Below are 144179 nucleotides of genomic sequence, written 5' to 3'. Positions count from 1 at the left end.
TGAGGATTACATGTAAAGTGAAAACTTAAATGAAAGCTCCAATAGTTTGGAAAATATTAATTTATTGATACATTTTTCACATACAAATCTCAAAGTTGATATTTACAGGGCATCTAGTAAAATCATTGATGAACATAAAATAACAGTAAGTAAAAAAAAAAACTTTTTAGTTTGATATACTCATTTCTTTATTTTTTCTTTGGTTTCCCTTGCCAAAAGAAATATATATATATATATATGAAATATTAAGAGCAATGTCAGAGCGTGGTTTTCTTCTAGGAGTTTTATGGTTTCAGGTCTGACATTTAAGTCTTTAATCCATTTTGACTCTATTCTTGTATGTGATGTAAGAAGGTGGTCTGGTTTCATTTTTTGCATATATATGTCCAGTTCTCCCAACACCATTTATTGAAGAGATTGTCTTTACTCCATTGTATATTCTTGTCTCCTTTGAAATAGATTAATTGACCATATAGATGGGTTTTTTTTCTGGGCTGTTACATTGATGTATGTGTCTGCTTTTAAGCCACTACAATGCCCTTTTGATTACTATAGCCTTGAAATGTGGTTTGATATCAGGTACCATGATACCTCCAACTTTGTTCTTCACTCTCAAGATTGCTGTGGCTATCTGGGGTCTTATGTAGTTCCATATAAATTTTAGTATTATTTGTTCTACTTCTATAAAAAATGTCATTAGCATTTTAATAGGTTAAATCTACAGATTGCTTTGGGTAGTATGGACATTTTATGTTTTATGGACATTTTAATAATGTTAATTTTCCCTATGGATGAGCATGTAAAGCATCAACAAAATGAAAAGACAATCTAAAAAATGGGAGAAGATGTTCATCTATAATACATTTGTAAGGGGTTTATGTCCAAATTTTATAAAGAACTCATACAAATTAACCTAAAAAAGCAAACAATCCTATTCAAAAGTGGGCTAAGAACTTTAATAGCCATTTCCCCCAAGAGGATATGCAGTTAGCCAATAGACATATGAAAAGATGCTCCATGTCATTAATCATCAGTGAAATGTAAATAAAAACCATGATGAGCTATCACTTCACACTTGTCATAATGGCTATCATCAACAAATCAAGAAACAACAAGTGTTGGTGAGAATATGGAGAAAAGAGAACTCATGTGCATTATTGGTAGGGATTGCAAATTAGTGCAATTGCAAATTGGTGTAGCCACTATGGAAAACAGTATGGAGGTTCCTCAAAAAATTAAAAATGAAACTACCTTATGACCCAACAATTCCACTTCTGAGTATTTATCTGAAGAAATCCAAAACACTAATTTGAAAAGATATATGTACCTCTGTGTTCATTGCAGCATTTTTTACAATAGCCAAGTTATGGAAGCAACCTAAATACCCATCAATAAATAACTGGATATAGAAGATGTGGTACATATATACAATGGAATATTACTCAGCCATAAAATACAATGAAACCTTACCATTTGTGACAGCATGGATGGACCTAGAGGGTACCATGGTAAGTGAAACAAGTCAGACAGGGGAAGACAAATATCATATGATTTCATTTATATGTGGAATCTAAAGAGCAATATAACCAAATAAACAAAACAGAAACAGATTTATAGATACAGAGAACAAATTGATTGTTGCTAAATGGGAGGGGTGGGGGTTGGGTAAAAAAGGTGAAGTACAATTGGCAGTTATAAAATAGTCATGGGAATGTAAAGTGCAGCATAGGAAGCATAGTCAGTGACATTGTAATACCAGACTTATCAGAGGGATCACTTCTTAAATTATATAAATGTCTAACAACTATGCTGTACCACTGAAATTAATATAAAATAATATTAAATGTTCAGTGTAATTGAAAAAATAAAAAAAATAAAAAGTAAGAAGGACACTGGGTGGGGGAGGGAACTAATATTAAGTAAAGAGAGAGGCTTGAACATGAGCTTATTCAGTAGCTATTAACTACATAATTGCATTCTTGGCACATGAGTCATTAAGCAAATTGCTACATAAAAAACACAAGCCTTGTTGTTTATATTTTGGGTGGTCTAGGAACTCAATGATCTGATAAACACAATTGCTAAAAACTATTAAAACTTCTTGGTAAATACAGCAAAAATTCTTTTTACATTTATCATTGATATTGATATTGATTGAGAAAAACAAAATGAACAAACAAAGAGAAAAGCTCAAGTTTAATAGAAGAAATGGCAAATCCTCTCTGGAACAAAGCAAATTCAAAATAAATGTCAAAGAATTTCAATATATAAAGTTTCAAGGAATGAGTTCTTGGTTAACGATTAAAACAAAAGACATATGTTGGGTGGGAGGGGAAATGTACCATAAAGAGAGCAGAAGAAACAGCATAGCTAAATCAGATCTGCAAAACATCCAATACTGGAATTATCACTTAAGAATACAGCTCTTAAAAGGTAACATCTCTTAAAATGTGTATACATTTTTTGGCACCCTCAGCATAAACTTGAAGGAAAAAATGAAACTATGATTAAAGAACAAGAAAATATAGAATATAACCAAAACAGATTTTTCAAATTATCTGAAATTTTTCAAATGAAACTGAATTTCTAGAAGTGAAACAAAGGTAGTAATTAAAAGGTGCAATATCTAAGTTCAAAAGCTAATTTGACAAAGCGGAAGAGTAAAATAATTAAAAGATAGGATTAAATGAAATCATAAATACTGAAGAACAGTAACAACACACAGAAACTTGTAGAAAAAAATGGCACACATACAAAATTAAAAGGTTCAACATAAGATGTATTGGGATTCCAGAAGAAATGAGAAATATTGAAAAAGAGACTTGATTTGAAAGCACAGAACAATAGTCAAGATAGTGTGATATTGGTGTCAAGATAGACAAAATAAGAGTCTAGAAATAAATCCACACAAATATGGACAAGCGATTTTTTACAACAATGCAAAAGCAATTCAATGGAGAAAGGATGGTCTTTTTAAAAAATGGTGGTGGAAAATTGTATAACAATATATTTAAAAAATTAAAATAAAAAACTAAAAACAATAAAAGAAATTTAGCCCATACCTCCTACCATACACAAAAGTCAAGTGAATCATAAACCTGAATTTTAAAATATAAAACCGTAAAACTTCTAGAAAGAAAACACTGTAATAAATCTTTTTAAAGTTAGGTTAGGTAAAAGTATCTTAGCTACAACACTGCTATAGGTTTGATTGTGTCACCCCACAAAAAATATATGTTGAAGTTCTAAACTCCAATAAGTCAGAATTTGACTTTATTTGGATATAGGATCTTTTGAGACGTCATGGAGTTAAAATGAGATCATTAGGGTGGTAGAGGTAAGGAATAGATTGTCTCTCACAGCTATCCAAAGGAAGCAACCCTGCTGACACTTTGATTTCAAACTTCAGGACTCCAAAACTATGATATAATAAATTTCTGCTTTTGGAAGTCACCCAGGTACTTTGTTATAGCAGCACTAGGAAACTAATACAAACACTATAAGCATTATATATTTTTAAAATCATGATAAATTGGATGCAATCAAAATTAAGAACTTCTGTGTTGTTGTTTTTTTGTTTGTTTGTTTGTTTGTTTGTTTTTTTAATCAGTTTCAGGTGTACAAAACAACATAGTGATTAGACATTTATATATTTCACAAAGTGATAACTCCAATAAGTCTATTACCAATCTGACACTGAACATAGTTATTAGAATATTATTAGAATATTAGAATATTATTGAATATATTCCCTTTGCTGTACTATATATGGGTGGGGCCTCAATAGCTGGGCAGGGTCCAAAGGAGTCACCAAGGTTTTGTGTGACTGTGTGTGCATGCAAGTTTTACCAGACCAATGTGGTCTCAGATTTTGTCCTGTGTGTGTGGGTTCAACACAGGAAAGATGGAACCCTCCTATAGGTTAGATGTGAGGCAAGTTCCCCACAGGGATAATGCTGCTGTCCTTCAAGCCCTTTCTCTGAAGCCACACAACTCAGTCTTTCCCTCTATGTCTCTGTCACCTTTTGAGTTACCACCCCAATGTCGGAGCCCAGGGTGAGTGCTTGCAAGTGAATGAGTCTGTGCAAGGGCCCTTTAAGAAGATGTCAGGTTTCCAGCCACATTTAGTTTTACTGGGATGGACAGACAGAATCCTCTCTGATTTTCACTGCCAGATGTTGTAGGGACTCCTCTTCCTGGCATAGGACTCCTGGGTTGGGGAGCCTGGTGTGGGACTGAGACCCCTCACTCTTCACGGGGGTACCTCTGCCACTGAGGTGTCCCTCCTGGTGCTCCATCACTACCTGTGGTTTTGCAGTCAGCCCATTTCCTGTTTCTGCCCCTCTTACCAGTCTCAATGTGCCTCTTCTTTATATTCTTAGTTATATGGTCTCTGTTCAACTAGTCTTCAGGTTATTCTCAAGGATAATTGTTCTATAATTTAGTTGTAATTTTAATGTGATCATGGAAGGCAGCTGATACAGCCTTTACCTGTTCCACCACCTTGGACCAACTCTCCCAAGAACTTCTGTTCTTTAAAAATATTTGTTAATAAAATGATATGATAAGCACAGACTGGGAAAATATTTGCAAATCTTATATCTCATAAATGACCTATATCCAGAATACATAAAGAAGTCTCAAAATTCATTAATTAGAAAACAATACTTCTGATAGTTGCTAGACGGGAGGGGGGTTGGGGGATGGGGGAGAAGGTGAAGGGATTAGAAAGTACAAATTGGTAGTTACCAAATAGTCACAGGGATGTGAAATACAGTACGGGGAATATAATCAATAATGCCTGACCACTGCACTGTACACCTGAAGCTCAAGTAGAATAATATTGAATGTCAACTATAATTAAATACACACACACACACACACACACAAACACACACATGGGGTGCGTATACACATTTTAAGAAAGGAAAACTGTATTAAAATTGTAATCCTTAATATATACCAATAACAAAAGATGAATACAAGTCACATTTGACTTCTGCAATTACAAGAGGTGCTCTAAGTGATTACCATCAGTGTCCAGACACTTCTGATTACGGTGAACTACTGCTTGAGCAATGTTGACCAAAGTGTCCACTTGTAAATATATTTTTTGGCACTCCCAGTATATATATATAAAATCTATAATGACATATATATATATGGTCACGGGATGCAAAGTACAGCATAGAAAATATAGTCAATGGTATTTTACCAGTTATACATGATGACAGAGGGATAGTAGACTTGGGGGGGGGGGGTAACCACTTTGTGAGGGGTATAAATGTCTATGCACCTGAAACTAATATAAGAAAAAAGAGGAAAGAAAATAAACATCCTAATCTGAAAATGAATGAAAGATTTTAGGAAAAAAGATGTATGATGGCAAGTAAACACTCAGCCATAAAATGATGAAATAATGTCATTTGTGACAATATAGATGCATTACAAGAGTATTATGCTAAGTGAAATAAGTCAGACAAAAAAAATGACAAGAACCATATGATTTTATGAATACTTGTATGTGTTATATAAAACAGAAAACAACAAATGGACAAACAAAACAAACAAACAAAACAAAACTCAAACAACAGAATTATGGTTCCAAGGGGAAGACGGCTGCGGGGAGGATGAAGCAGGTATAAATACATGGTGACAGAAGGAGACTAGACTTCAGGTGGTAAGCAAACAATAGAGTATAAGGATGTCATATTATAAAGTTGTACACCTGAAATTCATATAATGTTATTAACCAATGTTACCCCAATAAATTTAATTTTAAATTTAATCATACTAAACATAATTAGTCTCTAGAGATTGCAAATTAAAACTACAATGAGATACAACTTTACAGCTATTAGAATGGGTAAAATATAAAAGACTTATCATACCACGTATTGGCAAGGATGTGGAGCAAATGAAGCTCCCATACACAGCCGGTGGGAATGTAACTTTGGAAAACACTTTTGCAGTTTCCTAAAAAGTTAGCATACACCGATTTATAATCATCCGATCCCTCTATTTACTTAAGAAAAATGAAAGCATATGAACATGCAAAAACTTGTATCTGAATACTCATAAAACTTTAATTGAAATAGCCAAGAACAGAAAACAACCCAAATGTACATCAACAGATCAATGGGCAAATAAATTGTTATATATCCATACAACGGATACTAATCACCAGTAGAAGGAATGGAATGTTTTTACACAGAATAACAGCTTTTAAATAATTATGCTAAGGGCAAGAACAACATAAACATTATATAATGAATAACTTCATTTACATATAGTTCTCGAAAATGCACACTAATCTAGAATGACAGAAACTAGATCAGCAGTTGCCTGGGGGTAGGGAGGTGGGGCTGGGAAGGGCGTCAGCATAGGAGTGCCAAAGGTAATGAGAGAATAAAAATGTTGGGGATGTAAACGATGAATGTTTTTATCCTGATAGTTTTGATAATTTCATGGGCGTATACATCTATGAAACTAATCAAATTAGATACTTTCTGTGCAATTTATTATGTTTCAATTATACAAAATATAACATACAAAATGTATAATAAATTTATACACTTTATGTGTAGTTTCTTGTATGTCAATTATACAAAATCATAATTATACAAAATTATAATTAAGTTGGATTTAATCCCAAAAAGGCAAGTGTTGAAAAATTTGCAGAGCCACCAGTATATTTATATACTTGTGGAATGTTATATTATTCAGAAAATAATCTTACGTCAACAGACAAAGCTGTAAAACACCAAAGCCACTGACCAATACATTTAGAAATGTCTACCCTCCAATCCTTCTCATTATATATACATATATATTGATAATGCTTATTCTCAATATAACACACTGATAATATCTCTATATTAGATAGCTATGTATTAAATAATATCTCTATATTTGATAACTATCTAATATCTCTGTATTAGAGATATTATCTAATATGTAATATAAGATCATACACACATACTAAACATTAATTTCCTAGAATAAATCTTTCTCTTAGCAAAAATGATATCAATTGATAAAATAGATAACCAGATTCCAGTATATTTACAAAATGGAATACTCTCTGGTAGTAAATGTGAATGAACTACAACTACATGGTAAACCTCAGGGGGACATATGATTATCACATGTTTTATAAATGTTTGTGTCATTACAATATAAAATAAAAATTCTAAAATATAATAAACATTAATGATAGAACATCAAATAAAAATTGCAGCAATGATCAGAGAGGTTGAAAAGAAATGCATCGTGATATGAACTTTTTGAAGGATAATCAAGAAAGCTTTATTTTTCTTACTCCTTTCTTTCATGCTTTCCAACTTTTATTTAATGAGTACATACTATTTTGATAGTTAAACATAAAAATTTCAAAGTTTTAGGTTAAATTGTTGTAGTGTGTGACTGTTTTTTGATCAAGTGTTACTTTATGATGTAGATTATTGAATAAAAAATAGAAATGGAGTTAAGTGACTTTCATTCTTAGTGTCAAAATATAATGCTTTGCCAAAAAATAGCAAATTGGGTACCCATAGTAGATTAGCTTCATAGATCCACAAAGCATACAAAGTCCTAAAATAGCCGCCAAACAGCAAAATGTAGGCCAGACACCAAAAGGGATGCATTTGATGAATTCCATATGACATAATGTAAAATTCATAAATGGAGAATTTCTGAATCTAAAAATACTTGAAATACTCAAAAATAGACAATGCGGATCAAAATATTCCGAAAAGGATGCAAGCACTCATTGTAACAAGTGTAACATAAAATGCATTGCATTATGTAAATATGGATTTTTAAGTGAACGTCCTTAGGAAAGTTTCCATTAACCAAATTAGTTTTACTCAAATAAATTGTAGGCGAATTTGCCTGCTCCCAGACAAGTGCCCATCAGGGTGACAATGCCAGCAGGCTGAGAGAGCCCACTGCCAGCATAGCGATATCGGCAGAAAATATGCAAAGGCCTGAGTGGGAAAGCAAGAAAAGGAAGAGGCACCGGGTTTGTCTGCCCTGGTAGGGAAGTCAACAAGAGGAAGAGAGACTCTCAGAAAAATGCAACCACAAGACACTCACTTAGTGCCAATATGTGTGAGATGTAGGGGATAAGAGATCATTATGAGCACACAGCGGAGAGAGAGAGGCAGAAACAAATGACATCATTACAGGTTCGGGATCCAGGTCTGTACAAAGAGCTCACAGAGCTAAGAAGAGGGAGTGGTACATCTGCCTTGGGCATCCGGGGATAAATTTGGGGGGCTGGGAGAGAACACCTGCCCAGAAGTAGGGTATGTTTGTTCTGAACCTTAAACCTGATTAGGATGTTTTTCAAATTGAGAAAACGGGGAAAATAATGACAAAGAGAGGTGAAAGAGTAAAATCATGAAAACTTTTTCAGTATCAGAGAAATGGAGCTAAGTGATTTTAGATACATCAGGACATAAGTGGCAAGTGTGAGTTCAAAGTAGTAAGGCACAGTTTTGGGAGGTGGGAGGAAGTAGGGTTGCATAGCTGTAACTTCCTTCTTAGGCATTGGAAATTCCATAAAGATACTTTTGTTGTTGCTGTTGCTTTTTTGTTTGTTTATTTTTAAAGAACAAGAATGAAACATGATCATTGTTTAAAAAGAAAAATATGATGACAGCAGTGAAAATGGAGGAAGAAAATTATTGTAATGGTTCAAGTGAGAGATGATAAGAATATATAAAGATATAAGAAATATTTTGAAAAACGAATAGAGTTTGGTTCAAAATTGACCCTGGAAGGTGAGAGAAAGGGACTCTGAGAATTCTAATTATGACAACCCAGCAGATGGCAGTCTCATTAACGCAGATACTGAACGCAGGAAAAAGAGTTGGTTTTAGGAAGTCGATAATGAGGTTAGCTTTGGACATGCTGATCTGTGTGTTCCCCTGGTAAATCCAGGCATGTAGAAAATGGAAATATAGGTCTGGAACTTAAAGGTGAATTTTGAGTTACTGAAGTAGATTTGAGACTCAAAAATATGGAGCTGGTAGTTAAGCTCTTAGAGAGGATGAGAGACTAATGATCAAAACATGATACATGAATTGGGTGATTATTGTATGACCACTTTACATACATTCATTTATTTCATTCTTACAACAATGCTGTAAGTTAGGTACCATCGTTGTTTCTCCTATGCATAGGAGACTGATTCAGAAAGAGTTTAAAAACTTGCCCAAGAATGGAAGTGGCCAACCTGGAATTCACACCCAAGTTTGATGTCAAAGCATAGATGCTTAAGCCAACAGTTATACTTACCTTCAGCCAGCAACTGACAAGAGGAAACCTAGTGAACATGGACATTTGGGTGCAAGTGGAGAAAGAGAGACCAATGAAGACCACAGAAGGAAACCCAGGACAGTGTAATGTTAAGGAAAGGAAAGCATGAGAAAGAAGGTTTCAAGGAAGAAGTCCACTGTGTCAAACACTGTAGTGAAGTCTCAGCTGCCTGTATATGCGGTCAAGGCCACAGAGAAGTTTTCTGTGAGGTGATGGGAAAGGAGGAGAGGCTCCACGAGGCTATGGAGGCAATGGGAGTGAAAGAACAAGAGCAGTCAGAGCTGAGGACTCTTCTAGAAAGGAGAGAAAGAAGGCAACAACTTGACTGGTAACAGGATGGAGGAGAGACTTATGGCATTTTCAAAAATAGTGGTTATTCGTCTCAGATGTTGTCTAGGCTCATATAAAAAAGCTGAAATCTGCAAAGAGAGCCACAGCCCTACACCAAGCTTGTCTGAATACACTTTAGGTGAACACAATAGGTCAAAGGGAAAGGGCTAGTGTTTAGGGTCACCGTCGGGAATAGAAACTCAAAAATATTGAAGGAAGCCTGAAGGCTCCATCTGAGACAGCTGCTGCCGGAGAAGATTTTGAGTGTCACAGGCAGGAGAAGACATGGACATCAGCATCTTGAATAAATGAAGGATGTAGAGACCTTGAAGCAGTGCTCACCTAATGCCACTTAAATGGTGGGGTATGAGAATCCAGACTGACGCGTGGACTGTGGCTCTTGTGGTTGGAGGATGCACAGGTACCCTCCAAGATAGAAAGCCTCATATTATTACAGGCTTTGGAGTTTTGTATTTGTTTCCCCCTCACTGAATTAACAGTCAAAGGAATCTGTCTGTGCTGGGCCATGACAACACTGGAGGTTATGGGTCCTCAGAGTCCAGTATAGCAGGGGCAGCAGCCAAGCCAGATGGACATGCAGAAACACGAACACAACTCATATTTCTAAAACTAAACTATTGGGAGGACAGATGTTGTTAGAGATTGGCAGAGCCTTTCTTGTCTTTTTCAGTGAACTTAGGCCTTGAGTGTAATGGATGATGTTTCCCCACCCCCTGGACTTCCTTTTACAAAATGACAGCCATAACCTCCACTTGGCACCAGGGAACAAGAGAGACATGGGCCTTTAATAGTAGGAAGGAAGGAGTTCTCTGGCCCAGACTTTTGAATCAATTGACTTAGCTCTTACAACCCCATGTGATCACAAATCAACCAGTATGTGGGAGCTTTGAGATATTAGACAATGGACTTTTGTGACTACCTGTTACTTGTCTACCCTAAGTCCTTTTTCCTTACTATTCTCATTCTTGGTTTCTAAGATCCCTCTTCTCCTTACTAGGCTTCCAATAATTTCCCAAGAATACCACTGCCATGCTATCCCACCCCTTTACTTGACAGCCATGTGTAGAATTGCCTATCTGGACTAAACTCCATGATCTTTAAACAACATAAATGTAGTATTTGTTCTCTGGCCCTTGAAAGATAACTAAATATAAAACATGTCATTTTCATTCTGACTCCAGGGTCCATGTGGCCAAACCCACCTTTTGCCTGACTTGCCATCGCAAGCCTACCAAGAAGAGAGAGGTGGGCAGACAAGAAAATAAATGACAGAAGTTTGGTGATGTGGTTTGTATTCTCCTCCATCAACTGTCCTAAATGATTCTTTTTTCTGTTTCCCAGCAGAACCACAGAGAAGCCTTCTGTTGTCAATCATCATTTTTGGTTTGGAAAGAACAGAACCATTTTGCATAATGCATGGGTCTCCCCTAAATTATAAATATGCTATGACTGCAGATTTTCCCACTGCCTCCATCTATACCTTAATGTCAGCTTTAAAATTATCTTCCCAGAGTCAGAGAAATGAAAGGCAGATTAGATGTGGCAAGATCAGAAGTAAGAGCCAGCAAGTAACCATGTGTCCTGGACAGCTTCCAAGATGTCTGACAACACTGTACAACTAGATTCTCCCACAGCTCATAAGGGCCTATTCTTCGTTTCACTTCCTTCCTCAGTGGCTTCTAATGAATCCTCTCCTTCCCAAAGGGCGGGAATCATTTCAGCATTGCCCCACTATGTGTCCTGTCTCCCAGGCCCCTGCCCTCCCAGAATCCTGAGACATGCACTTAACCAGTTAGGATGTTCAGAAAAGATATTATTTGACTCTAGTTGCTTACTGTAATGGAAGCCAAATGTTTATGCTTCTGTATGATTGGTTTGCTTGTTTGTCTAAAGTAAGATATTTCGTAGTATCAGGTCACATCTGGGATCAACTAGAAAATAAACAAACATTGTTAATACTCTTTGCTTTTAGTTTTTAGGTCAAAATAAACTAAAGCAGGAATAGATTTCAGAAAATATAGAACTAATAGTAATAGCTGGAAAATATAACTTCTGTTCTTATCTTTTTCAGGCAGCCAGTTTCCCCAAAGTTCCTGACATTCACCTCTGCTCAATGCACTGACATTCACCTCTGCTCAATCCAGACACCCTGTTCCTCCTGCTCATCCCCACTATTACCTCTAATAAGTTAACATTACAGGAACTCCTGTATTATCCCAACATCCCACTCTTTGCAGTGGCATGGTGCTTTCATGTCCATTGACTGACTAGGCCAATGGAATATATCATTCGAGCCAAGAAAACTGAGACATAGAGTTTAAAAATGTGTCTTTGGAGAACTTGTTCTCATTGGCCCCTTCCTCGTGGAGAGAGGACCATGTTGTCATAAGGTCATGTTGCCTCCCTTCTGAAGGGGCATGTTAGGTTCATGAATTCTTAGGCATTTATTGGCAATTTAATGGTAAGCTTCTTTATTATTATTTCTTCTTTACTTTATATTCTACAATGCTTTGGAGGCAGGATGTGCTAAAACTTGGTTCTCAAGTTCAATTAAATTTAAACTAGCACCATATTATGCATTTTTAATGTATCATTCTAATTTTAATGTGTAAGCCTCCACTCACCAATCAGATCCCAGTTTTCCCAAGGCAGAAAAACTATCTTTTTCATTACCTTGTAGAGTTCTAGGCACATACTGGCTATGTAAGAATTTCTGAGTGAACTGAAATAAACAAAATCTTTATAACTATGGTTGACCTCTTCTACAGATTTGTTTTTGCCTTAGTAGGAAGACACTGTTTCCTGGTGTTCCTATAATTTTTACTTCCCTGGTCCACTGAAGATTCCCTACCCTAAACTCCTTGATGTTGAGTATAGTTTGTGTGATGTGAATAAATAAGAACCTCTTCCTCTTTAACAGGCCTCTTGCTATAAAGGTATGTGTCTCTAAATTTTTATTTGTGCCTCCTGTCTCATGGTGGATAATGCTTGCACTCTCCACCATGAGTCACCTTGAGTGGGACATCATACTGGGAGAGTCAGTATTTAGCTCAATGCCTGACAAATTACAGCATAGGTATGTCATTAGGAAAATACATAGCCCTGTTTTTATCAGTACCAACACGTTTCATGCCTTTAGACAGAAGATGATTATCCAGGCTTTTTCTAAGAATGTTAGAAAAGAGGCTAAGATTACCTATAACAATTGTTTAAATTTTTCCATTGAGTAAGATGTAGTTTGACATTTCTTTGTATTATTATTTTTCTTAGTGGTTTGGGTGGTTAAAATAATAAAAATATCACATATAGGTTGTGATTGCTGTATTTTGTTCGGTTTAAATCAACTTTTGAAAAAGCTTTCCTCCATGTGAAGGGGATGTCTCACTTGAATGAGCCAACATACGAACAATTGGAGGAGGCCAAGGATAATAAGCCAAACCCAGAAGAAATAACATTGAATACTTTATTTAATGATCAAATCATTGCTAACAACAAAGTTGGCGTATGCAGGTAACTCTGCATTTCATTACTGAATGTCATTCTTAGTCAATCATCATTTCCTGTCAATAGGTTGAAGAGAAGTTGTGCTCATATCAGTAAGACATCCATAGATGATCTGGGAGCTCACATGAGAAAAATATTAAAGTTTTACCAAGGAGATATTGTCTTTGTCTAGGATGGTAAAGACATACACTTGGGGCTCAGGTGGACAAGGGTGTTGATATTAGTCAATTAAGTTAATGGCAAAAAGACTGCAAATCAAGCAAGGGTCTTTGCATTCATAACCTCTATGATGTTGTGCATTCATTCATTCCTTTAATGCATATTTATTGAGGGCCCACTCTGAGTCAGCACTGTGTGAACTGATATGAAAACTATCATGTGCAAAGCAGTATGCTTTCTGTCTTAGAAATGTTTTGCAATGCATACAATAGACAAAAATTATTTACCCATAAATTGTGTAACATTTCTTGCAAATAAAAGAAAATACCAATACCAATTCAGTAAGGAAAAAAGTCAATAATTTTATTAGAAGTTCCAAAAGAAGGCATACCAAGAATTAGTACATTATGAACAAATAGTATATTTAATAAATAAACACAAAGTAATTAGATATTGATTGTCACATAAGAAAAGTGAAACTATGACTGTTGGTAATTATAATGAAGATCTTTCACTTACTGGTTGATGAGCATTTAAATTGCTACAAAATTTCTAGATTGTTACTGCAATATCTACCAAAATGTCTTTAAAATGTCTTCTTCTATGACCTGATAATTCAACTTAAATCTATCCTAAGAAACAATAGCACAAATTACAATGCTACATGTAGATTATAGCACTATTTGTAACAACGACAACGAAGAATAATAATTTAAATGTCCACTAATAAGGAAGGAGCTAAATTAACCAAGTATACTCACTTGATGCAATATGACATACTGTATAAACCAATGAGATCAGTATTAGGGCAAAGCATGCAAATGATGCTCCGTAAAATCAGGCCAGAGTGACCAGCAGAATTTCTACTTGAACAGCTGGGTCTTTACCTCTGTATTTCTGATATTTTACTGTACAACCCTCTGATATTGGGTTGCACCCCTCAGGGATGGGCTTTGAAACTTCCAGGAAAGCTTCCATGCTTCCTGGAGAACATTTCCCACTTACCACCCATCCCACTCCCCATCACTATTGCCTCTCACACAGTGAAGTTGCCGTGTTACCTGCTCTTGCAAATGTCTTGCCCTCTCATGCCCTGGCTACCACCCCATCTCAGCCCATATTATACCAAGAAAGAAAATGAGGACCAGCATTGGGGACAGGAGAACAGTTATCATAGGAAGGGGAGGCCCAAGATCCATTACAGTGTTTCTTTACCTTGAATACTGATAGCTTTAATATGCTTTTTTAAATTGATCCTTTTTTTTTTTTTTGTCGTACCATTTTTATGCATTTTGCTCAAACTATTGCTGAGGGAGAAGAGGAATGAAAGTGAAAATATATGTAGGTCATATGCCAAGGATTGCTTTTCAGCCTATACTTTGTGAGGTCAGGGAAGTGGTCCAAATCCAAGCATCCCGGGTGTTGCAAACTCAAATTCAGTTCTGGCATTAGATTACCTGTGGAAACCTAATATGGTGGGTAAAGCACAACCAGAGAGCAAGGAACTGTTCATTCAAGCAGATGGAACTGTATTGACCCTGATGATTCTCTGCTTTCATCAATTCAACCCCCCTAACTCTCTCTGGTCAGGATCCCCTCTGAGGGTACAGAAGTGAGCACAATAAACATGATGCCTGTCCTCACAGAGCTTGCTGTCATATAAGGGTGATGCTCAATTCTGCTTTGGAATAGGATACTGAAAAGGGTCAGGGCACATATGGGGAGAATACACACACACACACACACACACACACACACACACACATGCATCATACACATATGGACAAAATATTTTTCTGATTACTCATTTGAAATATCTTGTATTTTTTTTCCTAGAAAAGAGTCTCTTTAACCATCAAAATTGCTGTTGTTTTCAGTCCAAGGAGATATTGCACAGGGTTGTGTGTTTAAGGAGATATTAAATCAGCTTTGATTGCTACTTATACGGAACATTTGATTTCTACTCTTCACTACTCTCAATGCTCCCACGGGGAACTAAACTGGCAACAGGAATCGCCACCAGTAGATCCTACCCCTCACTTCCTCAAGTCCAGCTGAAAGCTAACTTCACCCCTGAAGTGATCTGGTAATAAATAACAAGAGTAAAGGTAACCAGTCCCCACCCCCTCTCCCCCCACCTCTGAGCAGACCACACAGCACAGGTGGGAGAAAGCAGCAGCCCCTCATCCTGCTAAAGCTCTAAAGCAGACGCACACACAGAGAACTGGGGCACCTTCCAGGGCTGCAATTCTGCCTCTTGGGAGCCCCTTGTTCCTTTGCCTGGATGCTCTGTGGCAGTCACGTGCCCAGCCTAGCAAGGCTGCTGCAGGTACAAACATGATTGCTTGGGAAGGCCTGACTGGGCAGGAGTTGAGACTGACCGGAAGTTAATCTTGTGCATATTTTTTTTTTTTTTATTAAATTTATTGGGGTGATAATAGTAAAATTATACACTTTCAAGTGTACTATTCTATAATACATCATCTACATATCGTATTGTGTGCTCACCACTGTCAGTTCTCTTTCCATCACCATATATTTGACCCCCTGAAACTTCTTCTACCATCCCCTTCCCCCCTTACCCTCTGGTAACCACTAAACTGTTATCTATGAGTTTTTGCTCCTTCGTTTGTTCGTCTTGTTCTTTTGTTGCTTTCAGTTTCATATCCCACATATGAGTGAAGTCATATGGTTCTTGACTTTTTCTGTCTGACTTATTTTTATCTCTCTTGCACTATAGACTTTCTGATAAATCAAATAAATCTCCTCTTGTTTAAGTGATAGGCAGTTGGGGTTATTTTTGCTTTTTGGCAAATCCTCAAAGGGGGAAATCAGCCCATATATCCCAGAAGGAGGAGAAATAAGTCAAAACAGAAGAAAAGCCAATTTCCTTAGCAGTTGTCAGGACTTAGGAGGAGGGTCCATGCTTTCTACTGGAGACCCCTATTTGGACCTGGGCAGACATGAGGATCCAGAGAGGGATGTGTGGGCTCCAGTGTGCCTCTTGGCCCAAGAAGAGAGTTGAGGGCACATAGGAATCCAAGCAGAACAAACAGACTTATCGTAATGGGCAATTGTGGTGCATCATTTTCCTACTTCCGTTTCCACTTGAGGAGATTTCTGTGTTTGCCTGGCCAGCCTTCTGGCCTTTGCTTTGTTGATCTTGTAATGGCAGAGAAGAAAATTGAAAGACCACCCGAAAAGGCTAAATTAATCCACATTAGAAAGGGCAGGGAGCTATGCATGATAGGGAAAAAAAAGTAAAGAAATAGACAATACACTCAAAGAGACAAGAGGAGAAAGGGAGAGAGTAAAGAGTCAGCCTGGGTCATGTTTACAAGGGGTTTATGGGAGTTTATAGATGTGAGCGGAGAGACTGAGAGGTAGTTTCAGCACCTTGTAGATGAAAGGGTAGGAGAGAGACTGAGAATAGGGATTTCAGAATTTTGGACTGGGTTAGCAAGTAATCCCCATTCGGTGCTTCTTAAATAGCCCGCAGTAAAGAATTCAGTTGCTTCTCAATGCTCTTGGATGTCATACTAGTTTAACTTCTGAATGCAGTTCCCCGTATTTGGGCCAGTTTTATGTAGATTGCATGTGATTAAACAAACATTACCCAGTGGATTACCCCATGCCCCAGAACCAGCGATCTAAGAGGGCCTTGCACTCCACAGGCTGGAGTCTGAGTCAGCTGAGAGTCTGCAATTCTGGGCTAACAGCGAGTTGGGGTGCTCATCCTGAAGGCTGAGAGGGTTCAGAAAGGTGGGGACCTTGTACCACTTTTCCCCTAGAAATCTTCTCTGCGCAGTAGCCGCCTTTCTCTGTCACCTTCAGCTAAAAGCCGTGGCCGTGCCCAGTTCCCTCGGCCTGAGGGCTCTGTTGATCATTCCCTCTTGCTTGTGCGTCTAATCATATCTTCATGACACCACTCTCTTGGCCTCACCTCTGCCGCACTGGACACGCTTTCCCTGCTTCCTTCACTAGTCCCTCCTCCTCCAAGGTTCTGACCTCAGGCCATTTCTCTGCTCATCCCACTCCCTGAATCATCTCAGCAGGCTTCACGGCTTAAATACCAAACAAATGACGACTCTAACATTTAAATATTTGGCCTGAACACTCCCTGATCTCCAAAACCACATCTACAGGTGCCTAGATGTCGTCTCCACTTGGATGTCTAACAGGAGCCTCAAATGTCATGTGGCCAAAGCTGAACTCTTCCCCTCATCCCTAAACCTCCCCCCCGCAGCTCACCGTCTCAGTAAATGCAAGTCATCTGTTCTAGTTGCTCAAAACAAAATGCTCAAGTCATCTTCAGATTCTCTTTTACTCATACTCTCCAGCTCGAATCCATCAACAAATCATTATCTATTTTTAAAATACACTTAGAATCTGACCACTCCTCACACCGTCTCACCACCGCCACCATCCTGGTTCAAATCACCACCAACTCTAGCACGAATTATCGTAAAAGGTTCCAACGTGTCCTCCTGCTTCTACGTCTGGCAGACAGCCACCAGAGTAACTGGGTGTCAGTAGGATCACAGCATGACGCCACTTAAAACCAGCCAATAGCTTCCAAGTTCTAAAAAAAAGAAAATCATATATACACATACACATATACACCTTGGAACTTTTGTTCCCTCTTACTTTGCTGTAATATTTTTCATAGCACTAAATCACAAATATATCATATATTTACATTGTTCTTTATGTGCTGTCGCCTCCCTAGAATATAAGGTTCATAAGAGTAGAAATGTATCCTGATTTGTCTTATCCTTTATGGCTAGAAGTATCTTGACATGGTAGATATTCAATTAACATTAAATTAACAAATAGATTATTTTTCTGAGCTTTATGCTTCCTTTTTCCAAGTCAGGGATATACTCTGCGAGGAATAAGGGTGTGAAATAGTTTATTAACCTTCCCAAATAGTTGCTACTCCTTCAGACAAGAGTATTTTATTTCCCTTTCCCAGTGATTGCAACTTGACCTGGTGACTTAATTTGGCTAACAAAATAGGAGGTTAAGAAACTGACAGCACTCATCAAGTTGAAACTTTAAAAGTCATAGTGCAGTTCCCCTCCCTTACCAGATAGGGGCTGATCTAACTTTGGAATAAAGGAAAATGAGGGACGTAGTCATACTCCATGCACTGAAGGCATGGGATATGAGCGAGAAATAAGCATTTTATGTTGTAAGTTACTGAGATGTGGAGGCCATGCATTATGCAGCATAAGGTAGCCTACACTTGGCTGATGAAAGTGGGTGAGGGGAGATGTTCACTGACCCATGATTTCTGTGTGATGTTGTGTTGCTGCCTTGGTGAGTGTGTGCTTTCTGGACAGAGTATGCCTGTCTTGGTTAGGAATTCTGCAGGGATGACCCTCTCTCTCTTCAGGTAGAGGGGTCCCTCTAAGTACTTTGCAATCCTATACAGGTATAATGTGGCCACTTTACTTTTCTATAACATGAACCAGGGTCAATGATGCTGATAAACATTCAAAATGCATTGGCTATAATTTCTAAACCTGCTGCTGGCCCTTGCTCATTCAGAGGCAGACAGAGGAAAGGCAAGAGCCAGCTGACAAACTCTGTGCCTTCAGCCTGGCCCTGGTGCTCTGTTGGGGGTTCAGAGCAGTATGGGAAATGCTTCCAACAGCCTCGGAACTGCACAAGAGAGGAGTGACAGTGTTTATGCCAGGTGACGAGGCCAGCCATGAATTTCATCTGTGTCTACTCTTTCACAACCAAAGAATATGCTCACCAAACACTGAACTGAGCACAGCTTCCCGAGGCAGCATTCCAAATCATAAGCTCTGGGTGTGTGCGTGTGTGTGTGTATGTGTGTGTGTGTGTGTGTGTGTGTGTGTGTGTGTGTGTGTGCACCCTTCTTTCCTGGGCCTCCTTATAAAGCAGACTTTTAGGATTTAGACTTGAGATTTCCACAGCTCCAATTCACAGCCCGTGGCATTTCAGGAGACTGTCTCCTGGGAGGACGTCTACCCTTGTCCGCCCACAGCTTCCCTTGGAGGACAGAGGACTGAGCAGCAGGGTGGGGCTGGACGGCTGCTGCCCACGCTCTCTCCCCACCATTCTCTGAAGTTTGGCTGGCCTCAGACAGATGCTGGGCAATGCTTTATGTGCTATTCTCCACACAACAATGCTTCTTCTCCTTCTCTAACAAAGGGATTCTTCATCAAGTGAAACAAAGTATTTTTCGTGAATTAATGAGACAAGGAGGAAGGACTTGAGCTTCCTGTGGAGGTTCTGAGCTGCCCATGAAATATTGACAGGAACTTTCCCATAGGAGTGGGCTACAATAAATTGATAAAATCTAGAGCTGTTTCTGGAGGCCAGAGAGACTGAAATAGCAGCTGGAGCCCAGGCATGATACCCTTTGCCTCCTGTATCATTGTCCCCGCCTGGAGCTTCTGCTTGGTCCTCTACAGGCTGTGAAAGCTCTTGTCTTTAAAGTTGTATTATCTGTCAGCTGCGACTACAGCCCTGGCTGATGGACATGGGGGATTTGATCAGATTAGACTGAGAGTACAGAGAACATACTAGATTATGCTCATCATACATCATTGTTTGTAAATTCTGAAGCAAAGATCCTGTGATGCTCAAATCTTGAAAGATAGGTTGGTCCCTAAAGCCCTGGGGAATAAGCACCATAGTCCCACTCTCTCTCCAGGGGTGAGAATCTGTCACACTATTGTAGTATCTGAGGAGTTTACAGCCAGGTCATCTCTTCATAATCTCATTTGCTGCGCATAAAACTCACTTTGTTGCTATTCTTACCAGCAGACCCAGAGTCCCACAGAGAATTAGATCCGGTTAGAGTGAGCAGGAGAACCATCGTACATAACCATTAACTTTGCAAAGCTCCAGGTTACAAGTGAAGCCCCAGGATAGATGCAGCACTGCAAATGTGTTAGGTTCCGTCCAAACAATTTTTCAACAAAATACACAATGATTTTTAAAAACAGGATATGCCATTTAAATTCTAGGTACATGGCTAGTTTTAAACTTTGAAATATCTACTAACACTGGCTCAAGATTTTAATATAGCAACAGTTTGCCAGAATTGAATAGTAATTGTTGGGCTTCAGACGAACATGAGTTCTTCAAAAGTCCCCATCACTCCCTATTGTATTATTCTCATCCCATCTCTTGTGTTTATTTGAATCTAAACCTTAACAATTGTTGATTAGTAACAGAACTGTTAGCTAGAGATATCAGAAATATGGTGTATTTGATATTTCAGCTTCTTTCCATCAGGTAAGATGGAAAGCATGTTGGGCGCTGGTCAGTATGCAGTCTCCATCCTTACCCTCTGTGCTGCGCTGTCATTGCCTGAGGAACTCGGCACTGCACATCAGACTCTCTTTTTATTATCCGGTGAAGACTGCAATTATTAGGGATCTCTTTCCCGTGGCTCTTGTGATTCGAGAGGGCTTCTCTAGACTTCAGTCTCATCCTCTTGCTTTATGAGCAGTGGCCAGTCCTGGAGGGAGGCTTTTGAGAAGGGCATTTGAGAAGGAAGTTCAGCAGTCTGGTTGATTGTTTCATTGGTTGTCCCATATAGCACCATGCCCAGTCTGTGAATGACTTGCCACCTCTTCCTGAGCAGGAAGGAAGTGGGGAACGGAGGTTTCACAGTGCCATGTCAGCACCATGCTCTTCTCCAGCCCAAGCTTTACTCTAGACATACAGACCAATGGGATCTACTGTACCTTCTGTACCTTATGGCAGAAAGCAACAGCTGGCAACAGCACACCTGATATGCACATTGCGCTGAAACGCCCAGGATTGTCACTTTTTTTCCTCCACCAATGTGGGGGGGGGGAGGCTGTCATTACTTTCTTGCCCTCTGAGACATTTTGATGTGACACTTTGAAATGCATCAGGTAAGCAAAAGCAAACACTGGATTTCCTCTGAAGGTTAAAATGGGGAAGATGAATGCTGTCCTACTGTCAGAAGTCACTGGATGCCACAGACTTCAAGATTGTAGCCCAGACTAACCTCTCACCTTTGCAACACACCAAGAACATTTGCAAAGAGAATGAATCCTCAGCAAACCAGAGCAGCTAAGTCCTGATTGTAGAGCATTCCCTAACCCTGCTCCCCACTTGATCACTAATGCACACCCTACTTGGTCCCTAACCCAAAACTTAACTGAACTTTAACCAAGAATAAACCCTAATCCCAACTTCACATGTGTCCTTCTCACCCAGGTCCCTCTCACCTAGATTGATCTTTAACCGTCATAAGTACATATGCTAAGGAGACATTCTTCTGGGTTCTGATGTTGGCTTGCTGGGGACAAGGTGACTTGGGAAGGGTATCCCATGTACCTAGTGGCTCATCAGTGGTATATATTCTCACCCACATTCTGCAGATCCTAGGATTTTATCTGGACGGTAGGTGAACGATATCCATGAGCCAATGGAAAGTCTCTTCCCAGGAGCCATCTTTTGCCTTGATACCTCCTCTCAGGAATATCCAGTTTTGTAACTGATTTAAAAAATAACAGAATAAATCCTCCAAATAAAGGACATATATATCTACATAAAGAATCAATGCATTATCTTTGTTACCCTCTTTTTTGGGAGAGTAACATACTATTTGAGATAACATACTATTAAAGAAAAAGAAGAGGAAGAGGGAGGAAGAGGAGGGAGAAGATGGGGAGGAGGAGGAAAAAAGGAAGAAGAGGAAGGGAAGAGGAAGATAGAGAAGGAGGAGGGAGAGGAGAAGTACAAGAAGAAGAATATGAAAGAGGAGGAGGACGGGAAGGAGAAGAACAGGAAGGAAAATAGGAAGGAAAGAGGGGGGAAAGTGGTGAGCGGAGGGGAAGGGGAAGAAAAAGAAGCAGAAAAAACAAAGGGAGGAGAAAGAAGATGATTATTTAAAATTAAAAATAAAATACCCATAACATCTAAGTCAACCACAGTGCTATTATAACTTCCACTGATACACCCCAGCATCATTATCTTCACTTACTTGATAGCAGTAAGACCCTCCTAAGGGGCAAATGCTGGGGAACACTTCCAAATCCTACCAGCCCCACCCAGCTGCCAACAAGGCTGAACGCACCACCTGCAGACTCAGTCTGGGCCCAACCTTGACCCAAGCCGACTTTGGCTTAGACATAGATGGAGAGCTCCCTCTTCACCAGTCAGCGGGAGTAGCATCTGCTTGAATTTGATGTTGTAGCTGTCCCAAAATGCAAAACCATGAGAGGAGGGATCCATCTACCAGAACGGCTCTCTGCCCTGATCCTGTATTCATTGCAGCACTCACTGGGCTGTAAGTCTTGACATAAACACTCATCTAGCCAGTGGCATCTTTGGCCTTGCCAGCTACTGCTATCCAGGAATGGATTTTACATAGGATACCAAATGCATAGACAGTTCTCTCTGGATTCAAGAGACCACCAGCACTGAGAACTGCTCTTGTATTAAACAAGTGACCTCCCGAATAGATCATTCTTCTCATGTGCTAACTCCGATATCTCTAAACTTGAATTAGGATTTGTGTGTTCTCTCCTCTCCAACACCCTCTCAGTTTTATTTTGCCTCAGTCCCCACCTATCTAAGCTCAGCTCACTACATTCTGTTTTGAGGACACTCCATCACACCAGGTGGTTGGACTAGTGCTGTTTATAGCAGCACTGCGCATCAGAACTTGAGTTGATTGGTAACCAAGGACTCCTTTTCTGTTACCTTGCTCATTAGGAATTTAAATGAATGTGGAAGAAACAAAAGGAAATAGGCAATATTCCATCATTGGCTCTCTGGAAAACAACACCAGTACGTTTCTTTATCATTTAAGCCTTCAGAAAACTGCTGAGGATCAGATACTCATCCACAAACAACCATTTAAATATAAACCAAAAACAACAAAAGAACAAGACAAACAAATGAGAAACAGAAACTCATAGACACGGACAATAGTTTAGTGGTTGCCAGAGGGTAAGGGTGGTGGTGGGGGGGGTGAGGGTAAAGGGGATCAAATATATGGTGATGGAAGAACTGACTCTGGGTGATGAACACACAATGGGATTTATAGATGATGTAATACAGAATTGTACACCTGAAATCTATGTAATTTTACTAACAATTGTCACCCCAATAAATTTAATTTAAAAAAAAAAAAAAAAAAAGGAAATCAGATCGTGGCACACTTTTCTCAAGGATCCTCCAACAGCTACATGCCACGTTAAGAATAAAATCAAAACTGCACATGGCTCACAGGCACTCCATGCTCCAGTCCTGATTTATCCCCTCCAGCCCACTCTTGTTGCGTTCTCCTTGTCTCCATGATCTGACACAATCACCTTTACTAGTTCTTTACACACCTCCCCGCTTCTGGACTTTCATGCCCATGACCTCGTATGTCTACCAAGATCATTCTTCTCATGGATCTTCATACCACTCAGGTGTCAGCCTCACTGCTGACCCTTCTGGAGTAGGTCACATTAATTCCCATCGTCATCACACTTTATGAGTTCCTCACATAGCACTTATCAAAACTGGTAACTTTACAGTAATTTTCTTTAATTGTGCGTTGTATGCTTTCCCAACTAGACTATCCATGGGGACAAAGATCATGCCTTTTTTATGTACCAATACATTCTTAATACTTGGCATATAATAGAATTTCAGTACAAATGTTTAGATGTAGGAACAAATTAGTGAACAAATAAAATAATAGGTAGTACTAAATCAAATCCTGTTTTCTTACATTTAATTTTGTGATTATTATTAATCTATATATGAGTAAAGATGCAGGGAATCCTGGAATGTTCTCTTTCTATTCTCTGCCATCTCAGGTCTGAAATTGTTTTATCCACTGAGCTTTGGGTTAACCTCATTTGTCACGTGCTGTCCCTTGCTTCTTCTATTACACACAAGAGAAATACCTGTAAAGGGGCCTAAGGCCTTTCTTTCTGTTTTGCCTCTCAACTGGAGTCTTAGAAGTGTAGCTTTAGCCCTCTCTTATTCAAATTGTCTTAAGACTGCCTTAAGATTGTCTTTGAGGACACAATTTGACTGCCAGTTTTGGATTCCAGCATGATTACAAGGGGAAATGCCTATAGCTTCCCTTCTGGCACAGGCTTTGTTTTTATTTACTGGTATGTTGAAGTTTCCTCTGTGAGTTGGAGAAAATCAAAATAGCACTCTACAAAGCAACAAGACAAACAAATGAAGAAATAAAACCTCATAGACACACACACAGCAGTTCAGTGATTACTAGAGAGTAAGGAGGGAGGGGAGTGGTAGATGAGAGTAAAAGCAATCAAATATATGGTGATGGAAGCAGAATTGACTCTGGGTGGTGAACACATAATGTGAGATATAGATGATGTATTACAGAATTGTACACCTGAAATCTATGTAACTTTACTAAAAATTGTCACCCCAATAAACTTTAATTATAAAAAAAGAACTCTAGAGAAGACCAAGAAGAACAAAAATATGAACAGCAACTGATGCCTCTGAACTTCACTGGGGTACTAAAAAGCATTAAAGAGCAGTGAGGAGACCAGAGTTTGGCTTTTGGCACATCTTTTTAAAATTATGATTCATAGAGCACTAACTGTGAAAACCTTACTCAGAATTTGTCCTTTAAAGGTGAGCATACACTCATCTGTCAAGGGAGAATAATACTGTTATCATTTCATGATTGTTTTGAGTATAAAATGAGATAGTAGTACATCCAAAATAGTGTCTCAGTCAAAAAACACCATTAATAACATTCCTATAGTCTCCAAACCTCAGTTTTCATCTCCAGTTGTAGAATGTGTAAAGGTCCCTCAAGAAATTTCCACTCCTGCTTGTGCAGTAACCCAATGAGGTGGGTCTCTAAAGCACTACAAAAATATGCCCTCACATGGCAGAGAAACCGACTCTTCAGAGTGTTAAAATACTACTTAGTAGGATAGCCTCTGAAAAGAAAACACAAATGAAACCCTATAACCCCATGACTGGGCAACTTTGTCACAAGGCTTATTTTCCCTCTCTCCACTCAGAGTGATAGTCACTGGCCACCTGATGACAGATCTACCCATTTCTCATTAATTTCTAGAGTATTCACAAACACAATCTTTCCTCTAGTTTGTATGATAGATCCCAACTTTAATCAGTATTTCTTTATGAATCTACTGGTAATAAAAACGAATGATTTTACCTGTCTCTCAATACTTGACTTAAAGCTTTGTTGGTCAGATACTCAAGGGTGACTAGAAGTGGGAGTCAAAGGAAACTTTTTGACCACTTGGTATCCATGTCCTTTTGAAAGAGAAAACACCCACATGGAAGCCTCAGCCAACTTCCTGGTCCCATGTTCAGCTTCCACTTTGCCTCTGTGTTTGTTTCTTGAAGTGCCAGCTGCTTTCTTCAGTTATACATTCAGCAATGGCTTTTCTGGCATCTCTTGGCCCACCTAAAGATTCCAATCTTGTGTTATCTTCCAGGTAGATTATATTTTCCAAAGTCAATTGCAACACTTTCATCCCACATCCTCTTCCCTGATCTTGCCATTCAGAGGTAGAGTCTAATTCCTTTTCCTGTGGATCTGGGCGGGAATGTGACTCACATGGAACCAATAGAATATGGCAGAGTGATTCTATGTGATTTCTAAGGCTAAATCATAAAAGGTGATGCAGCCTCTATTTAATGAGCTGGAAAACTCACTTTTGGAGTCCCATGTGATGGTGTAAAATGTCCAACCACCCTGAGGCCAACATAATGGGAAAGCCATGTATAGGCAGACCAGTTTAATAGCCTATATGAGTTCCAAGGTGAAAACCAACAATAAATACCAGTCTTGTGAGTAAGTTGTTTTACATGTCCAGCCTGTCAAACTTACACAATTCTGTAGTACCAGCCAATATTTGACTGCAATTATATGACAGAACCTAAGTAATATGAGCCCTTTCCAAATTTCTGATCCACAAGATTGTGAGCAAAATAAAAAAAAATGTTTTTAAATTACTAAGTTAGGGTAATTTGTTATGCAGCAGTAGTAATTAGAATAATCTTGGATGGGCCATAGTAAACAGATTTTTCTAGCACATCTGTTTATCTGGATTAACTCCATTTTTTTGTATCCTATGCTCCAGGGAAAATTAAATAGATTTCTTAAACTTAAATAGATTTTTTAAATAGATTAATCTATCATATGGCTGGAATTAAACTTTTATATTTGAGCTGCCATTGGATATATGAAATATGTATGGCCATAGTGAAAGTATGTTTGTTGGAATGTAGATTAGACAAGATATTCAAGAACATTACTATCCATTTTTGAGAGAAAATCCTTTTTTCCTTTATTAAGATGACTATCTGACTTCCTCCCTTCAGAAGGCATTGGTCCAAAGTCCTTGAAAGTTGGTTACTGTGGTTTGAAGACTCAAATATCCCTTGGCATTGCTATTCAGCTATGTAGAATGTCACCAGAGAGGCTACTGGGATAGTTAAAGAAGAAACCAAGTTTTATCCTTTAAAGGTGACAAAACGGCATCTTCCCACATCCTTTTTGTGGCTGTATGTCAGGAGGGAAGGATCCGTGAGCCTTCCTCACGTCTAAGTGCAGGCTGCTGTCTGGCACCTGGGAGACATTAAAAAGTAACAGACATGGGGAATAAAGATTTTGTAGAGTTAATGTCCATCTGAGTAATGAAATCACCATACCATCTTAACTCTAAGGACCCAAGAGGCTAAAACACTGAGGTAGAAAATGAGAATTGTGTTGTACTGCTCCTATTAAAGTTAAGTACACAATTTGACCTACAGCATGAATGGATCATAACAGCAAACCCAAATTACATTTCTAATTAACCCACAGAAAAAGAATAATTCTACAATAATAAACAGAAGTAGGCCAGAGTAAGTGGATTTATGTTTTAAATTCAAGGCATTTTAAAAATGTTTCTTGGTAGGAAAGTTTTAATAGTACTGAGACTTCTTAATTGTGGAGAAGTAGGACAATACCATTTAGGAAAGCAACCAGAAACCATGGGCTTAATACATGCCATTAATATTGTTCTTTAAATCCCATTGAAATATGTATAAAATCTCCTGCAATAAACAAAAAATTATTGAGTCTGCAAGGATGAATTATCGAAATATCTATCCTGTCTCATGTTTAAATATGATTTTCCAAATATTATTTATGTTGTTGGCAAGTGGTTTTCAGATGGCATCTTCATCTAAAAAGTTCTTGATCACAACCATAAATCATATTAAGGACAATCTACTGTCAATTAGACAGCTAGAACTTTATTTAGAAGTATAAAAAATTTGATAAACTCTATATGTTAACTCCAAGAATATTTGGAAGATATAAAACAGGAATTGAAAATAGGCAGTGACAAGCAATTTTGACTAAAAAATAATTTTGAGATAGTAATAACTTTTTCTTTCCTCCAGGTAATTCACTTTTTCTTCCCCTGTTCAGGCAAGAATTTGAGTCTGTTGTCCACTGCCTCGGGAAAAGAATGTGATGGGATTATAAGCGGGGAGTGAAGTAGGGCCAAAGCCTTGCTTTGGATTTGCAATAGCACTTGTTCCTAGGTAGTAGGGTGGTTGGTGTCTGTGCATAGCATGATTTATGGAAGAAATGTGATGGGAGATAGTGGTCTCCCACCAAAAGCCTCATGGACCTAAGGTTGATTAGGTATTGAAGAGGGATGAAAGGAATATGATGAGATTAGAGGAGTTAGTGGATCTCTGAAGGAGAAGTGTAACTGAAAGAGCCCAGTTCTACACCCTGGGAGCAGCTCCCCTTTCCAATATACTCTGTTTTCTCTTGGAGTCCATTGTTCACCTCATCTTTTGGCTCTGGTCTGAAAGGTCTTTCCTTTTATATATAATGGCCTCTATTTGTAGTTAAATGGGTTTTTCGCTTTCTTGATACCTGTAGAAAATTGAAAGCCCAGAGGTGTTTTTGTAATTTGAACAATCACAATCACTTTTAGTTCAAAATGTCAGTGCTTTGCCTACTATAACTATTTTAACAAATGTGTGGGTTTCTTATATGTCTGACTTGAAACCACCATATTTAGTAAAACTGCACCCACAATTCTTTTTGAGACTGGCTTCTCTATTCTTTGGTAAATCAGAGTCTTGTACAACACTGTAACAAATCTTGGAAGCTCTTTGGTATAGCTGAGAGAATCACCAGACATCTAATATCTAAGATCTTAATATATGCTCTTTACATTGAGATATTTTCTCACCTAGACAATATTTTGTTGCCTGAGAGACTGGAAATCAGAAACAGTTTTATTTTCAAATCCAGCAAGAGTTCTACATTTCCTCTAAATTCTTGCAAAGAGGCTAGTTCATTTCTTAGCTTATCTCTCTGCCCCCATAACTTATCTTCTGCATCTAAAATAAGCTAATTTACTCTTTTCACATTCTGACTCACCAATAGCATATACCTAAATTTCATCAAGTATATCTCCTATCTTCTAATTACCCAAAATGATAATTTTGACAATTCTTAAAGCTGCTACATAACCCGTATCAACTTCCTTTATATTGCTATAGCCATTTCTCACTATGTTTTCCCCCGATATTCCCTAATGGTTTATTCACAACTTTTCCAGTCTTTCCTACCTTCATATCACTTTGTTTAGTCTCCATCTATCACCCAGTCTCAAAGTTAATACTAAATATTTTATATTTGTATTATTATAGCCTCTCAAAGGTAATATTAAATGTTTTATATTTGTATTATTGTAGCCTCCCATTTGTAGGCACAGATTTCTGTAAAAGTCAGCTTTTGTTGAATAATAAACGCCCTGAAACCTAATGGCTTAAAACAACAAACATGTATTGTTTCCATGAAATCCTTAGTTACATAGTCAGGACTGTATGGACAAAAATGTTCTCATTCAAATACCTGGTATGTGGCTCAATGGCACCTAGGGTGATACATGCCATATCTCTAATTATGCAGCAAAAGATCACAGACCCAATCAAGTGGTGAATAATCATAGTAACAAAAGAAAGTTACAATGCCTAAGTGCTTTTCAAATCTCTGTTTACATATGTGTCCTAATGTCCCACTAGTCAAAGAAATGGCCAAACCCAGATTCAAGGATGTAGAAATATATTTCATATCTGGGTAGAAGAGCTTAAAAGTCACATTTTAAAAAATCATGAATACAGAGGAAAAGTTCATAGTCATTTTTGCCATCTACTACACAAGCATATTATAAACAAATAATAATTAAAATAATATTTTTTGAAATAAAAAAAAACCTAAATTAGTTTTTTAAAAAAGAGCTAGACCCAGTTTTTTAAAATAGATCAACTTACTTCTGTTACAAGCAATAGGGAATTAGCTGCCTTTGGAGCAATACTTCCATCCAGAACAACTAGAAAATCTTGACTAAATTTTTAAGAATCTGCTTGATGAAATGAAACCATTACCAAGACAATTAAGTTTTGCTATTTCAATAATCCAGAGAGTAGAGAAGGACATAAAGGAAAAGAAGAACATATCAGCTAAATCCTCATGTTATTGTTCCAAGTTTTCATGTATAATGACTGACTCTACATAAAAAATAATGTGGTATCCAAAAAAAGTAATTTCTTGGCATCAAACCAAGTGATTAAAGACACAATATTCTAATGTGAGTGTTATTAGACAAATATTTTATAATAATTAACATAGCATAGTCTAGAAATTAAAGGGCAAGATGGAAAGTATTGATAGATAATCGATTGGTAATGTTAAAAAGCCATCAAACAAAAATCAGACACAAAATATATGAAATAAAATCATGAACTCAACAAGTAGAACTACCATCAAATTAAATGCAATTAAATATTAAATTAGGGGAAAGAAAGATAGGTACAAAAGAAAATATAATAATTGGTGCAGTACTATTCAAGAGGATGGAAAACAAAGAGAATAAGCAACATACAGTAAAAGTGAAAAGGTTTGATATATGTGTAATTGTCATCCTAGAAAGAGATGAGAGAGAAGGAGGTAGAAGCTATAGGTGAGGTGTTGATTGCAAAGAATTTTCTAAAAATATACGAGGTCAGACAATTAAGTTAGTGAACTCATCGTAGAAAAAGTGTTACATGCTGCACTGCTGAATATCACTCCAGTCATCTTCAAAGTACTCCCCTTGGGAGGCTATGCACTGATGCCAGTGCCTAATCCACCCTTCAAAGCAATTTTGGAACTCTTTCTGGAATGGCCATCAGAGCTGTCAATGCATTACCCTTGAATGTCATCAAAATGTCATCCTTTCAATATTTCCTTTATCTTTGGGTAAAGAAAGTAGTCATTAGGGCCAGATCAGTTGAGTAAGGAGGGTGTTCCAATACAGTGATTTGTTTACTGGTTAAAAACTTCCTCACAGACAGTGCCGTGTGAGCTGGTGCATTGTAGTGATGAAAGAGCCATGAATTGTTGGCGAAAAGTTCAGGTTGTTTTCATCTAACTTTTTCATGTAGCCTTTTCAGCACTTCCAATAGTAATGTGGTTAAGTGTTTGTCCAGTTGATACAAATTCATAATGAATAATCCCTCTGATACCAAAAAAGGTTAGCAACATCATTGCAACAAGTTCTTGAACTTGTATAATCTATCTGAAATTAATTATTGTAAATGATGTGAAGTAGGGGTAAAGATTCATTTTTAATACAAATATTGAAAATTTTACGTATCATTCATTGAAATACATCTGTTAAAATATGAAATACATAACTATATTAAAATACATGTATTCATAAATATATAAATTAAATGCATGAATTAAAAGCATTTATTACATGTATTTATGGCTATACATCGTCTAGTAATCACAGCTTTTATAAACCATAAATCTTCATATACCTACTTTTATTATCATTTTGCTCAAAATATATATTTTTTAAATTTTCCTCTGTGATTTCTTGTTTTGCCCTTGGAATATTTAGAACAGTATTACCATACATTTGAAGTCAGCAGTCATTCTTACTGTCATTCCCTTGAAGGTAATGGGTCTTTTTAATTCTCATATTTTCCTTTGTTTTCAACAGATTTGCTGTCATGTGTTCTGGTGTAGTTTCATGTTTATTCTGGTTAGATTTGAATGCTTCTTAAATCTATTGCTTGATGTCTTTCATATATATATCTTAGATTATATTTGTTTCTTGTATTATGAAAGCTTTCTATAGCTCCACTGATTTAGTATTTTCTTTTATTATCAGTTACTGTGAGAGAGATGGTAAAATCTGCAAGTATTATTTTGGATTTGCTGATATCCTTTTACACATATAATTTTACCTGACATGTATATTTAAATTTATGCTATTAATCTTATTATGTGCAGACAAATTTATGTCTTTATAATTTGAATAATGCCTTTAATTTTTATGGCATGCCTCTCTTTATGTTTTTTTGGTCTTTATTTTATGTAATGACTACTGCAATAAATTCTCTTTTTTGTTTGTCTGAAAAGTATTTTACCGTCATTTTTTAAAATATAGAACTCCAGTTTAGCAAATATTTTCTTTCAGAACTTGGTCTTGTTTTATCTTATGTTGTTTGTGTCAATCTTGTTTTATTATTAAATTTGTTGTGGTAATATTGGTTAACAAAATTGTATAGTTTTCAAATGTACTTTTCTATAACACGTTATCTATATATTGCATTGTGTGCTCACCACCCAAAGTCAGATCTCCTTCCATCACCATATATTTGACGCCCTTTACCCTTTTCTACCTCCCCTTTCTCCCCTTACCCTCTGGAAATCCATCCATTTCCAGCACTAAACTGTTGTCTTTTTCTATTACTTTTTGCTTGTTTGTCTTGTTTGCTTTTTGCTTTCAGTTTTATATCGTTTGAATCTAATGAGCCTTCTTTTCCTCTGGTTGCTTTTAAGATTTCCACCTTGACTTTGGTTATAGCAGTTTTACTATAATATGTTCAAGTTTAGATTTCTTTGTATTTATTCTGCTTATGGTTGCAGAACCTCTTGAATTCAGTCTTGAGGTCGTGGATTAGATTTTGTGAAATCGTTAGCCTATAACTCTTCTAATATCTCTTCTGCCCTTCTTTTTTTCTTTTTCTTTTTTCTTTCTCTCCTTTCTTCATGAGACTTCAATTATACATATTCATATTTTTGGTATGCACTATTTTTTTCTTTTATATTTTCTCTTTGTGAGTCAGTCTACATATTTTCCACTGTATACTTTAGTTCACTGTTTTAATTTACTATTAGTTCTGTTGCAAACTTCTGTTGAAACTACCTGTTGGAATTATTTCAGTTCTAGAATTTCCATTTTATTCTTTTTATAGATTCCAGTTCTCCACTGAAATTTTTCATTAATTTTCCTAAACATTTGAACTATACTTTCTTAAAAGTGCCTGCCAGATAACTCCAAATACTGGAGTTACATTGAGCATCTGGAGTTTTATTAGATTGTAGCTCTGTTCTGTTTTTCTTTGCTCTCTTGATTTTCAGTCATATTTAGTTAGTTTTATTGTATATTTTTAAAATATAGAGGGTTTGGATGATTTATATTCCTCCAGATAGAATTTAAGTTTCTTCTGACAGACTATTTTGGGTAGACGACCTTGATTTAATCAGGAATTAAGATGGCTTGTTTCTCTCTCATACCTTGAGATTATGGAAATCTGTGCTTAGCTTTTTAATGTGTTAAATACCTGTGGTTTCTCAGCTTCTTATGAATTTGCAAATTCCTTAAGAGAAAACTTCATGCATAATGTTGAGCTCATTTTTCTATTATACCCTTCTGTCCAGAATTTTGCTCCCTCAAATCCATCCATTTCCAACACTAAAATTCAAGATGTGGGTCAATTTAATAACATGTATCAGCCTAATGTGTAGTCTAAAGAAAGAGTGAATGCCAGGGAGTTCTGTGGATGGAATTTAGTATGAGATCTATTTAAAAAAATATTGGAAGCATCACAAAGCCAAATAGGAGATGGGAAAGCAATCCCAAGACTTGCAACAACAGAAAGCTACTTCTACTCCTAGGACTGGAGAACCATGTGATGAGGTATTTGGAGATGTTAGGAACCAAGTCAATCAGATAGGCACCAGAACCAAACAAACAACAGACCAGAATCAGAACAGAGGCTGCTGATAAGGATGGGAATCACGTGGCAGACATAGCCAGTACCAAAAAGTGTCTGCCACTTATTTTCCAATGCATCCATTAGATCAACCTAACAGGTAGTTGGGAAAAGAGCCTGAGAAATGTAGGATCAGTCTTCTGTGTGCAAAGCGGAGGAAGCATGCTTAAATGCACCTAAGTGCTAAAGGCAAATGACTAGAAAATTTCTTTTGCAGCCAAGTGCAGGGAAATTGACAGAACTCCCAAGACTCCCAGGTCTCATTACCTTCCTTCACTGATTGAAAATATTCTTAGATTAGATAGAAGATGAAAGAAGTTAAAGAAAACAAATGGCTTTGCCAATTCAAAGATTTTTCTAAACAAATATCGAACAACTCTGGATGGGAAAAATCATTTCAGCACTAGCCAATTTAGTGAGTCTTAACCAAGATATTTTAAAATGGAATGGAATGGAATAGGATAAAATAGAACACATCACAATATATAGGGACTTTGAGAGAAACTATTTACTCAAAACGTTTAAAAACTCAGCCATCTAGGTGAGTTATTTAAAGTTGGTTTCATTTAACTGAAGAGGAAGCAGACAAGAATAATTTCATTTAAGAATAACAAGTGAAGACCTTTTCAAGAACAGAGAAAGAGGAAAGAAGATTAAATGTTCTTGGAAAAAATCCTAAGTGGCAAGTGAAATGCAAATTTTAAATATTCCCCAGCTAGTCAATAAATCCTTACAAATAGGTGGAATGTTCATCAGAATTGAAACAAGCCCTTGAACTTTGATTTTCATTAGTCTAGGTACATGTTGTTTAAAGACTCTTTAAATTTAGACCATCACCTGTGTTGTGAAACATCTGACAGAAGAAACAAATTATCTCTTCATGGACTTGTCTCCTTTCCTTCTTTTTACTCAGGGGTTCAAAGTGAGGATAACAATGACCCCTCACTGAATCTTCATCCACTGTTTTTGGCTGGGATAAGTATCTCTAGTCAAAAGAAGGGTTTAATTTCTGGGAAAGCAATTATAGTTGTTTTAATTAGGCAATTCTGTGACCAAAAACACAAAAGCAAACAACAACGAAAAAAACCCCTAGGTATTGGATCTAAGTGGAGCCAACTGGGTTTCCTTTATTAGCTGCTGAGGTAGTTAGGAAATGGTTTCAGGGGAACTAATGACCTGGCAGGTGGGAGATGGGTGGGCATAGAGGACTGAGTACTCTGCTTTCAGCCAAAATTGTGATTGCTTATATTACTACGGAGGGTTTATTTTGATGTTTTACTGCTAATGAAAGATTTGTCATCAGTTAAGATCATTTTGGTTTCAAGAAAGGAAAAAAAAATCAAATCATATTCATAAAGAGAGTGTACTGACCTTCAGTTCTGAAGAGCTCAGAGGCAGGGTTGGTGTCAAACACAGCTTGATTGGAAGGTTTGATAAATCCATCAGAACCCAATTTCTCCCACTCTGTTTATTCACTTGGATTTCTTCCTCACAGTCTTTCATGCTAAGACTAGCTGGAAAGTCTCCTAGTCACAAAGAACCTGAAGCAACTTTGGAGCTTACATTCTCTCTTGGTCTCAGCTAGTGGAGAGAAAAGTGGCAAGAGTCCCTTTCCAATGACTCCCTGCAAAATGTTTTCAATTTCATTGATTTTTACTGGACAATAGATTGTTAAATCAATCGCTATAGCCTATGGCCAGGTGATTAGCTTTGACTTACCCTGCATCCTCCACAGAGATCTGTGCAAACACATGGGTTGTGAATGAAGGAGGGAGAGTCCTTCAGAGGGAAATGAAGATATTTAACAAGAAGGAAAGAAGGATGGAAGGTGGTTAAACACGCGCATGACAAAAATGAATGTCCTCTTTATATGAAAGGTAGGTTTACTTAGCAATGGCATAACATCTTCCTGTCGTGAAATAGGTTTTTTGTTTGTTGTCTGTTTTGCCAGTTCTCTTCCCTTGTTACTTCTTTGAGTGAATTATATAGCTTTGGGGAAAGTGTGGGGAATGTGTTGAGAGTGACCTTTTGCTTTGAGGGAAATGGAATAAAAGCCTTAGCATACACCACAAAATACTATGACTTCTTTTTTAAAAAGTTGATTTACTGTATTCAAGACATACAAATAGATATTACAGTAATATTTACATATTTATACATCTAATATTTGTGCATACACATCCTAATAAGGAATAAAACATTGTCAGCAGTAATAAAACACATCCAAATACCCTTTTAGATCTCTCCCCAGTTGCTATTCTTCCTTTTGAAGAAAAACACTATCCTGAATTTAGTGATTTTACTTTTATGCCTGTATTCATATTTTAACTAAGTTTTTCATGAATCTCCACGTAACATGTTTTTCAAGGTTTTTTTAATGTATAAATATGTTTCTTATATAAAATACATAGTTCTTATATATTTAGTCATATGTTGTTACAATTTTTTTTCTCAATTATGTTTGATATATGTAGCTTTAGTTCTTTCATTTTATTATTCCAATTTTTGATGCTTGAATACCTCATAATTGAATTATCCATTCTCCAGATTATGGATATTGCACTGGCTCCAGATCTTGCTATCAGGAACAATGTTGTTATTGATGCTTGTCTACATGCATGCTAGCATACACATTCAAGAACACTTTGTGGTACACAGCAAAAAGTGGAATCACCAGCTCAAGGATTTGGGCAACTTTGACTTTATTGGTTATGGTTAAATTGTTTTTCTTTCTTTCTTCTTTTATTTTCTTGTATTTATTTTTTAATTAGTTTCAGGTGTACAAAACAACATAATGATTAGACACTTACACCCCTCACAAAGTGATAATCCACCAAGTCTACTACCCCTCTGACAGCATACATAACTATTACAATACCATTGACTAGATTCCCTATGCTGTACTTTACATCCCATGAATATATATATATATATTACATTTAATTATAGTTGACATTTATTTTACATTAATTTCAGGTGTACAGTGCAGTGGTTAGGCATATATATAATCTTGAAGTGATCCCCCCTGATAAGTCCAATACCCATCTGACATCCAAAATAGTCTTTACAACATTATTGATTATATTGCCCATACTGTATTTTCACATCCCTGTGACTATTTTGTGACTGCCAATTTGTACTTCCTAATCCCTTCACCTTTGTCACCCATCCCCCTCAAATTGCTTTTCAATGAAACCTGTACCAACATACATATTAACCAGCAAAGTATAGCATCCCTGTGACTTTGCATCCTTGCCAACATGAAATCATCAGACTTTTAAACTCTTGGCATTCTTATTATGTGAAATTTGTGGTTTAAATTTGAATTTCCATGCTTACTAATGACAGAGCATTTTGTTGTATCTCTACTGGTTATTCAATTTTCTTCTGTGAATTTTCTGTTTACAGTTTTACTGATCCCCTTCCCCACCCAGCTTATTTGTTTTCTTAGTGCTTTGTAGAATTTTGTATTATTCTTTATATTATTTCTTTTTGGGGGGAGGCATTTATATTGTTGCAAATAATTTTAAATTTTCATTGTATATGTGTGTATTTCTTAATAAACAAAAATTAATTATAATGTTATCAAAATTACCACTTTATTTTTATGATCTGTGTTTTTTGTGCCCTAGTTAAGAAATCCTTCCTTACCTCAAATTTAGAAGAATGTTTCTGCATGCATGTCAGGCTTTGCTCATTGCTGGAGTGGGGTGGACTCATGATGATGTGTCACAGAAGAAAGCCCACCATAGAGAGAAATGGCTGGAAACCTTTGCAAAATTAGCTGTGTCTTTCAATATCTACCAAGCAAGTCCCACACATGAAGGAGGAATGATTTCTTCTGGAAAGATCTTGCATCCTCTGTAACATGCCTGTGTATCTTATACAACAGACAGAAAAAAAGTGTCCTGTCCTACATCACATAATATGAAGTGCAGCTAGAAAAGGACACCTTGAGCTCAGGTTCAAAAACCTTCAGGTCTAAGCCTGAACATCTTAATCATCTTTTTCCCCCGCCCCCACTCCCACCCTCAGACACACACACACTGTGTCCAAGCAAGTGGTCTGGTCTGTGCAGCTGAGGGATGCACCCCTGAGCAACCTATAACTACCTCACTCTGTAATTTAAAACCCTGAGTAAAAACCAAGAACTCTCTTGCACTCACTCGATGTCTCTCACCTACTTAAGTAAAATTTCACATTTGAGTTTGTTCTCTCTTTGTCTGTTGTGAGACTTGCAATATGAGGAAAATAGGACAGAAGGTAAAGATTTTAAGACTGGGAAATATTTCCAACTGCCAAGCAGAGAAACATTCTGACTAGGAAGTTTGTGGGATACCACATTTATCTCTGACAGAATTTCTGGAATCACTTTACTTTAATAACTTTTCTCCAGCATCAGTTTTCTAGTTGCCATGGCTTTTTGAAGTATTGGTATAATGAAGTAAAGAAAGAGGATATTTTGGCTATCAGAAACTAGGATATCTTGTCACCTAGTTTAAGCCTATCAACATAGGGGAGCAAGCTCTGTAGCATGCCAACTGTAGATGAGACTGTAGAAATTAGGCTCTTGTCAAATTGCAATAAAATCTCCTTTCTCTTTCTTTTTCTCTCTCTCACCTACCTTCACTATAACAACTCATATCTTATAATAAGCAATCAACTCTGTTGTTTGAATCTACTCACTGCACCACCAGTCAGTCTGTGAATGGCCCAGGTGTGTCTGGAGGCTTCCTATACTTTAACATGTACCCTACATCCCCCAGGACCAGGGGACTTGCATGGCCAAGAGCTCCGTGAGCACAGAGGAAACAAAGCAAAAATGTTTGGTGTGGGGCCAAGGGATGAACTCGTCTGATGTGACAGTAATAGTAATGGCACTTAGTATTTCAGTTTCTCTTTCTCCCATGATTATTACTTTTATTTATTTTTTCACTTGGCTGAGCAATATAACAGTGACATTTTATGATTCAAAAACTGACTCCCTGAACTATCATAGATGAAGCAGTTACATCAGGATGAATAAATTATGTTGAGTTATTTTGGGGTCTATTATGCCCCCTCTTCTTCCCTTTCTTCTTCCCCCATGCTATGTCCCTCCCCTTCAGTTAATGCATTCAATAGAAGACCTCTATTGAAATAAGCAACAGGGGTGTTATCACTCAAAGCTCAAAGTGAGATCATCGGGTTTCTTAGAACTTGAAGAAAGTCTTACTTACATTAAAGGCTGTTATTTTTTTCAAAAAAGAAAGACCTAAGAAATCTTTCACAAATCCTTTACCTTTCATGCGGACTATCCAAGGAATTTCACTTTAATTCTGACTGTGTACTTTTCTTTGCTCTCCCTTAACACACTTTAGAAGAGTGGATGTTCACCTCTAGGAGAATCTCTTCCAGGCCTGCAGGGCTGTGGCACCATTCGCCTGACCTCTCCCTTCTTATAAGAGCAGCATGCATATGTTGCTGGGGAAACGCTGGGCACAGGTAGACAGTGCACACCAGCTACTCTTCTAACCGCGTAGGGAGTCCATATGAGTATTTTCCCCTAGAAAGTGTGGAAAGTCTCCCAAAGAGCTAAACTGTAACCACAAAGTCATCTACCAGGGAAGGAAATACTATTCACACTCATTTACATCTCTGCCAATGGACAAGACTATGATTGTGTCCGTGGATACAAGTCTGGAATTAATCAATACAATGGGGCCTTATAGCATATGTGGGGTGGGGAATGGGTAAGGGATTGAAGAACACTGAGATTAGGTGGCAGGGGGGCAAGGAAGGAAAATCCTTGGCAAATTGATTTTTGCGGTGCCTGCTCTGTCCTTCAGCAACCAGTACCCTTCGGATGATCTTCTGTGCCAAGATAGAAGAAGAATATTTTAGGTCTAAGAGTGAACAGTTGAGATCTCAGGCAGAGTCTAGGTTACCAAGTCCAGTATCTGTTTTTGTGCCTAGAGTGGGAGCTTCTGAAAACTACATGAAAAGTATAGTTTTCATCAACCTAGTCAACACTCAGATGACAGTCTCATAAAAGAAAAAAAATATATATATATATTTTCTTTTTGGATAAAATAGGTAAGTTAGATTTAAGGCAAATCTCATTTATTCTTTTCTGAGGTGTTTTTCCAGTGTTAGTCATTGAATCCTAGAGGGCCAATCCTTTGCAAACTGTGGTTTTAAAATTCAGAAAGCAGAGTGTTTTCTGGATTCAGGCTGATCGAGTGTAGGGTCAGCAAGTTGAAAGGTGGTCCCAAGTGTGGTTCTTCCTGAAGTGGTTTCCTTCTCTTCACATGAAACTTTCTGACTTTTCACCCTTTTATCAACCTCAGATTCCAGGCAGCTTAGTTTTCAACAATCTTCACTCTGCCTCTGATTTTTCACTTAAAGAAACAAAGAGAACTTTGCAGAATGTCCTGTGTATAAAGGAAATCGGCATCTGATTTAAAACAAAGATTAAAATTCTTTGGATTTGACCTCACAGGTGCGTCCTTCTCTTTCTTCCATCCCCACTTCTGCCCACCCCACCACCTTAATGGCTCCAAGGATACGTCACTTCCCATGTCACCTTTAGCCCAACTATTGATACAAGTTTTCTAAAACCTAAGCATAGGAAACAGCACAGAATTTCCAAAACCACTTTGCAAACCCTCAGAAAGAAGACAATAAAAAGAAAACAAACATGGAAATGCCACAAAGCAAAAGTGTCATACAGCTTTCATTCTTTAGTCAACCCTTTATTTATCCAACAAGCATTTAGTGAACACTCACGAAGTGCCAGGAGCTGGAGATACGATGGTGAGTTGTACAGAAGCTACTGCCTCTGTAGAACTTATGGTCTAACAGTAGTTTGGATTTATATTGCCAAGGTTTGTGGATTTCTCATAATGCCTACCTTCCAGGGATCCAAATTCCTCTTCACTTCCATACCTTTTCTAAGAAGAACAACAAACAAAAAAATCCAGGAGGAAAATCCTATTCCGTGATTTGGAATCTAATCCTAAATACCCAAGAGCTTCTGACTCTGATTTTAATCTGGGATCTCCCATTTAGTCCTTGTCACTTTACATTGTGAACTGCAGAGCTGACAAATGCTGGAGCTTACATATCTGGTGGGGAGAGGACTATCCCACTTGTCAGCTACAAATTTGAAACTTTATCACCAACTCAGTGGCCACTTAGAATCAGGGCCACTAGCTGTGAGGAAAGGTGATGCTTAGGTTCACTAAAAGGAGGATATGAGATTAGAAAGTACAGGAGATGATTCAGCATTGAGGGAACCAATTCTTTCAGTTTGATTTCATTGTGTGTTTCATGTGTGTGCAATCAGGTTGCTAAGACACTAATAGAGACCAGGCACGTTTTCCTACTCCAGATTGTGTACTGACATTATAGAGAATACATGTAAGACTGTATAAACCATACATAGTGCATGAAATCTGGAAAGCTATTTCTTCAGCATTTGGGAATGACCATCTTCCTAGAACACACCGGCTACATAAGCTTTTCTTTCTAAATAGCCAAGATACTTTAGGTATTTGAAACCTTAAAAGGACTTGGAATTAGGAGCTGGGAAATTATTAAACTTGGAATTTTAAGCACTAGGACAAGTAAAAAAAAAGTTATGATTTCAGTTCACTCCTCAACAAGACAATTCCTAGGGTACCCATAGAAATTCTAGAGATAAAATTGTCATGGGAAATGCCAACTGGACAAACTGACTGATTACCTGACCTTAAAGAGGTTATGATTCTTATCACCCAAGATTTGGGGAATGGATATTCTGGACCAAATTATACCGCTCCCCTCCAATTTCTTGAAGTTTCTGCGCAGGCAGCATTTGTGTTTTGAGGTAATAGTAGTACCAAATGGCGAAGACTAATGAGGTATCTGCCTCTTCCAGAAGGTTTAGCGCTGCTTTCTTCATCCATTTCTCAATTATCTCTAATAAATAACTTAAGAAGGGGGATCAAATATATGGTGATGGAAGGAGAACTGACTCTGGGTGATGAACACACAATGGGATTTATAGATGATGTAATACAGAATTGTACGCCTGAAATCTATGTAATTTTACTAACAATTGTCACTCCAATAAATTTAATTAAAAAAAAAAAGAAGAAGATTTATATTTTGTCACCTAACATCAGGCTGGGAGAGCTATCCTATCGAGATAGTACCAGTGTCATGTCAGAGTAGAGACTGCAGATAAGTCCCGATAGCGAAAGAGTGAAGATCCCCTGGGTGGATGTGAGAAAGCAAACATTGCATCAGAAATCATTAGTTTCATTGCATTGAGTCTGTATTTTTTTCTTTTTTCTATAGTGAACATTTGCTTCTTGGGAAATTTAAAAAAAAATGAAAGGAGAAATTGACAAATGTCACTATCAAAGAGATGAGAAGTCTGGCGATAGAATTCACAGACTTCTCACTTTAGAAAGGGTTGAAGTTACTATTGGTGTTTACTTTGGAGAAGAAAAAAACTTAGGAGGCCATGAGCGTTATCTTTATAATATGAAAAGGCCAGTGATGTGAAATAGGATTATACTTAGTCTATGTCATCTCAGAGAACTGACCTCAGGCAAGCATCTCATTATAAAAGGCTAACTCTCTAATAATCATGGCTGTTCTATAATGGACCAGAATAAGAGTCCCAGGTATCCAAGATGATGGATGACCTTTTGGAATGGAATGTGAGAAGAGAAAAGAAAACTAAGAATGGTCACAAATTCACATCATTTCTATGCTAAGACTTTTCATATCTTATATCATTTAACTCCTGCATCCATGAGCTGGGTATTATTTTCCCAGTTTAACAGTGAGGACATTGAGGCCAGAGAAATGGTGTCACTTGCCTAAGGTAACACAGCTAGAAAGTGAAAAGCCAGGAGTAGAAATCCAGCTCCACTGGTCTGTCTAAAATAGTGGCTTCTGAGATAGAAGTAGATAGATAAGGAGTTGGTCTAGTTGGTCTAGTTGTCTGCCTACTAAGTCATTCTCTACATCTACAAGTTGAAGTCTTATAATTAATAAGAGCTGACTTGGGTTTAATGCTGTCCCTCATGTTTACTTGCTAAGACAAAATTAGCAATTTATTTATCTTTTCTGTGCCTGTTTCTTCATCCCAAACTGGAATAATAGCCATGGTTATCTTGTAATGAAGTTGTGAAAAAAAAAAACAAGATGGCACAATGACTGGCCACATAGTATGTACTCAACATGTCCCAGCTATTATTGTTAATAGTATTGATTGGGACTAAAAAAAACAAAATTATTTCCAATACATTTTAATGTCAAGTAGAAAACATCTAATCATAGGTCAACATCTGCCTTTTTGATTAATAAGTTTGTGTTTTCTCCTGCAGGCTCTGAGATCATCCCTTCTCACTATACTCACTCTACCACTACTCACTGAAAAGGATATTAGAGCTGGGAAATTTTACCCAAATTTCTTGGCTGTCAAGTTTATGGCCCCCCACCCAGCCCCCAGGGCTAGCCATGATGCCCCTGCTCTTAGTTCCAGAACAAATCTTGGCCTGCATGGGTAGCCATGCTTTAACCATGTTATTACAGATCATTACCCCTTGGGCCTCCTGAGGTGGCCTGCCATCCTCAGTTTCCCAATCCAAACCTCCTTCTGGAACTTTGCTACATCTGGGTTCCAGCCCCATTTGATGCTGCTACTATTCTGCACAGCTCTTTCCATCTCCTTTCTGTGTATGTTGAACCTCTTCCTTTGTGCTAGCCCGTATGAGCTGAGAAGGCTCCTAGGGCAGGTTGGCAGCCCAGCACTCTGAAGGATACCCTGCTGGATGCTAAGGAGGAAGATGGTGGCCAGAGTCTATGCCAGAGCTTCCTCTATGCAAGGAACTGTGGTAATCATTCTACGAAAGAAACTTATTATCATCTCACAACAACCCTTCAAGATCCATACTAAGAGTATCCTTAGTTATAGATGAGAAAATTAATGTTTAGACAGGCAATATAATTTGACTAAGATTGCACAGCTACTAATACAGAGACTGTAGTTTATTTGAGTGTAACTCTTTCTGCCCCTAGAAATCAAGCTTTAGATCATGATGTGGTGACTGTTCTCGATTAACAAAACTGCTTAGAATCAGTATGGGCAACTTTGGCAAACAAACAGATCTTACGGAGAGCATTCATTAATAATTCAAAATAAAGAAATTGTTACTGAATCCTGTGGGGGAAATACATATATTTATCATCACTGAAACATTTTTACCTTAATATATATGAATACTAGAGGCTTCTTTTTAATCTGTTGTCTTGAAATGGATGGATTTCAGAAGCAGTTATTATACCCTGGCGTCTCAGTCATAGCACGGATGGCACTCAAGTTCAAAACATACTTCTGGACACTAGGATTTGAACTTCTCCCAGTGAAGACTAGTCCCTTCAGTCATCCCATCATCCCCTCTATGTCTCTACATACCACTGAGCTCCTAGAATGATTTGTAGCTAAGTGTCTCTGAATTGTGGTATCATCCCAGTCAATACAAGTAATTTTCCTTGGAAGTTATGTGCATGTAAATTGACTTGAGAACAATAAGCAAGAATGGAAAGCTGGCTTACCAATGCATTTATTATGAGTCAGTGCCTCCAAATGAAACAAATAGCATATTTGAGATAGTTTGAAGGTCTGTTAACAAGTAAGCAAATCACCAATGTGTCAGCTGGGTTTAAAGAGAGAGTGTAGGATTAGTGGCAGAGAGACTAGGCCCACTGCTAGTCCCAAGAAAATGAGGGGAGAAAGTAGCTACTAAACCCAAAGTAAAGACAATCATATAGAAAAAACCTCTTTGAAAGGAGCAGAGCCCTTCAGTTGAAGAATACAGGTGGCCTTAGGAAACATTCCTGGGAGGGAGCAACAGGGATTAGTGTCCTGGAATTATTTTTCTTCTGCCTTCTTATTTCCAGCTAGGACACTCAAACCCATAGGAGGAGAAGGTAAATATACATAATAGCTTTCTGAGGCAGAAAATAGGTTGGAGAAGAGAGAATAGATCTGGAAAGAAAACAACCAGAAAAGTATGTGTATAAAAACAATTATGAATATAACTATATATTGTAACTTCCTAGATTAAGACTTAGAAGAACTGTTATACAAAGTTTGAACCAAAATATTATGAATCAGAGCAGAAGTATACGTGTCCCTGTATTCAAATCCTTCTTAGAATGTCTTCTCCAGAGAGAATTGGTTCTCCTACATTGTGGGAGGGTTAGTAAGACCAGTTTCCAACATGGCCAACCAAAGACTGAGTAACATACGAAGAGTCAGTGATACACAGTGTTATAGATTGAATTGTGCCTCCCCTTCCCAAATTTATATGTTGAAGTCCTAGGCTATATTTGGAGATAGGGTCTTTAGGAGGTAATTATGGATAAATGAGGTCATAAGTGTGGACTCTAATCTGATAGGAATGGTGTCCTTTCCTCTCTCTCTCTCTCTCTCTCTCTCTCTCTCTCTCTCTCTCTCCTCCCTTCCCCCTCCCCCGCCCCATGAGAGCACAGAGGAAAGACTATGTGTGAACACAGCAAGAAGATGGCCAACGACAAGTTTGGGAAGAAAGGCCTCACCAGAAACAAGACCTGTGACACCTTGATGTTGTACTTCCAGCCTCTAGAGCTGTGAAAAAATAAATGTTTGTTGTTTAAGCCACCCAGCCTGTGATATTTTTGTTATGGCAACCAAGAAGACTAATATACATGGCTTCTGAGATTTGTCACCAGATCTTCTGTCAGCCCTTGCCTCTTTCATTCAGCCCCACATTGTAAGACTCTGGAAGTACATTATAAAGGTGATGTTTCAACCCAAACAAGTCCCCCCTTAGACTAGCAAGTGATTTCACCCCTGGCATTCACAGATCTTTGCTTCTCTACCTTTATCCACAGACCAAAAAACTTAGAGGGTATCTCAATACCTCCCAATCCTTGAGACTATACTGTAATCAGCTAGCCAACCAATTGGCCATTAGAAAAAAATAAATTTTGTTGGTCACAATTCAAGACATTATAATGCACAGCCACTGGGTATCGTCTTGATTATCACAATATTACTTCTGCCCTTCGAAATTATTATTTGACTCCATGAACATATTCCTCCCCAGTCTGTAATGCCATTTAGATACTAACTTTGGACTTTATAATGTAGTTTCATGATCTGCTCTACTTACCCTGTCATAACATTACAAACCGGAAACTGGCTTTCTGACTGATAGTTTAGATATGATAATATAGTCTCATGACCATCCAACATGGAAATAATAATGCAGCCTCTAGGTCAATGTCTTAGGATATTATGTTATGGCTTTTGGGTCACCAATTCGGACATTCCAATTCTAACTACTGGTCACTGTCTCTGGGAATTAGTTCTAGTAAACAGATGAATACCTGGGGTTTAAACTTGCCCATTTTGGCCTTGCTTTCTTCCCTCTGTGCTCCTCTTCTTGTCATTCCAGCAGGCTGTGTGGTAGAGCCTGTGTGAATTATGACAAATTACAAAATATAAGACTTGAGCATGCTGGTAAGTTTGATCATTTTTCCTACAATTCCAACAAATGAGTGGAATAATGGCATTATCTATCTGCAGGATATAGTTAGAAAATATATTTCTTTAAAAAATCAAAATGTCAGTGTAAGATAGAGCAGCTAGACTTTGTTCAATTAATCAAAATTCTCTCTTATTCTTTTAATTTAGTGGAAGAAAATATCAGTTTTGACCAGTGCCTCCTGGATCAATATTACACATCAGCACTCTATGAAGAGACTTACAGAGGCGGAATGTGACAATCCAGGGCATTTCCTTATCCCTGCCCATTGGTCTGGGGGCTGATAATCTACAATGGCTGACGAGGAGAAGCCCATGATACTGCCGCAAGGAAACACCTTTCTCTTAAGTCCAGACACTAAAGTAAACAGGAGAAAACTGGCCTTACCCAATATGAAAAGTTGAAGTCATATTGTGTTTGTGACAAATACAGGGAGTTGCATGGGTTCCAGCAGATGGTAGAGGTACTACACTTACTACCTTTGCCTGGGGAGTAAGTTCTAGAAAACCAGTCTTGTCCATTATCAGTAATTTGGGACTTTAGCCAGGGCATTTTCTTTCTTAGTGTCTTCAGTCCTAAAGGAAGGTGTCCCAAGTTCTCAGGGATAATCTAAAAGACTAAAACAAATGCAATAGTGTAATTCTTAGTTTTTCACTCTAAAAGTCTGAGTACAAAGCCTACCACATGGCCTAGTGACAGAAGTGTATGCCTGGTAGAAGAGAGTGCTACATTTCATTTCAGAAGGACAGCAGAAACCTCATGGTAATGGAAAGCAAAACAATGAGGAAGCACAAGGGAGTCTGCAGAGAGTAAGTTCCAGGATAAGAGCAATAAAAATATCTTTGGGATGGTGATATGACATCAGCATAGAGTATGTGGAAGTCCCACCTAGAGCAAGAGAGGGAGACTTTTCTTCTTAGACTTTAACTCAATTAAAAATGTAATACCAGCCTACATTAGTTTATTAGTGATATACTCTCTCTATATCATATTAAATAATTTTGTATATTAACTGACATGATACTGAAACACCTTCAGGAATACCAGTGGAGCAGAAAGATGTTAATTATTACCAATGAGAAAGCATGACTGCTAGATCATCTGTTGGAAATTTAACACCATTTGCCTTCTTCTGTGTTCTCCTATATTACAAAGGCTGCAAGCTTAGAAACTACATTTCCCAACCACCGGTTTCTGGTTTAGATTCTGCCAATGAGAGGCACCCATGTGAGTGAAGGAAGGTGGAAGAAAAGTTGAAGTCATATTGTGTTTGTGACAAATACGGGCAGTTGCATGGGTTCCAGCAGATGGTAGAGGTATGCCAGGGGGTTGAAGCATATTTTAGTGTATCACCCACTTTGGTGCTACGTGCAGCTGAGGTGCTTTCTGTTTATTCTATCACATACTGATTTCCTAGAAGCCATAAGAAGCTTTTCCTATCATTTTCCAAGACCATCTAATCTAGTTTTCTATGTGAAATATCTCCGGGCTTAGAATCTTATAGTGTTTTCTGTTTTCCTGACCAAGCCCATCCGGAAAAAGGATACTACTGGGATGAGGGTGGGGGGGAATTGTTTAGGAAAAATAAGCTATTAGAAGGAAGAGAAGACACATGTGGGGATTTCATTAACTCTTCTGGGGGTGTAGAGTTGGAGTCTTGCTGTGGACATCCTATCTGTTCATCAATGTGATCTTGGGCTATTTGTGTAGGTAATCTATCATTGTACCCATGGACACATAGTTGGTTCAACTGGTCTACATCTCTTCTCTATCCTACCCTCCACTTTGTTGTTTGTTCTTATTAACAAAGAAAAAATAAGAAACAGGAAAAAAAGTGGTACTAATAAGAACCATCCTCCTTCATTCATCTTTCTAAGAAATTAGAATTATTTATATTCTGTCTTCATTTGGTGGTTTTCAATAGTTACACTATTCCTCTTTTTATGGTTTCATTTACACTTATCGTGAAATGATCACTACAGTAGGTTCGGCTAACATCCATCATCTCATATAGATACAATACAAAGAAAAGAAAGAAGAAAATAGAAAGAAAACTTTATTTTCTTTGGATGAGAACTCTTAGAATTTACTGTCTTAACTTTCCAATGTATCATGCAGCTGTGTTAACTATAGTCATCATGCTGTACATTACATTCCAGGTACTTATTTATCTTGTAACTGTAAGTTTAAACTTTTTGACCATCTTCCTCCAATTCCCCCACCCCCGTATACTGGTTACTTTTTTTCAGGTGTTTTCTAATTTCTGAATCTATTTTAAATTGCAGTAAGCAGTCCTGTATCATTACAATATACAAAAATATAGCAGGTGTCCAATCTAAGATTTGTGGAATATACATTTAATGGCAGAAGCTGTTGTTTTCAATCCCCCCCTTGACAATACCTCACATTTTACTGGCCTTTGTGACTAAACCAGCACATCAAACTAATGTTGCCACAGAACCTTCTCTAAGTGTGAGTCCCATGTCTCACCCCTGATTAAACTAATAGCTCTGAGCTCCCTGATTAATGGCAGTTTAATATGGATTGTTAGACATAACACCTTCCACTCATCCACAGAAAAGCTCATTATTTCCTCTTCTCTCAACCAGAACAGTCTCCAGAGAAGGTAACAAGTCCTGAAATCTCCAGGACTTCACTTTATTCCCCTTCCCTCCCTTCTCTCAGGCCTCTCTCCAACAGAGCATGTTGGCAAGAGTCCCATTGACACATGTCAATGGAAGCTCCTATTTGCTGTGAGATTCACCTGCTTCTCTTAGCATGGACGGAAGACTGGTCTGCCTTCAGCAAGTGGTGAATAAAGTTCTGTGCCAAACATAATCCAATGTACCAAAACATCATAACTAGTCCATATTTTCCATTTGGAGAAGATGAATTTACTCAATTATGAAACTTTGCTTTTGTGATATTTTGTAAAGGAAGTGATTAAAATAATCTCCATCACCATTTCATGATACAGTGACAGGTGGATAGATCGGTGGGCTAACAAGAATTAAAACTCATTGACATTGGGATGGTTTTCCTCTGATTATCATAATTTCCTAGAGCAATGTGTTGATAATGTTCCTCATCAGTAAAATTATTTGAGCAGTTTTCCAACATGCATATGTCTGTATTTTAGCTTCATACACATGTATGTAATACATTTCTATACTAGAATGCTGTGACTTATGAAATATACACAGAATGCAAATTTTAAAAGGCTAACTTAAGATGAAATAAACTATATTTTTAAATATTTTGTTTATGATGTGAGCTTTGTGTTGTCACTAGCTAATACATTAAAGACTAAATATAGACTTAGGGTAAAGCTTCCCCAGATCATATTGTTTTTAAACATGTTTCAAGTAACCTTCTGGATAATTTTGATTTGGGGGGCTGATTCTTTTCATATCGTATTATATTGTCACTCCATTTACCTCTTACTGTTGATAATAAAGAGCTCATTCTATGAGTGGAAATGTCCATGGTGCCATTTTATCACCATTCTCTTTTGCTTGCATTCTAAGTAGTACTTTACCCTGTACTTTGCCTGCAGTTCCTTTGCAGGAATTTTTACAGCCATTTATCCGTTATGTTTAGTTAAAACTAGATAAGTGATGAATCCATATAACCAGGCAGACAGAAACTGCAAAATGCAACCACGTACCAAAAGTGAATGAAGTATAAGGCACCACTGTCAACTAGTCCCTATTTTTGAACCCTGATTGCTTCATCAGCTAAACTTGAGGTGGGACCATCTAACACGTGGAGCAAGTGAAGATCCCAGAGTCGATCCATATATTAAAATTTAGTAAAATTTCATTCTTTTTTGATAAAATATAGAAGTATAAGCTCTAATATTTTGTATTCACATTGTAATGGATGATCTTGACAGTCCCTGAGTGTGCATAACCCATTTGGGAAACCACTGGTCAAAGACAGTGTTTCTCACTAGGTGTTTCACGGACTGAGAAGAAAATATTGTTTTATCTTCCACTGATTCCTGACTGATCCACTGCCCCCTTCTAGCTTTTAAACAATGGCTCTGCTTCTTTCATTCCTCCATGATATCTATTGTGAAAAGTGTTCAGGGCTGAAAATATATGTTTGTAATTCACTTATGACCCAGCATCCGGTATGAAAAATGTATCTTTTCTCCTAGGTACCGGTAGTATATTTGGAAGACCAGGACCCAAAGGACTGTTTTGACTTCTCTACTCACAATTTATTACCCTGCACTTGTGCAGGGAATGAAAAGAGGTGGTAATAATGTACCTTTGAGGTCAGCGGACCAGTAGCTAGTAAACAGGGAACTAGACACCAGCTGGCTGGCCAGCCTTGTTCTCAGAGCAGGGCCTGAGGGAGGGAGGCCATGCCCAAGCCTGAATCCCAGTTCCCTGGGGCCCTAAGAACCTCACACCTGCATTGTGCACCCGAAACTAATAAGAAAAAGAGAGAGAGAGAGAGAGAGAGAGAAAGGAAAATAAAAGAAACTCACACCAAGCGCTGCAGAATGTCTGAAAGTCCTCACAGGTCACTCTCACGAGTCAACCACAAGAAAAACACTCACGATGACATGAGAACAATTCTCCTCTTCAGAAATCCTTCTCTTAGAGTCACCAAAGATTCCATTTCTAGCTTCAGCTTTGCGGGATATCTTAGAGACCCAGTGACGATTAACGGGAGTGAAAATTGGTAATTAACTCTTATGTCTTAGGTTCTTAGAATTAACAATAAATGCCTGAGTTTCACTAATCCATGAAAAGAGATTTAAAATTTTATGTTGAAGTCAATGGGCAATTAAAAAAGGTTTGTGCACACGAGCATGACATAATCAGACATGTTTTAAAACAACTCTGGCAGGGGCTTTCTTGGGATAATGCCACATGGTTAGAGTTCAATCTCTTGAAATACTCATATTTTCTGAGTTTCTTGCATTCCTGTGTTTAATGAAGTGACCCTTTGAAAATGCAATCTCTTTGGTCGCGATTTCAGTTCTCTGTACAGCATCTGGTTCTATCCATTGTCTGTTGCTAGGCTTGGGAGAATCACACAGTCCTATACCAGGGGTCACACAGAGGCCCAAAGGAAAACAAACTCATGTCAAGACTCTAGTGACATAGAATACGATAAACAATGCAAAAAAGGAAAAAAAAATCATGACTCTATGATTACATACTGAGTTCCCAGGTCTCTGAAGACTTCGCTACCACATGCTTCCTTTTATTTCCAAAGGAAAGAGGCTTGTGCTTGTTTTCCAACATTGTCATCAGCCCTCTCAGTAATAGACTTAGGAACACGTTCTCACAGTAAATAAGGGCCTCCATGTGTGACAGGAAGGGAAAATATGGTCAGGAAACATATTTCTGGTTCAAGGGTTTACCGTCAACAATCACAAGGGTGAAAATGAGCTGAAAAACTTGAAAGAACCTGTCACTGCTATTTCAATGCACGGGTTTGGTAGATATAAATTCAACAGCTTGCTTGTGAAAAACCCTAGCTACATCTACAGTGATATCTTCCTTAGCCATCAAAATAATCAAAGAAAGAAGAATTGGAAAGGAAGAAAGAAGGGAGGGAAGGGGAATAAAAGAAAGCATATTTTCTGATTCTGTCTTATGTGCCAGACCCTGTGATAACCACTTTCTTATGCAATTTGCTTATTCTTTACAATAACGGAATTATTGCTGTGAAGTCAATGTTCATACCTTACAATTTAGATATACATGATTGTACTAATAAAAATTGAAGAATCTGTACAGGTTCTATTGGAATTATACCTTAGTAGAGGTCTCATTTAAAAATAATACAGAGAAGTAAACTTTCAATTTCCATTCATAGAAAAACTCTTTCCTTGACTTATGATATTCCAGATTATATACTCCTTCTATTTAGAAGTTCTTTCTCTTGTCTACCACAAATTATATCTTGGTTTGTTTAATGTTGTTGATCAGAGAGCTGCAACCCTGAGCCATCTTCTCTCAAACAAAGCAAGACTCCTCACTCTAGCACTCTCTTCAGCTACACCAGTCTCTCTGATAATAGACTCTTTCCCTGCCTCCCCATGTTTGTCTACCTTTCCTTCATGATAAGATGTGGGGTTTGATCCAAGAGGCAACAACAAAGTAACGAAAGCTACAGAATAAAACATAGGGCTCTCTGATGTGCCTCCCCATAGTCTACCCAGGTATTACCTCCTGCTGTCCGTGATCACAAACCCTGAACTTCCAGGCAGCCCTATGTCTCCAGCCTCTTCTCATGCTGCTCTTGCCCGTTGTGTCCTCTTACCTCACTTTTTCCACAAGGAAAACTCTCCCTCTGTCATCATGACAACTCACATGTGACCTCCTCTGGAAGTCTTCCCTGATCCCTCAGAGTAGTCACACAATCTTATTCTTTCACTGCATTTTTGTTTCTTTGTACAGTCATTTTTTACGTCCATGCCCATGGATAAGAAACTACTAGAGGACAGCATGCTCATCATATTTGTCTCCAAATTTGGGGTTTACAGCACTCAAGAAATGTTGTCTCACTGACAGAGTGAATGGGTGAGTGAAAGGAGTCATGGGTACTCAACAGAAACTACAGTGCAGTGTGGGTGAAAGAGCAGCCCCGAGTCCCATACTCTGGCCACTCTCAGAGGAAGGCTTGCATTTGGTGACCTAGCTGTTGCTAGGGTAACTTCTAGTTCCCTGTTATTATTCTCTGGGTAGCAATGGAAAATGGACATAAAATCCATTTTGTGGAATAGCAAACAGCAATAGCTACCTTAAGGCTCTGGTACCACAGAGCCTTGACATAAATCTAACATTTTATACAACTATGTCACTGTCACAAACACCCAAACTGCCCACTTCTCTTTGAAATTCATTTTCTGTTCTAAATTGTTCTCCACAATTAAGCTGACATGTAAGTTTGAATTCCAATAAATGCTCCTAAACAGAGAGAGGCTGGTTAGGTTTAAAGCATTTAGTTTATGAAGAAATGATGAAGAATTACGCTTCTAACAACTATGATAAAGCAGTGTTAGGCAGCACAAACCATACTCAGCAGGTGGTCAGTAAGTGCTCATTTGTCTTCTCTTGTCCTCAAGAGTTTTTGGATAGTAGAACCCAAACCCAGCTGTTCTAACATGTGTAATGCATTTACTTTTGGTGGCAGAAAAAAGCAGTTATTGGAATCCTAGCAGCTCCAGAAATCTAGAGGTGACAACTTTCACTCCAGAATCATGACATTAGCCCAAAGTGATTCAATAGTTAGAAGAAATGAGAAGTCAATTCATTCACCTTATGATTTCTGGCTGGTTCCACCCTGACTACTTCTGTAGACTGAAGCAAAACTTTTTCAGAAAGACAAGAACCCTAAACTAACTGCTTTCTGATAGGTTTTCATAGATATTGTACTTCAGGCTGGAACTAGGGGGCTTTCCCTCACTCGGAAGTCCTGGCACAGAGCCCATACATGTCCTGATGCTCCTCTGACAGGAACACTGAGGGAAGGGAAAAGGTCTAGCATTGATTGTTCAGCAGCTTCTATACTGTAAATCGGTCCATATGCTTTTTCTCAACCAATAATCCCCAGATATGGAAATACAAGCCCCAAAGCCACATACGCACTCACTCTGACCATTCCAATGGCTCCAGCACAAAGGTGTTTTTCTTCCTTGTGAGTGCTCAAAAGATCTGTGTGTGGTTTTTGTTTTACGGGAGAAGCCACCCTCTGGTTTGGATATCTCTGCGTGATGGCATGCTGACTTGCTCCAGCCTACAGCTGAAGAATGGACAGAAGGCCTCAGCAATTACTTCTAGGTCTTTGTAATGCTGCAGTCTGACTGTAATGGTAATAAGGTCAACCAAGAGGAGAACTACTGTGCAGGCCAGAACTACTCCAGGGACCACCATTCATATTAAAATCTATTTGAATGGTGTTCCTGGAATTACTGATGCTCACTGCCTGCAGGACTCCCTAGGGTAACTCAGTGTTTTGAACTCAGGGCAGACACTCATGCCTGATATTTGGATACTGCAGAGTAATAGATGTGTCCTCTAAAATATATTCTTTCCTAATTATAAACAAGAAAAGGACCAAGACTCAGTAAAGACAATTGTCCCAGAATAAGGTCTCCCCCCAGAAAGTCTGCACCTTCCTGTACCCGTGCACTTTAGAGTTACGTCTTCAAACAAGTCGATGGATCCCTGTTATCACAGCATATCATATAGCATGTTCTGTCATATCACATATCATATCATGTCACATCACACAGATGAAGAAGAAGGTCAGCACCAAGTCCTGGGAGACGTACACGGATGGATCTTAGGAACCCTCAACCCTACGGATGTTACGCAACATACTTGGCCTGTATGGACATCTGCATTACCTTCCATGTGGAAAAATTTCATAGTTTTTAGCAATTTCTCAAAGAGTTTTGAAACACAAAGTGCTAAGCAACCAGAAGCCTAAAGGTAATTCCCCAAAGCACATTTGGACATCCATTGTTTGGCAGTTTATGAGGTTTACCAGTTGTCTCTGTCCTTGGGAGTTAGGGAGCCATGACGATTTTTTTATTTTTCTGTTGCTCCACTTGAATTTCTTTTCCCCCATTTCTTGTGCCCCTCTCCAGGCTTTCCATTTATCTGCATGCAAACACACCTGCTGACGCAAATTGTTTTATTTCTCATTCTGGGAGTATCAATGGCAATAGAATCTGTATACTTATCTCTTCTGTGTCCCGAGAACAGGAGACACCTCCACCAAGGCAGGTTTTGTTTTAAATGAACCAATCTCACATTTGTCATATTCCTCCCTGGCACAACAGTATGTCTGCCCCAGCTTGCAAGCCCCTCATCCTCTGGAAGACATTTGCTGCCAGGCAGAAGATGCCCACAAGAGGGGCAGCCACTTGAGTCCATGTTTCTCACTGGTCCCTCTGTCACCCTTAGTAATTTACAGCAGTTCTCCGAGTACAATAGCTGTCTAAATGGGAGGATGAAGCCTTTACCAAGTCTCCTCAGAAATGTTCCCAGAATAGTCTCTTGTAATAAACTTCCAAATCAGTGCACAAAATAGTAGCATATGTAGGTGGTTTCCTTTTTTCAATTTTTCCTGTTGTCTCATTTTTGTGCAGTGTCTATCGGAGGATAGAGTAGTTATGGGCTACCAGCATATACATTCCCCTATTAGTGCAGCAAAATACAAGAGTCACAAGGCACAGTCAGTCAACAATTAACATTGTTAATAGTGTAAAAAAAATAGTAAGTAGCCCAATACTGTGGTATTGCTGTATAGTTTTCAAGTTTGTACAAATATTTTCAGTTGTTGATCTTCACAACAACCCCATCAGGTTGGCAGGGAGGGGCTGATTTGTATCATGTTACACAGGCAAAGGCATCTTCAAAGAGGCTAAGTTCACCCCATATGCTAATAGGTAAAAAAGATCGGACACCAAAGGGTTTTTTTTAATTATAAATCAATCCAGTGCTTGTTCCATGATAACAGACTGCATCTTAAATTTGAAAGTACAGAAATTTAAAGCTTTAATGGACTACAATTAAACTTTAATGAGAAGTTTCAATATATAGTCCCTAGGTTTCCAGGATAAGAAGTCAGAATTTAAAGAGGTCCTGGGTGGTATGACTTTAGGATAGTTATGTAATCCTAACAACTGTCAGACTCCTATAAGATCTGCCTTTTTCTGAAGTTCATAAATAATCAAACTAATTACAAAAGTGATTCCATATTCTCCTTTGCAGCTCTCAAAGGAACACAAATAAGGATCCAAGTAATACTTCCCAGCAGTGCCTCGAGTGAACCCAGGGAACCTCTGCCCCAGAAGTCCCACAGCCCACAGCTAGCCTGGCACAGCATCCGTGCCATGCTCCCAGCATCCCATCCCACCTCACCCTGAACTCACCAGATGGCTGTTCATCCCTCTTTCTTTTCCTCCTTTAAATACCCACCTCCCAGCTCCTTCATGTTTTTATTGATATGGATTTTCTGGCTAAGCACTTCTGACTTCTCTCCCAAATACCAGCCCAAAGGTAACATAGAAGGAGTGAGAAAATGGATAAGAGAGTTGTGTTTCTTTCTGGTGACCTGTGCTCTTCTCCTGCAGATACAGGTACATCATAGGAACACTGAAGTTGGGGCAGGGGAGGGAATCTTTGCTTGCTGATTAAGACATTTCACTTCTCCCTCTTAGTCTCAGATATTCTATTTCCTTTTTCATATTCTATAAAATTATCTGATTAAGACAACTCAATTTAGATTGTCATGAAAAATAACTATTTATGGAAACATAAAGTCATTTCATGATTAGTCATTTCATGTTTCATCGGCCTTTGTCCCTTCTACATTCTAATAAAAACACCAGCACTATTCAGTCCTGAGCATGCCAGAGACCCTGGTACTCCCATCCTTCTCACCTTTCCAATTTCTGTGCTAATGATTATATGAAAAACATCAGCCACTGGGGCAAAGACCCTACTGCCCTGTCAGAGAGACAAAATGAAGCAAATTTGGGGGTATTGATAGGCTTCAGGCTCCTGTCCAAATGCAAATGGAGAGAGGTACTTGAGGGCAAAGACAGGGACAAAAAACTAGTACTGTTAGGAATTTGCAAGAAAGAAAATTGAAATGGCCATGAAACACACAAAAGACACCCAACCTCACTGGTCTTAATTAAAATTGAACCACGTACAATATTGTTCTATACCAGCAAATTGGCAAAATTTAGAAGCATGACAATTCCTAGTAATGATGAAAGTGTAGAGATGTGAAGATGTGTATTACACTATTGGTGGGAATATAAACTGGTACAACCACTTTAGAAGCTATTTGTAAATACCTAATCAAGTTGAAAATTTAGAAACCCTGTTACCCAGCAACTCCATACGAGCATATATATTCCTATGGAATATATATGCCATCTTAAAATTGTGTCATAAGGAGCTGTATACAAAAATGTTCAAAGCATTATAGATAACTAAATTGTGATATATTCATGTAATGAAGTATATTGTAATATATTCACATATAGTACTGAAAGTAAGTGAACAGAGATGGAAATCAACATAAGTAAATAAATCTTATGAACAGGGTGTTGAGAAAAAGAAAAGCAAATTGCAGAATAGTATTTTCAGCACAGTACAATTTACGTAAAGTTTGAAAACATGCAAATAAATGCCATATATTCTTTAGGAATAGTTAGATGGGTAGTCACAGCACAATGAAATATACGGGTATGATAACAGCTGATCGGTATATGAGGCACATTTTAGAGGGAGGGCCTCCAAACAACACAATTCATAAGTGGTATGCTGGGGCCTCAACTAATTTTCTACTTCTTGGATGTACTGTGCATAGGTGTTTATTATGTTTTCCTTAAAGTTTTATATGTGTAAAATCTTTCATGACTTATTATTTTAAAAATCCTAGTGCCTTGACTGTATGTTGATTCTCACTACATCAACCACGGTTCTACTCCCATCACTCAGTTGGGTTCTGGAGCTTGGGTTGGTGGCCCTGCCACTGGTGGGAAAGGAGTGGGTGTTGTCACTGCCAAGTGAGAAAGTGTCACAGTTAAAATGGATATGTTCCATTGTTCTGCCAAACAGAAGCTCAGCAAGTCCTCTTAACAGAATGAGAAGGTCATGAGTGTAAAAGGAAAAAGGAAAAAGAAAAAAAGTATAAGACACTCAGAGTATGGTTCAGTTCTGTTTCTGGAAGCTTAGTTGCATTCCCCATTAAAGGGAAATTCATTCTAAAATGGACATAAGTTTTCTGTGCACAGGTTTGCATTCAGTGTGCCACTCAGGCCCTCACAAGGGAGGCTGCGCCTAGAACGTATAGCTGGGTCCTCCTGGCTGATGGTCCCGCTCACCACATTACGGGACCACAGAGCAAGAGAGTGAGATACCAGTTTCCAAATTAACAGTTTAGAAGTGCTTATTTCTCTACCACCACCACCCTTGTCCAAGATAATTGCTAACTGCATTTCTGGGGCTTCATTGGCCCTGAAACACAGGTAGATACATGTGAGCCCAGGACAGGACACACAGGGGCTCATGTCAGGGGCACAGGGTGAAAGCAGAGATGTGGAATAGGTGGGGGAAATCCAGAGATCGAAAGCTTCCCATCTCATTTATAGAGAAAAGTGTGATCATCAGGAGGTGCCGTGGAAAGGATGGTGGAAGATCCCCAAGGCCGTGCAGCGCCATGGCAGGCCGAGATGAACAATCCACATTTTGACTTATGAGCAGTGGCAGGTGTGGGGTACTGAGCTGTGATTAAGAGGGACTGTGACGAGACAGGACTTAGAACGATCTCCCTATGCCACATCATTTGCTGTATTCTCCTGTGCAATTTGTTTCTCCTTAACTTTGCCTTTACATACCTTGTTAAACATAAACACGAAACAAGTGAGCAGGGCCTGGGGATCTACAGAGACAACAGTCACTTAGTACCCAGTCAGCAGGTCAAAGAACCAGCCATCAGGGTGGAAAGCAAACTCACTTCCCTACAGAGGGAGACATCCATCTCTTCAGCCAATGAGTGGGTAAGTTTTGGGCAAGTGACTTTCAACCATAGAGAGGTGTTGATCTGAAATGAAATGAGTCACCAAATCATTGGAGGTTTTACAATCCTGGCTGATTAGTTAAACTCTCGTTAAAGGCTTTGGCAGATGCCAAGTGAAGAAGCAAACTAGTCTTTTGTTTCATCATCCTTTCAAAGAAGGGAACACTTCCAGCTGTTAAGATGATCCCTGCTGTGACAAGCCATGTCACAGGATCCCAGAAAGGTGGTACATTGCCTATCCCAGGATGAAGGAGGAAGCCAAGAGGAAAAGAAAACACAAACTCTGAGTTCTCTAAATGTTTTGATCAAAGTCTTAGTACAAATATTTTCAAGGAGCCGTTGAATAGCTTATCATTTGATCTTTGATTTAAAACAGGGATAGGACTCGTTTGTTTGAGGTTCAAGGGAAAATAGAGTAGAGGGATCTTCAAATTCTTAAATATAAGCTTAATATGATTGGTTTCCCACAGGAAGCCTCTGATTTTTAACCTTCCCAATCACAGACCACTATAGAGTTTGGCAAAAACTACATGGGTTTGCAGCATGGTTCTGCCACTCTCCAATTCTATAATCCTGGACACATTACTTAACCTCCCTATGACTCAGTTACCTCATTTGTGAAATGAGAAATAATGATCCCTACCTCCTCTGGGCTGAAGTGAAGATAAAATGAATACCGAGTGCTCAAAAACGATCTCCAAACAAAATCATTATCCAAATCATTAGTGATGTGTGTGTGTGTGTGTGTGTGTGTGTGTGTATTCAAGGTGAAGACAAGTGGATTCCATTTCACACCACAAAACATATAATTTAAGAATACCCAACAGCAGACAAATCTGTTCTCCCTCAAATCCTTTTCTCGGCTGCTAGCGTTTGGAACTCCAGCTATTAGAAACCCCAACCTTGCAACTCTAATCCTCATGCTGTGATCTTCACTGTTCTTCGTTACCCCTTTTTTTGTTTTAAGAAACTTTTGTGTGGTAGCTCACCCCCAATCCCGAGAGTCCATATCCATGACTTCCATTAACTGCTACAGAAATAAAGGGAAATGAAAATAACACTTTCTTTGTCTTGTTATTTTCATACTAGGAAGCTGTTACAATTTAGACATTGCCCAGCTGCCTGATTTAATGTTTTACTTTCAACCACCTGTTGCCTATTTATTTTTAAGAGCTTGTTACTTATTATTATTTGATTTTAGTAATATTTAGCTTACTTTTTGTTATTGTTATTATCTCATTTCTTTGGAATTTAATTTTTTACATTCTGCAATACTTTATCATGCTACCAATTTTTAAAATATCATTTTATTTTTCTTATGCAGGCTTCCCTTTTTCTCCTTTAGTGAGAGTATTGATTATAACCTGAATCAGGACTACCAGAATTATCATAAAAGCAATCATCGATTTTTATTTTTTTAGTTTTTGCTTTAAAATTTTACTCCCATATATGTATTTACTGTGTGTTTGTTTGTTTGTATTTTGGAATAACTGTGACAGAAGCAAGTGTACAGATTGAATTTGCCCTAATTTTATTATCATTATGAAAAACAAACAGCTAGCATGTTTAGCGTCTACACATGCACACACTGGGCATTTGGGCATCCTGTTCCCTTGTATTTAACTTTAACAACTAATAGAAAATGTAACCTGGCACTATTTTTATTTTATATTTTCCTTTTTAATTTTTTTCTCAATCACTCTTTTATGCTATTTCATAATTTTAATATTTTCATTAGCATATTCTATATTGATCTAGTATTTGCTTTATATTTATTAGTAATTTTTCAGTTTTAAAAACTTTTCTGTTTTATTTTAAATACATTTAATTTTCTCTTTGTGTAAATATGTAATGTACTTTGGGTTAATATTTCTCCTTTTACATGTTTTAGGTTATCTTAACTCTTTATTCCTTTAAATTTCTCAATCCCTTAGAGTTTTTGTCTCATTTTGTCTTAATTTCTCTTACCTCATTTTGAATTTGAATATTAGTTTTAGTGCATTTTAATTATACATCTGCTTTTACATGTCATTTTTACATTACATACTCGTATTTATGCACTTGGATCATTTTATTTATTTATCAGTAACTTAAAAGAGATTTGAAATTTTTACATACTTAAAATATATTGAATACTCAAAAATGTCAGTTCTCAGGGTGGCTGGTTAGCTCAGTTGGTTAGAGCATGGTGCTGGTAGCACCAAGGTTGCTGGTTTGATACCCACATGGGCCACTGTGAGATGCGACCTCCTTAAAAAAAAAATGGGTTTTTTTTAAGTCAGTTCTCCACTCATTCTCTTTAACCATATAAGATCCATGTTACTGTGCCTACATTTTATTTTAAACTTCTGGATATTTATTTTATTATTAATTTTAGTTGTATTACTTTTATTTTTATTATATTCCATATTTACAATTACTTATTTTTAAAAGTATCCAAATCCAAATATGACCTATTGGTATATGCAAATATGATGAATTATATAAATACAAAAATAAAAAGTGGGCTATGATCTCTGCTCAGATAACCCCTGTTGACAATATTCATGTACTATGAACATTAGAACATTCAAACAGTATAGAAAACTAGAAAATAAAAAGTAAAAGCTGTTATCTGTCCATTTCTATTCCTTTTGCAAGAGCTAACTACAATTGTGTCCCCTAAAAAAAAAAAAAATATATATTAGTTTCCTATCACTCCTGATGTCTATTTGCATAAACATAAAGACCAAAAGAAAATTTCTTTTTGTACTTTAATTTAATAGGAAAAATATGCTAATATGAAATCAAAGGGCTTGCCAAACTTCATGTAAATATTTTATCACCCAAATAATATTATTTTACAAAAGCTTCCTTTTTGGTTAAAGATATAATATTTTGGAAAAAGGAAAAAGTTGAAATCATTACTCATTTGTTAATATCAATCATGTTTAAATCTGAGACAGTGTTTATCTCCCTACTATGAAAGATACCGAAATTAGGTCCCCTATACTTTTCCCCAAGTTTCTCTCAAGTTCCATGCCTTATATTATTAATATTTTTTGTAATGGTTTACAATATTTACTTCTCTTTTCTATTCCAGCTTTATTGAGGTATAGTTAGCAATAAAAACTGCATACTTTATGGGTGTACATAGTGATATTTTGATACATACATACATTGTGAAATAGCATCATAATCAAGCTTAACATTTCCATCACCTATAGTTACGTTTTTGTGTGCACGTGTGGTGAGAATACTTAAGATATACTCTCTACTAACTTCTCTCTAATGATGCTCATTCTCATAAATAGCTAGCTCTGAACTCTTATTGTCTTTAAGTCAACACTCTCCATGTTTTATTCTGCCACATTTCCTGTTTGTTCATTTTGATTCATCTAAGACTTGGTTGGGGCCCAAGCTTTTGTCTTGATTTCTTTCTTTTAAAATTATTATATCTAGTTAACTTTATATTTTATAAAAGTTGTACTTTTTACTTATCTTTATTTTCTTAGCCGATTAAATAACACATTGAAAGAGTTGATTGAGGGTGGGAATAGATATAAGAATGTTCCATGCTCTTAGAAAGTTGAACACAACTCTTTCCTTCCAGTAATAGCTATTACAACATTGCTATATTGCTACCACATGGGGCAATAAGTGATTTGATCACCCTATGTGGCAAAACATAAGTACAGATGTAAAGTTTTCCCCCTTTATAAACACATGGCATGGGTTGAATCAACTACTAAAATGTCCCCACTAAGTGTAGTGGGGTGTAACTGTAAGAGCCATGGAGAACTGGCTGGGCCTAGGATCCTTCAGCAAAGGACATTCAGAGGAAAGATAGCTGCCTTTTGAGAAGATTTCTCTCATAGACAAAAGCAGAACTTTCCTTAGACAAAACCTGCTTGCTTAGAATACCATATAACCCTATGAATTGGACACCAACCTCATTCCTGACTCTGGGTCTCAATATCATATGAAGCACCATCTGTTTATAAAAATGACAGACTTTTGATGACAGATCCGTGGGCTCCATTTGCCCACATACCAAAAGTGAGAATTTGACTCCATTTTGAGTTAGAGTGGAGTCCTTCAAAATCAGTTTGACAACAAAACAATAAAACAAAACCTCATTTGATCAATATGTGTTTAATTAGCTCCTACTACATGAAAAATATTATACTACATGCTTGAATGTTAATTGTAACTATAGTTTACCCTTGAACAATGCTGGGATTATGGGAACCAACCCCACCCCATGCAGTCAGAAATCTGTGCATAACTTTTACTCACCCAAAACTTAGTAGTCCCTTGGCATGTGTGGGAGACTGGCTCCAGAATCCCCCCAGATACCAAAATCCATGGATACTCAAGTCCCCTGTATGAAATGGCCTACATCAATGCATACAGCTCACCCTTCCAACCACAGATCAAAAACAGTTCAAGTATTTATTGAAAAAAATCCATATATAAATAGACCTGCACAGTTCAGGCCTGTGTTTTTCAAGGGTTAACTGTATTAAATTATAAAAATATTTTATTATAATTATATATTGCTGCAACAGGCTCAGGATATTGCTGCAACAGACTCAGGATACTAAATTTTAACTGCTTAGTATTATTCTGGAGATTCAGTGAATGCTTCCCTTAGACAATATTGATTTTAAATTGGAAGAATAATTAAGGCATTGTTACCAAAGGGTACAGGGGTGGTTGAGACATTCACAGAGGGAAAAATTTACACACAGAGCCTGAGTCACAAAGAACAGTAGCCTCTTCAAGAACTTGACAATCAAAGCCAGTTTGACTGGATCACCGTGACAAAATTTTAAAGGGACTTGAAATTATGCTAGTGAGATACATAAATCAGTCAGATACTCTGGGTTTAGTAAGCTAAGTCAAGAATTTTGCATTTTAACCTAAGAGGACCCAGATGACATTGAAAGACTTTAAGCATGGGACTCATCTGCTCAGTAATACTGCTCCCCTGTGGCTCAGAGTTAGAGACTAGAGTGGAGGGGGCAAGAGCAGACACAAACACTGTAGTAAGGAACTGATGCAGAACAAGAGATAATGGAGGCTTGGAGTTGGGTTGTAAAGAGTAGATAAGACCAGCAGACAGATTTGAGAACTGTTTCAAATATGGAATAAAAAAGATTTGGGGACTGATTTCTGTGATGATTGAGATTTTAAGACTGACAAGTTTCTTGTTTGAATAAATACGCTAGATGAAAAATGAGGTAGATAATTCCTTGAGGATAGAAACTCAGACAAAGAAAACACAGCACCACAGAGAAAATCATCTGTTTAGTTGTGAACCTCAATGCTAGTTAACCACAGATTAATGTTGACCTCATTACTTAAATGCCCCACTGGTCTCCTCGAGTAGACCCTTGGGATTACTCAAATTCATTAGAACCTTCCCAGTTGACATCTCCTTAACTCACTCCTTTTCACATTCCAGGTTATTTCCTGGATGTAATTAAAACTAAAAATGTAGATTTAAAGATAATTAGTATGTCTTAAGTTAAAGATTCTTAGTAGTGTTAGAGAGGTATATTTATATCAGTTATAGTCCCAGGAAAAATAGTATCCTCAGCTGATAAATCAGTAATCTCTTCAACCAAAAATGATCTAATTAAACATTTTAAATCAAATAAAACTCTAAATCATATTCTTCTTTCACTGCCATTTTATTTATTTATTTATTTATTTATTTATTTGTTTACATTTCAGCTTTATTGAGGTATAATTGATGAAAATGGAAGATTCAAAGTGTGTATCATGGTGGTTTGATATACGTACCAGGTTGCCAAAAAAATGTATACACATTTTAAGAGATGTTATCTTAAAACGTGTATACATTTGTTTGGCACCCTCTGTATATACCATGAAAGGATTTCCCTGTCTAGTTAATTTATACATGTATCACCTCACACGTTTATCTTTTTTTTGTGTGTGAGAACATTAAAGTGCTACTGTCAACAAATTTCAGTTATACAATACAGTGTGTTTTACATTCACCATGGTTAACATTAGAACCTCAGAACTTATTCATCTTATAGCTGAAAATTTGTACCCTTTTACTAACTTCTCCTTATTATCTCTATCTCCCAGTCCTTCAAAACCATTTTTCTACTCCATTTCTATGAGTTCAACTTTTTGTTCAGATTTAGTTTTGTTTTGTTTTAGCCTTTATGTATAAGTGATACTATATAGTATTTGTCTTTTTTCTCTCTGGCTTATTTCATTTAGCAAAATGGACTCAAGGTCCATACATGTTGCTGCAAGTGGCAGGATGCCTTCTTTCTCATAGCTGAATAATATCCATATAGCTCACATTTTCTTTATTAATTTACCCATTGATGGACACATAGTTTGTTTCCATAGCTTGGCTATTGTGAATAATGCTACAATGAATATTGGAGTGCAGATTCGAGGTCAGAAAATTAAGTTCATGAACTCATTCAAGAAAAGTGCTACAACTAATCATCAGAGAAATGCAAATAAAAACCAAAATGAGATATCACCTAACACTGGTTAGAATGGCTATCATCAACAAGACAAATAGTAACAAGTGTTGGAGAGGCTGTGGAGAAAAAGGAACCCTCATACACTGTTGGTGGGCATGCAGACTGGTGCAGCCACTATGGAAGGCAGTGTGGAGGTTCCTCAAAAAATTACGAATAGAATTACTGTATGACCCAGAAATCCCTCTCCTGGGTATCTACCAAAAAAACCTGAAAACATTTATCCATAAAGACACTTGTGCTCCAATGTTCATTGCAGCTTTATTTACAGTGGCCAAGACATGGAAACAACCAAAATGTCCTTCGATAGATGAATGGATAAAGAAGTTGTGGTATATATACCCAATGGAATACTATTCGGCGATAAGAAAAGATGAAATAGGACCATTTGCGACAACATGGATGGATCTTGAGAATAGAATGCTAAGCGAAATAAGTCAAACAGAAAAAAGCAGAGAACCATATGATTTCACTGATATGTGGTATATAAACCAAAAACAACAAAAGAACAAAACAAATAAAAGAGAAACAAAAACTCATAGGCACAGACAATAGTTTAGTAGTTACCGGAGGGTAAGGGAGGAGGGGGGTGGGAGATGAGGGTAAGGAGGATCAAATATATGGTGATGGAAGGAGAACTGACTCTGGGTGGTGAACACACAATGGGATTTATAGATGATGTAATACAGAATTGTTCACCTGAAATCTACGTAACTTTACCAACAATTGTCACCCCAATAAACTTTAATTAAAAAAAAAAACAAGAAAGAAGAGTGCTACATACCTCATTGCTGAATATCACTATGGTCACATTCAAAGTACTTCCCTTGGGAAGCTATGCGCTGATGCCAGTCCACCCTTCAGAGCGATTTGGGGACTCTTTCTAGAATGGCCATCAGAGCTGTTGTCGTATTATACTTGCTCTCCTGAATGTCATCAATATGACTTCCTTTCAATATTTCCTTTATCTTCAGGTAAAGAAAGAAGTCATTGAGGGCCAGATCAGGTGAGTAGGGAAGATGTTCCAATACAATTATTTGTTTACTCGCTAAAAACTCCCTCACAGACAGTGCCGTGTGAGCTGATGCATTGTCGTGATGCAAGAGCCATGAATTGTTGGCGAAAAATTCAGTTCGTCTAACTTTTTCCCGCAGTCCTTTCAGCACTTCCAAATAGTAAACTTGGTTAAATGTTTGTCCAGTTGGTACAAATTCATAATGAATAATCCCTCTGATATCAAAAAAGGTTAGCAACATTGTTGCAGCAAATTCACAAACTTAATTGTCAGACATTGTATAAGACTCTGAAGACTTTGTTTACCTCTTAATGGTTATTCATGGACAGGGAGTAGTCAGGGACAAACTTTATAAATTCAAGACTTCTGAGCTGTTGTCAGGTCAATGAAGGGTGAATAACAGTCTCCCACGGCTACAGTAGGGTTACAGGGGAGTGTTGCTTTAAGAAAGCCAATTTACACCATGGAATTGGATTAGCAATTACTAAAATAATCAAATTTCAGGTGTGAGTGTGTTTCCTCAGAAGGGATTTGTGTTTCTTAATATGAGGTGTGATAGTCATTTCACGCTGTCATAACAAGATACCTTAGTCTACATGACTTAACCAACAGAAATTTATTTTCTCACAATTCTGAAAGCTGGAAGTTCAAGATCAGGGTGCCAGCATAGTAAGGTTCTAGTGAGGGTTCTCCTTCTGGCTTACAGATGGTAACTTTCTTGCTGTGTGCTCACGTGGTCTTTCTTCTTTGTTAGTGCACATGGTGGGGGGGGGGAGAGAGAGAGAGAGAGAGAGAGAGAGAGAGAGAAAGAGAGAGAAGGATTTCTCTCCTTGCACTCCCATCAATCCTATAGGATCAGGATCTCACACTTATAACCCTATTTAACTGTAATTACCTCTTAAAAATCTTATCTCCAAATGCAGTCACATTTGGGGTTAAGGCCTCAACATAAGAATTTGGGGAACACATAATTAAGCCTATAGCACAAAGTAACATAATAAAAGGGATTCTCGTGGTGGTTTGAACATTTCTGATTATTCAGTATATCTAGGCCTTTAATTGAACACAATAGATAACTTAATTTGACTATTGTCAGCTAAATATTTGTTCTCATGATCATACTATTTCTTAATACAAGTAAATGTATTTCTCTGGATTCTTACTATATCCGGAATGGTTTCTTAATGTCAGCAAAATACAAAATATTCAAATATTCAGAAAACCATCAGCTTTTTGGCTTTCTTATCTTTTTCTATCTGTAAAGTGTTTAATGTTAAAGGAAATGTAAGAACAAGATTAGTTTCCATCAGCATTTCAAAGCTCTTTTTCCTGGTTTATCATCAAGAAAGGGAGAGGGAGGATTTAAATTTTCCAAAATGTTGGGGTGGGAAATCCCATATAATTGCATCATTGTGGTTCACTCATCTATCCTGAGGTAAAACTTCTGTGCCCCTAAATCTCCTTGAAAGGCGTTCCTATAGCTGTGTATGCATGTGGTACAAGATATCATGTCTCTTATCACTTACATAGGATTCAGTATGATTTGTAAATATTAGGCATAAATCAGGAACTGATAAATTCTAGCATGGAGTGTTGTGACCCTCCAGAATCGGCAACTACCTTTGATCATTAAAGTGGGTTATTTTAGGTAGAAATGGGATAAAATAACTACTATAATTGAAATAATTTATTCATCTAAATCTAAAGAATCAAACTACATGTCAGAGACTCTCTGTAGCATAAAGTAAAGATGGGGTGGTGATGGTGGTGGTACAAATGCACATATTTATTTATTTATTTATTTTTTTGTCACTAAACAACCCACCCTCAGAAAGTCATAGACAGATCCATGCCAAAAATTGGTATCCCTATACAATTATTTTTTCAGTTGTGAAACCTAATGCCTTGACAGGAACCACTCTATCCATGGCCTAATTCAATGTTAAGTCTAACTCAGAAGTGTCTTAAACCCTACACAGGTAAAAAATAATGGTTAAGGTTGTGTTTCCTTCTTTCCACACCAGAAAAAATTCTTCCTTCTGAGGTCACAGACTATTATATACATGTAACCACCAAAGTGCTTATATTTATTTGTTTAACTGATACAACCTGTTAGATAATAATGTCATTGATGATAAGGACAATATCTTATTGCTCTTTGCTATGGTGGTAGGAGTTAGGATGTAAAGATAGTTCCTGGATTCTTCCAAACATATGTAAATTTCTAAAGTTATACAGTGGAGTTCAAAATTGGCATGCATTTGACTTTGCAAGCAAAAGGTGAAAGGAGATAGAGATAGGGTTGGAAGTCTGGCCCTGAGGTAAGAGCTTCTGACTTCTCAATTGAGACAAGGGATTAACACCAGTACTTCAATATCATGGATAGCACCGCTGGGGTGGTTCTAATAATATTTGAGATGAGCTTTTATCGGTAAGGACTTCAGAATGATGTTCTGATGTTCCATGGTTGGTAAAAGGAACTCATATGTTTATGACTGTTGGGATCCGTCCTCCCTGCTCTTCCCCCATCCCACATTACAAGATTTTAATAACATCATCGGATACACAGATCTTACTGACCACTCCATGAGGACAGCTACACTCTTGAAAGGATATGACTAACTGACAGGATGGCCTTTTCCTTTCAAGGAATACCTGCTCTCCCACTTTTTGCTTTATATATTGCTAAGTTAGGTCCTTAATAGATATGAAATGGATGGGCAAAGACTGACTTTCCATAATTCAGTTGGCTGACAAATGATTCTTTCTATGTTTCTCAGCAAAGATAGTACTTATTATTTCAATCCTATGTGCTGTCATACACTTTGAGGTTACTGATTTGATGAAAACAAGTAACCTGAACTTTTTTCTTGTTTCAAAACTTCTGTTGTTTTCATAGGTGCACCTCCTAGTTCTTTTCTGCTTAATAATGCAGTTTTATCTCTGGTAAATCATAACAAAGACATAGTAAATACATCATTAGGTAAGCAACCTGAGCTGAAAATTGGCTATATATTTAAAATGCTGATGTATGAGAATTTCAAGTCTTACCTGACAGATGGCAAAAGAAAATTAAAGAAAATGGTCACAGCATATCCTTTCCTCCACACTTCAGTGCTTTGTTAAATAAGAATAAGCCTATTTAATTAATATTGATTTAACACTGACTGTCCTTGAGGCATATTATCCTTTGACACATTTTTACCTTCAAAACTGCCAAAATTGCAAAATGTATAATAACAAAATTCAAATCCATTTCTAAGCTCAGGGTTATTGTGGTTTGTTATCACCAATTCCCAGCTACTCCAGGAAGGTGCTACGTGTCACAGCAAGTGGCAATGTCTTTATTTATGACCTCCAGTGATTAGTTAACTTTGCCAGACATTTCTCAGAGTATGGCCCAGGTCTCCCAGAAGTGGGAATTTGGGGTAGGGTAAAAGATTCTGACTCTATTTGGCTTATGATCTTGGCATATGTTAAAACATGACAACTTCACTTTGATAAAAATATTAGTTATTTCTTTCTAAGTAAATAACACAAATGAGGCATTTGTTTATCAGCTGGAAGAAGAGGGAACATTTATTATTGACACCGTCTATCTAGCCATTTGAATAATGAGTCAATAAACAGAAATACTTGTTTACCTAAGGTAAGGCTTTTTCATTTGAAAATTTGCTTACTCAGTTCTCACTCTTTGATTTCATCCAAGTTTCAGGGAAGACCTTGGACAATAGTCCCGTCTAGTAAAACCCACCCTTCTGTGAGGGAAGATGAATACCCATTATTAGATCCAGGAAGTACCTCTCAGATTCACACTCCATTTTGTTTCAGAATAGCAGGCCAATCATTCCACATAAAAGTTGTATTAAAATGTCTTTAGTAACCAGCACCCTCCTTTAAGTCATGGTGCAGGTCACGGCATTTTCCCTAATTTTGACCCCCACAATGAGTGAACGACATGCAAGGAGACCAAACATCTGTTGAACTTTCTAAGGAGACACTGATTTGAGAAGGAGACAGGAAGCACTCATTCAGCCCTGACCACCTTGGAAGTCATTTACCCTTGGAAGGCCTCGGCCAGATCTGGGCAAAAGCATTTTCAATATAATTCCATAATAGTATAATCAGAAGCTCTCTTCCTGGGACAATGTCATGCCAGAAGTTAGAGCCCTAGTAGTGAAAAATCTTGGCTATACCCCCTTTGAATTTTTATCTACTTTTATCTCTGATGATAATGGGGTGGCTTTGAAGTATTAAGAGAGAAAACAGAGCAAAACCCTGGACTAGAGCAAGCCATTGCTTCCTCTAGTTTAAAGGAAGACGTATAGTCATTCAGAATGGCATGATATTCTCGGTGGGGTTTAGGCTAAACTGTTGGGCATGAATAAGGCTCAAGACAAAACAAGTTGACAGAACAGATGATTCTGAGTTGAAGTACAGAAGGTAGGGCTGATAAAAATGAAAAGGCCCTTTCTGCAGCAATCTTTGCCAAAAACATTAGGGTCAGACTCCCTAATCATTATTGCTGTGAGAATGGGATTTTGCAGAAACCGCTGCCTTATTTTTGTTTCTGGCATAGATTTGGTTTGCTTTTCTGCTTTGTAAGTCATGGCCCTTTCCTTGCTGTCACGACCTTGTTCTACCTGTAGTCTTAACATCCACAGCTGCAAGTCACATCTACACTCCCTTCAAGTAAATTATAACAAAGATTGTGTTTTGCTATTGAGGAAAGAGAACTACTGTTCAGTATGCCTCTGTCTGAAAAAAAATAGATTACTCTAGCAACTGGAAGAGTTATATAATTATCCCAGGCAGTTTCCTCTTCCCATTGCAATCTCTGTGGAAGCTTATCCAGAGGTACCTTCCCCTAGGGACACAGACAACCACACCTCACAAAAGACTCCTACCAAGGCAGAGGTCACAAGAAGGTTTGAATGGAGTCTCCCATAGACACCTCAGCATCATCTTCGGTGAGAGAAAGGTCGTTGTTATAATTTTATATGTGGGCATCTTCCAAGAGTCCCTTGGGCAAATACCCCATCATAGTCCTGAAGCTTTCTGCCTGTCATGATATACTTCCAAAGAAGAAGAAAACATGTATTTTGGGAAAAAATAAAAATAATAAGTCGTGACTGTTAACAATTATTCTCAAGCAAATAGCCTCAAGGTATATGTGCTTCTTTTTCCAGAAATTGTTTTATATTATTGCTACAAACATAACATGTTGTGCTTGTAAAGTTCACATTAGAAATGTCTGCTTACAAGCTGTGGAATGATTGTCCTACTATTCTGAAACTCCTTGTTTAATATTTCTATGAAAGAACAGAAAGAAAGGGTTGTACCTGAATCTGCCTCAAGTGACTTATGGAGTTTTCACTGCACACTATTTTTGCCAATCATTTCTGCTCCAGAGGAAACTATTAAAAGCGTTGAAAATTTCTCAACTTTGAAGTTTTCTATGGTTATAGTCAAACTTTCCATTTTGTTTCTTCCTCAGGGGTAAAGATTTGAAACAAAACAATCTTGCAGTATAGAGAGGACTGAAACCAATGTTGTGATATTGGAACTGTTCGTAATATTGGTTGGACTGGAAAATGCAAAGGCAATTGTCTAAACCTTTGATGAAACTCTAGTACTTTGTTATCTTAAATATTGTGCCTCAATGTTCATTGTATATAAAAAAAAATAGACCAAGTCTAAAATTTTGGCAAATAATTAAAATGGGGACTAAGCCCCAAACCATGAAGGAATTATCTCGAAGCTCTGGAGCCTAAAGATGGGCCTCATACCTCCCTGTTTGTCAACTTGCAAATATCTTAGCCTTCTGAGACTTCCTATATACAATTTGTTATACTTTCCCTTTATCTAACAAAATGCAATAATTCAGTAAGAGACACAAACCCACGAACAATGCTCAGATGAGCTGAAGCATCCCCTGAGTGTTTCATTAGCCATCCCTGTGCTCAGATTGATTTATGGGCCTCGGGTCCATCATTTCCTCACCATTAGCCATCATTACACCATTATGACTCCCTGCAGTCCCTCAGCTTACTGCTTCCAGAGAGGAGGTGCAATCTCACCCAGCTGTGCTGAGCTAGTTTTCACTACCACTAATTTTCTGCCAGAATCTATGAGTAATGTCACATTTCATGCTGTTCCAATAAAAACATTTGCTCCTTGGCAGGGCTGGCTAGTAAAGAGCTTGATGGAGAATCTATAGAAAGTCCCAAGGGGGCAAAAGGTGACTGAGCGACTTTGTCATGAGAAAAATTGAGTATCTGCCTAGGCTGACACAGCAGATCAAAACAAAGAAAAAAGAATGAGGTAATCAGGTCATGACCCAAAGACTTCTAGACATTTATTCATTTACTCAACAATACGAGCACCAACAATGTGCCAGACGTTGTGAAAATAGAATTGTCATGTCTGTTGGATGCAATCCCTTGGAGCCAGAAGGTCTGGGATTTGCTCCACGTTTCCACTTTACTGAGCTATGCAACCTAATAACAATTGCTTAAACTTATGAGGCCCCTGGCTTCCAACCTTATAATCTATTTCATAATGTATCTATATAATACTACACAATATATATCTACATAATATAATCTATATAATGATCATCCAAGTCTCAACTTATTGATAGAAAGTCATGGATAATGATATGATAGTTGGAGGCATTTAGAAAAATGTGGTAGATGATAGATAGATATAGATATAGATAGATAGATGATAGATAGATAGATAGATAGATAGATAGATAGATAGATAGATAGACAGATAGATAGATAGACTGATAGAGAGAGAGAAAGAGAGAGAGAGAGAGATGATAGAGAGATAAAGAAGGGTCTCTTAAGAGGGGGACATTCTCCTACATAAACAACTATCTATCATCCACTGTAGCAGAAAGGCAGGTTCTCACAGCATCCAGCTTACTAGTCAGTGTCATCTCCACACAGCTACCTACTCATGAACCAAACACAAAAGCCATCTGGACACAATGGTGGGTAATGGGGCTGTGCAGTTCTCTAGGGCATGATCTTCAGGTGATTGTGAGGCATCGGGAAACATGCCAGAAGCATAGACTCCAGAAGGCACTGTCAATCAACAAAAGTCCTTGGACCATACCAACAGTTTTTCTCTTTTTACAGTCTCTGAGAAAATTTGAATATATTACAGGAATACACTCCCTCCTATACTGGTGCTTTGCAGAAGTAACATTCCCCCTTCTGCATTAGCCTCCAATGTACCATCACTGCTGCTTGAGACATCTGACTTAGTTTATATTAAAGCTACAAGAACATCAGGTAAAAGAACCCTAGGGCTTCCTTCGTATACTCTATACAGGTTGTCCCACACCCCCTCAGAGACCCCATTAATTGTACCCCAAGGTGGAAATGGGATGCCTGGAACACTAATGTTCTCAATCCTCAAATGGCCTCTGTGAGGTAATCTACCCTTACTACTCAGAGCACACAATGGACAATGCCCTTTTTAGCCACTGTTTTCAAGTGTCAGTCTGTTCTCCTGCATGGTGCTAAAACCATACGACCGTCACGGATCCTCTAGTTCATATCATGTCATGGGCAAGTATCTGTGTGAGTAGCTTGCCTAATGATGCTTTCCTTTCAACCCCACTCTGGTTACTTCTTGATGATAGATGTGGGTTCCTTTGGAAAGGGAGGCATTCAGAGGTCCATTTCTTAGGGAAACAAGAACATACCTAATAAAGAGTAAACAGAAGAAAATACTTGCAAAGTGAATAGATCCAAAAATTAGAAGAGGAATAGTGGGGTCTCCCCAGTACAATTCCCCCAGCCATCTTCCACTAAAGTGCCTCCCTTTTGTTCCTGAGAACATCTTAGAACTCTCTTAAGAAAGAAGGATAAATGAAGTATAGAATGAAATAAAGAAGGAATGGTGAAAAAGATGAAGGTGGTCAAAAGGTCCAAACTTCCAGTTAGGAGATAATTAAGTCCCAGGGATGTAATATGCAGCATGGTGACTATAATTAACAATACTGTGTTCTATATGTGAAGCAGTTAAGAGAGTAAATCTTTAACTTCTCATCATGTGAAAAAAAAACACAAAAAAACCTATAACTATGTGTGGTGATAAATGTTAACCAAATTTATTGAGATAATCATTTTGCAATATATAGATGTATCACCTGCAATATATAGATGTATTACCATGTTGTACACCTAAAAATGCCACCATGTTATGTCAATTATATCTCAATAAAGATAAAGAATAAATGCCAGAAGTGATGAGATTTTAAGAGTTTCCTCTTAAAATATGCTACTAATATTGCCTATCCACCTTGATATCACCACACCCTCAGCCTCACACTTTTGCAAAGGAGAAAACTGATGATTATTTTTTCCTAGGGGGTAATCAGACTTTAAAATGGAGACAGTCCAGGTTGCTTTGGAACACTCTGTATGTCAGGGTAGACTACGAGCAGCAGTTTTTTGGTAACAGGCCCACATGCTGAGCCATCTCAGCTGGTAAGGGCAAGTGAAGCCAAGGTAGAATCATTTTGACATTATCTTGTTCTGTTCAATCCTCTTGTCAGTCTGCTCTGTACTTCCAACACACACACACACACACACACACACACACACACACACACACGCACACACATACACCTGTTCTCTTGACAAGACTTCGCTGGTATTTCAAAAACCTACTGATAAAAGTCCTGAACTTGCAGAGCCCCTTCCTGATCATGGTTTACAATTATTGGCTTCTCCCTGTGATTAAGCACTGCACACTCACTCCTCTCTCTCTCTCATCTTCCCACCAACACCTTTGCCTGTAGATCTGCCAGTTTCCTCCCACTACTCCAGGCATACAGTGAAGTCAACGGCACACACTGGATGTGTCAGTCTTTCCTGCGAACTAGTAATGATATAGGTTCTCATTATAACTCAGCCTTCTTTTAAAAAAAAAAATATATATATATATATATTTTTTTTTTCAGTTACAGTTGGCATTTAATGTTATTTAATATTAGTTTCAGGTGTACAGCATAGTGGTTAGACATTATATAATTTATGCATTGATGGCTCCAATTAGCCACTATACATAGCTATTGTACCATTATTGACTATATTCCCTATCCTGTACTTTACCTCCCCGTGACTATTTTGTAACTACAAATTTGTATTTCTTAGTCACTTCACTTTTTTCACCCAGTTCCCCAAATCCCTCTCTTCTGTCAACCATCGGTACTCTCTGTTTCTATGAGTCTATTTCTGTTTTGTTTGTTCATTTATTTTGTTCTTTAGATTCCACATATAAGTGAGATCATATGCTTTTTGTCTTCTACAGTTCCACTTATTTCACTTAGCATAATAACTTCTATGAAGTGTGATAAAAAAATACGGTGAATGTTTAAATAAAAATGTATTACAGCAAAAGACACATTGCCATTAATCCCCCTCAAAATACTCCCCTTCGCTTTGAACACATTTATCCCATCGTTCTTCCCACTTTCTGAAGCAGTTCTGGAAGTCCTCTTTCATAAGTGTCTTTAGTTATATTGTCATGGCTGCCTCCATGTCCTGTATCAATTCAAAACGTTTTCCTTTCATGGTCATTTTGACTTTGGGGAAGAACCAGAAGTCGCCTGTTGCCAGATCCGGTGAATAAGGTGGATGAGGACACACCGTAATGTTCTTATTTCATAGATGTTGCCATACTAGAAGTGATGTGTGACATGAAGTGTTGTCATGATGGAGGATGAAATAAAGACATTCAGGAAATAGGACTTCCAGAACTGCCTCAGAAAGTGGCAAGAATGATGGGATAAGTGTGCTTGCAGCAAGGGGGAGTATTTTTGAGGGGGGTTAATGTAATAATTAATGTAATAATGTAAAAAATTACTGTTATACTTTTTTATTTAAACATTCACTGTATTTTTTATCACATTTCATAGGTCACACTTCATTGGTTGTTGCAAATGACAAGATTTCATTCTTTTTAGTGGCCAAGTAATATTCCATTGTATATATGTACCACTTCTATATCCAATCATTTTTGATGGGCACTTGGGTTGCTTCCACATCTTGGCCATTGTAAATAGTTCTGTGGTGAACATAGGGGTGCATATAACTTTTTAAATTAGTATTTTGGATTTCTTTGCACAAACACCAAGAAGTAGAATTGCTGAGTCATAAGGTACTTCAATTTTTAATTTTTTGAGGAACCTCCAAACCATTTTCCACAGTGCATGCACGATTTTGCAATCCCATTAACAGTACATGAGGGTTTCCTTTTGTCAGCATCTTCACCAACTCTTGTTTGATTTATTGATGATAGCCATTCTGATAGTTTGAGGTGAAATCTCATTGCGGTTTTAATTTGCATTTTTCTGATGAATAGTGAGTGACATTGAACATCTGTTCATATGTCTGTTGGCCATCTGTATGTCCACTTTGGTGGACATACAGGTTCTCTGTCCATTTCTTTTTAATTGGATTATTTGCCTTTTGGGTATTGAGTGGTATGAGTTCTTTATAAATTTTGGATATTAATTCCTGATCACATTTATCAATGGTGAATATCTTCTCCCATTCAGTAGACTGTCTTTTCATTTTGTTGATGGCTTCCTTTGCTATGCAAAAACTTTTCAGTTTGATGTGGTCCCATTTCTTTATATTTCTTTTGTTTTCCTTGCTCAAGGAGACAGATCAGAAAAAAATATTACTAAGAACAATGTCAGAGAGTTTAATGCCTATGATTTCCTCTAGGAGTTTTATGGTTTTGGGTCTTACATTTAAGTCTTTAATCCATTTTGAGTTTATTCTTATATATGGTGTAAGAAGGTAGTGTAGTTTCAATTTTTGCATGTGTATATCCAGTTTTCCCAATACCATTTAATTGAATAAACTCTCTTTGCCCCACTGTATAGTCTTCGCTGCTTTGTCGTAGATTAAATGACCATATAGACATAGGCTTATTTCTGGGCTCTCTGTTCTGTTCCCTTGATCTATGTGTCTGTTTTTATACCAGTGCCATGTAGTTTTGATTATTATGGCCTTGTACTATAGTTTGATGTCAGGTAGTGTGATATCTCTAAATTTGTCTTCTTTCTCAAGATTGCAATGGCTATTCAGGGTCTTTTTTCGTTCCTAATAAATATTAAGATTATTTGTTCTAGTTCTGTGAAAAATGCCATTGACATTTTAATAGGGATTGCATTAAATCTATAGATTGCTTTGGGTAGCATGGACATTTTAATGATGTTAAGTCTTCCTATCCATGAGCACGGTATATGCTTCTACTTATTTGATCTTTTCAATGTCTTTCTTCAGTGTCTGAATAGTTTTCTGAGTACAGGTCTTTTACCTCCTTCATTAAATTTACTCCTAGGACTTTTGTTTTTCATAGAATTGTAAATGGGATTGTTTTCCTAATTTCTCTTTCTGAGAGGTTATTATTGGACTATAAAAATGCAGCTGATTTCTGAATATTAATTTTGTATCCTGATACTTTAGTGAATTCATTTACCAGTTCTAATATTTTTTTGGTGGAATCTTTAGGGTTCTTTGTATGTAGTATCATATCATTTGGAAATAATGACAGTTTTACTTCTTCCTTTCCAATATGGATGTGTTTTATTTCTTTTTCTTGAATGATTGATGTAGCTAAGACTTCCAATATTATGTTGAATAAAAGTGGTGAAAGTGGACAACCTGGTCTCGTTCCCGATCTTAAGGAGAATGCTTTTAGCTTTCCCCCATTGAATATGATGATAGCTGTGCGTTTTGTTGTACATGGCTTTTACTATATTGAGATATGTCCCCTCTATTACCACTTTGCTGAGTTTTTATCATAGATGTATAATTTTGTCAAACTCTTTTTCTACATCTATTGATATATGATTTTTATCTTTCATATTGTTTATATAGTGTATCACATTACTTGATTTGTGGATATTGAACCAAACTTGCATCCCAGAAATAAATCCCACCTGATCATGGTGTGTAATCTTTTAAATGTATTGCTGAATTCAGTTTGCTAATATTTTGTTGAGGATTTTTGTACCATGTTCACCAGGAATATGGCCTATAATTTTCTTCTTTTTTGTAAGTCTTCATCTGGTTTTGGAATCAAGGTAATGGCCTTGTAAAATGAGCTTGGGAGCTTTCCCTCCTCTGGGAAAATTTTTTGGAATAGTTTGAGAATAAGTGTTAAGTTTTTTTTTTGAATGTTTGGTAAAATTCTCCTGTGAATCCATCTGATCAAAGGTTTTTGTTTGTTGGGAGTTTTTTTTATTATTATTAAAGATTTGATTTCAGATTATTAGTAATTTTCAGTTTAGATTTTCTGTTTCTTCTTGATTCAGCCTTGGAGGATTGTATGCTTCCAGGAGTTTATGCATTTCTTCCAGTTTGTCCAATTTGTTGGCATACAATTTTTCATAATATTTTATTTAATTTTTTATGTTTCTGTGGTGTCAGTTGTCACTTCTCCTGTTTCATTTCTAATTTTATTTATTTGGGTCCTCTCTTTTTCTTGAGGAGTCTGGTTAAAGACTTATCAATTTTGTTTCTTTTCAAAGAAACAACACTTGGCTTCTTTGATCTTTTGTATCTTTTTTTACATGTTATTTCATTTATTTCCTCTCTGATCTTTATTATTTCCTTTCTTCTACTCACTTTGGTTTTTGTTTGCTGGTCTTTTGCTAGTTTCTTTAAGTGTTTAAGGTTAGATTGTTTATTTGAGACTTTTCTTGTTTCTTGGAGTAGGCCTGTATTGCTATAAATTTTCCACTTAGTATTACTTTTGCTGGGTGCCATAGATTTGGGGTCATTGTGCTTTCATTTCTCTCAAGTAATCTTTTGATTTCGTCCTTATTCTCATTGTTGACCCATGCATTATTTAGTAGCATGTTATTTAGCCTTCGTGTGTGTGTGTGTGTGTGTTCTTTTTTTTCTTGTAATTGATTGTAGTGTCATACCATTATAGTCAGAGAAGACGCTTGATACGATTTCAATTTATTGAGACCTGTTTTGTGACCTAACATGGGCTCTATATTGGAAAATGTTCTATGTGCACTTGAAAAGAATGTATATTCTGTTGCTTTGGGGTGAAATGATCTAAGACTATCAATTAAATCCACCTGGTATCGTGCATCATTTAAGACCTCTGTTTCCTAGTTGATATTCTACCTGGAAGATCTGTTCTTTGGTGTCTTTTGCTTCATCTAGTGTGCTGGTGATTACTTCTAGTGTATTCTTTGTTTTAGTTATTGTATTCTTCTCTTCAGACTGGTTCCTTTATACGGTTCTTTTTCTTTTATTTGAATTAAATTTATTGGGGTGACACTGGTTAATAAAATTGTATAGCTTTCAAGTATACATTTCTATAATACATCAGCTATATAATGCATTGTGTGTTCACCACACAGAATCAGTTTTCCTTCCATCACCATATATTTGACCCCCTTTACCATCTTCTACCACCCTCCCTCTCCCCTTACCCTCTGGTTACTAGTAAACTGTATCTGTGTCTATAAGTTCTTGTTCCTTTATTTGTCTTATTCATTTGTTGCTTTCAGTTTTATATGCCACATATGAGTGAAGTCACATGGTTCTTGACTTTTACTGACTTATTTCACTTAGCATGATAATCTCAAAATTCATCCATATTATCACAAATGGCAGTATTTCATCTTTTCTTATGGCTGAATAATATTCCATTGTATATATGTACATCTTCCTAATTCAATCAGCTATCAAAGAATACTTTTGTTGTTTCTATGTCTTGGCCATTGTGAGTAATGCTGCAATGAACACAGGGGTACTATATCTTTATGGATAAACGTTTTTCAGATTTTTTTTTCTAGATACCCAAAAGAGGGATTGCTGGGTCATACGGTAATTCTATTCTTAATTTTTTGAGGAACCTCCATAGTGTTTTCCATAGTGGCTGCACCAATTTACATTCCCACCAACAGTGTGCAAGAGCTCCCCTTTCTCCACATCCTCTCCAACACTTGTTATTATTTGTTTTGTTGATAACAGACATTCTAACAGGTGTGAGGTAATATCTCATTGTGGTTTTGATTTGCATTTTCTTAATAGCTAGCGAAGTTGAGCAGTTTTTCATATATCTGTTAGTCCTTTGTATATCTTTTTGGAAGAAGTGTCTGTTCAGGTCCTCTGCCCATTTTTCAAATTGAATTGTTTTTTGATATTGAGTTGTATGAGTTCTTTATATATTTTGGATATTAGCCCCTTATCAAAGGGGTTTTTTGCAAATATTTTCTCCCATTCATTTGGTTGCCTCTTTGTTTTGTTGATGGCTTCTTTTGCTGTGCAGAGTTTTTTTGTATTATATAGTCCTATTCATTTATTTTTGCTTTTATGTCCCTTATCTTTGAGGTAAGATTTGTAAAAATCCTCTCTGAACCCAAGGTCAATAAATTTAGTACCTATGCTTTCTCCTATGCAATTTATTGTTTTAGGTCTTATATTTATGTCTTCAATCCATTTTGAGTTAACAGATAGTAGTCTAGTTTCATTCTTTTGCATGTGGCTTTACAATTTTCCTCGCACCACTTTCTGAAAAGGATCTATTTTTCCATTATATGTTTTTGGCTCCTTTGTTAAAAACTATGTGCCCATATATGAGTTTATTTCTGGATTCTCAATTCTGTTCCATTGGCCTCTGTGTCTGTTTTTTGTTGTTGTTGTTTGTTTGTTTGCCAATACCATGCTGTTTTGATTATGTTTGCTTTGTAGTATAATTTAAAGTCAGGGAGTGTGGAAACTCCAGCATTGTTTTTTGTTGTTGTTGTTTTTGTGGGGTTTTTTTCCTCAGGATTGCTTTGGCAATTCAGTGTCTTCTATGATTCCATACAAATATGATTGTTTTTTGTTCTGTAAAGTGAATTTTCTTTGGTATGGATGCACCACATTTTGTTTATCCACTCACCCACTGAAAGACATCTTGTTTGTTTACAGTTTTAAGCTATTACAAATAAAATTACTATAAATATACATGTATATTTTTTGTGTAAACAAAAGTTTTTATTTCTCTGGGAGAAACATCCAGGAGTGTGATTTATGGGCCACATGGTAAGTTGTATGTTTAGTTTAATTTTAGCAAAACTTCCAAATTGTATCCCAGAGTATCTGGACCATTCTGTATTCCTGTGAGCAATGTAGGAGTGATCCAATTTCTTTGCATCCTCATCAGCATTTGATGTTTCCACTTCTCTCTCTCTCTCTCTCTCTCTCTATATATATATATATATATGTATATGTATATGTATATGTATATGTATATGTATATATATATATATATATATATATATATATATATATATATATGTACATTCTTATTAGTACACAGTGATGCCCCATGGTTTTAATTTCATTTTCCTAATGGCTAATGATGTTGAACATATTTTCTGTGCTAATTTGTCATCTGTACTTCCTCTTCAATGAAATGTCTCTTCATGTATTGTGCCCATTTTTTAATTGGATGGTTGGCTTTTTACTGTTGAAATTTGAGTGTTCTTTTTAATTTCTAGATATTAGTCCTTTGATGCATGTGGGTTCCAAATATTTTCTTCCAGAGTTTAGCTTTTCTTTCCATCATTTCACAGGATCTTTTGCTGAATGAAAGTCTTTAATTTTCATGAAATCCAATTTATCACTTTTTTTTTTCTTTTATTGATTGTGCTTTTGGCGTCAACGCTAAGAGTTCTTTTACTAATCCTAGGACCTGAAGACATTCTGTTTTGTTTTGTTTTTTTCAACTTTTATACTTTTATATTTCATATTTAAGCTTATGAAGTTCAAGATCTTTTTATAATTAATTTTTGCATATGGTGTGAGGCTTAAATTGAGGTGTTTTGTTGTTGTTGTTGTTGTTGTTTGTCTATGAATGTCCAATTATTCCAGTACCATTTGTTGTAAAAGCTCTCTTAATCTATTGCTTTGATTTTTTTTTTATCTTTGTCAGAAAATTGGTTAAGCATATTTGTGTGGATCTAGTTTTTGGTTCTTATTCTGTTCCATGAATTTATGTATCCATTTCTCTGCTAAAACCACTTTGTCTTTATTATTGTAGTTATGTAATAAGACTTGAAATTGGGTAGACTTATTCTTTCCACTTTGCTTTCTTTGCAAAATATTTTACCTAGTCTAATTCCTTTGCCTTTCCATATAAATTTTAGAATAATCTTTGTGTTGCTATGGTAGATTACATTGTTTGTTTGTTTTTTAATGTTCAGCTAGCTTTGCATCCACAAACAAACCCCATTTGGGCATAGTATGTAATTCTTTTTATATATTACTTAATTCTATTTTCTAATGTGTTGCTAAAGATGTGTGCATCTATGTTCATGAAGAATATCAGATTTTAGTTTTCTTCTTTCGTACTGTTCTCATCTGGTATTGTTATCGGATTAATATTAGCTTTACAAAATATATTTGGAAGTGTTTTTCCCTTTTTCTATTTTATGAAACACATTGTGTAGAAATGGTGTTAATTCTTTTAAATATTTGATAGAATTATCCAGTGTAACCATCTGACTATCAAGATTGCTGTTTAGAGAACTTTAGAATTAGGCCACTAATTTCCTTAATAGTTAATAGGGTTAATAAAACTATTGATTTCACATTTGGATGAAGTGTGGAAGTTTGTGCTTTTCTAGGAACTGGTCCTTTTTATTTAAGTTGTCACATTTATGTGTGTGAGTTGTTCACAGTATGTCCATATGTGTTAGTTTAATATGGCTGCTGTGACAAAATACCACAAACTTAGTGTCTTAAAACAACAAAAATTAATTTTTTAATACCTCTAGACAACATTAGTTCAACAGCAGTTTCACTTGACCAAAATAAGCTGTCAGCAGTACCATGCTCACTCTGGCAGCTCTAGGAAAGAATCTATCCTTTGCCTTTCCCAGCTTTTAATGACATTGCCTGACTTATGTCCACATCCTCTGCTCTCTGCCTCTGTGGTCACATTGCCTATTCCTCTTCTATGTGTATCCAATATACTTCTGCTTCCCTCTTGAAAATACAAGTGATGACATTTATGGTCCACATGGATGATCCAGAATAATTTCTCCACCCCAAGATCAAGATCGTTAATTTAATCGCATATGGAAAGATTTTTTCCCAAATACGGTAACATTTATAGGTCCTAGGGATAAAGACCTGTTACCATTGAGGCCACTATTCAGCCCACCACAACTTACTATCCTTTCGATATATGCATGGTCTGTAGTATCCATTTGTCGTCCCTGATGTTGATAGCTGTGCTGTCTCTCTCTCTCTCTTTCTCTCTTTCTCTCTTTCTCTCTTTCTCTCTCTCTCTCTCTCTCTCTCTCTCTCTCTCTTCCTCTCTCCATCTTAAAGATGTTTATCAATTGTATTAATCTTTTCAAAGACTAGATCTTTGATTTATTGATTTTCTGTAGTGTTTTACATTTCAGTACTGTATCCTCTTATCATTATTTTTTCTTCCTGTCACTTGTTTTAGGTTTATTTTGTTCTTTTTCTTGGTTCTTGAGGTAGGAGTTTCAATTACTGCTTTGAAAGATTTTCTATTTTCGAATATGTGTGTTTGGTGCTATAAATGTCCCTGTCATTATTGCTTTACCTGTGTTATAAAAATTTTATCATATTGTATTTTTATTTTCATAATTCAATGTACTTTTTTTTATATTTCTTGAGACTTGCTTTCTGATCTATAGCTTATTCAGAAGTATGTTGTTTAGTTTCCAAAATGTAAAGACATTGCTTTAATTTTTTTTGTTACTGATTCCTAGTTGATTCTATTGTGGTTGGGGGACACACTCTGTATGGTTTCAATTATTTTCAATTTGTTGAGGTTGGTTTTATGGCCCATAATATGTTCTACCTTGGTACGTGTTCTGAAGACACTTGGAAATAATTTGCATTCTGTTGTTTTGGGGTGTACTGTTCAAAGAATGGTGATTAGATCTTATTTATTTTTTTTGAAAGTAAATGAATGAATCAATATGCTTATTTTATTTTTTTATATTTTTAATTTATTTTTTTAACATTTTTATTAGTTTCATGTGTACAAAACAATGTAAACAATGTAATAAACATTTCTCATTTATATCCCTCACACAGTGATCCCTTTCCCCCATCCACTACCCCTCTGACATCGCATACAGCCATTATATTTCCACTCTCTCTATTCCTAGATCTTATTCTTAATGGTGTTGTTGAATTCTTCGAAACCCTTGCGATTTTCTGTCTAGTTATTTAATCAAGTGTTGAGAGATGAGTATTGAAGTCTCCAACTATAATCATGGATGTATCTATTTCTCCTTTAAGTTGTATCTATTTTGCTTCACAGAATTTGCAGCTCTATTACTTGGTGCATACATTTCTATGACTGCTATGTCTGTACTGACACATCATTTTATAATAACCCTAACTGTATCTGGAAATTTTCTTTTGCTCTGAAGTCTACTTTATCTTATATAATATAGCAAATCCTGCTTTCTTTGGATTTGGATTTGTATGATATATCGTTTTCCATCCTCCTATTTTCAAACTATCTATATCATTATATTTGAAATGAGTTTCTTGCAGACAGCATAAAGTTGGGTCATGTTTTTAATCCACTGTAACAAAGCATGTCTTTTAATTGGTATATTTAAATAATTTGCCTTTAATGTAATTATTGGTTTCTTGGGAATTGTCTGCCATTTTATTTTTGTTTCATGTGTGCGTTCTCTGCTTTTTATTTCTCTGTTTTCTTTTCATACCTTCCTGTGAGTGACTTGGACATTTTTAGAATTATATTTTAATTTATCGGCTGTGTGTTTGAGTATATATCTTGTTTAGTTTCTTTAGTGATACTCTAGGCAATATTAGTATTACCAAAAGTAGCATCACTAAAAAAACTAAACAAGATTTTATATATATATATATATATATATATAAAATCTTGTTTACAATATAATATATATTATATATTTATATATTATATATTTATATATATTTATATATAATTTATATTATAGATATATCTTATATATATATATAAAATCTTATTATATAATATATAACTAACTATATAATATATAAAATCTTGTTTACAATATAATATATATCATAATTGTTTATACATTAAATAAAACATATATATTTTATATATCAGCCTACTGATGCCATAAGTTTATAGTTTGAGTAAAGAAACCTTAACTCACTTTATGTTCCTTTAATATCCTGTTTATAATTTAATTATCTTAAGTATTTTATCTTCATACATTTAGAGTTACATCAAATGGTGCTATAATTTTGCTTCCACTATCAACCATTATTAAGAAAACTCAAGTGGAGTTTGAAAGCTCATGTTTTTTACCAATGTTTTTGTTTGATATGTTCTTTATTCCTTCTCTATGTTCTAATGTCTTTCTTTAATATTTCCTTTTTGTTTAGAGAACTTCCTTTAGCCTTGTTTTTAAATTAGATCTGCTAATGACAAAATCTCTTAGTTTTTCTTCATTTGAGAATATCTTTATTTGTTTTTAATTCTTAAAAATATATGTTTTCTGGGTACAGGATTCTGAGATGACTATAATTTCCTCTCAACACGTTAAAAATATCTTGCCTCTTCTTTCTAGCCTCCATAGTTTTGATGAGAAATCCTGTCATTTGAAGTGTTTTTCCCCCATAAGTAAGATGTGTTGTTTTCAGACTGCTTTCTAGACCTTTTTCTTTGTCTTTAATCTTCAAAAGTTTGGTTATGATGTGTTTGGCATGAATCTGGGGGAGAATTTACCCAATTTGGGGCTTGCAGAGCTTCTTAAATCAGTTGGTTTGTATCTCTTGCCAAATTTTGGAAACTTTCCAGTCATTGTTTCTTCTAATACTTCTTCAATCTTAACTCTTACTCTTTGCCTTCTGAGACTTTAATGACACAAATATTAGAGACCTTTTTTTACTGTCCCACAGATCCTTTTTTTTTTTTCCAGGCTATTTTCTTCCTTTTGTTCAGACTGAGCATTTTCTATACTGTTCTATCTTCAAGCTCACTGGCTCTTTCCTCTCTCCATTCCATTCTGATGTAGAGTATATCAGTTGAGGTGTTTCTTGTGTTTTTTTTAAAAAAAAAAAACAAAAAACAAAAAAAACAGTTATTTTCATTTTCAGTTCTAAATTTTCCATTTGTTTCTTTTTTATCCTTTTTATCTTTTTTTTAACAGAGAGTTTTTTAATTCATATTTTTCAAGTATGTTCATAATTCCTACTTGAAGAATTTTTATTTTGGCCACTTTAAAATCTTTTTCAGATAATTCAAATGCCTATATCATCTCGTGTTAGCATCTATTGATTATCTTTTTGCATTCAGTTTGAGATCGTCTTGGTTCTTGACATGAGTGATTTTTCATTGAAACTTACACACTATTATTTTATCTTTTTGAGACTCTTGATTTATTATCCTTCTATCTTGGTTCAGAGAGAAGAGAGGTTAGGTTATCCATTTGGCTTCACAGGCTTCTTCTCATTCCTGTTGACATGGCTCCTCACATGGTATCCACTGGCACTGCAATAAGGGTGGCCTCATTATCAATGGGCAATGGTGGAAGTCCCAAAGCTTTATTAGGTCTCTTCTGACAGTTCCCCAGTGGATTGGGATAAGGGTGCCTTATTACTGCAATGAATTGTTATGGTTGAGTTTGTACGTTCAGGAACATCCTGTAGACATCATGGGGATACCCTTGAAAGGACAGTGGAGTTTAAAGTCTCAGTTTCCTATTTGGCCTTCCCTGATACCACCCTGGTGGGGATGTTGTGGTGACTCATTACAGTATCAAAGGGTGGAAGTCTCAGTTCCCCACTGGGCCTCTGCTGTATGTGTGAGAATGCAACCACATTTTTTGTTTGTTTGTTTGTTTGTTTGTTTGTTTATTTCTGGGTGTTTGACTGGAATAGAAGAGTTATTCTCTAAAAGTTTCCTGTCTTGCTAGGCTGATCTTTCTTGGCCTCTTGGATAGAGAGGACAGACTTCTGTTGTGGCTAATTTTGTCTGTACTTGTCGACATTTCTGAGTTGCTGGCTTCTTCAGTGACTGGAATATATGAGGCCATAATAAAAACAGGGAACTTATCACTGGGTTATTTCATGGATCCTGAAGTCCATAGCTAGCCTTCCTTCTTCTCTCAACCTTTCAGAATCTTCCTAGTTTGTTTTATATATAATGTCCAAAAAGTTCAGTTGTACAGGGTGGGAGGAATTTAGAAATGCATGTCTACTCCATATTCCAGAATCAGAGGTCCAAAAAAGTCCTTTATAATAAAATTCATACTGTTAATTGGGAAATTCATTTCAGTTTGCTTAGCTAGTAGCAGATGTACAGGCTATAACTATAGAAAGAGTTATAGAAACTCTCCGCTATGTATCCTTTAAGGATAATTTGCCTTCAAGAGACTACATACTCTTCTGAGAAGGTTGGGTTGCTTCATTTCTGCTTTTTGAAAGGAATAAAGTTGAGTTTGGGGTTTTTGTTTGTTTGTTTTATATTTGGTTCAGGGATTATTGAATCCAAATTCTAACCATCCAATCTTCTTCCTTGGTTACCTTCAGAAGTGCTGGATCAATAGAGCTTGTCATTGGAGTTTATACCTAGGCTGTCATAATTCTCCCACTGACTCCCTCACACACACCTTTCAATAACCCTTCCTTACCCAGGATTGCACACAGATTTCCCCTTGGTCTTTTACTTCTTTAAAAGTATAATTTGAAGCACTTTTACCTTAGAACCTTCGTGAATCTGATTCCATGAAACTTGCCATTTTCATGGGAAAGTAGGCCCACTGCCCAGTAAAATGAGTCTCCTGGCTGTGTGGTCACATTACCTTGCTATCTCCTGAGGGGCCCCCTTACCTCTTGGCTTTTGCCTTTTCCTCTGATTTATCAAACTCCCAAGAACTACAAGCAATCCAGAGTTACATACATATTAACGTGGGTAACCATGGAGCAGAAATAGCACCAAAATGTGTGACTAATTCTAGTGAGTCAATCAATAGAAAGCCAGGTAGGAAGCAGAGTAGGTGAATGTGAGGGCAGGTGGTTGAAAGGGAAAAGAGGTTTTAGGTGACATGTTGAGAATTTCAGAAAGGTGACTCAATGTACAGAGGAATTAATTCAGTGTGTATTAGAGGTCTCTTCATTTCTAAACCAATACATTTTCACAGTTGGACTTTTCATCTTGACTTGAGCATAGACAATATTTGGAAAGGCAAATTTCAGGGAAATGTGACTTAATTGTTCCTCAGATTAGGCCAGTCTCTAAAATGTCATTTGCTGCTCTACCCTGCCAACTAGACCAAGTTTCACACTCGGAGGACTTTAATATCAGGTCCCAGGAGGTTAGGCACCTCCCAAGATCTGAAATGGCTCAAAAGGTGATTTTCTCCTTGACCCATGAACTTCATCAGTTAACTTGCCTCTCTTTCCCTTTCAAATACAGACACCACATGTGGTATTTGCCTTTCTGCTTTTTATAGCCTCAGCCTCAGTGAAAATCAAACACATAAACAAATAAAGGTTTGAACTGAATTTCAACAGCATTTCCAGAGAAATCTTTCAGAGTTTATTTGCTACTGGCTGGGTCTATAACACAGCCTCATTTTTTTTTTCCTTCTGTTTAGTCTCCAGGTATTCTTAGACTTAAGTGATGGCTTAAGAAATTAAAACCACCCTAGCCCTTCATGTATAAATCACAGTCATAAGATCCCTCATCCTTCTTTTACTCCTGCCTTGTAATGAGCTATGAATGGGAAGTAGATGCAATCTCCATCCTCTTTCATGCTGTGGCACATCAGCTGAAAATGATATCCAGGACAAGGTTCTGTTCTGATCATAATAAACATGTTACAGAAGAAAGGTGAAGCTACAGTCTCATGTATTGTCAGTGAAGTGTATACTCATATATAACTTTTCTCTGCAATCATTAGTTTTCATTTTAATGTTGTCTTTCATTAGCTTTCCTGAGGAAAGAAAGATAGAACACTTAAAGCCAAATTATTGCAAAATGTTTAAGCAATGTTGTTAGGAGCCAGGGTCCAGAAAATATTGATGAGTCCTGATCGCCAGGTATTCCCCATGCACTGAGGCAGCAGATTTGACCTTGGGCATTTGCAAAAAGCCTGTCAGATGTGAACCCTTCCATTGGAGTACAAGAGTTACAGTGCTGGTGTTATAATAAAACAAAATGCAGTAAATGCAAACCTGTTACAAATAAATAAAATGAGGGGAGAGATGATAGATGATAGATAGATAGATTGATAGATAGATAGATAGATAGATATAGATATTTATGAAATAAATATAGATGATATAGATATATAGACATAGATATAGATACAGACGACATAGATATACTGAACTTGGATAGACTACATTCAAGTAACAGATATATAGTCAGTAGCCTCAATAAAATCAGAGTATGCAAAGTAAGGGGCCATACTAATAAATAAGTAAAGAAGTCTTGAGCTGAATTTGCAGACATAAAAATTGGGGTAAGTTTTCATGATTACCTTGATCAGTTCAGCAAGAATGCATGGAAGAGTTATTATTCCAGGATTTTCTTGAAAGCATTGTAATAGCATGAAAGGCATGTTTGGGATAAGTTGCCAAGGCAAGAAAGTGTTTCATAAATTCATTTATGAGATGTCAAAGGGTTGGGATAAATTGTGGTTTAAGGGACAAAGAGGGTTAGGTAAAGATCTGACTATGAATCATAAATGTACAGGATTCAATGGATATCCAGACAATATGGTTAAAACTTAGAAGGACAATAGTATTACTTTATCTTACAACAAACTTCTGAGACATAGCTCACCTACCTCATGTCATTCAAAGTCTCCAAGCTCAGCTATTTCCAGAGTCTATCTTTCATGGAAGCTACAGTCTCATGTATTGCCAGTGAACTGTATATATAACTTTTTTCCGCCATCATTAGCTTTCATTTTAATGTTTGTTTTCATTAGCTTTCCTGGGCAAAGAAAGCTAGAACATTTAAAGCCAAATTAATTAATGGAATGAAGGCATAGGAAACTGAATCTCTGGTTTATTGATGTTATTCATGATACGACAAGCCTAGCTGGATTTGCTTAGAATACCAGGGTCAGGGTCTAGGGCTCCCAAAATCTAGAGAGTAAGTGTTTGGATATCGTTCAAGTCATTCATGGGCAGCTGAGAATCTTTTGGAAACACAATGGTGAAGACAAAGACTTGGAGTCTGGGATCTAAGTTCTAATCTCATCTCCGTCGACAAACTTTTCCACATGCGTGAGTCTCAGTATCCTAATCTAGAAAATAAGGAGTTGGTTCTATGAGTACATTACTGTTCCCTAAACAGTCTTCCAAAAACTGTTCAGTGGCTTGTAGTAATTATATTCAAACATAGCCACAATAATTCCTTTCTCCATTCCATATACCCCTTTGCAATATTCTTCAATGAAGAGTGGACATTAATTTATATCGCCCTTGAATCTAGCCTTGGGACTTACTTTGTTTAATATTATATAGCAGAAGTAATGTTGTTTGATTTTCAATGCTAGACCATTAGAAGCCTTGTAGTTTGTGTTGTTTGCCCTATTGAAACATTGCCCTAAGCCTACCTTGTAAGGGTGCCTTTGGGAGAATGAGAAACCATATGGAGAAGTAAGGCCTGACTGCCTGACTGTCTTATACTTTCCAGTATAGGAAATCCATGGAACTGTGAAAAATAACCTATTGTTGTTGTTTTAAGCCATAAATTTGGGGATGATTCATTATGCAGCAATAGAAATAGATAACACAAATGGTGTTCAATAAGAAATGTGACTTTATTATCAGATAAGTTTTGGTGAAAATCAGCTGAACAATGTAAATAGGTTTCTCAAACTGTGGAATGTCAGTTTGTAATACACTAATATTGATTTAAAACTCTAAAATATGAGGGAGATTTGTATGCGAGACTTATATAATCACAGGATATTGTTTTCCCTAGAAAACTGTTTAATCACTTGTGGATCACAGTTTGGGAAATGCTGATGTAGTTGAATTCCAAAGTGCCTGCCAGTTCTAACATTCTAAAAATCTGCAAATGGAGCAAGGGATGTTTTGGTCACTATTTATTTTTGATTACCTTGATGACAAGAAAACTCATTCCATTGCTGGTTGCTACCAAATTTCATTACTCACTTCCACCGAAACTGTTTTTTAATCAATTAACAGAAGAAAGCAGTATTGGAATTATTAATGAGCAATTAAATAGAGATTAAGGAGCTATTAACCTGCAGCTTGGTGGTAGAGACTTGGCTGTCAGGTGGTGTGAGAGCCTGGTGGATGTAGATGCTGTCTACATGAGATGCTGTCACAATGATGAAACAAGCAAAAAGCAGGCTAATAGATTTACCTTTTATGGGGAGTGGGGCAGAATATAATAGGATACAGAATTGTCCTGCTGATACAGGGATCCATAGAAAACTCTTCAGAGAAACAATGTGATTAGAACAAGAACTGCACTCTGTACACTCCCTACCCTCACAGACTAGTCACATGGTCAAAGTGTGTGTGTGTGATGTTTAAGTGCAAATATGTGTGAGAGCAGGGATAGGTAAGTGTGTTTGCAAGTATTGCTTTTCTTATTGATTAAATGTGACCTGTGTGCATTTATGTTTATCAGAGTGGTTCTGTCTTAGTCAATGTATGTGTGTGTGGACGTCTGTTATATGCATTTTCTGCATGTATTCATGTAGTTTTGTGTGTGGAGGCAAACATGCATGAACACACACATGGCTGGGATAGTATATGACTGATCATGACCCATGTTCTCTGTGCACCTGGAGGACATAATGCAGGGTGATAGGAATAAACCACAGCCAGAGGGAAAGGAAAGGGGCCACCATGGCACAGCTGTTTCATGAGGTCAGTTCACCTCTCAAATGGTTCCACTGGGGGAAGTTTTGCCTTTGTCTGGGGGTGAGTGAACTGATTCCCTATCTTGGTGAATTCATCCTGCACCATGGTGAGGAAGATCACAGAGACAGCAAATGGAAATGGATCAGTGAGGAAATGCAAGCCTGGAAATCAGATCAGGAAATTCAATCAACTCCTGGCTATGACTGGCCCAACATCTCATTTGTAATAGAATGTTGAAAACTGTAATACATAAAGTTTTTTTCAAGCTTAAATAGGACCAAAAAATCTTCACTTTTCTCTTGACTTAATTAACAGTTTCCCTAGGCAAACTATCATTGTTTTGTTTTTTGATAGATCAGTCCAATGCAAACTCATGTGGATTCCTGTCATTCAGTAGTTTCCAAACTCTGGAGTTTACAGTGTGGCTTAGAGGTCCTCTCTTAAGTAGTTTGCAACTTTATTGAGCAGTATCAAACACTTCATTCACATTTTACATGCCTTGCTTTATTTAATTTTTGTCACAGTTGAAATAGGTCATATTATTATGCCCATTGCACAGAGGGAACAAATGAGATTTGGGGAAGCTCATAACCTGGGACATGGTCACATATATGAGCAGATTTCAGACTCACAGCTACAGAGGTTTGACCCCAAAACCGATACCTTCAATAACTGCGCTACACTGGTTCTCTTAAGAGGAGAATCACCCACGCTTGCCTCCTATCATCTCTGTCTGCTTGGGGTTGGAATGTGGACAAAGAAGGATTTCAGTTTGTTTTCCTAGGGCTGGTGGAAAATCTTCTGGCTTTGCCCCATCATCTGTGTTTTCCCAAGAGCTTTTTTTGAGAAAAATAAACACCCAATAAACACCTGGAGATAGTCTCTTTGGCCTGAATGGTTCCCTCAACTCTGCTGCAAGCCTAGCTATGAGAAAGAGGAGACATATTGCTACTGGAGCAATGGCTGGGAAGGGTCTGGGGAAAAGCAACTGGGAGCAGGTCACTGGGCTCTATGACCCCAAGTAACAGTGTTAGGTCCTCTGATAGCTAGGTCAGATCATTACAATTAATGACAATGACTTTGTTTTAACAACAACAAAAATCCCAGAAGCTTCTTCCTTCTGGGTCAACAACATACATGACTTTCCACTTGCTATATTCTGAGCAACTTGAAACAGGTATTACCAGGTTTGAGCCTGTCAAACAGGCAGGTACTAAGTGGGTAAGGAAGGCTCCAAGAGCACTATCGGGTTATAAACAACTCACTTTTGCAGAAATTTTACAATCAGTCCTTGAGAGCACTCTTCCTTTTAATTACAGAAAGTGATGTGGTAATAAAATTAGCATGAGCCTTTGTCCTGAGTTCATAGGCTTCTCTCATAAGAAACTGACAACTGGTCGCCAAATGGGAGAAGCACATCGTTGGGTTGCCTTTCAAGAGAGGAAAGAAAGGTGCCGACATGTATCAAACACCTATTTCATGCCAATTACTATGATAGGATCTCCACACACATTATCTTATTTGATGCTCCAAGAGCGCTTTGTGGTAGATATGACCATCTCTGTTTTGCGCCGAAGCTCTGAAATGTTAAGCAAACTTCCCAATGTGTTACAGTTGGTAAGAGGCAAAATCTGACATCAGCATAGTCTCTGTTTTTTTCTACTCTAGCTGCCTAATCCAGGTCATAATGTTATTGTTCAAATCACACAGTTGATTTATAAATAGGAGACTTCCCCCAAACACATACATGCCCACTACCTCACAACTAAGGGGGAACATGGAAACTGATAAAAGACAAGATGGCATAATCAGGAACACAGACAGGCTGGTCCAGCAGGGTGGGAAATTTTGTGGGAAAAGTGAAAAGATCCTAAACAGACCCAAACTGCAAAATATGCTCCTTTTTGTGAGGGGGGCAGTTTTGTCTTCTGCATCTAGTAAGGAAGATGGGACCCATGACTGCTTTCTGCCCTTGTCTTGGTATAGCCAAGGGGGAGTCAGGAAGGAGCTTTAGAGAAAGGATGTCTGTGCAGCACGCCTTCAAGTGTAGATCTGGGGCTGAGAGAACAGCTACCCTGCTTAGTCCACTTGAGGGCCAACCAAGTCATGAGAGTAGGAGCGATATGGGCATTGAGCGCTGGAGCCCCTGCTGTGTGTCAGGACTGTATCTCCAGCATCCCCCATACATATATCCTTCCCCCATGTGCTGGGAAGTGTCAGGACAGGGATCAAATATTCAGACATCTAGATTCCGGCATTATTTCTCATCACGTACTTGTAATCCTGCTTTACACCGGAGGAAATTGAGGGTCCTGAGAGATAAGTAACATGAAACCAGTAAGTAATTGCACCAGGATTGCATCAAGTCTGTCTGAATCGAAAGTCTATATTCTTTCTTGCCATCCCCTTGGCCTCAGTCCAAAAGTTGTTTGAGACCAGCTGGTGGAAAGTTGTCGTTACAACCCTAGGACATGAACTGAATCATTATGTTCAGGGCTGACACTGCAATTTGCATTGCAGGATACAAAATTAAGTATTGCCGCTGCCCTCTAGAAGCTCCTGATCTAGTGGTAAAAACTCACAAGAGTAAAAAGCCAACCATGAGAAGGGGTATAATAAAGCCTTACTGCAGAGATTTACGAGCATGAAAGTATTAAGTTTGTATTCTCCTGGGAGGCATAAAAGAAAGTTTTATTGTAAAAGCTGGTCTCTGAAGGAAGGGCAGTTTCGAGAAATGGCAATATGTAGGACCTTTTGAGCCATGAGAACAATATGAACGATGATGAGGAGCTGGAAGCCTAAAGGGCACAGTTAGGGATAAGCAAGCATTTGGGTGTCACTACAGCAAAGAAAAAGGAAGAGGTTGGAGAGGAGATGGGCTAGAAATATAGCTTTGAATTTGAAAACAGTATTACCTGATAATAGAGAGGCTTACATTACATGTAGTCTTGGAGTGCATTCTTTGCTTAAGATTATATTACTTCCATAATAGAGAGTCCCAAAAGTTCCCCGAAAAAAAAGAGCTTTAGGACTCTTCTCTGGTATCTGCGTGGAGGGCCAGCAGAACAGACAGAGGACCAGAGCCTAGGGTTTCAGAGAGAGGACGATGAGTCCATTCTTCACTGCCTTATTCTGATCGTTGTGTCTTTCTGCCTCTATGTGATGTACCGCCCTAACGCCCTAAGATGTTCCTTTTACCCGCAGTGGTCCACAGCTAGGAAGGTGCTGCTTTCGCTAAGCAGGCGGATTAAAGATTTAGGGCACGGTTCTTGGGGAACGTGTCAGAGTTTACAGCATCCAGTTGCACAAAGAAAGCTTGATGACTTCTAGGTCACAGTGAGGAACCCACAAAGGGCCCCAAAGGCAGTGGCTCTGGCAAAGCAGAGGGGAATGAGTCTATGTCTCCTCGGAATTTTAAAGAGATAATCCTGAGAAAATGGATTCATTTTGCAGAAGAGGATCCAACCATTGGGGCGGTGGCCAACCAGGGGCATAACCTGCAAGGAGAGACTGGGCCATACCTCAGTTCTCCGTGTTCAGGCACTGGCACTTATAGTCTCGTCTTCACCAGCCTGTCCCAGTGCCAGGATGAGAAGGCCAAGTTGAGTTTCAGCTGTAACTTGTCATAATAAATCTCGAGGCCTTGTTTTCTGTTCAGACTCCTTACCACTAGCAGCTGGGCTAGGAATGAGTCTTCAGTGGACTCCAACACAGACAAGAAGCCTTCAGACCAGCTACCCCAGGTGTGTGCCTGGTTTGTGTTCAAATATTGACTGAAGCTGGATACCTGCCATGGACATTGGCCCAAGTCTCCTTGTTGTGTTGGCTTTCACTGTCCTTCCCATCCCTCCAACCCACACGAAGGACAGGTTTGGGTCAATTTATCCCTGATCGAAGCAGATTGAGTGAAGCCATGTCACTATACCTTTCTGTTACCGCCATACTTCAGGGACCCTGATATTTTGCCCATCCCTACTAGGTCAAACCCTTTTCTCACCACACCACCCTATGCTAGCCCTATGACTCCTAAGCTTTTTTAAACAGTGTGCTTGGGACTATAGTCTCTCCCAATGAGTTTTGGTCTACCTTAGGGTCTCAGCCTACTCTTAGACCCATTAAACCTTGTGTAATCCCACATCCCACACACAAGTTAAAGGTATCTGGAGGCAGTATGACCTTACGTAAGTTAACAAACTGCTCCCTGTCTCAGTTTCCTTATCTGTAAAGTGGGTATAAATTATAACTCCTTTAGAGCACTGTTATGAGGATTAAATAATATAAAGTGGCTGACATAACATTGTCTATCCTCAGATAATGAGGGATAAAATGCAGAATGACACTTCTGGGGGAGGTGATCTGAATGTGTGGGTGAGAATGGAAAATATGGGGGCTTATTTCTCTTTTCAGGATTGAGCTCCCTGTAAAATATTTAGTTTCAAGACTCTGGGTTGTGAACCAAGTTAGAAACATTGTTGTCTGAGGTGGCCCATGCCAGCTGAGCAGTTCACCTAACTCTGGGTGGAGGGTTATGGTCTCTTTTTAAACAGTCTTTCAACCTTTCCACTGCCACCTATTTCTGGAGTGAAAAATTGCTAACAGTAAGGATAGGAACAGTGCTCCCAGACATAGGACTCTTAGGCTGTGTCAGGTGCTCCTTCTATCTGTTCCCACAACACACTGCATTTGCCTCATCATAGGACTTGGTTTTTGTTTTTTGCTTTTTTTTTTTGCAACAAACTCTTATGACCACATCCCTGCAAGGCTATGACCTCCATTAGGGCAGGGGGCATGTGGTTTTCCCTGTGCTCCTCTTGGAAAAAAGCCTGGCACATAGTAGGGGCTCAATTAACCCTTATAGAAATGAATGCATGACTGAGTTAATGCAAAGGATCTAATGAATTCTACAGGCAGAGGACTCAAAAACAGATTGAGGGCAGAGTAACTAGAAAAGCAAACTACAATTTCTGATGAATTTCCTCCAAGCTTCCAGAAAGTGGGTAAGGGTGTAGAGCAGACAAGTTTTCTCAGTGTTTCTGCACAAGAAAACTCTGAGACTCTATTGTCCTTCTGTGGTACCTGGGGAGAAACACTTGTCACACAAATAACTTCAGCTCTTGCTCTGATGTCATTCCTTTACTCTGCGTGAATGTAAGCAAAATATTTTACCCTCAGCCTCATTTCTGTGAAATGCAGCTGAGAGTGTTTCCGTGCCTGGCCCCACAGCCCTCCTGAGCTAAGATTATGTGAAACCTCATAGACAGATGAAGATAGAGACAGATAACAAGTGGGACTGAGACAAGAGCACACCTTGTATTCTTCTCCATCTGCCTGAGTTAATTTTTAATGAGGCAAACAATGAATGTTTGAACTTCCTTCCTAAAATATTTTGACTAGCAATTTTGTGAGTGGGAAGGTTTTAACCAGGCTCCAAAATAGTGAGTAAAGCAAGCAAAGTGAAACATGCTAATTTTGAAGAAAATTAAATTACAATCTGGCTGACATAAAGCAGTTTGCTAAGAGAAAATAGTTTCCCAAACTTGTCCTAATGGGATCCTACCCTGCCACGTAGGATTGGGCCCCATTTAACAATCTGGGGTGCTAGAATGTATCCTGTAGAATAAGCACCAAACCTTCACATAGCAAGACCAAGCAGCCATAATGCCAAAGGCTCTGAATATGCTGGGTCGCAAACCTACTTCCTCCCTCATCCAGCTGACCTACACTGAACTTCTTCATTCCAAAATGTCCTCGAGTCCATCAGAAGTCCTGCTCCTTCCTCTGTGTTCATTCTCATCCTTTCCCTTTGCCTCATTGCACAAGGAATAAGACAAACTAGGCCTGGAGCTGAGGGAATCCGGAGACCCTTCTGGGCTCTGGCTGCTGAAGGGAGCACACTGCTTTTGACGCTCACATTTCCTCCTCTGGAGCTTGCAGGGCCATGCTTATGGTGTATGTGGCTCAGTGCATTCCAAGTTCTTCCTAAGAAAAGCAGGATATTGTCCTCGAAAGTTCTTTTGTTCTGTATCTGAAGGTTTCAGCTAATGTATCTGTATAGATGCCAAGATGCTGAATTTACAATTAATCTTTGGTCCCCAACTTTTCTATGTGAATTAAAATATTCAAATGCAAAATTTTAAGGCAGTCTATATGATAAGATGACACAATTGTAAGCTTCCCATGCCCCCAACAAACTTAATGTGTTTCCATGCACTCTCTGGGAAACCTGGCACCCCTACATGGACAATCCCAGGCCGGCATGCCGGAAAACAACAGATATGTGACCCAATCATCCAGACACTCACTCAACAGCCAGTTAACCACCAGAAATGAAAGTGAGCCTATCTCAAAGCAACCAACTCCCTGCCTGTCCACCAGCTAATCAAGGTACCTAAGCAAAAGCAGCAGACCTCAGGGAGGCCCAGCCCAGATCAGCAGGACTGTTCATTCATAGATCTGTGATCAGTAATAAACACATTGTTTTAAGCCACCTAATGCTGGGGTGACTTGTTATGCAGCGACAGATAACTAATACACTAAATTCTATGGGTATCCCATCTCTTGTCTTGCATCTCTGTCTGCTTCTATTATTGAGAGAATTCATGAGTGTGTTAACCCCAGCCTAGTAGTGTCTGGGAGATTGGCTCAGCAAGTTCAGAGAGAACAGCTTTGCAGTACAGATGGTACTATAAATTATTATTGTTTTATTATTATTATTATTATCATCATTATTATTATCATTATTATTAGTCATTCTGCCTCCAAATACTTGTTAGGTTATCATGAAGAACACGCAATCTACTTCTCAGTTTTCTGGATAAATATGATCATTTCAAAGGTTTTTTTTTTCTTTTTCTTTGTTTGTTTTTTTTTTTTTTTTTCCCATTAGAATCTGCAATCTTAGCTTCTGGAAATGTAATAGTCAGGCCAGATAAGAATGGGCAGAAAGGCTTCTTAGAAGATGTGGAAAGTACCTAAGTTCTGAAAAAGAGATAAGCTCAGTTAGATATTGATAGAAAATTCCCCATCCGGGAAAGGGAGAATCCGGCAAGGAAAGGCATTGATTGAAATAAAAATAGAAATTTCTAGGGGTTGGAAAGTGGGTTACAATTTTATAAAAAGTGGTAAGAGAACACCTCACTCAGATAACATTTGATCTGTGTCCTAAAGGGAACAAGACTGCAAGTTTTACAGATATACAGGGAAATAGGTTCCCAGGCAGAGAAAACAGCAAGTGCACAGACCCCAGGGAATGAGGGTTTCCAGGGAAAAGCAAGAAAGTGAGTGGAGCTGAAACAGGATGATGAAGGAGAGGGTGGAGGGGGTGGAAGGCAAAAGAAGATGAGATCACAGGGGAAATGGGAGTGGGCTTTGAGCACAGGGTGACATGACATGAGCTGGCTTTCAGTAGAAGCATATTGGCTGCTATGTTGAGCATAGTCTGATGGGCAGCATTGGTGGACACAGAGGACCCCATTAGGAGACCATCAGCATGAGTTAAAAGAGCAGAGATGATGGCTTGTGCTATAATGGTAGCTTTGGGAGTGATACAGAATGCAGCAGTTGGAACTAGGTAAATTTTGAAGGTAATGCTGAAAGAATTTGCTGATGGATTGGGTGTGGAGAAAGAATGAATTTATTGTTTCTTAACTTGCCACTTATAAAGAAGGACAATTAGGCTTGGGTGAGAAGATGAAGTGTTTGGTTTGGGACAGGAAAACATAACTATTGTGGTGTAGTCTGGATATCATAATTTGCTCAATTTTCCTGGAAAAAAATGTGTTATAGGCATGAAATTGGTGGGATATACATTGAGGGAATTTGGGTCAAGATAATGAAAGTTTCTTGAATGTCTTAAATAACAGAGTCAAGAATTAGGACACTTTTATGACTGTGGGGATGAAGACACAGAGGACCAATAAAATCCTGAGAAATGAGTTATCCACTAGTGTACCACAGAGTGTAGTTGTGAAGAGAGCAGATTACAAAAATCACTCAATAGCTTATCAGTAACCAGGTAGGGAGTATAAGTGAGTGAAGCAAGATTTAAGAAAAGCAAAAGCACATTAAGCTCTCTGGTAAATGCAGCTGACTCCCGGTCTCCATGGCCAGGGAAAAGTTGAGACAATGATTGAGATTATGCCCAAAGGAAGTCCGTACCCCATCTATGGAGGGAAGTTGCTATTTACCTCCCAGGAGCTGTCACCACATATAAAAGGAGTCCCAGAATTGTCAGGTCTACCAAGTACGTTTGTGTTTTTTTAATTGAAGTTAGAAATCTGATTTTTTATGTGAAGTCTTTAGATTTGTATAATATGGCAAGCAATTTACTGAAACACACATACTGTGGACAAAATAAAAGCAACTTGAGGAAGGTGAAGCTCATGAGCTGCTAGTTCCAATCTCTGATCCAGATGTTGTCCATTTCCTGCTTTCTGAGATCCAATCCAGACTTCCAGTTCTGAAGCCAGATTCTCAGGGCCCCTCAGGGCACGCTGCTTTTCCTCGCCTTTCCTTTTCCATTAGTCACCTTCAGAAAATAAACTGTCAGCCCATTCCTAGGTCATGGTCCTTGCAACACTGATAAGACAATATGGCCCAGGGTCTCATGAGATCACCAGAGCTTTGGTCTTCCACTCCTATCAGGATTAGAGCTTGTAGCAAGAAAGTGGGTATTCTTCCTATATCCCCTCTGCATAAATCACTTCCTACTGCAAGCCCTGTACTTTCATGTTGCAGAGATAGCTCTGAATATGAAGAAGGACTCAGCTGAAAGGCTATGGAATCTGAACCCCTGGGAACAGCCCTCTGCCAATGACAAAGGTGGTTGGTGCATATATAATTGTAGCTTAATCACTTTGGGGGTAGGACAGCTCTGAGTCATGTTCCACACAATGCCCCGCAGGTCCCAGCCAGAGTGGGTCCCGTATTAATCTTGTCATTAACATACTATATATTGACTTCCTTCCTTCCTTTACCGCATTTCCTCACTCCTTCACTGGTGCATCCTGGCACCAGTCTTTATATCCCAGTCTTTGTCCCAGGGTTTCCCCAGGACAAAGCATCACACACTTGCCCTTGTTGAGTGGCCAGAGCAAGAGTGTTATGAGGATGAGCGCTGGCATTTGCAAGCCCCTCTGCTGGGGCTGGATTCTTAACTGTGGGGACTCTGTGACAACCAGGCTGATTTTTGCCCTTTCCAAGCCTGGTTTTATTGACAAATGCATAAAACTCTGCTTGAAACAAAATGTTTTTTAGCTCTGTCGTAAACAAGCTAATCCAGGAACAAAGCACTCCCTCTGCTTCCTCTCCCCTCGACCTTGGCACAATTTGTTCAGGATCCTTGGTTGACCTTTTAATTGTATTTCAGTGGAGGATGGAGAGAAAAATAAAAAGTCTCACATCTGCATTCATACAAGCAAATGGCTACAGCTTAGGACAAAGTCTGTGATTCAAAAAAAAAAAAAAAAAAAGAAAAAGAAAAAGAAAAAACAGGGACAGGATGCTCTCTACCAGCTGCCTGGATAAGCCAGCGACCTTTAGAACCCAGCAGATGCCCAATCTCAGCTCCCCACAGCACTGAACTTTTACGGAACCCCTTTGGTTAGGCTATTTGGGGGCTACTTGAATCTGTTCATCTGCCTTAAGAAGAAAGAGAAGGAAACAGCAGAAAAAAACAGCTTAGACAAGCACTGGACTCAGCACAGCTCCTGTCCTGATTGGGGGGGGAGACTTTAGGGGGTCTCCCCCCAGGACTACATTTCTACTTCACCCTTGCCTTTCTCTCTTATTCTTTCCCTGGTGCTTAAATGCTGAATTTTCTCCTAATACCATAGCAAGTACAATCAAAACAAAGCTAAATTGTAAAGACTGTGAGGGAAAAGAATGTGTCTGTCTTGATTTCTGAAGTGTCCACAGTGTCTAGAACAGAATCTGCACATAGTAGGGACTTAATACGTGCCGAGTAAGTAAGAAAATCAATACCATTGTCACCCCAATAAACTTTAATTAAAATAAAAAGAAAATCAATCAATCCATACATCCTAGAGAAACAAACTCAATTTCAATATATAAAGAAAATATGTTTATAATAGCAAAACAAACTAGTTATTGTAATGTTAATCATTAATAGATTTAAACAAACAACACACACACACACACACACACACACACACACACACACACACACACACTAGTCAGCCGTTCTGGTGAGGGAAACAGCATTGCTCCAGATACTAAAGAAAGGTTTAGGCAACATATTTTCAGTCTGACAGAGATATTGCTCTGCATCCTTCATTTTCAGCTCATTCCCAACAGTTGTAAATAAGTTCCCAGCTTTTAAAAACCGTGTTAAAACAATTTTCCTATTTGCTAAATTGGTAAGCCACATTTGCCTCTGATTTGCTGGCTCAGTGAAGCTCAAACCCTCTCTCACTCAGTTTTCTCACCTATAAAAGTAGTTATGATAATAACAACTCCCACCTTAAGAGGCTCTTATGAAGATTAAGTGAATTATTTCAGGAAAAATACATAGGACAGTACCTGGCACATTGTAAATTCTTAAAACCATTTGCTATTAGTTATCCGACTTCTGAACAATGGTAGAGTAAATAAGATCACATGAACTTATCTCCACTCTAAACCCCATCAAATTATTGTTTACTCCCTACAACAAATGTGATTTCTCAGCAGTAGATGTGACTAAAACTGGTGACAATAACTACACATTTCATATCTATAATTCTCCGTATCAGAGAAACCAAACTAATAAGCATCTCTCCTTCACTTGCTAGCCCACCTCCACTCCACTCAGCATCACTTCACCAGCTCTTGTTTCAGAAATAAACTCTCTAGGAGTAAGACTAAAAGAGAAGCCAGCCCTCGCAGCAGCCTCGTGCGCAGTCAGTCCCACTGTGAGTCTGACAGGCAGGAGTCAGGGGGTCTGGGGCCTGACTTCATGCCACACAGCACGAGAGAAAGCTGTTCTGAGTACTGTCCTCTCACTCCATAGCCCTCAGGTCTCAGAAGTTCCTTAGAGGGCAGGCTCCAGACCTTAGGCAGAGAGGGCAGCTCTCTGGTAAGAAAGAGGGGTGTGAACAGATAGTTACAAGTAAAGCTGCACAACCCCCAGAACTCCCCAATACCAGTCCTAGGGGAAGTATCTCCGTTACCCCTGTGGAACCAACTGGCTGTATTCAAGACCTCCAAGGTGAAATCTGCAGTTTGTGTTCTTTTTCTCCCCTGCCCACAGAAACAGAAATAACACTCAGCAGGCTGGCAGACCAACCCAAGCTGATAGAGGACACACTATGTCAGTTCTGGCTTTTGGGACATATAGTTGGATGGAAAATGAAGAAGAATAAAGAGCTTTCTAACTCTGTAACTAACCTTTTGTGATCTTCGGATTAACTGATGGGCTCTGCTCTATTGGGTCTTGTGAAAAGTTTCACCAATAGCCTACACCGATCCATTTTCGTTAAAAGCAGTCCTGTCTATACCATATTCCATGAAATCTAGACTTTACTGTTAGAGCTCTCTTAGAGAGAAAATATGTGAGGAAGAGAGATAACGACAGAGAGAAGGACAGATAAACAGAGACAGACAGAGAGTCAGAGAGAAGGAGAGAGAGAGAGAGAGAGAGAGAGAGAGAGAGAGAGAGAGAAACTTGGTTAGATGTGTTAGCAAGGCAGCTTGCCAAATTAAACATAGAATTAGCTACTTAGGAATTCATGCATTTAAAATTTAAATATAAGCAAAAATCAAAACATAACAAAACGTAATTAAAACTAATTCCAGAGGGAAGTCTTGGCATTAGCTTCAGGAATAATAATTAAGAGGACCTGGGAGTATAGCTGCCCAAGATATGGTTTGGTACAGAAAGCTGTGATGCGCAAATTCTTCTCAATATCTGTGTATTCGTTTCCTAGGGCTGCTCAAGCAAAGTCACAACTGGGTGGTCTAAACAACATAGATGCTTTGTCTCAAACTTCTGGAGGCCAGAGTCTGAGAACACAGTATCGGCAGAGTTGGTTCGTTTAAAGAGAGAATCTGCTCCATGCCTCTCCCAGCTTCTGGTGGTTTGGTAGCAACCTTTGGAGTTTCTTGGTTTCACTTCAATATCTGCCTCCATCGTCACATGCTTTCTTTCCATGTCTCTGTGCCCAAATTTCCCCCTCTGATAAGGACATGGGTCATAGTGGATCAGGACCTCATCCTAACTTGATCATCTGCAATGATCCTATTGTCAAATAAGGTCACATCCATGGGTACCGGGAGTTAGGACTTCAACATCTTTTTAGTGGACACACTTCAACACATAGCAAGTTGAAGGTCTCCATTCCTGGTTCTCAATACAATTTCCTCAAATGAGTAGAGTCTAAAACACACTTAGTTCCTGCAGAAACTCATTTAATAGAATATTGCACATTGAACAAAATTTTGTGATTTTTTTGTTTTTAGAAACATTACAAACTTTCTCAGGTACCATCTGTATTTCTTTCCTCTGGCTACTGTAACAAATTACCACAAACTTGATGGCTTAAAACAATATAAATGTATTTTCTTACTGTTTTGGAGACCGGAAGACTAGAATGGGTTTCACTGGGCTGAAATCAGAATATTGCCAGTCCATATTCCCTCTAGATACTCAAGGAGAGAATCTGTTACCTTGTCTTTTACAGCTTTTAGTGGCCGTCAGTGTTACCTGGCTTTCGACCCCATCCTCCACCTTCAAAGAGCATCGCTCCAATCTCTGCTTCCATCATCAATTGCCTTCTTCTCTTCTGTAGTAAATAATCGTATATCCACTTCTGCCTCCCTTTTATAAGGACACTTGGGATTATACCTAGGGCACATCTTGATATTCAGGACAATCTTCCCATCTAAAAATCCTTATTTTAATCACAGCTGTGGAGTCCCTTTTGCCATGTAAGATAACATTCAGAGGTTCCAGGAATGAGGGCCTGGATGTCTTTGGGGGATATTATTCAGCTTACCACACCACCCACCCTAGATCAGCTCAAATGGAAGTCCATCTCATTGTCACAAAGGAACACACTGCCTCTAAAAGAGCATTAGTTTGCTAGATATGCGTACTTCCTCAAAATTCCATTTTTCTTCTCAGATATAAGTTCCTTTATTCAACATCATCTCAAAGAAGAGTCTGATTTCAAGCACAGCAATGCCCCATTGATCAGTTCATGGAGAGATCTGAACCATAAGAATATTTGCAACTATTTAACCTTCAATTCTGTAGATGCATCATAATTTCTTATGTATTATCATTTTTACTAACTTTGCACTATATGTTTTCTGCAGGATTCCGGTAATGCAGCAAAGTCCTCCTGGCCAATCAAATAATTTCAAGTATTATAAATTAGAGATGTTTAGTACCTCTTTTTTAAAAATTTGTTACATAATAATTTTAAGTCAGTTTTATATGAACTGAGAGCATATTCCTGATATGATGAATAAGAGGATAAATTTGCCACATTCACAATTGTAGAGCAAAGACATTGTTCAGAGAACTTACTCTCTTACTCTCCCTATCCCATCCTCTCTGGAGAAAGTCTACTTTCTATCCATTGATGAACTTAAGCATGTGGCCAGTTTTCAGCATGGATATGGGTAGAAATGACAGTGTATTAGCTCTGAGTTTAAGCTTTTAAATACTTGTTGTTGCAAGCGACTGAGTATATGTTTACACAGCATTTTGTAGCAATAATAGACAAACGTGGCCACTGATTATTTTTTAATGGTATAAACCAAGAGAAGCTTCAAAAAGCAACTGACCCTGATATTTGATTTTAAATTAATATATGGATAAGAACTGTAACATCAAAACTATTTACTTTAATATCAATTAATGTAATAGTCATTATTCCTTAAATTATGTTTATAAATGTTTTATAAATATGAGTTATTCTTAAGCTATCAAGAAAACAGCAGGATGTGAAATTATACATACTGTATGATCTCAACTATGTAAAAAACATCCATAGAGAAAGTAATAGTGAATTATTTGGGATAAAGTTTGTTTATTACCTGAATACTTTGTTGCTTACTAAATATGATCTACACCATAGAATTTAGATATTTACTGCATATTATTCTATATTATATTTGTGATGTAGCTAAGATATATAATGATTTTTATTCTTAAAGAAAACAATCCAGTTCACTTAGGAAATTGAACCATGGATCAAATTGCAATGTTATGATAAGGATAATGATGGGGAGCAGAGAGGCATGTGTCGTGATGGATATTTATTTAGAATGGATAGGTGGAGTGTTTTATTTACCTCTCTGCAATATGCTAGCTAGTCAGGAACATTGTGTTCTTATTTTTTTTTAAAATCAAGTGTTTTATTTTTTCCTTCTTAGCTAAAAGATGATGTGTAATAAATTTTCAAATACCAGAAATAAGAGCTTTGCAGATATTGTCCTCACAAATTGTACTATGATTTGGCTTTTATTTTTAAATAACTGGTATTTAGCATATATTATAATACACCTACAGAAAATAAAAGAGTGATTTTTCAATCATGATTAATTAAGTGAGTTTTGCCTATTCTTTTAGAAGCAGGGAGTGGAAAACTCCCACTTCTCCCTTTCTATGGAGAAGATCAAGGCTCTGAAGTTGTCATGCCATATAATTTTCAAATTCAGAAAAGGAAATGACTGTTTTCTGAATATCCAGGAACAGAGGACCATTAAAGGAGAAAGAAAATGAATTATCTCAGGCCGACTTTTCAAAATTACCTTGGAATATAATAATTTTCATTGTTTAAGGTATATATGCATTCATTCACCAAGAACCGAGTTGTACCACACATAGTTCTAAATAAGGAAGACCAGAGGAAAACAGGACATTACATTTTCTACCCTTGCAAAGCTTAATATTTTTAGTGATTTAAAAGGTGGTTGCCTTTTTGAAGAATGAAAAGGAGAGGGAACTTCTGATTTTAATGCTGTTGAGATTTTTTATTTTCTACTTGAAAGAAAAAAAAAAATCAACAAAACCGTTTGGAAACCACATGAAAACAAAGTTTTTCTAAGTATGGGTAATCATCTACTTTAAATCAAAATTTTCCAAAATTTTGTTAAAACTGTAGATTTCTAGGCCCCACCCTAGGTCAATGAGATCTTTAGAAAAAGACCAGGGCTGACAGAGCAGACCCCATCAAGGGCATCTCCATCTTGAGACAGAGGGAAAAAGACAGTGGGCTATATATTAGGGTCTTAAAGCTCTGGTTCACAGGTGACACATGTCAATTCCACTCACATTTCACTACCCAAAGCATGTCTGATATCCGAGCTTGATAACACTTGGGTGAAGTATAATCTAATTGCAGGAAATGTAATTTAGAAAGGCTCCATAGACAGGGCAAAGGGAATACTTGGCAGAATAGAAATAATATATCACATTAGATTTGTAGTTTTCTAATTCATGTTTCTTTGTTTGTTTTGTTATGTAATACCCACTACTTCTGATGAAATTTTAGTGTAATTTAATGATCTTTTCTTTACCTATGATATATTTTTTCTTGTTCTCAGATTTATTTTATGATATTCTGATCTTTAAAACTTACTAATAATACCACTTTTAAATATTTTGTTTTCTTGGGGGTCATTTTTCTGGTTGTTTAGATTATTCATTGCACAAACTTATAGTCGATCCAACCAATCGATGGCTGAAATAGACTCTTTCAGAGAACATTTATGTCATGGTTTTTTTAAGTCACTTTGTGGCCCACATTAGTGGAGGTGAGGTGGAAGAGGGTGGAATCCTTTTTCCTACTTACCTAGCGGACTTTTCTCCCCACCATTCCCTCCTCCAATACCTCTTATATATTCAGAAAACATAAAATGTAAATTAGGTATCTGGACCCAATTTATTGCTAAATTTCTTATATACGTTGATATGTTCTGTCACTCTTTTTATGTTTTATCGACTGTATAGGATTTTTCCCTGTTACATTGATAGAGTGATTTCAGTGTGACATTGGAAATTGGAGGGAGAAAAAATGTAAGCTGGGGTCACAGCATTGACCAGCATCTTAGAAAATCAATAAAATGAACATTCTGTCCAAGAAGAAGAAAAAAATCCTCAAAGTGAAACAAAAATGTAGAAAGAAAATATTACAATTGGTATATAAAATCAGTTTTTATCTTTGACAAGACCAATGAAATGTGTGTAAGTCTGATAAAGAAAGTCTAATAAAGGAAAAATGAAAAGAAAAACAGAAACATTATTCCTTTTTAGAATAATAAAATAGGTATATTCTCAGATATAGAGAAAAAATAATTCTATGCTATTTGAAATATTTAATAACATTGGGAAAGAGGGAAAGCATTTCAATTGGTTTTACTAGACTAGTATAACCCTGATAATAAAATTTGTCAAACAGAGCACTAAAATAATCTACAGAAAACTCTTTCCACTAAATATAGAGACACATGAAATGATTAAAATTGTAGGCTTGAAAGTTAAATAGATACATATTTAAATACTTGTGCTATTTTGGAATAGAGTATCTGAGTCATGAAATATATCTTTTTTTGTGACTTAGCTACTTAACTATTCTAAACCCTTTCTTTAAAGTGGGATTGTATTATCTGTCTTAAGAACGACTGTAAGGGTTAAAGTCGTACAATTTTATTTGTAATTGTAACTCAATAAAGCTGAAAAATTAAAAAGAATAACTGTGAGGATTAAAAAGTGATGTAAATAAGTTCTAAAACGTTGCATATATTCAGCTTATGGCTGATAATGCTTGTGATGTATGGTGGTGATGGTGGTGGTGGTGATAGAATTGCTGCAACATCAAAACCAAAATTCTAGTAAACAATCCTAGAGTATATTATAAAACAGATTCACAAAGATATATGTTTAAGAGGTTCATAAAATTTACAAGTAGCAAAATAATATATACAACCCAAAAGCCTATTAAGAAAGGACTAGCTAAATAAAATGTTGTAATTCCATGGAATGCTTGTCTTAAAAATAGTGGTGTAGAAATTATTTTGTCAGAAAGCATGCTTGCTTTTTCAGAATTTTCAAATATTTTTGCAGTAAGCATGTAAATAATACATTTATAATCAGAAAAGCAGAATTTAGCTATCTAGTTATACTAATTTTTGTGAAAATATAGGAAAACATACATTCTGATTAAAGGGTAAATTTACTAATTCATTCCGAGGGCAAGATCGTGTATATTTATTAAAAATCTTAAGAAAATATTCATACTTAAAAAGATAATTTCTTAATTCATACTTAAAAAGATAATTTCACCACTAAGAAATTGTCTTAAGGAAACAATAAAATATGTGAAAAAATGCACCTACAAAGATGTTCGTCATTCATTGAATGAAAAATTGGAGCTACTGAGAATAGCTCACATGCGTTGAGAGGCGCTGTGCTAGGCACCTCTGTGCAAGCTGGCAGTGTAGCCCGAGTGAGTGGGAGAGCTGGACTGCTCCTATGTAGTCCTACCTCCTTTAGATGTGAAAGCCTGTCCTTCATGTCACCAGCAGCCCTTTAAGGGCCCAGGACCAGGGGGATCATGAGTGTTCAGGGCTGCTGAACAGATTGTTGTTCATTTTGTATGAATTGCATGGTGGTGGGGGAAGCAAGGAGTCGCTACTAGAAGGATGGCCTGTAGGTGCTTTGCTGTGCACCACCGATTGCCTTATCCTCACCATACAGCAATGCAGAGAGCAGTTGGTCCCTGAGGCAACTTCACAACGGTGACTGGTGCTGGAGAGGCAAGGGACGCTCAGAGGAGAGGCAAGGGCCCCTCTCCTGTCTTTTTTTTTTTTTTTTTTTTTTTTTTTTTAAATAGCTCATGTTATATTTTACACAGTTTGGAAGCAGGAGCAATTACTTTACAAGAATATATACAGATTTGTCTTTCTTCTACTCAGACTAGGAATATTAAACTTTAATTTTCAAATATTTGCAGCCTTTGTTGTCTGGTTCCATAGTAATTCAGATGTGTCAATCACTATGAGATGGGAGGGGCCACAGTGGAATGAAAGAGAAGACAGTAGAGAGCAAAAGATAGGATGGAGGGTAAGCATTGATTTATGACTTGAAATATTACCGTGCGGCACAAACGTTGTTGTGTTGAATCTTCACAAGAAAACCTATACAGACAGTGTAGTATACAGACAATACAGTCTTACTGACTTATAAACATTATATAGACAGCATAGACTTCACTTCCATTTTATAGATGAGGCAAATAAAGCTTAATGAGGTCAAGCCCCTTGCCTAGTTTCACACAGTGTGTAAGTAATACGCTATGCCCAGGTTGTCAGAACTCAGGTTATCAAATCTCAAAGCCAATGATTCCTAATCCATACTGAAAGAACATAAATGTCAAAAAGTAAGTTTTGAAAATATAGTTTATAAATATTTTTTTAAATCATTAAATCTCATCAAGCCATTATAGATAACTGAAGATAATTGAAGATAATTTAATTGCATCGGGATATGTCCCAAAATAAAAAATAGATTAATAATTTAAAAAATAAATCATACTTTACACGAACTAAAAAACACACACCTGGAAACATGCTGTGAAAGGTTAATAGTTGTGGGATTGTAGGTGATTTTTATTTTCTTTTCTCTGTGTTTATAAATTTCTACAATATACATTAATATTTGTACAACTGGGGAAAAATAATGAACTGCCCACATGTGCTAGCGATTGTAAAAATGTCAATATAAGGCAGAGAAAAGAATTAGACCTTTCACTTCTGAGCATGCATTTTCAAATGGTAAATACCTGAGTTACAGGAAGCATATTAGAATTACCGTGAGATCCTGAAGGCACCTTAGAGATCATTGCATTCAGCCTCTTCATTTTGCAGATGAGGAAACTGAGAGAGAAGAATAGAAGAAAAAAGTCAGCATCCTTGACCCAATAAATCATCACTCTCTTAACAGAATTGATAATGGACATTAATTCCTTAAAAGGTCTTTTATCTCTTGCTCTACAAAACTAAAATCAATGACTTATAAAAATGTGATCTTTAGCCTCTGCCTTGAGAGTAGAAATTAACTAGCATAGAAGTGGGTGTTTCTGCAGCATTCCCTTTTCCTTTAAAAGCTACAGAGATTTTAAAAAATGCTCTCCCCTCCCCTCCATCAATGCTGTGTTGTTCTTGCTTCCATTAGCTGAGAAGAAAAAGAACCTTAGAGGACATTTTCTTTTTCATGCACGTGCATTATTTCTCATTATGAAAACATTAGCTACCCATTGTAGAAAATGTGGAAAATGCTGAAAATTATATAGAAAATCCAAATAATATATTATAGTGTCACTTTAAACAATGATAGTTAACCTTTAGCAAACAGCAGGGGTGCCAAAAATGCATACACATGACTCGTATTCATCTTTTGTTATCAGTATATATTATTACAATTTTGGTACAGTTTTTTTTCCTTTCTTAAAATGTGTATATCTTTTTTTTGGCACCCTTTGTAGTTCCAGATTTCTCCCTTCTCTTTTTCTTCTTTTTCAACATTTTTTTTTTTTTTTAATCAGTTTTGTTGTCACTGAAAAAGGAGCCATGCCCTAACACATCTGCCCAGCCCTGACTTCTGACTATCCCCTAGCACATTCAGGCAACATCTTGTGGAGACTGCGGTGGTTTCGCTTGTTGTTAAAAACTATTCACTCCTTGACCCTGTCCACAACCTCGACTACAACCTCCACCAGAGTAGGAACCTATAGGGATGTGAGGCTCAGCATGTGATTTGCTTTGATAAATGAGATGTTAGCAGATGCAATGCAGACAGAAGCTTGAATTGTGCTTGCATGGGGAAGGTCGTCCTCTCCCACTTAAGTCATTTCCATGAGAAAAGTTTCCCTCTATGGCTGCTGCTCCTTCTGCTTGGGGCCTAGAGCAGAGCAGAGATGCCCCCAGGGAACCTGTGCGCCTGAGACAAGGAACAGTCATCACAGCAGACCCATGCCTGAGTGGAAGAATAAATGAGTGTTACTCTAAGCCACTGCATTATGCAGAAATCACACATAGAAAAAGTACCTCAAGGCAGAGTGCCCACTACAGATGCTAAACAGGGTCCCTGTGGTGCGTCTTTTCATGTCCAGAAGGAAATTTTCCTCTCTTAGAGTCTCCCTGACTTCAGGGTGTATCAGTTAGGGATATTTTCTCCACCAATCATACCCCTCTGTTGTCCCTGGGACACCATGGTGGTCCAATGAAAGCTGAATTCTTCATGTTAGTAACTTCTTTTAACTTGACTTTCCTCAGATCATTTATCCCTTCTGCTAAGACAGTTTATAATACATCTTCATCTTTTTACTCTGTTTTGATTTATTGCTGTCTCATTGTGTCCATTTGAAGCAGTGAGCCTGAACTCCAACAAGCAAGATTGGTGTGAAGGACAAATAGCAGAGTCTGAGACCTGAAGTGAAAGAAGTCCCATGGATGTACATAGCGGAGAGAAAAGAAAGCTGAACCCCTAGTCCCATTTAAACAAAGAGAAACTCAGACAGAGGTGGAGTGTGCAGTGAGCGTCCCACAGCAGTGAGCGTCAGAGGGTCCATGCTCTGGCAGACCCTCAGGGTCCATGAGTCCTTACACGGACATCTGGTATTTGTTTATTTACCTTTGCAGACTTACTATCCCATTCTTTTGGTTTATATACCCCAATCCCTTTTAGGAAGTTATTCCCCTTCCCTATTGCATGGTATCCTGGCAGGCCTGAACCAACAAAGTCCAGCCCCCACTGGCCAAGTGTTGAGCATGTGACCTGAACTTGAACAGCAGGTTTTCTACTTCAGATATTGAATTTTGCCCAGAGTGACCCTAAGAAGGGAAACTCTCCGAGATGTCTCATCCTGAAGTACTGAGAAATTGCTCAGTAATTCCCATTTCCTAGACTTCTGGAGCTGTGTATGTCCTTATTCTTCCAAAACATAATTGCAAAGTTTCCCTTCAAGTCAGGATATTCTGATTAATTATGTAGTTTTCATTGTTAGTCTACCAGTTTCTAGTATTTTCCATCATATTTACTTAACCAGTACAGTTCAGGTTTGCAAAAGGCCTGGGTTGATACTTGAGCTGGAATTGCCCTTACTGTATTTTTTTTAATTAATATCTTCCATGAGAGAAACTTGTCCCATGTTTTTATGATCATATAATGTTTCATATAGTAAGCATTTTGAATAATTCATAAAAATAAAAATGGAAATAAAAATATCTTAAAATCCCACCTTAGGTCATGAGCACCACTAATATTGCTTTGACCATCTCTTCATGTGTCTCTTTACAAAACTCTGTTTAATTTAACACGAATGGGATTGTACCATATATGCTATTTCTATGGTGAATAACACTTAACACAGCATTTTTTTGTTTTTGCTTATGTCTTCTTTTCCTCTTATCTACCACTGATAACTGATAACTTTCATAGTTTTCTCTCTATTTAGATAATAATATACATATATATTATATATGCAACTTCACCCAGTACTTTTTTCTGTTACTTTAGAAAAATTGGGTCATATTATTGCATTTTGCTTTTCTCACTTCATCCTTCATAGTTGAAATCTATCCAAGTTAACTTATTTCCACAGTCAGTGAGAATTCAATTTTGTAGACAAATCAACATTTAGTCAACTATTTCCATTTTGATAGGCATTTTTTCAGTTGTTGTTCAGTCACTAGATTAATGAAGCAATAAACATTTCTATGAAAATTAGGAGAAACGATACAATTATTTTATCATCTATAAAATAATTTTAATATTAGGAGAAAATAATAAAATTTAATTTTGCTAACAATGTAATTGTTTACCAGAAAATCCAAGAAATTTTAGTAAAAAGATAATAACATAAATGAGTACTTGATAAGGTGACTGTGTACAAGACAAGTATATAAAATCAATAGTGTCTTTCTATGCCAGACATAAGAGAAAAAATAATCAATTCACAGTAACAACTATTATAAATGAAATAGATTTCTGAAGCATAAATTTTATAATAAAAAGGATTATACCCATAATACAAAAACTATTATATCTTAATAGGCACAAAATAAGAATAAATGGAACATTATATTTTGAATGTAAGACAATATCATACAAACATGATTTCTCCCATAATTAATACTAAATGTATAAGTATACTTAATTCAAATCCAGTTAATTCCAATTTTGTAGATGTTGTTCTTTTGAAACAAGATATATTATATTTGAGAAAATATGAAAAAATAGGTTGATAGTACTCAAGAAATGAATGAGGAAGACTAATGAGAGGGGCCCTGCTTAGAAGACATCAAAAGGCACTATAAAGTCACTGCACAGAAAGCAAGGTGATACTGACATACTTTTCCCTAATCCTCTTGCTAAGTACAGCTAAAAATTTTGGACATTATATTTTGTATATATATATATATATATATATATATATATATATATATATATATATATATATATACACACTGAAAGCTGGGGAAAAGAAGCCAGATGGATTAGGGATCCCAGAATCAAAGAATAATACAGTACAGTCTTTTTTCTTTTCTTTATAAACCCCAGACTTAGAGCTAAAGCCAGCCACCAAGAAATTCCAATGAGAACAGATTTTTAAAAATCTGTGCTCCAACAAAAGCCTGCTCTTTCTAGCCAAAGGACAATGAAAGCCTAGCAAAGCAAAAAAAAAAAAAAAAAAAAAAAAAAAAAAAAAAAAAAAAAATTAGATAATAACTAGTCTATTCCCACGAAACACCACAGAAAAAACCTGTTGTCTCATCCCAACCAGTCAAGGAAGTAGAGCCAAGAGCCTAGATTTCCACACTTGCCAGACATATAAAGGAAATGCCCAATTACCACACTGGCAGCAACACAACCATGGTTATCAGCAAAAGCTGAGTTGAAAGTCAAGACTTTCATTCAGGATGGTGACAGTGAACCCTTACCCCACCTCTGGTGTCAGTAGAGACATTGTGGGAAGCCTGGACTTCTGTCCCCAACTGGCAGGAAAGAGGTGTCCCTGCCACTTCCCACTGGGAGTCAGGACTTTTCCTACTGCTTAGTGATAATGAAGCCACCATCTGGTGGTGTCAGTGGAAAACACGGAGGGAGCATTAAAGAAACACTCCTACCTCCCATCCAGGAAGGCATGATATTAGAATTATCTGACAGATACTGTAAAAAGCCATCACAAAAATTTTTCAGTGAGTGATTATGAACAAGCTTCAAAAAAAAAAAAAAAGGAGGAAACAGAAAGTTTTAGCAAAGAAACTGAAGAAAAAAAATAAACCACCAAGTATAAATTTTAGAATAAAAAATGCAATAACTGCAGTAAAAACTCAATAGATGGGCTCAACAGAAGAATGGAGGGAATTGGGGCAACAATCAATGAACTGCAATGAAAGATGGAACAGTAGAAATTATCCAATGTGGGTAATAAAAAGGGGGGAATAAAAAGACATGCACTCAAACTGGTAAAATGATGAAACAAGTAGACTACAATGACATGCATATATAAGAAAATATCTGCAGTGACCACTAAAAATGGTATACAAATACATAAGAAAATGCTGTAAACAAAAATGGAATGCTAAAATATGTTAATGTAACCCACAGGAAGCCAAACAAGCACATGAAAAGATGTACAACATCATTAGCCATTGGAGAAATGCAAATTACAATTACCATGAGATGTCATTGAACAATATCAGAACGCCTAAAATAAAGAGTAGTTGACACCTCCAAATGCTGGCGAGGATGTGGAGTCACTGGACCACTCATGGTGTGAATAGAAAATGGTACAGCCACTCTGGAACAGTGTTTGGCAGTTCAAAAAGAAAAAAGGAAAAAAACAGATGTGACTACTATACAACATTTAACAACCACACTCCTGGGCATTCATCCCAGAGAAATGAAAACCTGTGTTCACGTAAAAGCTTCTACATGAATGTTTATGGCAGCTTAATTTGTTACATCCCCAAACTGGAAACAACTCTATTCCTTCAAAGCATAATTGTGGACTGCTACACAGCAGTGAAAAGGAGTTAATTATTGATACACACAGAAACCTGGACCAATCCCCACGCCATTAGGATGAATGAAGAAACAAATCATTAGGCTGAATGAATGACTCCACTTACATAACATCCTTGAAATCACAAAATTATAGAAATGGAGAACAGATTAGTGGGGGCCACAGGTTAAGGAAGGGGTGAGAATGGGAGGGCAGTGAGTGTGACTATAAAAGGACAACATGAGGGAGGGATCCCTGTGGTGATGAAAATGTTCTGAATCTTGATTGTATCAATGCTAGCACCTTGGATGTGATCATTGTACTATGATTTTGCAAGATATTAGCATTGAGAGAAACTAAGTAAAGGGTACAGGGAATGTCTCTATATAAAAATAATTTTTTTATTGAAATAAAATAAAAGAACACAGTCTTCCCCTATGAATTTCCCTGCTTTCTAGGGTGGACAAGGCCCTGTGAAAACATGACTACCCCAGAGGTTTAAATGTACAGAAGGACAATTTACAAAACAGAGGAGATACCAGACAGACAATAAAATGTATCTCTTTTCTAGTGCCCCTTTCTTCACACTCTCACCATCACTCGGTACAGACGAAACGTTTTGGATTTGTTTTTAATATTGTCCATGAAATAATAAATCCATGGTATTAATTGTTTTAATTTATATTTTCTTGAGTACTAGTAAAGCTATCTTTTTAAAAATGTGTATTAACTATTTGTATTTCTTTTCCTTGAGTACCCTGTTCATCTTTTCCTTTTTATTTTGTTAATGTCTACTTTTGATGTATAATAACTCATGTATTAGGAATGTTAATCCTGTTAATAATATGTGTGGCAAATATTTTCTCTAAAATAATTAACTTTGTTTTAAATATTTGGTGTTCAAATGGTTTAAATTATATATAGACAAATCAGTAGATGTTTTTCCTTGTAATTTTTGAGTTCTGTGTTTAGATTGAGAAAACTTTTCCCACAAACACATTGTTAAAATATTTTTATAAAATATTTTTCATTCTCCATAGATTTTTATGTGGTCCTTTTATTGTTTATATATAATTATATCATCTATGAGATCATGGTGACACTTTATTTGATCTTTAAAAATAGACTAAATCCATTTATTTTAGAATAGTCCATCATTTATCCACTAAATGAAATGCTATGATTTTCCAAAACCAATATCCCACATACCTAAGAGTCTCTCCCATTGCATCAATTTATCTTTCAGGTCCTAGGCCAGTACCGACTGTTCATATCTTGTAGCTTTAGAGGTTGTTATGATTTCTGGTATGGCAACAGTTGTATGGCATACGATAATTGCTGATTAAATACTGATTCTAGTAATATTACTGCAACTATTACTCATTGCTGTATTATTTCCTTAGTTATGGCTAATGTCTTCTTACTTCTGTTCCCATAGTATTTAGTGCTTCTAGTAGCACACTAATTATATTCTACCTTGAGCTATTTTGCTTTTTGAAATTGTTTTTTCTCTCACACTAGACTTTAAGCCTTATCTTTGCCTAAAGTCAATACATATTAAGTTCTTTAGAATCCAGCATGGGTTTTAATAGAAATAGTAGCTTAAGAAATGATAAAATAAGTTAAACTGATGGTATGATTAAGCAATGACTAACTTGATCCACCTGAGGAAAATATGCTTAGCAATTAAAATGAATATAATTCATTTCCTCTGGAGATCACTGCTCTGAAAACAACCTTGTTTTTTAGGCGCCTGAGATCAAGGTCATACCACAATTGGGGAGAAGGGCAGGACCTGGAGGCCTAGGGAGATGCTATCAAAATTCTCTTCTCTGAGGGAAGCTCCAACTCTTCATAGAAGGACTGCCTTCCTCAGAGGAACAGGATGTGAGTGACATCCAATATTCTTGTTATCCCCAAACTTTGCAACAGAAAGAGGAAATGCTAAACTAAACTAAATGCTAAACTAAACAAGGGGGTCCTTTGAGAGACAAAAAACGGGGCTGGGCTCTATTCTGGGACAGTCACAAGGTGGGCCTGATCCTAAGGCCCTACCTCTAGTGCTCACGAGAACTCAACTCAAGAAAGGAAACTGAAGAGTAGCAAGAACAATAGTAGATGAGACAAGGAGAGAAAAGAAAGGAGAAAGAAAAGTGACATCGATGACAGACTGAGGCAGAAGAGCACCGACTGGGACCAGGAAGGAAGTAGATTCAAGCACCGGGACACTCAGCTCGATCCTCCTCATTAACCCAAAGTATTCATCCTCTGTATTTTGCCAAGTGAAGCTGTAGTTACAAGATGACACACAATGACACCTGCATCTCCCTCTGCATCACACCTATCCCTTGGGATTCTCGCTTTGATTCCAGCTGCCACAAAAAGCCTAGGCATGAGCAAAAAATAATTGTATCCCAGTTACAACACTGATTTGGCTCAAACCAATGTCTTTGTCTTTCTTTTTTTCATTTCCATTAGCATTAGCTGAGCAGCCCTTTTGGACTGGATGTGGAAGTAGGCGCTGAGGATTCTGAGCTGATTAAAAAACCCTTTAGGAGCTGCAGACTGAGCAATAGGAGGTATTAGGGACACCTTTAGCACAAAGATAAGAACCCCAAAGTTATATACAAAAAAGATACATTTAATTACTACATATTTTAATAGAAAATTATAGCGTTATTAAAGTCAATAGATAAAGGATAGATTGGGAAATATTTATAACACAGATATATGATAAAGGATTAATACCTATAATACGACAAAACTTCTCCCAGATTTACAACAGAAAGCCAGCCATCTAATAGAAACACATATAGAAGATATACAGAAAAAATTCATAGGAGAGAAAATCCAATCAATAAACCTGTTAAAATATCTGACCTCACTAGGAATAAAAGAAACACAAGTTAAAGTAACAGTCTCTCTCCATGATCACCTGGGTTTGAGCAAGCACAGGCCAAGTTTGGCGGAACTCGGTTTCTCTGTCAGAAAGCCCTCTGCAAGGCTCTGTGGGCTTCTTGGTCTATTTGCTGCCACAGTGGATGAAGCAGAAGCCTCAGCAGCAAGAAGGTGAAGTCCTGTTTCAGCTGAGATGGGTCTAGGGAAGTCGGCCTGCTGGCAGTAAATGTAGGTGTTTTTCCCAGCCCTCTCCACCAGAGGATCCAAGTTCTACCTCACATTCTGCCTGGCCCAGGTCGAAGCACAAGGCTAGGGAGGAGCCGCACCTCAAATTTGACACCTGCAAAGCAGGGCTGCAGAACTTCACTGTGCCAGACAGAGATTGTGGAGTTAGAGCCAATCAGAAAAGTGCTGGCTGGAAGTATATTTCTGTGGGGTGTGAAGGAGGGAGTCAGGGTCATCCGGCACCCCAAAATTATCCTCCTTCTCACGTCCGAGCCTAGTCTTCTGTAGCCTGGGATAAGCTTTTTCAACCCTGTAAGGCTGGAGGTTATTTTACTCCCATTTGATCTGGATTGCAGGCTTCAGACAGAACCTCTCCTAGTGTTTCCTGCCTGAGGCCTGCCTGTTTCTCCTCAGGTCAGATCCAAACTAAGAACCTCACTTTCTTGTTGTGTCTTGCAGTAGCTGTTCTCCCCATTGGTCTATCAATAAGCCATAGCTCCAAGAAACCTTGGCCTTGGGATCTGGGCTGTCCATTTGACTCTCTTTTAACCTATATAACGCAGGGCAAGTGACAATGTGTGACTTCAAACACTTAATTATAAGCAGTCTTTCAGCTTACATTGGTGTCTCTTCGAATGCTTGGAACATTCCCTCTTAAAACCCAGCAGTCACGCTTTGAGAATCTCAAGCCACATGGAGAAACCACACGAGGGCACCCTGAGCAGCAGCCCACCTGAGCTCCCCCAAAGCAACCAGCATCGATTTCCAATTCTGTGAGGGAGCTGTCTGAACGTCTGATTTACTAAGCCTTCAGATGACGGCAGACCTTCAGACTGCGACATGACAGGGGCTGAGCCAGAACCACAAGCTGAGCCCAGGACACCTGCAGAACGGTAATAGACCACGATAAACATGTGTTTTAAGCCATTGAATTTTGGAGTGGTTGTTGCATATACTAGACACCAGAACAAGCCTTATTAAAGGCTGTGGGAAGTAGCCAAATTCAACATCCTGATTTTTTTCCTAAGGTCCCTAGTGCTATAATTTTGAAAAATGAGTGGTCTAAATTTCAAAAACCCACAGAACAATTCAACCAGTTCATTCATTATTGCATAATCCCACTGCCTGAATAGAGGGTTTCCCCCTTATCCTTCTCAATACATCAATTCAGTCAATTCCATATCAGTGCTTGACACTTTCAACTCCTGCTCCCTGATACTAAATTCTACATTTAATTCTTTCAATTGAAAGGAAGAAAATACTTTTTCCAAAGGGACTTAACAATAGAGTAAATGTATTGCTTCATATAACTTAAAAGGGCAGACTTAGACATTTCTCCAGAAAGAATTTGATACTAGACTCACAAGCTATCCGCTCTCCTTCTTCTGGATCCATTTCCTCTTCAGGGCCTTGTGGTGGGCTCTCAGACTTCCCCTCATCTCTTCAACAGATAGAAGATTCATATAATAATAAAGATTAAATTGAAATCTTGGCCCTACCATTGACTAACTGCGTGACTTTGGGTAAGTTAAAAAAAAAAACCTCTGGCTTTAATTTCCTCTGCTGAAGACAGTAATGGTATCTGCCCCTTAGGGTGTTGTGAGTATTAAATGAGGAAATATACATTAAAGTACTTAAAACTGTGCCATCATGAGTAAAGGCCCTACCAGTGTTAGTGGTGGTACGGTTCTTAGTAGTAATAGTAATGGTAGCAATAGTCATGCTCTCTACTACTATCCAAGCACATCAGAAAAAAAGGGAATCTATGTTCCAGCATTCTATGAGGTGCCTTGGCTTCCTTTGGGCTCTCTAAACGCATTACAAGGCCCAAAAGGTGGGATGTACTGATTGGTTCAAGGCACTAAGAGCCATACATGGAGCCAGGGTGGGGTCGGTCTTGCAAGGATAGGAAAGAGGAGTTCTGCCTGGAACGGGAAGTGGGGTAATGGATCCCAGGGAGGCAATGGCCATCCCCTTACTGGATACTGAGGACACTCAGTACTCAGACCTCACTGCCGTATTGCTGAGTCCACCTTGGGAATGCCGCCCCATGTGCTCCCAAAGGCCACTCTTGAAAAAACTAAGCTTAATCGGTCTGATTTGGAACAAGAGACTTTCTCATACTCTTCTGAGCATCTCTGTGTGTAGACTGTGGTCTGAGCCAGAGTCAGATCACTGATGGAGCAGCAGGGGAGCCTGGTGCTTCTGCTTCCCTCTCACTGACTCCTTCTCCCCATACTGTGTTCAGAGGTCTCTGCCGGGACCTCACATGTCCCCTGTGTAGTACCATCTTCCTGGGGTGGGAAAGGACAGTGCCTAAGCACTAAAGCCTCTTAGGGCCAGACATCAAGTCTTTCCAACTCCAGGAAATCATTCTTATCGTGGGTCCAGGTGCATTTGTATTTTTCAGAACAAAACTGGTTCATGTAATCTGCAGCCCATAAATCCCCTCCCTGCAGTGCAAGGAGAAAACACCACATTACAAATGATACATGTTGTTTCTTGGTCTCGGTAAAAGATTTGTCTTTCTTGTACATAATTAATTGTTAATTGAAAGTATGATGAATTATAGCTGCCTACAATTAATTTACTAAAAGACTTTGGTGAAATATGACTCTGAGTCTTTCTCCAGACTTATTTTTGTTTTAGAAAGCAGAGGCAGAATTGGGTCCTGTGCAAATTCTTCTGAGGCCTGCTGTTTTAAACATGACAGATTTGCAGGGTGGGGCGGGCTTGGGGGACAGGTGTGGACGGTAGCGTGATAAAAGGATGGCCTCACCAGGGACAGTATCTGGCATTTGAGTTATTCATCTCTCCCAACACAACGGTTAGTGGCCCCTCAATTCTGAAGGATGAAGTCATCCATTTGGGCAGCCATGCAGGCCCTGGAAGGAGCAGAGAATTCGCCTCAGGTCTCAGACACAAGTCTTCTACTTGGCTATCTTCATTTTAGTGAAATAAGTGTCCCATGAAGGCAGGGGTTGATCTGACCTTGTCTGCATATCAGGTTAGGATGGGAAGGTAGTTTGATAACTCCAGAGTGTGAGTTACCTAAAGGCGCTCCACCCTTCCGTTATCTCCAGTGGTCCAGATGGGCTGCAGAGAGCAGACCAGATACCCCTGAAGACAAACTCCCATGGTGTGGGACTGACCCCTGAAGTCCTGTGAGTTTATTTTATAACATCTCACAAAGGGCCCTCAAAGGGATAATCACTGAGTATTCCTGTGATATCCTAGGCAGTTAGTTGCTGTCCTCTGCCCAGACTACCTGTAGTGACACAGAGCCAACCACCTCCTCTGGCAGCCGACTTTCTGCTCAGAACTTTCAAAGAGGGACCTGTGTCAGGTAGCAGGGAGAGAAACAACCACTTTTCACCATAGTTTATCAATAGCAGTGTAATTAAAATTCCCTTTGATTTTTTCAAGCCATCAATATCTTTTTTCCTCTGCATGTTGCCTGCATGTTAATTAGGTTTTTATGAAGCTTCATTTATGAAGCTTCTTGTATGGCTAGCTCCATTCATGAGACACTTTCTCCCCAGGCTCACTGTCCATTCTCTCACCTCCTCCTCTGTGTCCTGAAGCCCCTTCCAGGCCTCATGGTCATCCCCTATCAATACAAATTATTTCCCAGTACAAGCACCCGGCACTCCTGTACCCATTGCCTCATTTTACCTCGTTTTCCCTATCCTCACAGCTTCCTCCTCCCTCCACTCACTCTCCTCTCACCCTCAGTCTGTGTCATCCTTATATCACCCACTCTGTCGCAACAGCCTTTCCCAGCCTCATACCCTATTTCCATGCTCAAGGTGGCCCCGCCTCAGCACCCCCACACTCATACTCTCTTCCTCATCCTCACATCTGTTTTCTATGGAAACCCCCACACACACTCCCAGACTCCACTATATCACCTACCTGGAGTAATTTTGCTCCTTGTCTGTCTCTATATAGATAAATATTCTCCACTCTGTGCCATCCAGAGTTTTCTCTGCTTGAATGTCTAAAGCTTGGATACTGGTCCCTTCCCTTTCATCTGGGGCCATGTAAGGAAACAAATAATATCCTTACCTGTGCGTGTGTGGGGTGTGGGGAACCTGAATGACTCCTGTCCTTCTAGGGCCCCTCTTTCCGGGTGATTTCTGGGACATTTAGAAGGCAGCTAAAGATACCTATGTCATCCTTCAGTAACATTACAGTCCTCAGAACAGTCCTGGATGATGAAGAACGAACCAGATGATACTTATTGATGAAGAAGACCCCAAGGATCCTTTAGTTTGTCTTATTTTTTAGAGAAACTGACTCTGTCTTTAGTTGCTTACTAAGCAGAGAAGCATGTCAATCATCAATAATCATGGGTCACATAAAGCACAAAAATTATATTTCCACCATGCCAAAGTTACAGCAAAAGAAGAGTATGGGTGAGAAAAATTTGAGCCAGGTGATTTGAAATAAGGAGAAATAATGAACAGCCTTAAAGATTTCTGCTTTAAAATACAACTGGCAGCAGCTCCCAGTGCCGTGTCTTCCAATCTCTCACTAAAATACAGATGAACACACAGAGAAAACATGAAAATACAGGGTGAAAATGAGTTCATGCAGACCAGTGTTACAGTGAGAAGAATAGACTCTAATTCTGATGTAGCTAAAGTTGACTTGGGAAAATCTTACTAATGTTTTCATCAAAGGAAAACCCACTTGAATTTTTTAAAAGGGAGACCACGTTAAAAAACTGTAAGAAGAAAATTAGTTTTTGTCCACCATTTGTTGTTTGATTCAGAGATCTGAGTACAATCAGAAAACTGGAAAACAACCAACTCTTTCACACACACACACACACACACACACACACAAAATGGTGCTCTGTAAAATGGCCTGAACACTAATCCAATTTCCCTTCACCCAAAAAGGTACTTTTAACAAAGAGGACATATATATATATATATATATATATATATATATATAATGTGTGTGTATATATATATAATGTGTATGTATATATAATGTGCATATATATGTATATATGTATATATAATATATATGTATATATGTGTGTATGTATATATATACATATACATATATGTATATGTAAATTCCAACAAAATATTGAAGGGAAACCACAGCTAAAGGAAACTGATATTGCCAGTACATTTTGGGAAATGTAGTACCTATAAGTGAAATGTTATAAATAAGGTTGGAGAAAGGAATCCACTCAGTAGATAAAAGAAATACCAGATGAAAATATTACATGAACACCTCAGCCTCATTCTGGTTGTAGATTTAAGACAAGGATTCAGGGACCCACTCACCATCCAAGTGCAGCCCACTCATCCAGCCATTTCACCCCTTCTGTTCTACAAAGCTTGCTACTATTAAATGTCACTTGACAGATACTCAGAAGATGATGACATATATGGAAATGTTATAATTCTCAGGATTCACTGTCACCTATCTTCTGTCAGACTCTGCTCTTGGGCACAGAACCTTTATACCTGTGACCTCTCAGCACGAATGCACCTCTAGCCAAGCATCTCCTTACTCCTTGCATAGTGGAATCTGTGGGATTTGCCTCCGACCTGTTATAGCTATAGGATGTAGGCTGTAGTGCACACTAAGGGAAATGACACTGTTGAATCTCAAAGATGTTCTCCTATTGTGTAACCTACAGAAGAGACAAGGTACAAAATTTAAAATGTCCCACTTAGCCCAGGCATGGTGGCTGAACATGTGTGTTTGATGTAGGGTCATATGTCTGCTCTGTCCTTAGTCCCAATAGAACTTGTGCTAAGTTCTATAGCAATGAGAAACGAAGGTTAAAAACAACCTGAAATAAGAAAATAAACAGGAGAGTTATAGGGCTATTCTTTTTAAAAAAGGGCCTCACTGTTGAGACCCTCATTAGGGTATATAGCCCTCCCCCAGCAGCCCAAGGGGAGCCCAGGAAACATCAATGATTATCACATTAGGAAATCATGATATAGAAGCCAAATTCTCTCCAAATCTGGGACAGGAGTTAGCCCTTACAACCAGGACAAGGAGAAGTGTCACCAATGGAGGGATCACATGGCAAGCAGCAGAGATGAAAGGGCCTCAGACCCTGGGACTCTTCAGTAGAATGATGTCCCACTGGGAAGTCAAACTGGATCCCTGAGAGGGAAAGAAGCAGGGAGCTTGGGGGATTCTCTTTACTGTGATATATAGAGTTAGCCCATCCTTTTGCACTTGCTCCCGTGATGGTATACCCATAGGAGTCTGAATTGACAGTGAGAACGGGAGTTCTTCCTTTTGGAAACGAATGAGAGGAGCTCCAGTACCTAGGTTCCTTGGAAGTAGAAATCAATTTTGATCCTTTGGCCAGAGTTATGAAACCCATTTCCATCCCACTGGACAGGTTAGAAAGCAGGGATGCAGGAATACAGAGGACTTGGCCTAGAGCTAGCTACACCTTGGAACCACAGCTTCAGTCAACTCTGCTGCTATATCCCTGCCTTTGAGAGCCTTCTGTTTTGATTCTAATTGCAATTTAACCTGTAGTCCCATATTATGCTCTCCCATTTTATTCAATGATATTGTCCCACCTTGTTGCTTCATGTTATTGTTTTCAGGTTAACACAATCCATTCCATCTTTCTGTGCTTTTATAAATTTAGCCAAAAAGCAAAGCATGAATTAAAACAGACACACACACACACACATATACACACTACCCAACTATTTTGTCTGTTTAGCCCAGATTTTCCTGGGAAAGCAATGAAATCTGGAACCACTAGTAAAATGTGGAATGCAAGAAACTCAGGCAATATGAGGGAATTGGAGATATGACAAAATTAATTAGGGCTGTGTAGGTCGTAATTTACCAATCTGTCAAAAATTCCTTAAAGAGAAATTTAAACTGTAGTTATCAGGACCTATAACTACATACTAAAAAGTCTGTCTTGTTTTGTCTTTTTCTGTCTTTTAGATATTTTAATCTGTTAAATGCTATAGTTTCATTTGCTATGTTTTTTCCCCAGGAACATTCACGTCACTTGTAGTGAAATCTATAAAGCTCAGATGTATTTTCAGTTTGTTCTCCCTTCCTCTATGTCTGTCCAGAGGTGCGATCAGCAGAATTATGGTCCCCCAAAGATGTCCACATCCTAATCCCTGAAACCTGACACTACGTCATTACATGGCAAAAGGGACTTTGTAAATGTGATTATGGTCATGATCCAAGATGGGAAGATTATCCTGGGTGACCTGGGTGGACCAAATCCAATCTCATGAGTCCTTAAAAGTGGAAGAGAAAGGAAGAAGGAGGAGGAGTCAGAAAATTGCAATGTGAGAGGGACTTGCTGACTTTTCAGAAAAAGAAAATGGGCCACAAGCTAAAGAACGCAGTAACCTCTAGAGGCAGAGGATGGCTCACAGTTTATAGGCAGCAAGAAAATGAAGCCTGGATCCTACGACAGCAAAGTACTGAATTCTGCCATCATCTGAATAAACAAGGAAACAGATCTTTCCCTAGAGCCTCCAGAAACTAACTTAACCCTGTCCATACCTTCTTTGTAGACCTGTGAGACCTGTGTCAGGTTTCCAACCTACAGAAATATAAGATACCAAGTTTGTATACTTTAAGCAGCTGAATTTGTGGCGATTTGTTAAAACAGCAACAGAAAACTAACACAAGAGAGAAAGCTAAGTTCGTTTGTAAATCTGTAGTGCTGACGGGAAGGCCAGCAATTGATATATCAAAGTTCATGTTGAATTTGACTTCTCTTCTCTGTTTCTGACCCTTAAGAATGTAGAAGGCTTTCTTTTCAATTACAGTTGACATTCAATATTATTTTATATTAGTTCCTGGTGTATAGCATAGTAGTTAGATATTTATATAACTTATGAAGTGGTAAGTCTAGTACCCCCTGACACCATACGTATTTATTACAATGTTATTGACTATATTCCCTATGCTGTGCTTTACATCTTTGTGACTATTTTGTAACTACCGATTTGTACTTCTTAGTCCCTTCATCTTTTTTCATGCAGCTCCTCAACTCCTCTCCTGTGTGATAACCATCAGTTTGTTTTCTGTATCTGTGAGTCTTTTTCTGCTTTGTTTGTTCATTTGTTTTGTTCTTTAGGTTCCAATATAAGTGAAATCATAGGGTATTTGTCTTTCTCTGTATGACTCACTTCACTTAGCATAATACCCTCTAGGTTTATCCATGTTATCACAAATGGTAAGATTTCATTCTTTTTTATGGCTGAGTAATATTCCACTCATATATATATTCACTTCTTCTTTATCCAATTGTATATCAATGGGCCCTTAAGTTGCTTCCATATCTTGGCTATTGTAAATAATGCTGCAATGAATAAATATTTTTAAATATCCCAGTTTTAATTTCCAATGCATTAAATATAGATAGACATTTGATAGTGGACTCAGCATCATTGTGGCTGTGGTCATATGACATTCCTTCATTCATTCACTCAGTTTTCTTTTTTTATCTTTATTCAATTTATTGGGGTGAGATTGGTTAGTAAAATTATGTAGACTTCAAGTGTAAAATTCTATAATACATCACCTATATATTGCATTGTGTGTTCACCAACCAGAGTCAGTTCTCCTTCCATCACTATTATATTTTACACCCTTTACCCTCTTCTACCATCCCCTTCCCCCTCACCCTCCGGTAACCACTAAACTGTTGTCTGCATCTATGAGTTTCTGTATGTTTGTCTGTTCGTTTGTTGCTTTCAGTTTTACATCCCACATGAGTGAGGTCATATGGCTCTTGCATTTTTCTGTCTGACTTATTTCACCATACCACCTTGAATATGCATGATCTGGAGTGTTTTCATTAGTTAACAAAATGAAATTCTTATACCCTCCTCAAAGCCAAGTCAATGAACTGATCACCAATTAGTAACACTAATTGACTGGTAAAGCATCCCAAACTTCACTTTCAGTCCTATTTCTTTACCCTGAAACATACTACTAAGAACAACATGCAGACCTGTGCAAGGACAGTGACCGGGTCACTTAGGAGGAAGAGTGTGTCTTACACCTGTGGGACCTGCATAGGGTCTCCTTCAGAGTTCAGAACAAATATCAGTAAACCTCACCCTTAAAACTGAAGGAAGAGAAGGGGCCTAATATTTGTTTTATTTATCAATTATCACATTTATTCTACAAAGTTTCAGGTACTATGCAAAGTGTCTTACATATGTCATCTTATTAAATATTCATAGCAATAATAGAAAACCAAAAGTACTGTGTCCATTCCACTACAAAGAAACTGAGTCTCGGGAAGACCCAGTAACTTTTCAAAGGCCACATAGATAAGAAGATTCGCCTGTTTCCAAAAGGGTCAGGGGTGAAAGTAATTGTGTCTTAGATGAAAAAAAAAAAAAAAAAAAAAAAAATCCTCTCCCTGAAGAGTATTCAGAAAACTTTATCCTGATTTCCTGAATTTATGGACACAAAATACCTTTCTGGGATGTAACCTTACCTGCCCAAGCAGACAACCAGCCACAGGTGTCCCTTCAAGTTTACCACTACTGTTAGTGAATAACACTACGTAGTGGCACCTACTGTATGGCAAACAGGAGGCTAGGTTACTTATATCTATCATTCTTTATTCTCACAATAATTTTATTAAGTGGGTAATCTTTCCATTTTCAAAAAAAAAAAAAAAAAAATTCAGAAAGGATAAGACATATTCCCAAAGCCAACAAACTAACAAATGGCAGGGCCAGAGTTTTGATCCTTGTTAGTCTGACCCAAGCACACGTTATTTCCAGTTTCCCACAAGGTCAGGCCCTGTGACTCTGGCTAGTGTGAACGTCCTTCTCTGAACCTCTCAACTGTGGGACAACTAACAGATTCAGCCGCTTGTGCCCACACCTGCTCTGAGGACCCCACCAAGTTCCAGCCATCCTGTGAAGTTTCATTTGAAATTATCAGGCAATCAAGATTCCTTATCATCGTCCCTTCCACATAGAAAAACTGTTGTGTCCTTGAAATTTCTGCAGAGAGCTGTGGAGAGCAAAGCAAATGAAGCAATCCATTAGATGATTACAGCAGTCATTGTGTGGACCAAGCTTAGTTGATGGGAGCTTCACACTGAGTTGATGCAAACTTTAACACGGTAATCTGAGCTCTCTCAATACATACTGCAGGTGTTTGCCTTCTTTGGATAAAAGGGAAATATATCACTGCATAAAACAGGAAGCATTCTGTTTCCAGAACCAAGCATACTTTCTGCCAAATACAAAGATCCCGCTAATTGATACACTGTGGTTTTTGGCCAGCCAGTGTCTTATTTCCATAATGTCAGTTGGTGGTTTAGTACATTTTACATTTTTATGGTTTGCTTGCACTGTTCACTCTGGGTATAGAGCCAATTCATCCACCAGAGCATTCAGCGTGAATTGCTGGCCACCAAGCACTGGCATTGCAGCTTCTATGTAGATTTCAGACAGAGGCTGATTATTTTGTGATATTAATTTGTATTATATTCACTTGTTACTATTTAAAAGAGAGATAAAGAGAAGCAACCTATACGAATATAGCTGGATTCAACCTGTGAACCAATTTCTAAACAACAACCCTTGAGCAGAGGCACAGGGGAGGAAGCTGCAATGTAAATAACAGAATGGAGAACTGTAGAAAGTCAAGCGGCTCAATAGTCACTTACCAGTGAGGGTAACTGGTTGAATTGGACTATAGAAAATTGGGAATTTCTTGTGGCAAATTCATTTGTTCATCTTATATGTTTCTTAGTAATACTTCTGTTCCCAGATGTTCACTGTCTATGGTCAGGTACAGTGGACCTAAGCTTAGTCAGTGTTTATTGATGATCTTGTAGGTGTGGGCATTTTTCTTCAGGTTGCCCAAGCGAGGTATTCAGATCATTCCTTTCTAAAGGACAAAAGATTATCAAATGACCAGACCCATTACCCATTCTGTGTTTAAGGTGTCATGAATATAAGATTTATGAAATTCATGAAAGTTCTGGTCTTATCAATAATTAGTGTTTATCAGCAAGGCAATCAACATGATGATATGAGCTATGGATTTGATTCAGAGGGAAAAGTCATATCCAGTGAAATTGACATTTTTGGTTGAACTGCCTGCAATTGGCAGTATGTTAGTTTTTTTTGTATGATAACCTTCGCCTGTCCTATTTAGAAAATAAATCTTCATTATATCTCCTGAAGATCAAACACCCATCTGTCAGTTCATTACAGTGGTTACAGAGAAAACATTTGGAAGGGACAACTTAACAGAAAGTAATTCTTGGCTTAGAGGAAACTCCCTAACTGAAGAGAAACAGAATAGATTTCATCTTGGAAAACACAGAAGTTGGAAGGAACTCAGAATCCTGCTAGTAAGGAAACCAACCTGGAAAAGCCTCTTTACAGACAGAATAGCATCACTAGGACAGAACATACTGGAGAAGAGTAGACAGCTGCCGAGTTTGGAGGAAAAATAGCCAAGTAGGCATGACATTCAGAGGTGTGTTGTCAATGATCCTCAATAAGTATATGGCAGCTAAAAAGGAGGACAATACTGGGTGTTGGGAAACAAGAGCCAGAGTTGGAGAGAGTATTCAGGGCCTGTCCTTTCCCGAACCCAAGCTCGTGAGGACAGGCAGGGACTTACGCTCAGGGTCTCCTGTATCCAGAACAAGAGGAAACCATTCTAATAGACATACATTGTTTTGTCTCCCTCGCACCCAGTCTCTCTTTTTCTGAAATGAGCACCCTGTATTTTTTGTGAACCACCCGTTCCCTTGCCTTTCAATATACAGAGGGTGCCAAAAAATGTACACACATTTTAAGAATGGAAAAAACTGTATTAAAATTATGCTGATGGGAACCACTTGGAGCACTTCTTGCAAATGCAGAAGTCAAATGTGACTTGTATTCATCTTTCGTTATTGGTATATATTGAGTATTACAATTTTAATACAGGTTTTTCCTTTCTTAAAATGTGTATACAATTTTTTTTTGGCACCCTCTGTATAATGGGCTGGGCTGACCTTACTTCAAGTCCAAGGATGGGCATGTGGCCCTAATCCATACAATTAGGATATCAAACTCAGAGGCAGAGGTGATGTGGCAAACCTTGGTCAGGCAAGGCCATGAAAAGACCCTAAGTAGCTATGACAGACATCTGACTGATAAGCATCCTGGACCTGACATCTGACTGATAACCATCCTGGACAATCCTAGGGCCGAGAATGCAGGACTGATAATTATCAAGGATATACTTTTTACTATAAGGATGTTTAACTTTTCTTTCTTCTTTGGAGTACATCTGGGGTCTTGCCTACCTGTGTTCCCAGTTTGCAAACTCCAAGACCCTTGAATAAATCTTTATCATTTGTTTCTAGCCAAAACCTCCAGACTCTTTTTGAGTTTGTTCAAAATAGATAATTGTTACAACCTATGTGAGCAATTTAAACCTCCTTCATAAAACGTGGCTTTCTGTTTTTCACTAATAAACACTAACTAAATATACCAACTATCTCTGCCAAAGTGAGGCGTACAGTGTGACTTAGACAGTTTGATGATCTCCAGTGAATCTGTGAATGTCAATAGGTACATGGTTTATTTAGAGACAGGCCATCTGGCCAGTTACTGTTCTAGTGACTGGTACCCTACCTGGTAATTTTCTCGGGATACTCCCCTTAAATGACACATGGTTACCTCTCAATGAAGGCATGGTTATCCCTGATTAAAACATTTACTTACTGTACCCTGACTCCAAGTGACCTGAAATCCTTGCTTTGCCTCCCTCTCCCAAATGTAGAGCAAGAATTGTACAGCAGCGTGTAGCTATTAATGTATGAATCCGTTTACCCTACTGTTCTGATCATCTACTACTGCGCAACAACCTACTCTAAAATTTATAAGGCATAAGACAACAATGATTTTATTTTGCTCTCAGATTCTGTGGGTCAGATATTTGGATCAGGCAGAGCAGAGATGTCTTGCTTGTCTCTGTTCCACAACGTCTTAGGGCCAACCTGGGAAGACCTGAATGGGTGAGGTTGATTCAAATAGCTGGGCTGGTATCATCTGGAGACTTCACTCATGGGTCTGAAAGTTTGAATCAAACATATCACCTACATGTGAGCTGTCCATCACAGCAGTTTAAAGGTAGTTGGAATTATTGAGATCACTCTGGTTTCTGTTTACTGGGGAAAGACTGGACAGGGACACCACTTAAGAGGCTGTGAATTAGTGTCATGGAAAAACAATGCTGACTGGATAAGATTTTAGCTGACAAGTGGTCACACTGGAGACAGATACTGGGAATTAAACCATCCTAGAAGGTTGTGAGAGGTAAGAGCAATCAAGAATGTATCCTAGATTTTTGTTTTGAGTAACTGGAAAGCAGTTGAAAAGAGGAATACTGGAGAGGAACAGATTTTAGGAGGAGATGAATCAAAATTTCTCTCCATTAGACTTATTATGTTTGAGATGCTCATTAGCCATCATGAGGAAATGTAAACCAGACAATTGAATATAGGAATTTGGACCAGATATAAATGTTTGGTCTCAAAGAAGTATAGAAATTTAGTCTCAGCACCCCAAGAGTAAATGTTTCAGAAAATGGAGCAGAAGCTGCCTGGCCTTCATGACCTAGCCTTAGAAATCACACAAGAGAGCGTGCAGGAGCGCCTTACCCCTGGGAGGTCCGTGTACGTTTTGCAGCGAGCCGTGGCTTTCCACCTCCCCCCTCTCTTCCGTTTCCCTGCTGTGCAGCCCTATAAACATTAGTCAACTCTGAGTGACGACCTGTGTTCCAAACAGAACCGCCAGTGCTGTGCCTGACCTGGCAGCAAAGTTTCCTCAACAGCCAACAATTTCCAGTGGACACTAACCGTGGGCTTCTCTCCCGCACTCTGGGAGGCCAAGGCTGCAGAGAACGACCTACAGGTCCTCTTCCCTGCCATGTTACTCTCCAAGCCCACAGTCTTTGCACAAGGCCCCAGAGCGCAGCACAGATGGGCCACTTCCTCGCCCCATCCTTCCCTCCCTTTTCGTCCCCTTCCCCACCGCATGTAAGGAATAAAGCCTTGCCCCTCCACAAACTACACTGAAAAAAAAAAAAAGAAAGTAAGAGGGAAGGTGGGAAGGAAGGAGGAAGGGAGGGAGGAGGGAGGGAGGGAGGGAAAGGGGGGGGGGAGAGAGAGAGAGAGAGAGAGAGAGAGAGAGAGAGAGAGAGAGAGAGAGAAATCACGCAAAATGCCTTCTTCCAACCCTCTTGATTGAAGCAGTCACAGCCCCATCCAAATTCAAGGGCATGGGACATATACCCACCTCTATGGGAAGATTGTCAAAGAACATGTAGCCCTATTTTAAAACTACCACACTCATCTTTCTTTTGGAAAATGGCGTGCAAATAAAGTTAGCCTTTCTTTCTTAAATGTCATCTTTTTATTTTATCATCAATATTGTGCAACCTCTGGACTAGCTGTGGACTCAGGGGTCATTAGGATAACCCGAGGAGGACAAAGAATTGTTTGGTTTCCATTTTCTTGTGTAGTTTAATTGGTCATGTGATACCCTCTGGAAACACAGCTGTAGGCAATGTGACATCTCAAGCTTAGATGCAAAATACCATTTTCACAAATTATGATAGTTAAGCTCCAAATTGTGCCATCTTTTAAAATTTCTTTCTTACATCCACACATCCTCCAAATGATACACATTCCACAATATGCAGCAGGGTCATCATCAGATGAAATGAACCAAAAAAAGAAAAAGAAAAAGAAAAGCAACCCTCGCTACTGATTGCAAGACACTGATTCTAGAACAGTCTTGTTAAATGATAATAACCTCCTGGGGCCCCTTCAGTCACCCATCAGTTCTAGGGGGGAGAAAACCACCAGATGGATTCCTGATGCATCTGGGTATTCCTGCCAAGGGTAGTACTCAGATCCAGATATGCCCTTGCAACATCCAGCAGCCACACATTAGAGATTTAAATGAACAATAAACTTATAAAAACCCCACACGTTAAATAAAATTATGGGAACGAATCCCAGCACTAACTACCTAGCGCTGCTTATGTCACAAATGGAAACTATAAGCATATCTAAAACAAAGGAGGCTGTGGATTATCACCACGTGGCACCATCCCCACGTATCCAAATGTGGGCTGTTCGAAGACTCTCCCCCGGGGACTCAGGGGTGGAGTGTAAAAGTCAAAGCAGTTCAGGATATTTGCTGCCTTCGGATTGTTCCTATTAACGTATGTTCTTAATGCTATTACTGATCTCTATTCTAGTTTGGTATCCATCTCTAAGCCCTTCTGACATGGTCATTATGGAATTTTGACTGATTACCTTTACTAAATTAGTTGCAGGTGTACAAAACAACATCGTGATTAGACATTTATATACCAATAAGTCTATTACCCATCTGACACTGTGCTTCTAAAATTCAGTTATTTTCAGATCACAGTCATGACCATTGTCTAAATATTTTGATGAACGCTCAAACTTTCCCAAGGTTTTGGAGCATACATAGCATTACAACTTTGACCCCAAACTATGAAAAGTGTCAAGAGCACAATCAACAGCCTTACCTGAGTCCCCTGCCCCCCACTCTCTCCATTTGTTACAACAAATACCGTCAATGATGCCCTTTTCTTCCCATGTCCCCTTATTCTCCCTTGTCAGACACCTTCTGGACGGTGTCTGGAGGAGCCTAGACAGCACCAGAATAGGATGGAGAGCAGCTGGAGCCCAAGAGATCTCAGCCAGGGATGCTCAGGAAGCACTTGGAGGTGAGTTGGCAGAGCCAGGCATGGTGGACAAGGAAAAACAAAAGCAAAAACAAAACAGGAAAAAAATAAAATGGAACAGCTCTGTTCTAGGATAATGTTTTGTTTATTATGTTTTTTCCCCAAGGAGTACAAACGCCTTGCCCGAAAGAACATACTACTTTTCCTGATCAATTGCCAGAAATAGTCTCTGAAAGACTCAGAAAGCAAGGTTTCTATTTGTTTCTACGGAAACCTCAGCTTGACACGAGGTGCCTCATGCTACAGTAATCAACAGACACTAACAAGACCTGACCCATAAATCAGGAGAGAGTGGGGAAAAGTGAAAGGCATGTTAGAACTAAAGGTAAAAATTAGAAATGTGACTCAGTTCCTAGACTCTGGAAAGGCGTGTTGCCTGGCATATAGTGAGTATAGAGTTCCTGTGCATGGAATGAATAATTTCCCCTCCTAACCTCAGTACAAGCATATCCACTGTGTCTGCTGAAGCACTCACCCTTCTCTGCTAGAATCTGGTACCACCATCCATCTGTCCACATCCCTGCTCTCTGTGCAGATGCTCTCCCCATCACTTGCAGTTCTGCAGCTACTGCCGCCCTCTTTCTGTGACAGCCACCTCTGCCCCAACTCCGTGTTGCCCTCCCTGAGGTTCCATTGCCAGGAAGGGTCCTCACCATGTCCCTCTGCAGTGGGCCACTCTGCTCCAGAAGCCCAGACACTCCAGCACTGGCAGCATTCTTTCTCCCCATCTGAGGTGGGTGCAGCTGCCTGCTTCAGAACCAACATCACACTGGCCCTGAATGGACATTCACCTACTGTCCCAGGGAAGGGCTTTAGGGCCAACCCAAGCTGGACCATCTTCCCTCCTCACCACATTGTGTCTACTTTCACACCTCTCCCCATGCCCCCTCTAATTTCCCATATCCTGCATCAAAGACTAGTTTCTTACCTTCATACTCTATTGAGGACCCATCAGTGCAGTAAAGAGGCATTCGAGTTCACCTCCAATGGTAAAAATACATTTCTCAAAGAAACGTAAAATGATGGAGCATCAAGGGCAAAGGCTCAGTTTGTAAACTCAGGATAGCTGAAGGAAATTAGAACGCTGGATTTGACCATGCTGGTTGGTAAAGGCTAGTGAAAAAAGATTTTGAAGCAAAAATTGAATGCCAGCGTCTCTCTGTTGTAAAATCCTGTATACATCAAAATGAACTTCTTTCGGGGCTTAAAACAGTGGTTCTCAAACTTTAATGTGCATCATATTTACCTGGAAGGCTTGTTAAAACACAAATTATTGGGTCCCATCCCCAGGGTTTCTGATTCAATAGATCTGGGGTGGGGGCTGAGAATTTGCATGTCTAACAAGTTTACACATGATGCTTATGCTGTTGGTTCAGGGACCACACTTTGAGTATCACCCGCATAGAGGCTTTGGAGAAAGAGGCCTTGCTCTTTGGATAAAGGGGAGTCTGTGGGGTAGGAGAAAAAAACAGTGTCGAGCCCTCCAGGTAAGAAAGCAGGGTACCAGTACCCTCCAACATCTCTGGGGGAGAAGGAGATATCCATCTTCCATAGCTCCTGCCATGGGTGAATAGAAATGGGAGGGAATTGTTGGCACAAAGATCTTCCTTACTTCCCATCCCAGAGAGCATCCGAGAAATTGTGGGAACCTAGGCATTGGTGCATAGCCCTCGGCTATCTTCAGTGCCCAAAGCAGAAACATCATGGCACAACAGCTTCCAGCAGAGGGCACGGTACAGGGCTCGTCACATCTCCCCCAGGACCAGTGAAATGTAGAGCTTATGCTTTTTCCATTCACCCTTAAGTTGAGTCTCAGATACTATGCTTTGTGTGGATCACTTGTGTGCAATTTCACAACATGTAGCATTGGCTTTAAAGCTGGGATTGCATCAAGCTTCTCCTTTTCCTTGAAGATGGGGAGGGATGCCTTGTGGACGATCATAAACATTAAAATGCAGACATAGGTTCTGCTGCCAATGAACTCTGTTTCATGTAACAAAACAAACAAACAAACAAAAAATTGGAGCTGCCCCACATCCAACTGTGGCCTGTCCCCAAGTCCCCCTGTGCTTTTAAGGACACAGAGCCTGGCAGCATGGGCATGTGTCTATGGTAGCTATCATGACAATGAACTTTGATGCTCAGGGAGACATTAGTTATCACAAAAACAAGGCTGGTGATTTTCCAAGAACAGAAAGTAAGCCTGTCCATTTGAGTTGTATTGCTAAGAGGCTGATGGTGAAATGTATAAAGCATAAGATTCAGGATAGTAGTGGAAGTCCAGGTTCAATAAAGTAAAAATTAACTGATAAAAAATGGACACACCAACCTGTGTTATCCATTCTCAAAGTATTAGAAGCTCAAATTACTCTCATGTGTCTTTCTTTCATTATTTGAAAGATAAAATGAAATCAGTCGAGTTTAGTTCGGTGCATTTTCCCAAAGCATCTGCACAGTACCATGCCAGATGCTAATGACACACAGAAGAAAGCAGCTGGTCCCTGCCTTCAAGCTGCTCACTGTCTGATTACTTAGATCAGATTGCTCCTCTAGCCTCAGGACTTGTCGCTGAGAGTGTGGTGTTATCATTAAGAGCATGGGCTGTAGAATCAGAAACACGAGGTATAAACACAGAATCCATAGAATCTGTGCCTGAATGATATGATTGATGTCACGGAATCTCATTTCCCCACTTTTAAAATAGGGATAATAATTCCTCCCTAACAGGCTGTTAAAGAACTGATGAGAAAATGCTTGTGCAGCACTAAATACCAGACCTGACACAAAGCAAGAGAATGAGAGCCGTTTTCTTTCTTGGCTCCTGTCCACTAGGCTGCCTGCCTAAGACTCACATCTATGGATGGATGGATGGATGGATGGATGGATGGATGGATGGATGGATGGATGGATGGATGGATGGGCAAGCAGGGAAGCTGGCAGCTGCAAGCCCTAGCCCTCCTCTACCTGAAAACTTAATTGGGTGAAATAGTAGTAAAGGGTTTAAGGGTTTCACTCTCAACTCTCTCTGGATGCTGACAACATACTGACCTATACCTGGGCTATTGCTTTAAGATGCATGCCGCCATTTCTTCCTTGTTCGGCTGGGTCTCTGTCTTCTCTCTCCCTGCTTCCTATGTCTGAGATCCCCTCTCGGTTTTCAAGTAGACCACCCATGTCCGGTGGAATTATTGACATGCCTTGCTCTTTTTCTTTTCCTCTCCCCTGCTTTTTAGATGAGTTCTGTTTCTGTGGCCCCAGCAATGAGTTCTGACTCACTGACTCATGGGTGACTTCTCATCTGTCTCTTTTTTTTTTTTTTTTTTTTTGCGGTGGTGGTGGGGTTCCCATATAATCAGGACCCAGTCCAGTGAGTCAATTCTGGGGCAGCCACAGATGTAAAAGGGCTGTACCAAGTCTCTGGCCAGAGCAGTCTCAGACTTTCTAATGGTGGAACTGACAACAATTTTAGGAGCAGATGTGTGTCTGCTGATAACCAGGGCTTGGTCCTTAAAATTAATTCTGAAGCCTCCATTTGGCAACTACAAAATACTGAACTCTTATCAATGCCACTATGATACTTTATGTGTGCCTCTATGCTTTAAAAAAAAATTTCTCCGAAGAGTGGTGGTTTTAATAAAGTTTATTTTAAAATAAAAGTATTGGCCGTATCTGCTGGATAATAGAAAAACTTCATCTACATTCTGAGGAGGATTATGAATGGTCTTTAAACTTATGCACAAACAGCATAAAAGATGTTACCTGTCCAAAGAGTGACCAGTTTTTGTTTTTGTTTTTCACCTTCCAGTGCACTTTAATCAAAATTCCATCATCAGAAGAGTTCTTGTAGCATCCAGTGTTAGGATGGTCATGTCAACTTGACCCTATAAATGGAATTTCCATTTCAAACATGTATGAAAAATAAATAATATCAAATTAAGTTTTATAAATTTCCCCACTTAATTACTTTATCTTCAAAATATATAACTACCTCTGTCCAGTAAATTAAATAGCCTGGAGTCACTAAGCAAATATCAGCCAGATGACATTCGTTTTCTGAAAAAGTTCTGGGAGAAATAGTTGATACAGTCAAATGCTTACAGGAATCAACATGAACTGAAAACTAGTACAGTCCTCACAGTGGGGTGAGACATCAAAAAATGGGAGACTTCTAATCTGGCATTAAATCTGAGAGGACAAAAGTAGAGCTTAAGAAGACATGTCTTGTTAGAAATGACCCAGAGAGTTTTTTCACAATGAAGGCTGTAAGACCTGACTGCCGTCCACTTACCTGCCCTTCCCTTTTGGGAAAAATGTGGCCTCAACTCAGATCCCATAGTTACAGTATCGCCCCCCCCCCCCAAATGGTCAACCAGACAATGCCAATATTGAGGCTTCCTAGGAATGAGCCTTCCTAGCGCTGTGACACCACAGCATCCCATCAAAAGGGCGGTCATCAGTGCATCCTTCAGATTGATTTATGACCAAAAGGGGGAGCTCATCTATCTCCTAATCTAACATAACCCCAGATTTTGGAAACTACTCATTCTCTCTCTGCTTCAGAGGAAAACAAGATTCAAGAATGTTCTTGGCTAAGGCTCAGATGAAGAAGTTCGGGTGATGGGATGTACGAATGCCCTCTGTGTAAACCAGACACCTGTGCTAGAATCGTATGACTTCATTTGTCCTAGCCACAAGCCCCACTCCAGAGAACCTAACACCTTTACTAGGACCCTGCCCTACCAGGCATGACTGGTCTATCCTGCCAGGTTAAAAATAGGGACTACCCTGTAGATTGTATATTTTAAGTTTTGATTGTAGACTTTGATAGCACCAGGTGCCCAGACTCCTCCAAGATGCCCACCATCCCTGGAATGTGACCTTAATAAGAAAAATTTGGTCCGGTTGAGACCAGCTGCTTGAATAAGTAGGAGGGACCAGCCTGCCTGGGCATGAGGGTTCAGGGTAACTCTCTCAGACACAGACTCTGGAGGTCCAGGCCCCTCAAAGGAGAGTGGATGTGGTTCTGGAAAAACCTTTTGAGAACCACAGACTGAAAAAGCCATAGGATACGATAAGATGACTAGTGTTTGACTACTGACAGAGTGGCAGAGGTGCTGAAAAGGAAACTGTTTCTCTGCTCACATACTTCTGACACCAAATGTGTGGGTTTTCCACAACAAGCAATTCTCCAGTTCTCTGTGGACACCGGCGAGGTGTCTTAAATTTAATTCACTTCTGACACTGACTGCCTATAGTGCAGATCCCACAGGTTAAGGACTCAATCCAACAAGTCTGGCTCCCAATACAGATGCTAGTCACAGTATTGAGTACTCAGGGTACCCACACTTCTGTCCAAATTGGCCACTTAATTGAGGGTTCCTACATCCCCCTCCCCAGATTCAATAATTTGCTATAATGGCCCACGGAACTCAAAGAAACCTTTTACTTACATTTACTGTAGCGTTTACTGGTTTATGAAAAAGGATATGATAACTAATACAAATGAATAGCTAGATGAAGAGGTACGCAGGACAAGGTCTGGAAGAGTCCAGAGCACACAGGAGCTTCTGCCCCCATGGAGATGGGAAACACCACCCTCCGGTACATTGATGCATTTGCCAGTGCAGAATCTCTTCAAACCCCAGCATTTAGGGATTTTTATGGATACCTTATCATGCAGGAATGATCAATTATTAACTCAATCTCCAGCTCATCTCCTTTCCTAGAGGATAGGGGGGATTGAAAGTCCCAAGCATCTAAGCATGGCTTATTCTTTCTGGTGACCAGCACTGACACTGTAGCCATTGAAGAGCCACGCAGAGTCACCTCAGGAGGACAAAAGATGTTCCCATCACCCAGGAGATTCCAAGGGATTTAGAAGCTCTATGTAAGATGCTCTTATCATCCCCATCACTTAGGATATTACAAGAGTTTTAGGAGCTCTGTATCCCCTGGGTAGAGACCAAATGTATATTTCCCGTTATATCACAGGGGCAAGGACTGAGCCCTGGGCACTCCAATATTTAGGGGCCTGAAAGATAAAGCCTGGATATTCTAAAATTGGTACAAGAGGCTAAGGTTCAAGGGCAGAGCGGGCATTGAAGCTCCAGTCGGAAAGGGAAATTCTACTGATAAAGTAGAAGTCCAGATAATCTAGCAAGAATGGCTGTTTATAGATGTTCACTGCCACACACTCATGCCCAGTTATTAATAATGGTGTTGAAAATACTGAATCATGAAGCTCTAAACCAAGGATTCTTGAGCTCCTTGGTCTCAGGACCCCACTGCACTCATAAAACTTATGGAGGTTTCGGTTAAGAGGGTCACATCTATCAATGGGTAACATACTAGAAATTAAAACTGAAAAGATTAAGCATTAGAACAATTGGTGTCATCACTCATCACATAACCTCTGGAAAACTCCACTCTGCACCAGGGAAAGAATAAAAGTGGAAAAGGAAAATAACATCTTAGTGTTGCTGTAAAAGTCTTGGGGATCCCTGGACCCCATGTCACAAACCTCTCATCTAAGTAATGGTAACAGTGGAAATTGGGTGAGGGGTATTTAAGTAATGGACCATAAATAATGTGACTCGTGGACAATGGGGCGTGGTAGGGTGGCTGAGGTGTTTCACAGGACACCCAGATTTGGGCCTGGAGACTGGCTGTCGAATGATACAGGGGAGTGGTTTTCAAAATGCAGATTATTACCTATTTATTACAAGGTGGATAATTTGGTTAAATGAGTGGCAACCACCTTGTTTAAGTGAAACAGAATAGAATAGAAAATATTAATTGTTTTATATATGTATATACATAAGTATATGAATACAGAGTCAAGCTGTAAAATATACCCATTAGTATGAATCAAGTTTGAGAATCCTTCAGCTAAGCAACACTACAAGAAACGGGCTCCCAACTCATGTCCTTGTCTCTAGTTTTATCTTCCATTCCAGAATGACTTTCCAAAGTATCACTCTTGACATGACAATCCTTTATTTAAAGTCTTTCAATGGCCTCTACCGGACAAAATCCAAACACCCTTGCATGGCTCAGAAGGCGCCAGATGGGGTGACCCCACCACCTCTCAAGTGTCAACTCTTGACATTCTCCCACATATACCCTATCCTTGAGTCAAAAGAACATTTTTTAAATCCCCAAATATGCCTTGATTTCTCTGGTGTCTGTATGAATCGTGCCCGGTTAAGTCATTTCCTCTGCCTAGAATTCTCAACATTTAGACCCAACTCATGTTCCAAGATTCAGCTTTCCTAGGTGTAGTGGAACATGACCAGATCCTTATCACACCTTCCTCTTCCTGCGCCCAGAGGCAAACAACATTTCCATCCCCCGTTGCATCTAGTTGGGGCATATGATCAGCTCTGGCTAGTGGAATGTAGATAGAAAGTGATGTGTGCTACTTTCAGACCGAGTTCCCAAAATATTCTATGCCACCTTCCATGTTTTCCCTCTTCCTTCTTCAGACCACCAATAGAGAGGATCTCTGGGCCTTAGCAGATGTCAGAAGAGTATAATGGACACATCCCTAGTCCCAGGATTTTACCTGAGTCCAAAGTAAATTTTTATTGTTTTTAAATATGAAGATTGGGAGCTGTGAGTTTTAGTTACCCTCACTAATACAGTAGGTTTAACCCTTTGACATTTACCAAATATCCAGGAAGGAGATTGGGAGACAGACACTCTTCTTGGTTCTAAGCTTTTTTTACAGTTCACACTGTTTGCAGCCTCCTTGAATCTGCCCAGAGTCAACAATAGGCCTAGACAATAGGCCCATAATGGAGCATCAGAGTCTCACTTTCACTGACAGGGAGATGATCTGGCAAGAGGGATCACGTGACTCCTCACTGCAGGAAATCCAGGGCTTTCAGTGTGCAGGCGAGCATGCAGCTCCTGCTGCTGCTGCTCTTGCAACTGCCAGCACCCAGCCTGTCATCTGCACCCCTGAGGTTTTCCAAATGGGCTCATTTCAGGTGTGCTTGATTTTGCACACCAGAGCAGTCAAAGCCAAAGGCGGTGATTAAAGGGAATTAGTTTTCTTATGGTATTGCTTTATTGTTTAAAAGTTTAAAAGGCGGTATAAGATTAAAGAAAATTCCCTGCAAACCACCTACCACCCAACCACCTTAGCAGAACAATTTTCTTCTTCCCTCCTTCAGACATATTTTGCATGGCTGTGTTTGCAGGGAACTCATAATTGTTAGTCTTTATTTTACTGGATATTTCATCATAACTTATTTTCAGAGTCCTCAAAGTACCATCTTCATGATTTTATGAAAGGGCATCATGTCAGGGCAATGTGATTTTTAAGCAATCCTCCTAATGTAGGATACTCAAGTTGATTTCTTTTTTTTTTTTTTTTTTCCAATTTTTGGTATAATTGTAGTTTACACAGCAGAGTGCTTGCAACATGCCAGGCATTTTCTATGTGCTCCACATTTATTAGCTCATTCAATACTCACAACCCACAATTTAGGCTGCAACACAATTATACGCATAAAGAAACTGAGGCACAGGAAAGTCACATCACTTGCCCAAGGTCTTCAGGGAGATGATTGGGAAAACTCACCCATGAGTCCAAGGGCATCTGATTCCTCAGTATACGCACTCAATCACCACATCCCTCTCTCTGTAGAAAACAAACAAACAAAAAACCTGTCTGTGCAAACGTGTAGGTTTCTTTCCCCCCTGGCAAATACTTCCTTAGAATAAATTCATACGGTCTGAAATTACTGGGACAAGAAATATGAATACTTGTATGGCTCTTACTAAATATTTCCACAACATCATTCAAAAGAGTTATTTCTACTTCAAACTTCACCAGCAATAAATAATCATGCCAGTAAAACCATAACACTGGCCAAGTTCAAGTTCTATTACTATAAAATTTAGTTTTTAAAAATTTCTAATTACATTTATTGGGGTGACATTGGTTAGTAAAATTATATAGGTTTCAAGGGTACATTTCTATAATATGTCATCAATATATTGCATTGTGTGTTCACCACCCAAAGTCAGGTAAAAGGGTTCAAACACATGGTGGTGAAGGAGTACTGACTGGGTCATTTTGCATTTTTAGTAGCTACAAAATGATTTATACAGATCTTTCACATTAGCTCTTCTTTGAATACAAAAAACAATGATGCACAATTTTTAATCATTTCTTTACTAATTGT

The 144179-nt window shown here is 38.1% G+C and overlaps 1 long non-coding RNA gene across 1 annotated transcript; it reads right to left on the bottom strand.

Annotated features, from left to right (window-relative positions):
• Positions 1 to 45861: 45861 nt before the first annotated feature.
• Positions 45862 to 143601, bottom strand: LOC141572841 (uncharacterized). The gene is made up of 3 exons (XR_012498334.1): positions 143573 to 143601; positions 110862 to 110926; positions 45862 to 45947 (listed from the first exon to the last, which is right to left on the bottom strand). It is a non-coding gene; the product is annotated as an uncharacterized LOC141572841 (long non-coding RNA).
• Positions 143602 to 144179: the final 578 nt, after the last annotated feature.

This window comes from Rhinolophus sinicus, linkage group LG07 (genome assembly GCF_036562045.2).
Source record: "Rhinolophus sinicus isolate RSC01 linkage group LG07, ASM3656204v1, whole genome shotgun sequence".
NCBI lineage: Eukaryota > Metazoa > Chordata > Mammalia > Chiroptera > Rhinolophidae > Rhinolophus > Rhinolophus sinicus.
The sequence above is the reverse complement of the archived record's forward strand: the minus strand, read 5'-3'. Positions and strand labels throughout refer to the sequence as shown.